Genomic DNA, 144,179 nt, shown 5'->3' on the forward strand with positions numbered 1-144,179 from the left:
AATACTCCATTGTATTTATATACCACATATTTATCCATTCATCCATCATTGGACATTTGGGCTCTTTCCATACTTTGGCTATTGTTGATAGTGCTGCTATAAACATGGGGGTGCATGTGTCCCTTTGAAACAGCACACCTGTATCCTGTGGATAAATACCTAGTAGTGCAATTACTGGGTCATAGGGTAGTTCTATTTTTGTTGTTTTTTTTTTTTGAGGAACCTCCATACTGTTTTCCAGAGTGGCTGTACCAGCTGGCATTTCCATATACCACATCTTCTTTATCCATTCATCTCTCAATGGACATTTGGGCTCTTTCCATACCTTGGCTATTGTCGATAGTACTGCTATAAACATTGGGGTGCATGTGCCCCTTTGAAACAGCATACCTGCCTGCCTTGGATAAATACCTCGTAGTGCAATTGCTGGGTCACAGGGTAGTTCTATTTTTAACTTTTTGAGGAACCTCCATACTGTTTTCCAGAGAGGCTGCACCAGTTTGCATTCCCACCAGCAGTGCAAAAGAGATCCTCTTTTTCTGCATCCTTGCCAACGTCTGTTGTTGCCTGAGTTGTTAATGTTATCCATTCTGACAGGTGTGACGTGGTATCTCATCGTAGTTTTGATTTGTATTTGTATTTCACCTGATGATGAGCGATGTTGAGCATTTTTTCATGTGTCAGTTGGCCATCTGGATATCTTCTTTGGAGAAGTGTCTATTCGTGTCTTTTGCTCATTTCTTCACTGGATTGTTTTTTGGGTGTTGAGTTTGGTAAGTTCCTTTATAGACTTTGGATACTAACCCTTTATCTGATATGTCATTTGCAATATATTCTCCCATTCCATCGGTTGCCTTTTAGTTTTGCTGATTGTTTCCTTTGCTGTGCAGAAGGTTTTTCTTTTGATGATGTCCCAATAGTTCATTTTTGCTTTTGTTTCCCTTGCCTCTGGAGACGTGTTGAGTAAAACGTTGCTGCGGTCAAGATCAAAGAGGTTTTTGCCTGCTTTCTCCTTGAGGATTTTGATGGCTTCCTGTCTTACATTTAGGCCTTTCATCCATTTTGAGTTTATTTTTGTGTATGGTGTAAGAAAGTGGTCCAGGTTCATTTTTCTGCATGTTGCTGTCCAGTTTTCCCAGCACCAGTTGCTAAAGAGACTGTCTTTATTCCATTGGATATTCTTTCCTGCTTTGTCAAAGATTAGTTGGCCATACATTTGTGGGCCCATTTATGGGTTCTTTATTTTGTTCCATTGATCTGAGTGTCTGTATTTTGCCAGTGCCATGCTGTCTTGATGATTACAGTTTTGTAATTCAGCTTGAAGTCCAGGACTGTGATGCTTCCTGCTTTGGTTTTCTTTTTCAAGATTGCTCTGGCTATTCAGGGTCTTTTCTTGTTCCCTACAAATTTTAGAATTGTTTTTTGTAGCTCTGTGAAGAATGCTGGTGTTATTTTGATAGGGATTGCATTGAATATATAGATTGTTTTGGGTAGTATTGAAATTTTAACAATATTTGTTCTTCCTATCCAGGAGCATGGAATCTTTTTCCTTTTTTGTGTGTGTCTTCTTCAGTTTCTTTCATAATGGTATGATTAATTTTTTGAAGATAAATATGTCCTTTTTATGATATATCTTCTTCACTGCACGATGAGATTCTTGGGAACAGGCCTATATCTGACCATGTTATGGTCAGCATCTCTCATGGGGCAAAGTACACAGTAGATGCTCAATATTTGTTGAGTGAATAGCTAGCACAATGAAACACGGGGATTATATGTGTCATGAACCTATATGTCTTCATATAAACCCAAATCAGAGCTACATATTGCATTGCAGAATATGAGACTATGTGCGATTACGCTGTTGTTTTGTTGGTTTGCTTTTACAAATCAGGTCATATTCTTTGCATTGAATTAGGACACTATATTGAACTTTAGTTGGAATTAAATTTTCCACCTACTCATTTATAAAATGACTTTCTTTTTTTAATTTTTTAAGATTTTATTTTTAAGTAATCTCTTTACCCAACGCGGTGCTTGAATTTACAACTCTGAGATCAAGATTTGCATGCTTTACCAACTGAGCCAGACAGGCGTCCCTACTTTCTATTTTTTTAAAAGTTTACTTAGAGAAAGAGAAGGAGAGTGAGAGTGAGAGAGAGAGAGAGAGCATGAACCAGGGTAGGGGCAAAGAGAGGGAAAGAGAGAATCCCATTTAGGCTCCATGTTCAGCACAGGGCTCAATCTCACAACCACAAGATCATCACCTGAGCTGACACCAAGAGTCAGACACTTAAATGACTGAGCCACCCAGACACCCCTCTCTATTTTTAAAGTCAAGTTTATTGAAGTATAACTTATGGTAAAAGTTATCCTTTTTAGATATGCAGTTTCATGAATCCTGATGAACTCACTACTCCAGTCAAAACAGAGAATAGTTTTATCATCTCCAGAAATTCCCACATGGCCCTTTGTGTTAATCTCCTTCCCTGAGCCCCAGCCCCTGGCAACCAATTATCTATTCTCTGTCTTATGGTGTTGTCTTTTCCAGAACATCATCTAAAAGGAATCATACATTATGTAGCCATTCGAGGATGGATTAACTTAGTGTTGTTTTTGAGATTCATCCAGGTTGTTGAAAGTTTATGTCTTCCCATTGCTGAACAGTATTTCATTGTATGAAATGGCACCATTTGTTCATTGACCAGGTGATGGACATGTGGATGGTCTCGTTTTTGGTCCTTATGAATAGAGCTGCTGTAAACATTTGTGTACAGGTTTTTGTGTGAACACACATTTCATTTCTTTTGGGTAAATCCCTAGGGCTGGGATTGCTAGGTCATAAGTATATGTTTAATATTATAAAAAAAAACAACCAGAAAAACTTTTTTCCAAAGTCGCTAAACCATTCTGTATTCCCACTAGCAATGTATAAAAGTTCCAGTTGTGGAGTGCCTGGGTGGCTCAGTCGGTTGAGCATCTGACTTCGGCTCAGGTCATGATCTCACAGTTTGTGAGTTCGAGCTCTGCGTCGGGCTCTGTGCTGTCACCTCAGAGCCTGGAGCCTGCTTCAGATTCTGTGTCTTCTTCTCTCTCTGCCCCTCCCCTGCTTGTGCTCTGTCTCCCTCTGTATCTCAAAATAAATAAATAAATGTAAAAAAAATTTTTTTTTAAAAGTTCCAGTTGCTCCACATCCATGTCAAAACGTGATATTATCAGTTTCTTGTTTTACTTTTGCCATTTTAATAGGTGTGTAAATGGCATATAATTGTGCTGAATTTTTTGAAGTTTATCTATTTTTTTTAGTAATTTCTACACCCAATGTGAGGCTCAAACTGATGACTTTGAGATCGAGAGTCGCATGATCTTCTGACTGAGCAAGGCAGATGCCCCTAATTGTGTTGAATTTTTTAAAATATTTACTTTTTAGAATTGAGGTATAATTTATATACAGTAAGATGCCCAGATCTTAAACCTATAGTTCAGTAAATTTTGACAAAGGTATGTATGTGTATAACCAATAGCACTATAGAACATTTTCATTACCCTAGAAAACTCTCCCTTGACCTTTTTCGGGCACCATGACCTGCCCGAGGGAACCACTACAATTTCTATCAATATATATTAGTGCTGTTTGTTGTTAGATTAATATAAATGGAGTCATAAACCACAAATCCTTTAAATCTGGCTTCTTTTTTATCAGCATAAATTTCTTGAAAAATCATCTATGTTGTTATGTGTGTCATAAATGTATTACTGTTTAAAAAATGGACTTTACTTTTAGGGCAGTTTTGGGTTCTCAGCAAAGTTCACTGAAGAAGGTACAGAGATTTCCCATATACCCTCTGCCCCCACACACATACACATCTTCCCCTACCATCAACATCTTGTACCAGATTGGTATGTACATTTGTTGTAATAGGTCAACTTATAAGATATCAGAAAGCTCATTGTATATAAGTTTGGCTTAAACTTACCTTTCATGAATAGTTGAGATAAAAGTCTTACATAGTTCCCTATTAGGGTTATCGGAAATTACTAACCACCCTATCTCACTTCTGTGACCTTGCCTGCTTGCTAAATAGATAACTTACGATGCAAAACGTTCCCCCACCCCCTCTACCAAGATCTGACCTAGGCAAGACCAACATGTAAAAGATCACCTACTGGCTGCCCTACGGCATCTCAGGTGTCTAACTATGATTGGTCATTTTAAACCCTCTTAGGACAAAGACCTTTAAATTGATAGGTTCCCGCCAAAACTAAGGTCTGTGTGTCACAATATAATTGGCTACCATGAAATGTTGTAAATTGTAATTGGTTAACCAAATAATGACGTATTCTGACTTGCTAAAATCCATACAAGCTCACTGCTGCCTTTGTTCCGAGCCATTCTCTGCACTTTCCTCCTTAAGATCAGGAGATCAGGTTTGGCCCAGCCATGAATAAAATCTTGCCTCACTTCTATTCAGCGTCTCGTGGTTTTTTTTCTCGAGAGCACTCTGTTTCATTTGTTACAGTTGATGTACCTACATTGACATAATATCACCCAAAGCCCATTATTTACATTAGGATTTACTTCTGGTGTTGTACATTCCATGGTTTTTGACAAATGTATAATGACTTTTATCCACCATTGTAGTGTCCTACAGAATAGTTTCACTGCCTTGAAAGTCCTGTGTTCCACTCTTCATCCTTCTCTCCTTCCAACCCCTGATCTTTTTACTCTCTCAATAGTTTTGTCTTTTACAGAATGCCATATAGTTAGAATCATCCAGTTGTTCTAGCACCATTTGTTTAAAAACTTTCCTTTCTCCATTAAATTTTTTGACATCTTAGTAAAACAAAACAAAACACCAATAGGTGGTATAGTTATAAATCTATTTCTGGACTATATTCTATTCCATTAATCCATTTGTCTATCCTTCTGCCAGTACCACACTAACCTTGATTATTGTGGCTTTATAGAAAGTCTTGAAATCAGGTAATGAAAGTCCTCTGATATTGTCTTTTCAAGATTGCTTTGGTTATTCCAGGTCGTTGGCATATTCATGTAAATTTCAGAATCAGTCTGTCATCTACAAAATACCTACTAGAATTAATTTGGGTTGATTTTATAGGACCTGATTTTATAGGTCATTTGGGAAGAACTGACATTCACATAGAATCTCTAATTCCTAATTATGGTATATCTTCTCATTTTGGTCTTTAATCTCTGAGCAATGCTTTATAGTTTTCAATACAGAGGCCTTGTATATCTTGTGTTAAATGTATTCCTATTAGTTAATATTTCCAATGTTATATTTTACAATTTTGCCTTCCAATATCTTATTATAAAAATTTCAAACATACAGGAAAGTTGAAAGAATTCTACACTGAACCTATACCCTAGTTCCTATTAATAGCATGTTACTATATTTGCTTATATATTCAATTTTTTTCAGTTTGTTACTCTTATTTAGAAATATATTTAAAAAATTTTTAATGTGTATTTATTTTGAGAGAGAGAGAGAGCCAGCAAAGGAGGGGCAGAGAGAGAGGGAGACACAGAATCCACAGCAGGCTCCAGGCTTGGAGCTGTCAGACTAGAGCCCAACGCAGGGCTTGAACTCACAAACCACGAGATCATGACCTGAGAGGAAGTCATACATTTAAATGACTGAGCCACCCAGGCGCCTGGAAATATTTTTTATATTGACCTTGAATCTTGTGAACTTATTAGATTCACTTGTTAGTTCTAGTAGTTTGAAATTCCTTTGCATTTTCTACATATACAATTGCCACTTACGAGTAAAGAGTTTTACTTCTTATTTTCTAATCTTTGTGCTTTTTATTTCTTTTTCCTATTTATTGCACTGGCTAGAACCTCCAGTATAATATTGCATAGAAGTGTTGGTGATGAGGGAGCATTAGGCAGGCTGAGGGCAAAGTAGAAGGTAGCACACCCTCCCTCCCCCACCCCTAGGTGGGATATGTGTGCTATTCCTTGGACATTCCTGGCTACCCAAAAACAGGAAAGGAAAAACAAAAAGTTTTTGTTAAGTCTCAACTTAACTTACCAAAAAGTTTTGATAAGTCTCCACCAGTTTATAAGATAAAGGCAATACCATCAATGGCCTAAAGTCCAGGCACTCCCTACTGACTGTCTTAATGCTTTGCTAGGGGAAAAACAACCTTAGCTTGACAGCTAGGCCTTCAGTAATCTGAGTCTTTAGCATGCGAAAGTCTGTTGGAAACTCCCTCTTGACTTTATCTCCCCCTACTAATAGTGCAGCTCTTTCTGCCCACGGGTCCTGTCCCTGTGCTTTAATAAAATCACCTTTTTGCACCAAAGACATCTTCAAGAATTCTTTCTTGGCCGTCAGCTCCAACCCCCACAAACCCCACCATCACCCCAAAACTTCATCAGTAAGGTGGTATCTCTGTGGGTAAGGATCATCTGTCCTTGAGAAGTCATTGTAGTGATGGAGTGTCAGCACCAAGCAGAGAGACAGGGGAGAAAACTGCAAAACATATTCAGTACAACACTAAAGAGAAGCCCAAATAAAAGTTCTTTGGTAGTTAATAAAAATCCTCCAATGAAAATCCTCCGGTCCAATCACTAAAGGAAAGAGAGGGATTGTTTAAAGCATCAGTTTGAATATTCATGTCAGTTAGAAATCCAGAAATATTTTTGTAGTAATCTGGGATGCACACACAGCATTTTCTATGAGAGCACACGTTCCACCGTGTGCAGTAGCTAAAACATTTAATGACATTTTATTTTATAGAACTGTTTTATGCATTTGAGTTATTTTATATGATGTTATTTTGAGAGCCACTTAAGGCCTTAACTGTGTAACAGATGGAGTTTAGCCATCGTATAGACTCTGTTTTGTTTAGTAAGCAATCAGGTAATTAATAAAAGGAATTTTTATAGAAACAAGAAAAATATAGGTTAATGGTTAGGGCAAATTACAAACCAAGTGTCTGCCAGTGATAAGTTTTTTAGATGTCAGGATTGAAGCCTCCTCAGATGGAGTGGGAACTGGCAGCAGGAATCAGATGGGTTTTTCTGCTTTGTAATTCAAATGTCTGTGGTGATCCTTTTGAACGGCCCTTTGTAAGAAGGAATTGTTAATATAGATTGGGGAAAGGAGAATACAAAAGAAATGTACTATCATTATAAGAGAAGTTTGTGGTCTTCCACAGGTTTACAAGAATAAGAAGGTGCTTTAGTTTGCTCATTGGTTTCCTGTGAAGGAGGAAGGTTTTGTTCTAGATTATATGAGCCCATTGAGAAGAAAACTGGTAAACACAAATAAAAAGGGTGAGACAGGTGTCTGAGGCTGGATACCTCCCCTGCATGCTTTTGGCTTCTGCAGTCTTGCTTCCCTCTTGCACCAGCCAGCAGGCAGGAACCAGAAGTTTGAGTATACTAGTCCTGTCCAACCCAGAAGCACATATGTGTAGAAGATCAGTAAAATCTGAGCCAGATGCTCAGCCTTAGGAGGTGACTCCGCTGGGCTGGCACTGGTGTGAAATAAACAGTCTTTTCTGATTCCCCAGTGCTTGTTGCTGGTCTCTTCCTGGGTGCTGACTATTTGCTGTAACACCATGAAGAGTGCCTCTCTAACTTTACTGCAGTGACACTATATAATATGACCCAGTAGGGGCCCTTCCATTTTGGAATTAAATGCCCTGCTGTATTAGACTTTCAATCCTTTAAATAAAACCAGATCTCCTAGGTTTATAGAGGGTGGGTTTCTAGTAACTGTCATATCAGGCATAGGGAGGGTAAGGTTTGTATATTCAATCAGAGATGTATGAATTAACCTGGCCTTAAGGAAACAATTTAATAAAGCACTACAGTCTTTATCTACTGATAGGTCAATACTGAGAAAAGTCTTTTAAATACAATTGTGGGGGAAATCTATCCCATTTTCTAGTTGTTTAAATAATATACCAGTGGGGTCCTGTTACTATCTCCACAGAATAACAAGCAAGAAGATTGTCCATACCTGTGCTGTTGTGACAATTTTTCTGAGGTTTACCTCAAGTTGGCAAACAACAAACATTTAAAAACAATCAGAACTAGAATTTAACACCCATAAAGGTGCATTATTGAAAGAGTTTTTCTAAAAACCCTCATTTCCAGAGACAGCCAAATCAAGACTAATTCATTTATAAAACAAGTCCAGTTTTAACAAACTTGGTCTGATTACTTACATAAGGTTGGCAAGAATGGCAATTAATCATAAGGATCTTTTAAAGTTTGCTTTGCTGGAATCTTTTATAAGGAATCTCCAGATTGAACTTTTAGTAGCCTCTCCAGGCCAGAAGCCAAAAGTCAAGTACTTGCTGTCAGACATGCTTGCAATACCTGTAGAATTGGGCAAATTCCTCTTCAGGAGGTCCCCAAGATATCTTGAGCTTCCTGCACCTGCCAGGAAGTAACATTCTTCACTTACCTGGTAAGACAGCTGGGAATTCTGTAAGTAAGGTATCAGGCCAACATTTCCAAGGGTCTTTTTGGATCCATGTTTCATAAAGTCAACCTTGGTTCCTTAGAGCTGGGTGGTCATATCTGAGTCTATGCATGTCACTCTCAAATATGACATTCTGCTGTAGAGATCCCTCCCTAAGGAATGTGGTGAGTAAAGGCCTCAAGATAAGGGAAGGCAACCTGGCTATGTGCTTATGTGACATCCCTCATGACCCTGTAACATGAGACCACCCAATCAGACTATATGTCTATACGTTACCCATATATGGGAGACAAAGTGGAAAATACATAAAAGGGTACCCTATGTGGTGTTCAGGGCTCAGTTTTTTGGGTATAAACCCTCTGAGCCCATGTTAGTATGAAAAAAGTTGTTTCCTGGAAAGAAAAGCCTTGGAGTCACGACTCTCTGTGAGAGAATCCTGCTACATTTCTTGGGGGCTCGCATCTGGGATTGAGGGATGGTGCATTTCTACCTCCTTTGCTGCCAGGATATGGACCTTGGAATGCCAGGGGAAGTGACCTTACCTGGTGCCAGTGGACCCACTTAATCCATAGAAAACTTGCCCTCTGGGCATGCCAGGGTGAGGACCCTCTGTATGCCCCAGAACCAGCTCAGGAAATGCCACCAAAATCTGATAAGAACCCGGGCTCATTTGGTAGACCTGCCCCTAAGAGGCAGAAGGGGAGCCTGATTGTTACAGAAACTGGTCTGGATCACCCGGCAGAAGAACCAAGTGGCACTTGGAGATCTTGGAAAGCAGGAAGTTTATTTTACATCAGTGGGCTCAGAAGAGATCATTCTCCAGAGGTCTGAGTCCAGAGCATCAACAAAGGGGACAATTTATAGTCTGTTACTTCCGCATTCCTCGTTAGTAGTAATTTGGCACCGGAGGCAAGAGGCAAGCAGGGTGGGAACAAGAGAAGTCTTCAGGCAGGGACAGAAATTCCCTTATCAGTCCTGTTGGCCATCATATAACAGATTTTTCCCTAACATGATCACCTCCCAGAGTTGCCTGAGTAGTTCCATAAGGAATAAGGAATGGAAATATGACTCTAACCAGAGTGTTCGAGTTGCAGTGTAACTACGTGTGGGGTCACCAGACTCTAACATGCTGGTTAGAGTTGCTATGTGACTGTGTGTGGGGACTTTTCTCTCATTTATTTCCTGGGTCCATGACTATGATCATTAGAGTCAACTGTCTCTGGTTAGTCTGCCTCAGAATGAGGACTTTAAGGAATATTCCCAAGTAGCTGCGGAAACTCCCTTTGTTTTGGGGAAATTCCCTGTCTTCTCTGGACTGACATGGATTGCCTAATTTCACTAGTGGAAAACAAAACAAAATAAAAAAACCCTAGAGTGTGCTCCTCTGTCTGAGGTGACAAGATTTAAAACTTGGAATTCTCTTTCTTTGCCTTCTGCTAGCACCTCACCTCTTCTCCCTTCCCTTCCCCCTCCTCTTGTTTCTGCACCACCTGGGGTGCAGCCTGCATAACTGGCTCCTCAATGCCTCCTGCACCATCAGCTCCTCCTCCCACTCTAGATGTCAAGGAGCAAAGACCACCCACTTCAGATTTCTCCATCAGTGTTCCAGGTAAAAATTAACCACGAGGAACAAATTGTCTTAAGTGAACCCAAGTAAAACGTATTCAGTGTTTAAATTAATTTAAATTTGTTGGTTTGAGATAGACCTGTTTATCAACATTAAATAAAAAAAATAAAAAAAACCACTTATTCCACCTAGGTTTGCTGAAGGTTAAATAAGCTCATGTTATCTCTGTTCCAATTTGTTAGCAAAAGAATGACTTAAAGTAATGGTTAACTTTGTCTGTATCATAGTTTTCATGGGTAATTGTTAAGGTAGCTTTCAAAGTCTTTGATAACGTTAACAGTTTTTGCTTGCATGACAAATTGGGGTTGAATTCATTGGATATATAATAAGATAAGAGGCTTAAGCACTAATTACTAGATGTGGGTATGTGCTTTTGACTTGTTGCAGAGAAACTAGGGATATTTGGATCTGTTGGAAAACATGTTTTGTGCGTAATTGGTTCATAAGTTTGCCATCTAAGGAATTCTGATGTAACAGACAGTACGCAATTGGTTACTACTTAATTTTCCCCGGAGACTAAGGTTTCTAAGTGTAAAATTCTGCTAAATGTAGTTAAGACTAATGGAAATAAGGAAAGCAACTCTGTATATAGAAAAGTAGATGTGTATGGAAGATATCAGGAATGGAAACACATCTTTTGCTGAAGGTAAAAGAAAGTAATTTTGTCCTAAATGAGGCTGGTTGTTTGGAGAAAAAGGGCTTAAGTCAAAATCTGAAAGCAAATGAAAGTTGTAGAAGGTTGTGAAGGGAAATCTTTAGAAAAATTTTATATGTGGTCAGGACCGACTAAGGTTAAAATGAATGGATTTTAAAAGTACACTGGTTTAAGATTAAAATTCCTTCTCCTTTGATTCAAAGGCTGGGAAAATGGTGGTAATACCCTTGGTGCCAGCCTCCAAAACTTCCACAAATGTGTTGTTCCTGTTTAGCAGAGGAATGGATGCCTGTGACATATAAGGGATGGATGATATATGAAGAGCTTTTACTGGGATACATGGGAATGATTTTACTCAGCCTAGCCCATTGTATGCCAAAAATGGATATCCACATGGCTGGAATATATTTATGTGGGCATTGCTGAAAAAGGCACGGGAGTAGATCTTGACTTTGGCTCTTTAACCACCCCGTCAATGGCCTATGATCACTATATAAATTACTATTGGGCCAAAATAAAATTAGTGCATCCTACCACAACCAGGGAAGTCTTGATTGGTCACAGTCCATACCTGCAATGTCCTGCGGGCAGGAAATGGAGGGGTAGGAAAAACTGGGGAAGACCAGGTCAGCTCTTGGAAGTAGGGTCAAGTCTGGGTAAGAGCAACTACTCCCAGCACCTCATGAGACTGACAGGACTTTTGGCTGCCAGTCGCATAGTCAGCCAAAACAGGGGGCCAGGAGTTGAGGTTTCTCCTGGCCAGCTATAGGAAATTGAGATAAGGGACACCTTTCTTCCTTTTTTTCTATAGATGGGCTATTCCCAAACCAAGGCCAATACTCCTTTGGAATGCATTATGACTCTTTCTTTTACACAAAGTCTTGGCCCCAATGCAAATTGGAGGAGGAAACCTGCCCACCAGAGGGAAATATCAATGATAATACTATCCTACAATTGAACTTGGTTTGCAAATGTGAAGGGAAATGGGGAGAAGTCCCCTATGTTCAGTGTTTTTGGGCTGCAAGAAAAAATGGACATATATGTATGCAATGTAAGGTCGATTCTGATTTTTAATGGCAACCCTTTCTAAAGTCCAGCAATTAGAAGGGGAGACAATTAAAGGCCACTTACCTGTATCCAAAGCAAACCTAGAGAAGGAGGAAGGGAAGTCTTCTACCTCAACCTCTTCCTCCTTGGGTCCTCAATGTATATAAAAAGTACAATTCTGCTCTCTGTTGCCCACCTTATCCAGGCCCTCCACACAACATAACAGGCATATTTCCCTTATGAGAATCTAGAATGCCAGAAGGAGAAAACTTTTATATTACAAGATCTAAAACAGATAAATGGAGATCTAGGTAAATTTTCTGATTAGATAAGTTTATAGAGGCTTTTCAGAATATTACATATGTTTTTGAGTTGACCTGGAAAGATATAATGCTTTTGTTGAATCAGACTCTTAATGAATCAGAGAAATGTGGGGTTCTGGCAGCAGCTGAGAGATATGGGGATGAGCAACTCATTAATTACCATGGGACTGCATGGAATGCAGGTCCTATAGGGAACTTCCAGTTCCCTACTGGAGCTCAGGCAGTTCCACCCTAAGATCCTAATTGAGACTATGACCATCCCCTTGGGGAATGGTGTCGCTGCCACCTCCAAGCTTGTGTTTTGGAAAAATTAAGGAAATCTAAGATTAAGCCCTTAAATTATGCTAAATTAGCCAATATTTTACAAACACAGAATAAAAGCCCAATGGCCTTCCTGGAGAGGTTGAGGGAGGCTCTCATTAAATATATGGCTATCTCCCCTGATACTGCTAAGGCTGAAATGATTTTAAAGGACAAATTTGTCACTCAATCAGCCCTAGATATTCAGAGGAAATACAAAAATTGGCTATTGGACCAGAAGGGACCCGACCCTGGAGGAGCTCTTACAAGCTGCCAATGGGGTATATTACAACCAAGATCAAGAAAACAAAACAGGAAGGAGGCTTAAAAACAAAAACAAAAACTGAGGCCTTAGTTGCAGTCTTATGTACTATGTCAGACTAGATTTCCCAAGGTCCTGGCCCCAAATGCCACTGTGTGGCCAGTCAGGGCACTGGAAATGAGACTGTCCTCAAGAGGGACAACAGAAGTCAAAGCTCTGCAAGTCATGCCCCTTATGTGGAGACCATCACTGGAAGTCTGAATGTCCTCAGGGACCTCCATCTATGAGGGCTCAGATAAACAGTATCTCTGAAAGGGACTGATGGGGCCTGGGATTCTTTGGAGTGGCTACCCAGATCCAACTGTCTATTGGAAGCCCAGAGCCTTGGGTAACTCTGGAAAATTCAGGTAACTAAAAGCTGGTTCATTTCTTTCTTGATACTGAAGCCACCTTTTCTGTTCTTTCCACTCCAGGCCAACTATCCAAACACCAGTATGATGATTAGAGGCATCTCTAGAAAACTTATAACTAAATTTTTCTCTCAGCCCCTGGGATGCATATGGGGAAAACTAATTTTTTTCTCATCCTTTCTTGATAATAACGGAGAACTTACTCCCTTGCTAGAAAGGGACATGAAAATAGCTCACCTGCTATATCGGTTATTAAAGAAGACTCAATCCCACCTACTCTCCCAAGGAAATAAACTGGGGTCTGACTCATGGATACTGACTCCAACCCTCAGGATGCTCACAAACAGAGCAGGGGCAATTATTATTACCCAGCTCACAGAGCTAAAAGATCATTAAAGCACTACATCAGGCCTTTCATTTAGGGAGGGGTAAAACTTACCAAGTGGCCCAAAGTATGTTTACTGAGAAAAATTTGTCAAGGACAGTTCAGCAAGTAGTATCAGCCTGTTAAGTGTGTCTTAGAAACAATCCTCTCAACCACAAACTTGCTCTCCCAGGCAATCAAGGAACTGGAGGCTATCCAGAGAAAACTGGCAATTAGATTTCACTCATATGCCAAGGTCAAAAGGGTTTCAACATTTGTTGGTATGGGTTGATACTTTTACTAATTGGGTAGAGGCCTTCACCTGCAAGACAGAAAAGGCACAAGAAATAATAAAAGTTCTGCTTTATAAAATAATACCCAGGTTTGGCTTCCCTAAAAATTTCCAAATTAATAATGGTAAATGGCTGCCTTGACTCTAGCAGGACTCCCGGCTCTTGGAAAAGTTTTACACCTTGAAATAAAGCAAAGTGTCTGCTTATACTCAGCAAAAACTATAAATAACATCTCACACACATTAGATGCTTAAAAATTTTTAAATTGAGTTAGGGCCAAACTCTTGGACATTAGAGCCACCATTGATTACTTACTGCTCCTCCATCACCTGGGTTATGAGAGATTCCCTGACATATGTTGTTTCAATATAACCGATAATTCTCACAGTCTTAGAACTGATATAGATGACTTCTGGGCATAACTGAACAAAGTCAGGGTCTCTCCTGGATTGTGTGACTAGTTTGGGAACTGGAGACATTATCTTAAGATGGCATCTTTTTGGTCAGTATAATCTTTACTTTGTGTTTTTCTCTTTGTGTCTGCTAATGTTTATGCTGCCTCATGCCTACCAGCCTTCTTGTAGAACCATATCATGGGTCACTCAACCAAACCTTGGGTAGACTCTAACTGCTGTACCCCCACACTGTCCCTTATCAACTTGAAGAAGCCAGAATGGTCATCATCCCTGTTCCCTAACAACAGTTAGGGGTCCTACTACAGGGGAGGAATGAATAGGGAAAGGGTTAACATTAGGCAGGGAGAGATAAGGGACCTTCAGGGAGGCAGACTGCAGCTATAAATGGGAGACTAAAGAAGCAGATGGAATTCTCCCCTTATATAATTCTTTATGGGTGCCCTCCCCCCATTATCAAGGGCATAAGGGGGGGTTCTAAATAAGACAGGCAATCTAACTGTAAGACAACAAATGACGGTCCTTGGCTCTACCTTAACCATCTTACACCACTAGGTTAGGGAGCTGTGAGTCTGACCACAGACGCTCACCTCTTTAAATCAGGAGATGCTGTATGGGTGAAGGAGTGGAATGTCCAACCCCTAGAGCCCCTCTGGAGGGGCCCGTTCAGTGTTATTTTGTCTACCTCTACTGCAGTAAGGGTAGCCAACCTGGGACCCTGGATTCACCACAGCAGAGTGAAACTGATATCTCAAAATTGAGAATGCATTCCTGATCCATCAACAACGTGCAAGCTGACCATATGGAAGAAGCAATCTGCAACTCCAGAGGCTCTGGGAGACTGCAGCCCTGCTTTAGTCACTCTGGAAGCTGACTAATCTATGCACAGCAGAAGCGTGAGGAATCACGGTCCAGTGGAACAAAATACTGTTCTTATTTTCCATATCTGTTTCCTTACTGTGATGTACTGTTACCCCTTGTTTCTCACTGTTATTGTGATTCTTGGTCTATTTTTCACCATAGAAATGGCTGAAACCACTTTGGCTGGCTGGGAATATGGTGAGAGGTTTCTGTTAGCACTCTCCTTCCTTTTGTGGATAGGATGCTTTGTTGGTACCAACATGGGGGATCAATGGTCATGGGATTCTACAGAAATAGATCCACATGAATCTTATAGTGGAACAGAATACCCCGTCCTACTACTGGGGTTCCGCAAAACCTCAATTATTGGAGAAAAAAAAAAAAAAAAAAAAAAAAAACAGAAACAAAAACAAAAACTACCTTGGGGAAAGGGAACTTGCCTTGGGGAAAAAATATTCCTGCCTTGGGGAAGGAAGTTCACCATCTCTGTTGGAAGCTTGACATGCCTGGGCCAAAGATTTTATAACTCAACTGCCTGGGAAACCCAATAGTGGGGGACACCAGATCACCTTGAGCCAGATCCCCACTGTGGAAGATAAGTTTAAGAATTCTTTGAGTTTGCAACAATGGATTAACAAGGGTTAGGGTGGAAAGTCGCCACACAGTGAAAGGGCTGAGGGCTAATTAGTGACCAAAATACCTTGTTAACCCTGAGGTAGCATTCTCTATCTGTCTTAGCCTGTAGAAGAGTTAAGATAAACAGATAAGGTGCCTGGTTCCTGCAATAAATGGCCATCTGCATGGCTATTTTGATTTGTCTTGATCCTAACCCCTAACACCGCGTATCTTTGAAAATCTCTTTTCTCTCACACACATGAATTAATGATTACTGTTTTATTGCTTCTTTCTGCACCATGTATGTAAGTTTTACTTCTGCATCACATATGTAAGCCTTCTGATCCTAATAAATATGGAGAAAGGACCCTTATGCAGGGCTCTTGTCTCCTCTCAGACATTAGCCTCTCTCGTATTCATTTCTGCATCTGCTTTTGGTGGACAAGAGAGAACTCCAGACTCAAAGTCTGTGACACCCCACCCTTGTCTAACTTCTCTCATCTCCAAGAGGCCTGGGATAATGTCAATGCAGCCATCGAATGGTGGGCACCAGGTGGAATATACTGGATATGTGGAAGGACAGCCTATACAGTACTTCCTTCAGGTTGGTCTGGGTTATGTGTGCTGGGAACTATCCGTCAATATTTCTTACTGCTCCCCCTTGCCAGAGGGGAACATTTGGGAGTCCAAGTGTATGGGGACAGGGAGACTCAAAGGAAATGATGTGCCTTACAAATTGGCAATTGGAAAGATGATGAATGACTTCCTGAGCATATAATCTAATATTATGGCCCTGCCACCTGGGCAGAGGATGGGTCCTGGGGCTACTGTAATCCCATTTATATGCTAAACAACATAATTATGCTGCAAGAAGTTGTAGACATTATAACCAATAGAACTGCCAGGGCTTTTAATTTACTAGCTGAGCAGCAGACCAAAATGTGCAATGCTATCTATCAAAATCGCTTGGCCTTAGATTACTTGCTTGCTTCAGAGGCAGGAGTTTAAGTTTAACATTAGTTTAACTAACTAGACTAGTTAGTTTAACTAACTGTTGCCTACAGATAGATGATAGATGACGAAGGAAAAGTTATAGAAAAGATCACAGATCAAATGAGAAAGTTGCTCATGTCCCAGTCTAGACCTGGAAAGGTTGGGACCCCAGGGAGTTTTATTCAGAGGATGTTTTTTTTTTTTTTAACTCTTAGGGGATTCAAAACCCTCATGGGAATTATCCTCTTGATTTTGGAAGCTTGCTTAATCCTACCTTGCTTAGCTCCCCTGGTTATACAGTCTGTCTACAGCCTCATTGAGGCAATGGTCGAAAGAAAAATAGCTATAGCCACGCATGTGATAATGTTATGAAAATATAGACCTCTAAACCAAGGTGATGTTCTTTGACCCAAAATAGGGGGGTCTGAGAATCAAATGGGGGAATGTAGTAGAATCCCCTCCCTAAGGAATGTGGTGAGAAAAGACCTTAAGATAAGGGAAGGCCACTTGGCTATGTGCATATGTGCATCAGTCACTACCCTGTAACATGAGACCAATCAATGAGACTGTATGTCTATATGTTACCCATATATGGGATACAAAGTAGAAAATGCATAAAAGGCTATACCATGTGGTGTTCAGGACTCAGCTTGGGGGTAAAAATCCTCTAAGCCCATGTCAGTACAAATAAAGTTCCTTTCTGGAAAGAAAAGCCTCAGTGTCGTGACTCTCTGTGCGAGAAACCTGCTACAATTGCAGCCAAAGCCTTGGTAAAATGACCAGTATTTCCAATGGTGTCTTGTTACAAGAACAGATTCTTTTTTTTTTTTTTTAATTTTTTTTTTCAACGTTTTTTATTTATTTTTGGGACAGAGAGAGACAGAGCATGAACGGGGGAGGGGCAGAGAGAGAGGGAGACACAGAATCGGAAACAGGCTCCAGGCTCCCAGCCATCAGCCCAGAGCCTGACGCGGGGCTCGAACTCACGGACCGCGAGATCGTGACCTGGCTGAAGTCGGACGCTTAACCGACTGCGCCACCCAGGCGCCCCAAGAACAGATTCTTATTGAACTAATGCAAATAACTGTAATTGTCATGAAAGAATACTCACTGATAATCTTTGAATTTTAGAGGGTTTAAGTAGAGAGAAAAATTAAATACTTCAGTTTGTACTCTATTATCCTATCTATTGTACTCAGTATCCTACTACTGTATATTATGGATATCTTAAGAGAAAGTTTCCTTAATCTAGAAGAGCAAACATTAGAGAACCAGAAATACTTTAAAACAAGAGTCACAAAACTATAACCATTTCCCTCAGTTCATTTAGTTCTATGTTTCTAATTCTTGTTCAGTTTGAATGCAGCTTTTTAGTTCTGGAAGTTCTTACCCATTTTAGTATTAATCTTAAAGATTTCAAAAACCTGTATCTGTCTTAAAGATCCTTTTTATAAGTCTCCTTGAAGATGAAACACGTTTTGTAGGAACATCAGAACAATTAACTATAAATGACAGAAGTAAAAAATGGACATGGTTAAAAATATGATGTGAGAGTTCATGATGATGCAATTGACAAGGAAATTTGGTTATTACTGTGACACATAACACTTTGATGGTCAGAATATCAAGTGATGGCCTTATTACCAAAACATTAAAACTTTAGGAATTGCATATATATTTGAGCAGTTCTAGCTTTTACCCAAGAAATACAACCTAAGTTTTACCATTATTTGACAGGGCTTTCCACTTAACATACCAAATAAAAAGGCCTAACTGGTCAAAAAGACTTCATTTACAATTTAGGTTTATAAAAACCTTAGAAAGTTATAAAGCATATCCTAAATAGGATTACAGATCTTTACAAATCTTATTTAACCAAGTTAGGCAATACGAGATTAAAAAAAAAAAAAAAAAAAAAAGAAAGAAACAGGAGATTCCAAAGGCAGATATGTAGGGTTATATAGTTGTTAGCAAAATTTAGCTCATTTAACATTGAGAAGTTTTCACTTTAAGTAATCAAAGACCTGATAAAGACATAAACATAAACATTTAAAACAAGCTTTGGTTTTCCAGGAGACAAGAGAAAAAAACTTTGTTTACATTTTCTTATCAAGAACAGACCAACTGGGGCGCCTGGGTGGCTCAGCGGTTAAGCGTCCGACTTCAGCTCAGGTCATGATCTCACGGTCCGTGAGCCTGAGCCCTGCGTCGGGCTCTGTGCTGACAGCTCAGAGCCTGGAGCCTGTTTCAGATTCTGTGTCTCCCTCTCTCTGACCCTCCCCCGTTCATGCTCTGTCTCTCTCTGTCTCAAAAATAAATAAACGTTAAAAAAAAAAAAAGTTTTTTAAAAAGAACAGACCAACAATCCAAGAAAAACTTTTTTTTTTAAACATAGAGAAAAGCAGAATTTTAACCTTATACCAGTGTGCTTTTTAAAATCATTCATTGCAAGCACCAATAACCTTCCAGTCACCTGGAGTTACAAATGACTCCTTTCATTCCTTAGACCTGTTCATCCAATCAGTTGCTGAATCCTAGAGGTCTCACTTCTGTGATAGGCTTTGCTTAATCCCTTCCCTTGTATTTTTTTTAATGGTAACTTAATCTCTACCTCATTTATTCTCACACACTCTATTTAAGTAGCCATACAATTGTTTTTCCCATTTCTAATGCCTTTCCCCACTTCCATCAGATTCCTCATTTTACAACACAGTTCTGTCCATGTCGCTATTTTATTTTTTGGGGGAATAAACCTTTATGCTCACATTCCAGAGTGTCCACTCTTTCATCCCATCCTGTCTTCCCAACACTATTTGCTTTGCTCTCAGACCCTCAGCCATTCCCCACCATAGGTGATCTTTGCTCTTTCTCATGAACTCCTCCATAGTTGTGTGTTAGGAGTGGATGATAGTCTACAGTAAGATGATTATTTATAAGATTTTGTTCACCTTTGGATCCTCTGCAGTGCTTAATGTAGAATCTTACACTTAGTCACTAAATAGAAAGGTGTTGAATAAATCAATGATAATTCTTTAATAAATATACTGCATACATTAAAAAAAAAATCCCTTCATTGCAACCTCAGTCCATCCTAACCACACATAAAATTCCTTTCCAAATATTTCCCTTCACGAACCTTCTACAACTTTCTTTTGCTTTTGGATTTTGCCCCAAGCCATTTCTCTCCAAACAACCAGTCTCATTTAGGACAAAATTACTTTCTTTTACCTTCAACAAAAGTGTATTTCCATTCCTTATGTCTTTCATACACATCTACTTTTCTATATACAGAGTTGCTTTCCTTATTTCCATCAGTCTTAACTACATTTAGCAGAATTTTAACACTTAGAAACCTTAGTCTCCGGGGAAAATTAAGTAGTAACCAATTGCGTACTGTCTGTTACATCAGAATTCCTTAGATGGCAAACTTATGAACCAATTACGCACAAAACATGTTTTCCAACAGATCCAAATATCCTTAGTTTCTCTGCAACAAGTCAAAAGCACATACCCACATCTAGTAATTAGTGCTTTAGCCTCTTATCTCATTATATATCCAATGAATTCAACCCCAATTTGTCATGCAAGCAAAAACTGTTAACGTTTTAGGTTATCAAAGACTTTGAAAGCTATCTTAACAATTATCCATGGAATTTTGACATAGAATCATTTTAAGTTGTCTTTTTACTAACAAATTGCAACGGATAACATGAGCTTATTTGACCTTCAGGAAACCTAGATAGAATAAAAGTGTCATATTTAATGTTTATAACTCTAAAGACATGTTTATCTTAAACCACAAACTTAGTTTAAATACCAAATACGTTCCACCTATGTGTCCACTTAGGACAATTTGTTCCCCATTGTCAATTTTTACCTGGAACGCTGGTGGGGAAATCTGAAGTGGGAGGTCTGAGGGGGTGCTCCTCGCTTGACCTTGAGACTGGGAAGAGGAGCCAATGGTGGCTGAGGCACTGTGGATGGTATAGAAACTTGTTATGCAGGCTGCACTCAAGGTGGTGCAGAAACAGGAGGAGGTGGAGAGGAAGGCAGAAGAGGTGAGATGCCAGCAGAAGGCAGACAAAAAGAATTCTGGTCCTAAACCTTGTCAGCTAGGACAGAGGAGCAGATGCCATGTCTGTCTGTCTGTCTGTCTGTCTCTCTCTCTCTTTCCACCAACTAGTGGAATTAGGCAATCTATGTCAGGCCGGAGAAGAAAGAATTTCCCCAAAACAAATGGAGTTTCAGCAGCTGCTTGGGAATATACCTTAAAGTCCCCATCCCAAGGTAGACTAACCCCAGTTGGCTCCAATTATAGCTGTTAACCTGGGAAATGAATGAGGGAGAGGTCCCACATCAATTAGGAGAGAAAGAGTCAGTGTCCCCTTTGTGAGAGATAGCTTGTGTTTCCTCCAGCAACTGAGTTTTATCAGGAGAAGGCCTATTTACACATCCAATTTGTCAGGAGGGAGTTTACTAGCCAAACACATTCTGCAAGAGGCCTTGTCGTTTGGGTCCTGATTTAGAGCTGCGAAGGCCTGGACCTAGCGTACCTCCATCCATTTTCCCTGTTTCCTGCAAAAGAGATCTAACTGCTAGATCCTACTAAGGCCATGCAGTATTACAGGAGATCAGTCATTTCCTAAATTTTGCAATCCGAATCGTTTCCAGTGGGTTAAAAATGCATCCCAAGGGAGAGTCCTTGGGGACTGAAGAGAAGCTCCCATGCTCCTAGAGATAGAGAGAAGTAGAGAAGGCCCATTACCATGTAGATCTCCTCCTCCCCCCCAGCTCCTGGGTTGTGTCCCACACGCAGAATATGTCAGAGGTTCTGGGTGTCAAAGTGACCCGAGGTGTCCCTGCAATGAAATCACTATGATCACTGACCAGCTGACTAAGGGCTACTGAAAGAGGGATGCTAGCAACCCCCTGGCTTCCCCACTGCATCCTAGGCTGCAAATGGGTTCTGGCATATGGGCCTGAGCTTACCTTGCCGAGAAGGCCAAGAAATCATTGTTTTTAACTCATGGAAAATACTGGAAAAGCTTTACAAGGGGAAATTACCCAATTTTGTAGTTTAAGTAGTAGTTAGTAGAAGATATTGATGGAAAACAGTAAAGCTAGAAATCCATCATGATCTAAGAGACAGTTAGTCTCTACAGCCAAATTCCCTAGGAAATGGTCCCCAGTTGGATTTTAATTCAATTGGGTACTGGTTTTGGCCAGCTCCCAATGGAGGTCTTGGGTCCAGAAGTAGTTAGACCAGAGATGTGGAAGGGATCACATTTGACCAATGAGGAGGAAACCTCACAGGCAGTGTTAAGATTGGCAGCCATCCTGGTGACCTAGGTGGCTGTCCCATGCCCAAGACAATTTTGTATAAGGACAGGAATAAAGAGAAGGCATCAAATTTCTGGGTCTTATTATCATTCTGGCCAGGGTATTAACTTCCAGCCTTTCTCCTCCCATAGAGTAGCAGGTTAGAGGATTGCAGCCTAAGCAATTAACATGAAAGTGTTCCAATAAGACCATACTTCTTGAAAAGCCCCTGAAATAAATGTAAAGGAACAAAGAGAAAGTACTCACCAAGTTTACACTGAAGCTCAGAATCCAGATGAAAAGACTCATAGCCTCACACATTGGGTGCCATATGACCAGGTTTGGGGATGATGGTGGGGTTTGTGGGGTTCAGAGTCAATGGCCAGGAAAGAATTCTTGAAAAAGTCTTTGCTGCAAAAAGGTGATTTTATTGAAGTATGGGGATAGGATCCATGGGCAGGAAGAGCTGCACTGGGGTTGTGTAGAATGATTGGTTATTACCCATCTGGGGGCTGGGTAATGCTAGCTTGTGCTTGGCCCTCAGCTTGCCTTATGGTCCCTCATCATAACCAAATGGGCCTTGAACATAATACTTTCTCCTCAGGGAGTATCTTTCGAAATCCTTGTTCAGTTGTTTTGGCTACCACCTATTGTTTTACACGTTGGGTTTTTAGGTCTTACTGATGAGAGAGCATGGGGCTAGCTGAGGGCAAAGTATAGGCTAACAGCACCTCCCCCCACCCTCCCCCCCCCACAAGGTGGGATATATGTGACATTCCTCAGACACTCCTGACTGCCCAAGGACAAAGGAAAGGAGAGAAAACAAATGGTTAAACAGATTGTCTCCATCAATTCACAAATATCTTAGTAAATTACAAGAAAAAGGCAATTCCATCAATAGCATAAAGTCCAGGAACTCTCTACTGTCTCAATGTTAATGTTTGCTAGAGGGAAAAATAACCTTAGCTTGACAATAGCTAGGCCTCCACTAAGTCTTTAGCGTGTGAAAGTCTCTTTGGAAACTCCCTCTTGACTTTATATCCACCGACTCCATAAAAGTCACCCCCAACACTTACAGTTAAGCTCTTTCTGCCCATGGGTCCTGTCCCTGTGCTTTAATAAAACCACCTTTTGCACCAAAGACATCTTCAAAAATTCCTTCTTGGCCATGGCTCCAGACCCCATGAATCCCATCATCACCCCAAAACCTCATCATTACTATACACATGCATAGTTTAGGAATCAAAGATCTGAGAAGAGTTAATACAGTTTCTAGGACTCCTGTTCATAGCTCATACCTTCATGGCAGTCCTGGAGTTTAAGGTCAATGAGACTTGAGCTTTTTGGTTGAGATTGGTCTGCTCTGTACTGTGCGTTCTGGAAGTGTTCTTAGAGAAAGCCATATAGGTGTGGGTCTCACCCAGTATGGTTCCCCTTTCAAGGTAAGTACCCTTAATTTCTGCCTGCTTTTGTTCATTCTCTAGCACCATTTTAAAAATTTTGTCCAATTTATATTGTTGGCAAAATTTTAGTCCAATATTCACTACTCAGCCATCACTAGAATCTGCAACCTTTCTCAATATTTTAAAGATGTTAGTTTCCTCTTGGTTATTTTGCTTCTGATATGTCAATATCATTTTTTTTTAAAATCACTGTTATCCTGTATGTAATGTATCTCTTTTCCTCTGATTTTTACGATTTTCCTTACTTTTGTTTTCAACAGTTTAACCATGATGAACATAGGTATGATTTTCTTTCTCTTTATCCAACTGGATATTCATTGAGGTTTGTGAAGCTGTGGGTTCATGTTTTTCATCAAATTTGGAAAAGTTTGAGCCACTATTTTTTAATTGCACATCACTCCTTTATTATACTGATCTGGGAAAAAGATTTAGTACAGTTACACTCAAAATGAATACTTGGGCACAAGTGGCAGGGCCAAAAACATGATCAGAAACAGATATGATGAAAGACAAACTTGGACAGGATCAAGAGGCATTTCACTGCTATAAAACATTAAAACTGGGGAGAGATTCTAAAACACACAGGAGGATGAACTCCTAGGCCTCAGAAGTGAAGGAGTTTATCACATATTATGAAGAATGGCTTATATTTGGATAATCACATGTGGCAATAGTTCCCCAGATGGGGACCCCAGAAGGGTTTTTGTTTTGTATTATTTTTACATGTATATTTGTAAAAGTAAATGCAACAATAAGCATTCAGTTAGATCCCAATCTTCTGGAGCCAGTGGGGAAATGGTTGTTTTAATCACCATGCAGGTTACATTAATCTTCCACTGGAGTGACTAGTGCCCCCAGACAGTAACCTGACTACAGAATAGTACAGGGCTGGCTCCTGGGAACACATACATACAGGCTCTCTTGCATCTCATTGGTCATGCCTTAGCGAGTTTCCTCTCTATTCCCTACTCAAGCAGATCCTTAGTAATAAACAAAGTAGTAGGAAAAACCCTGGAGTTACTACCTTTCTTGGATAAGAGGGTTAAGAGTCTTTCTTCAGCTTGGATTTAGGATCTATGCCCCAAAAGTGAGGCCATTATTTCTTAAGAAAAAAAAAAAATTAAGTGTATTTATTTATTTTGAGAGAGAGAGGGGATAGGGGAAGGGCAGAGAAAGAGGGAGAGAGAGAATCCCAAGCAGGCTCCATGCTACCTCCATGTGAGCCCGATATGGGGCTTGATCTCATGAATCATGAGATTATGACCTGAGCCAAAATCAAAAGTTGGACGCTGAGCCAATTGAGCCAACCAGGCAACCTGGTAATATGTATTTGGTCTTTGTCCCATTCCTGGCACAGAGCTTCTAAAACCCTTGGGATTTCCTGTGTGGAGAGCAATAAATGTGCCTTTGTTGTGTTAATGAAGCAACTTTGGGAAAGTTTCTAGGTAGCCTAAGTATGAAGGTTGGCCCCAGAGGAACCAATTATGTGATTAGAGGGTTGGAACTTTCAGTCTCTCCTCCCACCTTTGGGGAGGGGAGAGGGGCTGAAAATTGCGTTCAGTCATCGATGGCCAATGATTTAATCAATCATGCTTATGTAAGAAAGCCTTCTTAAATACCTAAAACCAACAGGTTTCAGAGAGATTTTGGGTTGGTGAATGCATGGAAGTTCTAGGAGTGTGGAGTGCTCAGAAAGCATGGAAGCTCTGTGCCCCTTCTCACATACCTTGTGCCCTATGCATCTCCTCCATCTGGCTGTTGCAGAATTACATCCTTCCATAATAAGTTGGTAATCTACTAAGAAAAATGTTTCTCTGAGGTCTTTGAGCTGCTCTAGCAAACAAATGAAACCCAAGGAGGGGGTTGTTGGAACCTATGATCTACACCTGGTCAGTGAGAAGTGCCAATCTAGACTTGCAATTGGTGTCTGAAATGGGAGTGGGGAGGCATTCTTGTGGGACTGAGCCCTTAACCTCTCGGAAGCTATTTGCAAGTGTCAATTTGCAAGCTATCCTAACACTGTCAGAATTCAGCAAAATTGTAGGACAGCCAGCTGGTGTTGAGGAACTACTTGGTGTCTGGAAAAACCACATACACATTGGAATTTGATAGGGAAGGAGTCCTCAGATTTCTTCTAGAGTTGAGCTGAATTGCTGCTGGACCTCAGCTTTAATTATATTTTCACATGTGATTTCCAATCTCTAAACTCCACTATCACTATTTTTTTTTTTTTTTTAAATCTTGTGAGTATTTGAATTAGGAGAGGTTGAGCTGTACTTTCAGGTATTTTTGGTTCACCTTTGGATTTAGTTTTGTTAGGGCTCCAGAATCTAATCACTCTGAGAATGCACAGGACTACACTCCCAGTTTTCTACCTGCTGCCACCTTAGCAAAATTTGGGCAGGATTCAGGGAGAAAATTGTTGGAACAAGTGACTGAGCTTGTATTTACAATTTTTGCATTCCATTCCATCCTAGCAGATGTCAAAGGGTCAACTGATTTCTTCTCATTCCTGTATATTCTTTCCATCGATGACAGGCTAGGTCCAACTGCCAACCTACACCATTCATCCCTCCCAGGTATGGAAGTTGCACAGCTCTTTGCTCTCTTATAAAGGGCTTATTTCTCTCTGGAATTCAGTTCAAGTTTTCTGTATAGACAGTCTGCATTAATCCCACAGAAAAGTATACATTTATTTTGCCTTTTCTTGTTAACCACAGGAGTAGAAGTCTTTAGTGTCCTTTATTTCCTAACCCAAAGCAGATGTAGAACATTTTCTAAGAATTTGAATCAAGTGTCTGACAAATCTCTGACAAGAGGAATTGTAGATAAATTAGATCTCAGTATTTCCAAATGGCTGGAACTCTAAATACCTAAACTAAATTCTCAGCCTCTTTACAACTAGGTGTGACCATGTAAGAAAGTTGCTTGCCCTCTGTCTTCTCTTCCTCCCTCCTGTGGACTGGGAGGTAGACAGTTCTGCAAGCCAGCTTTGACCATACAAACAAGGGAAGCACCAAAGGCAATCGCAGAATAAGCACAAGGAACGTGCACTGTGAACAACCTCATGGTGTGGAGACACTCATCCACCCTGAACCACCCTCTGCACTATTAGAATGAACTACTTTCTTCATGGAAATGAGCTTAAGTCTATTACAGAAGTTGAGCCTATGTTCTAAATCAGTGGTTTCCAACATTTTGTCTCCTAAATAAAAAAAATTAGAAATCTGGACTCTGACTTTACACTGTAACCTGTATTTGACTTGTGATTTTAAGAGTTTCCAAGGACATTTACCAAGTTTAAATTGGAGGAAGAATAGACTATAACTGTCATTAGTTGGTTTTTTTGGGAAGCAGCCTCCAAGATGGATTTAGACATGCAGATTGCCCAGTGGAAAGAAGGGAAAAGTAGAACAGCCAGAGAGAAAAGTGAGCCTGCAGTATAGGTCAGTGGAATTAGCCCATCAGTTTATCTTATTTGAAGAAATTGGCACAGTTCCCCACACCTTCAGCAACCAACACCCTGATCAGTCAGTGGCCATCAACATCAAGGCAAGACCCTCCACCAGCAAAAGATTATGACTCACTGGAAGCTTAGATGATGGGTCAGCATTTTTTAGCAATAAAGTATTTTAAAATTAACATAGATTTAAAAAAAAATATTTTTTTAAACGTTTATTTATTTTTGAGACAGAGAGAGACAGAGCATGAATGGGGGAGGGTCAGAGAGAGGGAGACACAGAATCCGAAACAGGCTCCAGGCTCTGAGTTGTCAGCAGAGCCCGACACGGGGCTCGAACTCACGGACCGCGAGATCATGACCTGAGCCAAAGTCGGCCACTCAACCGACTGAGCCACCCAGGCACCCCAAAAATTAACATAGATTTTTAAAGACATAATGCTATTACACACTTAACAGATACAGAATAGTGTAAAAAACATAACTTTTATACAAATTGGGAAATGAAAAAATTAATTTGACTTGCTTTATTATGAAATTTGCTTCATTGCTGTAGACTGGAACTGAGCCCATGATTATCTCTGAGGTATGCCTGTATAAAAACTTTACCAAAAGAGTCAGCCCATCATTGTTTAAAACTCAAGTTCATCATGACTGCTTTAATGGAAGAATGTTTTCACTTAATGGGACCAGATCACAAAAACCTTCACATATCTTACAACTGTTAGGTTATACTGGAGTATTTTCTTGAGACATGGAAGCAGCTGTTCATCTTCTGTCTGAAGGCATCCTCACCAAGACTTCAGAGTAAAGCTCCAGACCTTGGCTATCACCCAGGAGGCATTATTACCAGACTTTGCCATCTGCATGCAGGAAATGCTGATGCTGCAAGATGACTGAGATTGTATCTAAAGGCAGAGGGTCCCTGATGCTCAGCTCTGAGGATACTTGGGGTTCAGGATGCTTTTAAAAATAACTGATTATATATAACTTTCTTACACCATACACAAAAATAAACTCAAAATGGATAAAAGACCTAAATGGGAGACAGAAAACCATCAAAATCCTAGAGGAGAAAACAGGCAACAACTTCTTTGACCTCAGCCATAGCAACTTTCTTGACACGTTCCTGAAGGCAAGGAAAATAAAAGCAAAAATGAACTATTGGGATCTCATTAAGAAAAAAAGCTTCTGCATAGCAAAGGAAACAACCAACAAAAGTAAAAGGCAATCAGCAGAATGGGAGAAGATATTTGCAAATGACAGATCAGATAAAGGGTTAGTATCCAAAATCTATAAAGGACTTACCAAACTCAACACCTGAAAAACAAATAACCCAGTGGAGACATGGGCAGAAGACATGAATAGACACTTTTCCAAAGAAGACATTCACATGGCCAACAGACCCATGAAAAGATGCTCAACATTGCTCATCATCAGCAAAATACAAATCAAAACCACATTGATACTACCTCACACCTGTTGGAATGGCTAAAATTAACAGCTCAGGAAACAGATATTGGTGAGGATATGGAGAAAGGGGAACCCTTTTGCACTCTTGGTGGGAACACAAACTGGTGCAGCCACTCTGGAAAACAGTGTGGAGCCTCTTCAAAAAATGGAATTACTGTATGATCCAGTAATAGCACTACTAGAAATTTATCCAAAGGAAATAGGAGTGCTGATTCACAGGGGCATGTGTACCCCAATGTTTATAGCAGTGGTATCAACAATAGCCAAATTATGGGAAGAACCCAGATGTCCATCAACTGATGAATGGATAAAGATGTGGTATATATAAACAATGGAATACTACTTGGTAACAAAAAAGAATGAAATCTTGCCATTTGCAACAATGTGGATGGAACTGAAGGATATTATGCTAAGTGAAATAAGTCGGTCAGGAAAAGACAGATATCATATATTTTCACTCATATGTGGAATTTGAGAAATTTAACAGATGCCTATGGGGGAAGGGAAAGGAAAAAAAAGGTTACAGAGGGAGGCAAACCATAAAAGGTTCTTGAATACACGAAACAAACTGAGGGTTAATGGGGGGGGTAGGCAAGAGGGAGGGGAAAATGGGTGATGGGCATTGAGAAGGGCACTTTTTGGGATGAACACTGGGTGTTGTATGTAAGTGATGAATCATGGGAATCTACTCCCGAAGCCAAGAGCACACTGTATACACTGTATGTTAGCTAACCTGACAATAAATTATATTAAAAAAAAAAAAAGTGGTATATATACCACTTATATATATAGTGTTAAGTCGTAAGTACTAGAGACATGCCAAGAAATCTACAAGGAAAATGTGAAACATTTAAATAGGAAGCATAATTTTATTTAAGATATAACTGGCCAGTTCACACGAATTGCTCAGAATTGTCAATGTATGTGTCAACAGTTGGCCCTAAGTGAAGTTGGCTTTTACATTTATTGATATTGATTAAAGCTATTTTCCATTTTGAAACTTCCCAGGCAAATACAAATACATTTTTCTGACAGCCAAATACAGGACAAACTTGGAAGACAGCATGTAAAACTCTATATGAAACACTTCCAGGGGCGCCTGGGTGGCTCAGTCAGTTAAGCATCCGACTTGGGCTCAGGTCATGATCTCTCCGCCTGTGAGTTCGAGCACCACGTTGGGCTCTGTGCTGACATCTCAGAGCCTGGAGCCTGCTTCAGATTCTGTGTCTCCCTCTCTCTGTCCCTCCCCTGTTCATGCTTTGTCTCTCTCTCTCAAAATAATAAACATTAAAAAAATTAAAAACAGAAACAAAAAAAACTTCTGGGGGCACCTGGGTGGCTCAGTCTGTTGAGCTTGTTGATTTTGGCCCAGGTCATGATCCTAGGGTTGTGAGATCGAGTCCCACACCAGGCTCTGTTCTCTGCCTTTCCCCTGGCTTGCACTCTCTCAAAATGAGTAAATAAACTTTAAAAGATTCTCTCTCCCTTTCCCTTTGCCTCTCCCCCATATACACACATTTTCTTACTTTCAAATCAAAACAAAAAAATACTTCTGTGACTGAGTAAAAGAATAGAAGAATTTAAAATGCTTTTTTTTAATAGCAATAATTGCATTTCAAAATGACATAATTCACATAATTCACCATAAATCTATAGCTTATGGTAGGAAATATAAGTGTAAACAGCCTATATATACTTTATTGATACAATTTTATACACATAAATTTATATACTATCCAATAATCTCCAAAGAAAATACCTACAAATGTACTTGTTTAGACAGTAGACAACAGTTTTCAAAATAAATCAAAATAGAGATTTCCACTCCTCAGCTGCATATAGTGGAATTATATGTATGAAGATCAAATCTGAGGTATATAATACAATAAAGATATTTAACTTTGTTCCATGCCAGCCATGAGTGACAGTGCTAGAGATTCCACTGTGGAAAGAATAAACATAAGGTTAAAAAAATAGGTTTAAATATTTGAAAATGTCTGAATAAGGCCTCAATGATTTCAGAATTGAAAGTATTTAGACTTTTCTACTTTTAATTAATATATTGATTATTTTAAATGTACAATAAAATGATAATTATTAAATACAAATTGAAAGAGTATGATTTATTTCTATTTCAGATCATTTTAATTTTGAAGACAAAAAGTCTGGGCATTTCACTGAACAAATCACTCTTGTCCGCTATGTTACAGAATTTGGAGTCAGTTCATAACAAACTTGCATAACAATCACCCAATGCAAAAATGGACAAATGCATCAATGTTTCCTCTAACACATTTCTAACAGTATTTTTTAAAATGTTCAGCTACTCTTAATTAGTACATTATAATTGGAATACGTAGAAAAAAGGAAGAGATTAACCTGTGTACTTTTCAAAAAAAAAAATAAAAAGGCTGTGTAAAGATGGGAATGCAAACTGGTGCAGCTACTCTGGAAAACGGTATGGAGGTTCCTCAAAACATTAAAAACGGAACTACCCTACAACCCAGCAATTGCACTACTAGGTTTTATCCAAGGGATACAGGTATGCTGTTTCAAAGGGGCACATGCACCCCCATGTTTATAGCAGCACTATCAACAATAGCCAAAGTATGGAAAGAGCCCAAATGTCCACAGACAGATGAATGGATAAAGAAGATGTGGTGTATATATACAATGGAGTATTACCCGACAATCAAAAAGAATGAAATCTTGCCATATGCAACTATGTGGATGGAACTAGAGGTCATTATACTAAGCGAAATTAGAGAAAGACAAATATCATATGACTTCACTCATATGAGGACTTTAAAATACAAAACAGAGGACTATAAGGGAAGCAAAAATAATATAAAAACAGGGAGGGGAGCAAAACAAAAGAGACTCATAAATATGGAGAACAATCAGAGAGTCGCTGGAGGGGTTTTAGGAGGGGGGATGGGCTAAAAGGGCAAGAGCCATTAAGGAATCTGCTCCTGAAATCACTGTTGCACTATATGCTAACTAACTTGGATGTAAATTAAAAACCAGACAGATAAGCTATATTGAAGCACTAGGAAAATACTGTTTGATATGTGACAGATTTTGAACATGTTAAAAACTACAACAAAGTTTCACAGAAAACTAAGCAATTGAGTAAAGGCAATTCTGGGGGGGGGGGGAAATGTATTAGAAAGAAAACAAAGTACGTTATTTGGTTTATCTAGTCCACAGAACAATTTTTCATGGTCAAGATAAATTCTGGCTTCATTTAACTCAAAAATTTTTTATATAACTACATTTAAAAAATATTTTTTATTAAAATAAAATGCACTGTTTTATCCACTTGAAAAAAAAGACTGTGCAAAGAGCTTTTAGTTTAGATATTTGTTCTACAAATACAAATATCTAGTTCGCCTTTGTTCTACAGATGAAACAGCTCTCTTCTCCCTGTGACACAATCTCTGTGCTTCACACTGCATTCTGAACTGTCATGCTTGCACTTTCCTGTGTAAGAGGCAGCCATGGGAATTTTTCAAATTGCTAAAAAAATGCCTATCTTTTGAAAGGAATAGTTACAAAGGCTACGTATAATTGTAAAGTATGACTGAGATCTATTTTGCCTTCTGCTTTACCTAATAGTGGTTCTAGAAATCCACTGGTATAACAAATCACATAGTAAAAAGCAGTATCTTTAGTCTCAGTGTTTTACATCTCATATTCACTCACCAACTGTAATTCTGAAAAAACAAGTCAAAGCATGGCACAACTGCTGAGGGACTTTCCAGGTTTGAAATGGTGAAAAGTTGTAATTTTTCATGAGATTAGTACCAAAGCAAGAACATGCAGACTTAGCTACAAGAAAATATAAAAGCAGTAAAAATTATTTTAACATGGTATACTCACGATGGGGAAAGGATCCTCTACAGACAGCTTTGTTTAAAATGGTTACAATAAACATATGGCAGTTTTTAAAATCAGACTCCATTTTCTCTATAGATTCCATCCTAGGAAAGAAAGTAAATTTTAATTTAAGTAAGTGCATAAAGTGTTAATACATAGGCTACAAAATATCTTTGGGATAATTTCAAATGTACTTTCGCTAAATTTCCTAAGTCTAAAGATTATAAAATAGAAAATTTCCTGCCCCACTTCAAAATAAAAGCTTTCCAAATGTTTGAAGGAAAGAGTTATTAACACATAAAACTGTGCTGCTGTGGGGTCGCATTGAATTCTGGAGTTGGGATGACTGGGGGTGTTCCCTTTTCCATTACACATTTCTGTATTTTCACTTTTCACAAGCATATCTTCTTTTTGAAACAAAGAATACATTAAAGATACAAAACCCTGTATTAGAACATACATTAGGAGAGAACGCAGAGGACACTCACATGACCACATCCAGCTTCAGCACAGCCCAGCCCAGCCCTGCCATACTGTGAAGCACATTTGAAACATCACAGCCCTTCAGTCATAAATATTTCAGTGTGTATATAGTAAAGATAAAACAGCCTTTTAAAACAGCCACAATACCATTTTCTTGAAAATACTTAATGATTTTTTAATATCATCAAATAACCAGTCAGCTTTTGACTTTCACATCGCTTTTGCAATTTTTCACTCTTCTGCTTCAAGTCTGAATCAGAATCAATTGATTTCCATAAACTGTAATGGCTGATATGCTTAAGTCCTCCTCACTCCCTGTTTTTGTCTTCATAATTTACTTATTGAAGAAACGGAAACAGTTCAATTTTAGCCAAGCATATGCAGGAGTGTTATTATTTTCTCCTCCATCTCACAGTGATATGGAAAGAAAAATGTTCTTTACACACTTTGAGACACCCATAATAAAACAAATAAGACTTTTATTTTCATCCTTTTTCATAATATTTCAATTATGAATTTTACCTACACTCTTAGTTTCTTCATACAGCCAAAGACTGTAGACACAGCCATAGACTGATACAGCCATAGACTAAGATTTTAAATTAGATCATAAACTCTCCCCTTTTTACTTTTACAAGCTATTATTTCAACAGCCCAGTCAACCAGACTTGTATTTTTATTTCTGAGAAGTAACAGAGGCATCATCATTACATTAATTTTATGAACAAGACAAGGACAAGCTACTGAACTGTACATTCAGGTTAACAGTAGAGGATGGCACTCTACATAGGAAGAGCAAGCTCTGAGCTCCGCAACTGTACTCTGACTTCAGAGCATCTGTCTTTCTATATGACTCTGGACTATAATCTACCGTAACATCCAGAATTTGCTTTAAAATGATTCAGCAAGTATGAACAGGGGTGTGTGGTAAACGCAAAACAGAACTGGTCATTGCTGGTAACTGCTGAAATGGGGTGATGGGCAACCAGGGTTTGTTAAGCAGTTCTCTCTACTTCTGTATATGTTTGAAATTCATAATTAATAAAACCTATACAAGAATACATGAATGCAACCTAAGAATATTTATTTGTTCTAATTTAAATTTTCATATTTTTCTGGTTTTACCGTTCTTAAAAAACTGCACTTTCTTGATGCTGCCTAGTTAAGGTGAACACATTCAATTCTTCCCTTAAATATAAGTGACATATGATATATTGCCAAGATTGAGAAAAAAGGTTCCCAGAATGTATTTTTTAAAAAAAGGCATTTCTTCTTCCTCTCATTAGTGGGGTAGCTCACTGGCTCAGTTGGTAAAGCATGTGACTCTTGATCTCAGGGTCATGAGTTCAAGCCCCATGTTGGGCATAGAGCTTACTTTAAAAAAAAAAAAAAGGCTTCCAGAAAGAAGCCAATTAAAAGGGAAGCTGAAATGGTCACAAGCTACATACTTACTGCCATGCCCCTAGGCCTGCTTGCCAACCATCCGCAAACATGAGAGCCAAATTCAGTACCTTCATGATGGCTTCTTTCACAAAACTGACCTGGAGATCAAAGCCACAGAGAGAACACAGGCTCTGTAACTATGTTTGGATACTGACACCAACACTTTAAAAGACTGCCTTGAATCAAATAAAGAAGGGTACTAGGCTCTGAATAAGTGCACTTGGAATCAGATATGGAATCAGGTCACACATCTAATGCACCTATGATACCGGGAGTATTACCAGCAGAGTCTGACTAACAAAGCAAGTGACCATTTAAGTTCACCAACGAAAGGGAGTAAGTAATTCCAATGGCTATAAATTGACTTAATCCCATATATTCTCACTAAGCTGGATGTACTTCCTGACTAAAACACTATTATTCCACAACTGCAGACACAATTTTCCAATTGAATCCAAGCACAGAGCAGGGTGCAGATGATCACAATACAGTTCTCATTTGTTTCTCTCAGGTATAATTTCTAGTAGTATAGTACACATACTTCACTTGACCTGGTCATTTCTTAACGAATATCCTTAAAATTCCAAAATACAGAGACAATCTCCCTTGACCAGCTTCCTTCCTGCCTCAACTGGCCAAATCTGCAGGTGACATCTCATGTACCTTTTCTCTCAGCAAGCATCGATCATGGATGGTGGACAAATATCTATAGTGAATTTTAATCAACTGATCTAAATCCTTGGCTTCCTCGACTTGATGTTGAAACTCTAGTCCTGTACTGTGAAGAATCTTGGAAGAGAAAGATGAAAAGTTTAATCAGCAGACTTCTTTGAGGACTTGTATGCCAGACACAAAACTTATTACCAAACTCTTCTACTCCTCTCAAATTCTTTCTTCAATAATTACAACTGTAAAACTCACAAAGTGCCTTCTTTAAAGGTTGAAATTCTTATCCTAGAATAATGGTAGATGCCAGTCCTTTAGGAAATCCATTTGCATGGTAAATGAATGCCTTACTTTGGACTAGCAGACTGTTTCTGGTGGGGAGGGACAAATGCACTGATTAAAAAAAAAAAAAAACAACAATAACAACAACAATTATCAGGTAAATTGAATTTATATGTTTCTTTCTTTTTTTTTTTAAAGTCCCAATGTTTATATACTGGTCTTTCTTTAAAAGGAGCACAGATGTTCTTCAACTAGAAAACAAGAAACAAATTAAGCAAAAAATTAAACTACCAATTACTCTCAATAATTAAGGGCTTAAGGCTGGCCCTCTGAAGGCCACTAATGCATGGTAAACAGAGAGTACCTCTGCCATATGCATCATGTCTAAAACACAGGCTTCAAAGTTTCATTTCTTTCAAATAAAATGAGTCTCAGAGCTTCTATACCAGAATGACTACAAATTAGTTTTTTAAAGCAACCATTTAAAATCCCAAATGAGGGGGCGCCTGGGTGGCTCAGTCGGTTAAGCGGCCGACTTCGGCTCAGGTCATGATCTCGCGGTCTGTGAGTTTGAGCCCTGCGTCGGGCTCTGTGCTGACAGCTCAGAGCCTGGAGCCTGTTTCAGATTCTGTGTCTCCCTCTATCTGACCCTCCCCCGTTCATGCTCTGTCTCTCTCTGTCGCAAAAATAAATAAACGTTAAAAAAAAAAATTAAAAAAAAAATCCCAAATGAGTACTGTCTTCCAACAATACTGCCACTATTCAAATAACTGAACACTTCTTCCAGACTTCCTCTAGATCTGGTTTTAAGATGTGTATGAGAGTAGTTTCACTTACTTTGTAATGAGTTGCCTCTTGTTTTTGAGAAAAAAAATAATCTGGCTGCATCTATCTCCTTATATACCACACTAGCCTGACAGATTTTTTGGCTGTTATTAAAATTTGAAGCCATTTTCCAGGGGCAGATCTGTTAACCACTAATAAAGTTTAGAGGGCTATACTACAAGTTCTAAAGGCAATTCCAAAAGAGGAGCTCTGGGTATGCCTCTCCCAAGAGGCTGCTGGACAGGAGGGACAGGAGTCTCAAGATACACATTCTGTGGAATGTTTAAAAAAATATTTCCGCCACTGCCATGTTATTTTATGATCAAATATTTCATATGCGCTATTTTCACACTTACAGTCTACAAGTATTTTGTGGGCTTTTTACCTATAAATATATCACAAGTAATCCAGACACAAACCCTGGTCATGATGTAGTTGTGTAAGCTGTTCACAAAGTGCATGAGCTTCACTCTCAAGAGGAACATACGATGAATCTGTTGTCTTACTGTTTCCTTCTGTGGTCCAAATTGAACAGTTGTGTCTTCTTCACATAAAAGTCCTTCTCTGAACTGTGGTTTTCCAGCAGTACTAGTTAGCTCTGTATAAGATGCAAAATCAGAGTAGGTGGGAAGAACATCTACTCAGGCCCCACCCATACCACTGCACAGGGGTGGGACTTCTGGTGTCATCATCAACCCGCAAAGGGCACTCTACAGGAGTCACATCAGGGACCATGCCTTCAGTGTCTCTGGAAGGTAAAGCAGTGAAAAGTTCCCCCTTATCACCTTGATTATCACGGTCATTTAAATTTAAATGCGGGGCGCCTGGGTGGCTTGTCGGTTAAGCGTCCGACTTCAGCTCAGGTCATGATCTCACGGTCCGTGATTTCGAGCCCCGCGTCGGGCTCTGTGCTGACAGCTCAGAGCCTGGAGCCTGTTTCAGATTCTGTGTCTCCCTCTCTCTCTGACCCTCCCCTGTTCATGCTCTGTCTCTGTCTCAAAAATAAATAAACGTTAAAAAAAATATTAAAAAAATAAATTTAAATGCAAAGTCCCAGTAACTTGTCATTAAAAATTTTTGCATAATTTAAGAATATTTATTCTGGCTAAATTCCTAATCAAGTTGCTATATTTCAGGTTGACTACAGTACTAATTCCCTGGTATTTCATTCAGGGAAGTTAATTCTGACATCTGTAAAACTGTTACTATAAATACTTGTCATCTGGGCACTTGTATATACATAAAAAATGACCAAAGATCACCTACTTCTTTTTTTCAGGGCTAAAATTAAATTATAATTTATCTGTTGCAAACAAATCTTACCACCAAATAGTAAAACATCCAGACTATATTTTGCCCATTTTATCTGCAATAAGAGAAGGAACACCTGATTATAAATTTTCTGACATTCCAAACTTATAACAATATCCACAGGCCATGGGATCTATGAAAACAAAAACAGAAAATTAGAGTAGAAAGTAACCTATTACTTGTACCTTATAATTTTAATAGAAAACAATGTTCTTACTAAATGTATTAGCACATACCTTGTAGCTCAAGGTTAGACCATCTAAGATATGAACAGGGAGTTTCTTCTTAGTTGTGTCAACATTTTCATAAGATATAGACAGACTAGATAAAGAAATTTCAGTTTTAGTTTGTGAAAATTCTATGCTCACATTTAAAAAAAACTCTAAAAAACCACTAGCATTTTACTATTTATTTTATTTACGTATTTCAAAGAAGACATATTTCATAAAAGGAATGCAAATATTTAAATAAAGTCCTATTTTCTAGCCTATATTCCAGAATAAGAATTTGGTTTTAGAAGAGGGGCAAAGTTTTTAAACAATGGGTTTTGCTATGAAAGAGAAGAGACTCTTAAGTGTAGTAAGTTAATTAGGAAAAAAGATGAAGTTGGGGAAGAAAATATAATGGTAATAGGTTGGGTGCTTAATTGTGATAAAATTCAGGCTAAAATTCAGGCTCAGAAGATGGACCCTCTGCTGAAGATAGTGGGGGGGAGGTTGCTCTCCTTGCCTTGAAGAGTGTGTATGCAAGTGTGTCAACAAGAATGGGTCTGCTTCCAAAGCAAAGGTGTTGCACACTGCTTCATCCATTCTTTCCTAATGATGCTTTGAAAGTAACCCTCAATAGAAATAATCAACAAATATGCAAGGAAATGTCCTTGCACCAGGCACTACATGGGCACTTAAGTGCCCTTACTCATTTAATCCTCAGAGTAGTCCTGTCAGAAGACTAGGAAATGATGTAACTCTCCCACAATTATAGGGGCATCAAGTGATGAAACTGGGATGCAGACCATGGAAGGTTTAAGTGTACCATGGAGGTGGGGAGGCAGCCTTACAACTAGAGATGGAAAACGTAGCATGTGACTTATAAATTAACCAATTCATTCCATGTCACAGGCACTAGTCAGAATTTTTTTAGCCCATAAATTTGTTACATGTGTATCCACTAAGTACTCAGAAGGCACTAACTGAATACGTTATTTGTCATCACCATGCCAAGCAGGTGAAAGAAAGTCAATCCCTCTCCTCAGAGCCCAGAGCAAATCACAAAGCAGACATAGGGTGCTACACCAATCCAGGCCAGGCAGGACTTTGTAGGAAAGCAGACCATTGCCAGGCCATGCAAATGGAAGTGCACATAACTAGAGGAAGCTATGAAGCAGGGAAAGTATAGCTCTTGGGCAAACCAGAAATATTCTGAATCCCTGAAATGTAAAGTGTGGTAGGAGAGAGAACATGATGTGTCTATATGTGTACACATACTAGAAATGAGGCTGAGAAATGAACCAGACAGTAAAAGCTTGCCCTCTCAAGAGAAGCAGCTCCCTAGACAGATCTCCTTTTGTACCAATGACTTTAACTTAAGAAACAGAAATAGAAATTCCTAAAAGTAGAAAGTAAACTAAAACAAATGAACTTGACCCTACATTAAGTTGGTAGCATAATCACATGGAGAATTATTCCAAGTGACCTTGAAATACAGTATTCTGATGGCTTGATAGTAGAGGAAGAGAAAACAATCACAAGCATTAATTTAAACTCTCAGTGGGCTTGTTGCTATTATTGTCACTTTGGAACTGTTACTTAGAGAATAAAACCATTGATTATATCAATGTATTAGTAAGCACTCAAGGGAAGAAATACAAAGGAAAATCAAAGAAGTGAAAAATGAATCTTTAATATAAATTGGAAATATCAATATGAGCTTATGATTTTTTCTTCCTACATATTTTCCAGCTCTGTCAACTAAGCCCAGAAGTACTGACAATCCAATACTGATGAACACTCTGGCACCAGATCAAGGGCTTTTTAAGCCATCAATTAAATGGGACTACTGCTCCTAGCAGGAGGTGCACAAGACAAGCCTGGACATCTAGTCCTGAAAGTAAGAATGCTCTCTGAGATTACTAGGGCTGAATGAAGGGTCTCCCTCTGGGTGAAAATGAGACAGTCTGAGCAACAAAAATAAGTGTAATAGACTGCAACATATTAAATACAACAAGTTCATGAGTTTCTGCTGGTAGTGAAAAACAACTTTCTCTAGCTCCCTCTGGGGATTGCTGGGTACCAATTACTTCTTATGGAAAGAATCCAGCTGTTACACCCTGCTTTTACTAACCACATAACTGATGAAAATTCTGCTTTTATAGAAGAATTAAAGGTAATAAGAGTGACAAAAATAAAAGAAATTAAAAATAAAAATAATCTACTAAGTAGTAGGTTGGGAACTTGGGTGTGGTTGTGAGAGAAAGAATGCTTTGTCTGGCATGTAATGTTAATTATTATGACTATTACTTTTGAAGGACCATTGAGGGAGCTGAGAAAGAGAGCTGAACAGGGACATGGAACAGGAAAAAGGATTGCCAAGCAGCGTACAAGATGAGTCTTTGCTTCACAAAGATTTGATGGCACCAACCCACAGACCTGGGTGAGTTGTTCAGCAGGCATACTGACAGGGAGAAAGGGTTGATTAGCTCCACAGTTGGGGATAAGCTCACCTAACAGTTTGAAAACATGCAACTCTGCCCATTAAGTGGTGGAATCTATTTCCCACCACTGAACCTAGCTGGCCTAGGACATGGTTTGACCAACAGCATGTGGTAGAAGTGAAGGTCTATGAGGCCCGGAGCTCAGGCCTCAGCAGGCCCTGAGAATTTTGCTCTTGTTTCAAAACACTGCCTAAGACTCCTATGTAAGAAGGCCAGTGCATTTGGCTGGAGGGTGAGGCCAGTGGGCAGAGAAATTCCACACCCAGTGGCTAACACTGTCCTATGAGGGAGGACATCAGACCCTGACAGTCTACATGGCACCAGCTCATCATCACTTCTTGCTTAGTAGGTTAAGTCATGTAGCTACCTTTGGCCTCAGTTTTCTAATATGAAAAATAATGTTAAAATTCATAGGGTTAGTGTGAGGAATAAATGATGTATGTAAGAATTCACAAAGGAGTTATTACACATGGATTGTTTTATATTATTTAAAATAAAAAGGTGATATATTTTACCGTGAACTATCTTCAGGATAACGTTGTCCTACTGCTTCCTGAAGCTGAACATTAAGAAAAGACACATTCTGCCAGGTTTCCTTTTCTCTTATTTTATCAAAAATTGATGTGTAGAAGTCATACATGGTATCTCCACCTTCCATTAAGAAAAAATTTCTCATGGCCTGCAAGTACTCAACCAATCTAAATGGAGAGAAAATAAGCTACAGAAAGATCTTACACTCATGAGACAGAATTTTAGATCAGTAGCAGATTTTGTATACTACTAATTTTGAAAGAGTTTTACATTCTACATTTACTAAAAACAGAAATACAACAAACAAAAAAAAAAAATCCCAAAATACTAACACCTCTTAGAGACTTTTAAAATAATAAAAATAGTATATGTTTGCCTTTAATAGAAAGAAATGTTACTTTTCTATAACACTGTAGAAAGATGGCCAAAGTAAAAAAAGTGTAACCATCTAGGGGCTCCTGTGTGGCTCAGTCAGTTAAGTGTCCAACACTTGGTTTCAGCTCAGGTCATGATCTCATGGTTCATGGGTTCGAGTCCCACATCAGGCTCTGTGCTGACCGTGCAGAGCCCGCTTGGGATTTTCTCTCCCTCTCTCTCTCTGCCCCTCCCCTGCTTACTTGCGCACACGCGCACTCTCTCTCAAAATAAATAAATAAAATAAACTAAAAAAAAAAAGTGTAACAGTCAGTCCAAATCCTGCTATTCATAGTGAATTTCTACTGTTAATATTTGGGATATTTCTTTCTAGTCTTTTTTTTCTATGCATTTGAAAAAATATAGTTCCCACCATATTATATATCCTTTTTAAGATTTAAGAACATTTTACATTATTTAAAACTCTGGAGAAACATAAACTTTATAAACTTCATACATGACAGATTTGCCATAGCTTATATGGATATGCCATTTTTATGGATATGCCATAATTTAAAGAACTGGTCATCTATTACTAAGTAATTTCATGCTCTTCCCTCTGACAGCAAACTTTCAGATGGGCATTTTTGTGCAACAAGCTTTTTCTGTATTTCTTTTGGGGTAGAGTCTCAGAAATAAAGGATTAAATTTCACAACATAATGGTGTGAAACACAGATGGCTAGTTGATTCTCTCAAAATTATTTATTGCATACTCATTTCCTACTTTATTAAAAATTAACTTGAAACATAGGTTTTAAAATAATTTCAATTGTTCTTAAAGTGCAATAAACTACTGACTACTTCCAAAATTAAACTACTCCTTTATACCTGTAGTCTTTTTTCAGAGTTTGCATGAGGTTTCCACAGCACTCGAGATACTGCTTATCAATATGAGGATACAGGCAAGATCTCAGTGTTAACTCAAAAGTCTGGCATGTCACAGATTCTGATGATCTATCCACACATATATCTTCACCAGCAAACTTCTCATGAAAGTCACTCTGTTCCAAATACAACCTTTAGGATAAAAACGTGAGTCTTTTTTTTTTTTTTTTATGAGCTGCTATCAACAGAATTCCCTTAAAAGCAAAACTCCAGAGTCCCATTTTTACCTTTAGTCTTAAAATTACCAACTATTACAGAAAGAAACTCCCCCCGCCCACCCCAAATATCCTTTAAGTGAAACAGTTTTTCAACCACTTCTGCCTTAAGGGTCAAATACTGAGTAGGTCTTTTTAGCCACTGCGTCTCAGGCAGTATATGAGGTGAATAAGGGCCATTAGACAGTAAGGCATGGTGCGCCTAAAACCACCTAAGGGCCAAGATACATTTTAAGTAGAGAGTTTGTGTGTGTGTGTGTGTGTGTGTGTGTATGTGTGACATGCTTGCACAAGACCTAGACTTTCAGAAGTATCTTCTGTATGAGTAACAGCAACTCCCCATGGATGTAGGACACAAGGTAGTCTATGGACTTTCACAAACAAGGAGGCCAAATTGAACACAGTGCCCTCTTGCATTCCATTCATTAGAAAGGATAAGCTACAAAGGTTTTTATTTTTAAGGCTGGAAAGCCCTAACTAGCAGAAATTAACAGTTACAAAATACTGCACAGATTCTGCCATTTCAATTATCTAAAATCTTGCAGGTATATATCACCTTGCAAAGTTAATTGCCAGCAGGGGATCGTGAACATCATCCAGTTCAAGATGCCTTTCAGCAATGGACTGCATCTTAATTAGGTTCTCTTTGGTAGCCTGCTGCTCAGTGAGGACCTGTGCAGTGGAATCTTCTCCATGTCGAAGACGCGACTGTACAGATTCCAGAAACAGGGTATACAAGCTTTTTCTCTCTGCATCTGAAACAAAGAAATATGTTTGGTGAACTATATTCCTGTAAATAATATTAAGTAGCATTAGGTAGTTTTATCCTAATATAGTCTGGTATTTTTCCTTTGGCCTATGAGAGTTTATCCCTGTTTCTTTACTTCCACAGTACAGTACAACTAAATACTTTTATACCCTGTTAGATAATTGCAAAGTTCATAAACAAAGTATGAGCTAATTTTTTCTGAACAGAGTAACACCCTAAGTAGGGTGCTTAAAAGTTAAGTTACCACCGTACTGGACAGCACTATAATACTTATAAGAGTCATAATTTCATCGGGAAAACACTTTTGACAGTGGTCCTGAAAGCTCATTACATTTTATTATTCAGTCAAAAAGGAAATATTCCACAAAATGAAAATATTATTTAAAGTAAATACAACAATTCAAAGTAATGTAACATTAAGGTGATTTAAAAACAATTAAGGCTATATACACCTTTCAAATCTTTTTAGTCAGTTGTTAAAAGTTGAAGTATTTGCTTAAATTGTATCAAAAAAGGCCATAAATTATATCAAGATTTTCTTGAAATCTATGATCAAGTCTAAACTGCTAACCAACAAATTCATATCTGCCAGGGTTTACATTTATGTCCTCAACAGCTAAATGCTGCACTGCATTAAGAAATGCTAGAGATTTATTTTTTAAATGACCAGTTCTAAGGAATCCAGACTAAGGAAAAAGCATGTGGAACTTATCATCACTGCAATCACTGCCTTTGAAACAGTGCTAAAAGTTTTCACCGAGGATAATCTTTTCAATTAGGAGCAGTAACAAGGTGATAATTTCCATGAAAGTAAAAGGCTTTGATAATTTTCAAACTACAAAATAATTACATATTTCAGGATGACAAAAATGAAGACAGAGTAATTGCCCGAATGCTGAGGGATACATGGAAAAGGAACCTGCTACCTCTGGCTGTGTCCTGGCACGTGGTGCTCTTTGCACATTGCAGGTTCTTCAGCAGCTGCATTGACTTGCCAGCCATAATTATCTGCTTAAGGACAGGTTTGAGGAAGGACACCATGGTATGCTGCCTGCTGGAGGGCCCCTGGTCACTGCCAGAACTTGCACTAGCATTATCACTCATTTTTTCTTCATTTTCTGTCTTTTCCGATACGCTGTATAGTGTGTAAGTTGCATACCAAAAGTCTCTGTGATTTACTGGAACATTTTTGTTTCTATAGAGATTCAAAAGAATTTTAAACTTCAACTTTACTTCCTTAAAAACAACAGTGTATCTGTTTTAGCTTAGGCATGTTGTCCAGACATTCCAAAACACAATAATATCAGTTATTAGTAATATGAAGCAATCTTCAGGCAAAATGGGGCAGAGGTTTTATCTGACTTCAGTTTAACAGAAAAGTGGATAAATACTCTGAATGACACAGGTAAAATTTAAGTAAAAAGTTGTGGGGAATAAGCTTAGAAATTTCCTGGGTTTATACCAATGGGTTAACAAGGCATAAAGAATTACAAAGCTATAGGATGCTCACACCTTGGTTTGGGTAAACAAGATTAGGTAAATACGTATAGAGAAGGTGGGGCAGAAGCCCCAATATAGAACATATGAAATAAACAAGATTAGATATTCAGGGTGGAAGCACCCCCCCCCAGTTTAGTACTATAGCAGAAAGCTGCTTTCACAGGAGGAAAGGAACAAGTTAGGTAAACAGATAAATTGGGCTACAGACTGTTGGGCTGCAGCTGAAGCAGCCCGGAGGGGAGATGATTAACAAAAGAAAGGTGCCTTGTTAACTCTGAGGTTATTTCCCCTACCAGTCTCAACCCCTAGGCTAGCTAAGATAAACAAAGGTGGTGCTTCAAGTCTGCTGTAAACAACCTCCTGCCTGACTGCCCCGGTGTCAGGATTTTGCTTTGTATTAACCCACACCCCTAACCCCAAATATCTTCAAGACTCCCTTTCCCTCACGTCTACAAGTTAATGTTCACAGATTCAGTCTCTCTTTGTGCATGTCCATCGCCATGTTTGTAAGCCTTCTGATCTTAATAAAAACGGGGCAAGGACCCTTATTTGGGGCTCCTGTCTTCCAGGATATTAGCCATCTCTTGCTTTTCATCCTGTGTCCTGCTCTTTTGCTGGCCAAAAGAGAACTTCAGATTTAGAGTCTATGACAAAAAGTTTCTTGAATTAGAATTAAACAAAATATGATTACTTTGATTCTCTTTAGAAGTAGAATAAAAGTTTACCGATTTTGCCGTTTCCTATAAAAGTAATCTCCACACTTCTACATTTTTTTCGACCCGTACAGATTCTTAACTGAAATGCTTTTAACAATCAAATGATGGTCACTCACCACCCTCTAATAACAGCCAGAATCCCATTTTCACAAAAATTATCATGTAAGATCGATGAAAAACGATATAATAACAGACATGAGATTCAGTTAAAGGAGGCTAGCTAATTTACATCTGCAGTGTATAAGCAGGGTTACCTTTTCAGAGTTGTAAGGACTTAACAGTCTCCTTTCTGATGAGTTAAATGGATAGCTATCCATAAAAACCACACATCTAAACAGAGTGCATAACTTAAAAGTGAGTTAAGAGAGTTCTACATTTGCAGTTTGTATGATTCTGCTCAGAAAAATCAATTAACTGAAGGGGAAATCATAAGTGAATTATGATTTTCCTTAATTGTTTTCTTAAATATTTTATTAAGAAGGTTAAAAAAGCCAGCTAATTTGGAAAAATAAATGTACTCGAGGCATATTCTGTAATATTTTCAAATCTTTTATCCTACTGATTAATTTATAACAGCAATTAGTTGAAGCCACTTATTATCACCTAAATTCCCTCTTTAGGAAGCAATATGCCTTTTACTATTACCAGCCAACCATAAACACACTATCATTTAAAAAGCAGAATTTGCTAAGGAAAGCTGTGAACTGACATAAAACTTGGGAGACATATTTTTGGCTGATTCCTGACATCTTCTATAAAAATTCAATACAACTTGTTTATGGTAAAAACATAGTCTGTCACTGCACTGGTCTCCCTCAGTATCACCTGAACTACAAAAGTGCATTATTTTCCTGTGAGAGAAAAAAGGTATGAGCAGCACCCCAGGTCTCCCGAGCTGTGCATAGGACCCAACCTCTGGATGATGAACTCCCTAGCGCAGTCACATAGGTGCCCATGCACGATCCACTCGTCCACAATCTGCAGGTAGGGTCTTACTGTTTCCACCCAGAGAGAGAACAGCAGGGAGACCTGAGGACAGAGTGTGCACAATCAACTCTCAGAACCCCCTTGTCTCTGGATAAAATGAAGTTTAAACATTTCTGAAACACCTTTTCAAAAGTAATTGTTTTTTGACAAAAAGAAATTAAAAATCCAAAACATACTCTATAAAATCCTTATGAAAACTCACCTAAATATGAGATGACCATATTGTCTGTAGTCCATACCAGGACTCTCTTGAGAGTGAAAATTAAAGAGGAACAACAGTTCTAAATAGGATAGTCCAAACTGAGGCACGCTTATCCTATCTAAAGCACACTATTAGCAAAATGTCCATTTGGAATGAGGAAATGATTTCATTCTACTATAGTTCCAAATAGTAAAAAAAAACTGCATAGCTGAAAGAAATCAACCTGTTTTATACTGAACTGAAGTATCAAAATGGTGAGAAAAGTTACATCACCAAACTAGGAAATATACCTAGTGCATGTGTATCCAAACATCCAAACAAAATGTGTATCTGACCAAACAAACCTGCAGTACAAACCTGTGTACAATTCAGTAGTGTTAAGTATATTCATATTGTTGTGAAAACAGATCTCTGGCATGCTGCAAAATTGGAACTCTGTACCTATTAAATATCTTCTCTTTTCTCCTCTCCCCAGTCCCTGGCAGCCACCATTCTACTTTCTGTTTCTATGAATTTGACTACTCTAGATACCTCATATAATAGATTTGTATTTCTATTCAAGGAAGAGTTGCTTGCAAATATCTATAATAAGTCAGCTAGGCATTTTTCACATCTTGCTTTTATGCTTTGCTTTGTTCTTGCTTCATCCTTCTGGTGACCTTGGCGATTAAAGGTAAGAAGCCAGTTTCCTGTAGCCTTGAATTTAGAAGCCAATTTTAAAACTCTGAAAAAACCAAAACCAAAACCAAAACCAAAACAAAAGGATGCCTGGGTGGCTCAGTCAGTTGAGTATCCAACTCTTGATTTCAGCTCCAGTCATGATCTCAGGGTCATGGGATTGAGGCCAGTGTCAGGCTTGTGCTGAGCAAGGAGCCTGCTTAAGATTGATTCTCTCTCCCTCCCTCTGCCACTCTCCCCCACTCACACACTCTCTCTTTAAAAACAAAAACACCCTCTGAACAGCTGTCTGACACAAGATTTAAGTACTATTTTTACAAAGAACTATATGACAGTCTATCCACCACTCCTTTGGCTGAACAGAATGGAGTCATACAACTTAGAAAGGACAAAAGTCTTACATACAGTTTGCTCAGAGGCTTCTCCAACAATGTCATATTCAAGAATGGCCTTGTACAGTGTGTTGAGCAGATGAGATGCCCGAACAACATTTCGAGTGTCAGGTGGAACTTCTGCTACTCCAGTACTAAATACTTTGTGGAGAACTTTGAGCTGAGCCAGTCGAGGTGACAACTTGTCCACCACTATTGCAAGAGTTATTGTAGTGTCTGCAAAATTATCAAGGAATCAAACTCACTAGCAAGGAAGAATATCTGCATTCAGAATGTGATATAAAAGCTAAGTCATAGAAAGATATGGCGAACTGGAGGGTGGTGGGTTTTAATCTCATTTCGTAAGGAGCTAATTTCCCTAAAGAAAAAACAACTCTGAAGAAAAATAATGTATAAAGTAACTGAATTTCAGGGAAAAGGAAATAAAAGTGATTCTTAAACTCGACTTCAATTCTTACACTGGGCAAATAAACAGATAACAGTTGACTACTGTTTTAGTGAGGGGATGGTTATTACAAAGGGGAGCAAGAGCCAGTTTTTTCATGGGATTGGCAGAGCTCCGTATCCTGAAGATGGAAGTGGATATACAAATATATACATGTGACAAAGTGTCACAAAACTATACACAAAGATATTACTCCTCTCCCCACAAAATATCAAGTACCTGCAAAACTGGTAAAACTCATGTCAGGTCTGCAGAGCAATTACATGTATTGTGCCAATGTCAATTTCCTAGTTTTGATAACATACTATATGCAAGGGTGGAAGTTATAGGGGAAGTTGGATGATGAGAATACAGGTCTTCTGGGTACTATTTTTTGTAGTAGTTGAAAATAAAAGTGGTGGAGGGGAGCTGACCCTGGTTACCATTTTGTAGCTGTCATACTGGTGATCAAAAGGTTTGACAGCACACTGTTGGTAAGAGTGTAAGGAAACAGGTATTCATATACATTGCTGGCAACTGTTCTCTGTGGAAAACCATGTGGTGATGTGTATCAAAATCACACATGCTATCACATACTCTTTAACTTTAGCAATTCCATGAACAATTTATGCTATAACTTGCAGCTCGTGTGTACAATTACATGTTAGTGGTTATCACTACAGCAATGTTGGCAATAGCAAAAGATCAGAAATAGCCTAAATGTTCATCAAAAGGGGATTGGTTGGGTGGTTGGGGGTGCCTGGGTAGCTCAGTCAATTGAGCATCCAACTCTTGATTTTGGCTGAGGTCATGATTCCAGGGTCATATGATTGAGCCCTGCATCAGGCTCTACACCAAGCATGGAGCCTGCTTGGGATTCTCTCTCTCCCTCTCTGCCCCTCTCCCCACTGCTTGCATTCTCTCTCTCTAAAATAAAATAAAAAAGTCCACAACAAACAAAAGGCGATAAGCCTATGATACATTCATACATCTTTGTAAAAAAGAATTTGTAGAAAAGAATGAGGAGGCTCTTTACATTTTTGTATAATATAATCCTCAAAATTTAAATTAGAAAATAATTTGAAGAGAGTAGTTAACAGACTACAAGGTATGTATATATGAATATGCATTGCTTGCATATGTTTAAATTATTTCTGGAAGGATGCACAAGAAACTTATGACTTGGTTGCCTCTGGGAAGGGAACTGAGTACTTGACTGGAGAAATAGCACAGAAAGAATAATTTCACTGTAAACTTTCTATAGTATTTGGATTTTTAGGGAATGGAATGGCTTAAAATACAAATTTAAAATGATTTAAAAATTATCATGATTATTACTTACTTGCAATAGAATTTTCAAACCTTTTATCAGTTAATAACCTAGATGGCATTCAAAATATGACTTATGTCTTATGAGTAGAAGGGAAGGACATTTAAATACCATTATTGATGATGTACTTCTCAATGTCTGTAAGTTCCTTTTTGAAACTAATAAAGTATTTGTACAGGGCCCACATGAAAGCCTGGTATGTCCTAAAGGGAGCTTCAGTCAACTTCTTGGGAAGAGAACCATTTCCAGGTAACATGCTTTCGGAGCTGTGCCCCATGACTTCATCGATGAATTCCTGGAGTCGAAACACAACTTGGCCATATGCTGCTATTTGTTCTAGCACTGATCGTAAACAGCTCTACAATAGAAGCAAACCGCAAACATGTGGAGTCTTCTATAAACATTCAAATTCATATTCTTTCACTAAAATATTTATTTTGTGACTGTTTTAAACACTATGCTTAGTAGAGAACAAAATGAATATTTAGTTTTATACTCAAAGGAATACAAGCATTAATTTCTACAGAATATAGAATTGTGGCTTATACTTTTTAAAAACACCTATCAGGTAAATAAATATGCTACAAGCAAAAAATTTATAGTATACAGCTTTCCAATATAGAACTGACAAAAAGCAGAACACGTAAATTGAAACTAAATGTGAATATAACACACACTATTAAAGAATTCTCTAGCATTGTAAAGATGCATAACTTAATTTGGTCTTTGGGACGTTAAGTAGATTTGATAACTAATTTTAATATTGCAAAATGTTCTAAAGTTATATAACCAAGGTTTACATAAATCCTTTTATTTAATTTTAATTAGAAAAATTACAAATAACTTACATGTGTCAAATGAGTTACTATAATACTGTTTCTCACAGTTACCTTCCCATCTATCAACTGATATATAAAGAGCTTTTTTACCCCTGAAAGTAACCTGAAATGAAATAAAAAAGATGAATGTACTTTAAATCTATAAAAATGTTCATTACAGTAATGCCTAAGAAGTTTTAACAAAAGATTCAAAATTGGGTGTTGGGGGCAAACAGGTCAGATAATTAGAAAATAAGAGACATCAATCTTTTTATCTGATTAACTTAAGACTCAAGGTATTTCAATATTATCTTACAGAGAAGTTGAAATAGTGTTGTTAAAGCATTTCCTCCTCTTTGTGATGGCCCAAACAGATTTCCCATTTTTAAGAAAGTCAATATACTTTTTGGTAGAGAGGACCATAACCTAGAAATCTCAGTAATACCAGCACTACATGTTGCATTTCTCATTTTCATTTTTGTGTGAACACAATCTAAATTCTTAGATTTCTGGTTTCCAGGTATAGGACACAGGCTCTCATTGATAAACTCTTGCCTATTAAGAGCAGTTAGCAAACCAGGAAACTTTCTTTGAACTCAGATATTAAAAAAGTAATGGTTTAATATAATTAAATCATATACTAAATTATTTAAAATGGGAAAGAAGCAAACATACCAAATTCTCATAATCTCCACAATCAATTCTGAAATATGGGTTTACTGAGGACCCCAGGCTACCTGTAGGGGAGCACTAGAAACAGTTTTAGGTTAAACCCAAGGGCCTATTTTTAGAAAGCATGTAAAGAAACTGTGAATACTTTTCCTTATAAACTAAAATTCTGGCTTCTCACTAATAAAATCTTCTACATGAATACTTAGGTTAATAGATCTTACCATAAGGTTTCCCGAATAACCTGTGTCTCAGTAACAAAAACTCTGTCATCAGGAACATATAATGGGTCACTGCTATACAAGTGTTGGTCCCTATTAGACAGTAAACAACAAATGTCAATGAAAAGGTTTCTCATGAAGTAAAATTACATGCTTTAAGGAATATATGCATTTAGGGGAGACTGAGTGGCTCAGCTGGTTGTCTGACTCTTGACATCTGTGCTGACAGTGTGGAGCCTGCTTGGGATTCTCTCTCCCTCTTTCTGACACTCCCCCCACCCCCCCTTGTGTGCTCTCTTTCTCTCCCTCAAAATAAATAAACATTAAAAAAATATATATGCCTTTAGTGGTAATTTAACAAGTAATTAATAAGGCAAATAAACATAATATGCTTTAAATGCCCTCCCATACTCATTTCTACATGTCAACTGTAATACTCTAACAGAAGTACTTTGAGAATAATTCCAATTATTATATTATATATATATAATAATATATATATTATATTACATCTGACTGAGTCAAATGCTTAAAACTGTGTATTGTTTGGGCAAATAGTAATTGTGATTTTGTAATAAGTGCATTAAAACAGAAATCAAATAAATGGCCTAATTTAAACCAATCCACTCACTTCAAAAATAAGTCAAAAGACAGATTATAATTAAATAATTAATCTCATTTTAAAAATAATTAAATAATTTAAAACTATGTTCAATTAGAATTGTTTAAAAAAAACAAGTTTAAATTTTAGGGAAGTACTTGATTTAAACCACAAATTTAAAGCAAATATTAAAATATCAAAGTTTATTCTATTAACACATTAAATGAAAAACTTAGCTTCTTACCAGACAGAGGCTAAATTGGAATGCAAATGTAAACTATGAGGAAACCTTGAGGATCTGGCTGTCCAGTACTGATGAACAACATGCTGCTCCAGCCAGCTTCGGCCATTTGGCTCATCTACTGGAAGGATATTTAGTAGGTTTAAGTTATGAGCATTAACAAAGAAACACCTGATCAACTATTTCACAATTTTGGACTTATGGCCTTGTTCAAACATTCAACTGAAAAAGGCTCTTTAGAATATACATACAGGAACATATATACAAAATTTAATTAAGTATCACTGGCTATAAAATAAAAACGTACTCAATTTTAAATAACCCCATGAATAATAGTTCAATAGTCACAAAAGAAATTGAAATGGTAACCAAAGATGCTCTCAAGAACCTTCAAACCCTGAGGGCTGGTGCTAAGCTTTAAAGAATTAGATATCTGGGGCACCTGGGTGGCTCAGTCGGTTAAGCATCCAACTCTTGGTTTCGGCTCAGGTCATGATCTCTCATGGTTCATGAGTTCGAACCCCTGCTCAGTGCTGCCATGGTGGAGCCTGCTTGGGACTGTCTTTCTCCCTGTCTATCCGCCCCTCCACTCGTTCTCTCTCTCTCAGAATAAATAAATAAAACTTAAAAAAAAAGAATTAGATATGTTATTTGGGTTATAAGCTAATATAACCTTGCTTCTAAAACCAGATAAAGACAAAAAAAGTTCATCAAAGAATAAAAATGAAAAATTCTAAATTAGAAAATAGCTAACCCAGGGGTTGGCTCAGTTGGTGGGGCATGCAACTCTTCATCTCAGGGTCTTTAGTTTGAGCACCATGTTGGGTGTAGAGCTTATTTAAAAAAAAAAAAATAGTAGTAAAAAATAACAGAACCATCATGGGAGTTCAGGAATTCAAGGATGATTCACTAACACAAAATCACACTTAATGAAGGAATTTCAGGTGCATCCCTCTTAGACTGAGACCCACTCCAGGAAACCTGCTCTCACTGCTGATGCTTCCTCTGCAGACTAGAGGCCTGGCCAAAACAGACACCATTAATGTGTCACAAAGAAAATACAAGATATAAGAATGGATAGGAGACAAAATTGTCAATACTTGCAGATGATAATGGTCATCTACGTAAAAACCCAAATGGGAGGGGGGCCTAGATGGCTCAGTGGAGCATGCGACTCTTGATCTTGAAGTCAAGAGTTCAAGCCCCATGTTTGGTGTAGAGCTTACGTTAAAAAAAGAAAAAACCTAATGGGGAGGGAGGTCCAAGATGGTGGTGTAGGAAGACTCTGAATTCCCCTCCACCCATCAACATACCAAATCTATACCTACATATGGAGCAATTTTGCCCAAAGAACTGAGGGCTGACTGAACAGTTTCTGTATAAAAGACAGAGGTACCACATAGAGAGGGGTAGGAGAGACAGAAACATGGTAATGACAGGAACATGACCCCCAATGCTGTGAAATGCAGTGGTGAGGGACAGTACTGAGGGACCAGAAGATTTGCCCACCCTAGGACACAGGAAAAAGCTGCGGATTAAAGGGAAACTAGACTAGAATTGAAGGAAACCCATTTACCACCCTAGAGTGTCCACCAAACAGTGAAGGAATAGCTAGAACTCTCTGAGTTGCCAGAGGTGCTGGTGAACACCACTGTTTATGTTTCTCCTCAACCTTGATAGTATAGAGGGAAGCAGGGTCTGGGCACTCTAGGTGGCCTGCTACCTTGGTGAGCCCTGGGTCCCTAGCCAACACCAGTTGCAGTTATATACCTAAGATGGCACCACTGCCTCCAAACATCCCAGCTCTAGCCCTCCCAACAAAGCTACTCCAGTGTAGCAGGTAATGGGACACCCCTAGCCTGCAATGACTATAGCTTCAGCCCTCTTGCCAAAATAGCCCTGGTGTGGAGTACCCTGGGGACACCCTGGCCTGTGCTTGTTCCAGCGCCAGCTGTTATGACAGGGCCCCCTGCATGGAGCAGCCAGATGTGTGGCTGTTCAACTGGTCCATCAGGGTACCCCTGACACAGACTACCCCCAGATCTTCAGCCCGCACCTGCTATATCTCCAGCCAGCCAGCCTACGTTTCCAGACATACAGTCTATGCAGGGGATGTTCCTATACATGGCCATACCTTCAAGACTGGAAGACGTAGGTGTTCCACCTAATTCATAGAAACAAACACAGAAAGTGAAACAAAATGAGAAGGCCAGGGAATATACTCCAAATGAAATAATAAGACAAAACAACTTTTGAACTAAGTGAAACAGAGAAATGTAATCTAGCTGATAAAGAGTTGAAAGTAATAATCATAGAGATCCTCACTGACTTGAGAAAAGAGTGGATGAACTTAGAACTTCAACAAAGGGATGGAAAATATAAAAAGAACCAATCAGAGCTTAAGAATACAATGACTGAAATAAAATAAACACTAGAAGGAATTAACAGCAGATTAGAGGATGTCTAGAAGCTATCTAGAAGCAGCTAGATAGCAGTAGCTATCTAGAAGATAGAATAACGGAAAGCAAAATAATGGAACAGCAGAAAGAAAAAAAGAATTAAAAGCAACAACAACAAGGTTAGGTTATACCTCTGAGACAGCAATAAGCATACTAACATTTACATTATAGTGATCCAAGAAGGAAAAGAGAGAGCGAAAGGGGCAAAAAAATTATCTGAAAATACGATAGCTGAAAACTTCTTTAACCTGGGGAAGGAAATGGACATCCAGGTTCAAGGATGTTGGATATCCAGGTCCAAGTACAGAAAGCCTGAAAAAAGATGAACCAAGGAGGTTCACATCAAGACACATAACACATAGAATGTCAAAAATTAAAGAGAGAGACTTAAAAGAAGAAAGAGAAAAAGCAACTAGTTTTGTACAAGAGAACCTCCATAAAGCTATCAGCTAACTTTTCAGCAGAAACTTTGTAGGTAAGAAGGGAGTGGCAATGATATATACATAGTGCTGAAAGAAAAAAACCTACAACCAAGAATACTCTACCCAGCAAGACTGTTATTCAGAATTTATGGAGAGATATTAAAAAAAAAAAAAAAAAAGGCTAAAGGAGTTCATCATCACTAAACTGGCCTATAAGAAATGTTAAAGGGATTTCTTTTTTTTTTTTAAATTTTATTTTTTTAACTGGGATTTCTTTAAGCAGAAAAGAAAAGGCTATGAGTAGAAGAAAATTATGAAAGGGAAAAATTTTACTGGTAAACACATAATGAAGTTGGTAGATCAATCACTTATAAACCTAGTATGAAAGTTTAATGTGGGGAGGTAGAGTGAAAATGTGCCTTTCAAATGTGTTATATATCTGGGATGTTATATATGAACCTCATAGCAACCAAAAACCAAAAAAATATAGAAGATACACAAAAAATAGAAAAGAATACAAGCAGAGCACTAAAAAAAGTCATCAATCATTATGGAAGAGAGCAAGAGAAGAACAGGAAAGAACCACAAAAACAGAAAACAATTACCAAAAGACAATACTTACATACCTATCAATAATTACTTCAAATGTAAATGAACTCAATGCTCCAATGAAAAGACATAGAATGACTGAATGGATAAAAAAGGTAAGTCCATCTACATGCTGCCTACAAGAGATTCACTTCAGACTCAAGACACATACAGCCTACTGAAAAGTGAGAGAATGTAAAAAGATATTCCATGCAAATATCAGTTCCCCACTCCCCCATACCCCCCAAAACCTGGTGCAGCAATACTTACATCAGAAAAAACAGACTTCAGTGGCTTTGAACCACACAACAGATCAGATGAATTTAATAGATGCAGAATATTTCTTCCCAAATCAGCAGAATATATGTACTTTTTGAGGGCACATGGAACACTCTCCAGGACAGATCACATGTTAGGCCATAAAACAAGTCTCAATAGATTTAAGATGGAAATCACATCAAGTATCTTTTCTGAGCACAATGGTATGAAATTAGAAATTAATTAAGAAAACTGGGAAAAAAACCTAAAACACGTGCAAACTAAACAAAATGATATTAAACAACCAATGGGTCAATGGAGAAAACAAGGAGAAAATTAAAAAATATATGCAGACAAAGGAAAACGGTAACATAAAGTTGAAAATCTTTGGGAGTCATAAAAGCAGTTCTATGAGGGAAGTTTATAGTGATACAGGCTTTTCTTAAGAATCAAGAAAATTGGGGCGCCTGGGTGGCTCAGTCGGTTAAGCGGCCGACTTCGGCTCAGGTCACGATCTCGCGGTCCGTGAGTTCGAGCCCCGCGTCGGGCTCTGTGCTGACAGCTCGGAGCCTGGAGCCTGTTTCAGATTCTGTGTCTCCCTCTCTCTGTGACCCTCCCCGTTCATGCTCTCTCTCTGTCTCAAAAATAAAAATAAACGTTAAAAAAAAATTTTTTTTTTAAAAAGAATCAAGAAAATTCTCAAATAAGCCATCCTATCTTATACCTAAAGGAACTAGAAAAACAAGAACAAACAAAACCCAAAGTTAGTAGAAGAAAGTAACTCAGACAAAACAGAACAGAAATAAATAAAATAGAGATAGAAAAGTAGAAAAGATCAATGAAATTAAGAGCTGGTTTTTGAAAAGATAAAAAAGAATTGATAAACCTTTAGACAGACTCATCAAAAGGATTCAAATAACAAAATCAGAAATGAAAGAGAAGTTACAACCAATAGCATAGAAACAAAAAGAATTTTGTAAGAGACTACTATGAAAAATTATATGCCACCAATTGGACAACCTAGAAGAAATGGATAAATTTCTAGAAACATACAATTTTCTAACCTTGAATAAGGAAGAAATAGAAAATCCAAACAGACTAATTACTAGTAACAAAATTGAATCAGCAATCAAAAAACTCCCAATAAACAGAGATCTAGGACCAGATGACTTCCTAGGTGAATTTCACCAAGTTATTAAAAAAAGAGTTAATAACTATTCTTCTCAAACTATTTCAAAATAGAAAAAAAAAATCCAAATTCATTTCATTAGGCCAGCATTACTCTGATACCAAAACCAGATAAAGACATCACAAAAAATTTTATAGGCCAATATCCTTGATGAACACAGATGCAAAAATCATCAACAAATATTAGCAAACTGATTTCAACATACATTAAGAGTATCACCAACCATGATGATCAACTACAATTTTCCCCAGAAATGTAAGGATGGATCAATATTTGCCAATCAATCAACATGATACAACCACATTAACAAAATGAAGGATAAAATATCACCTCAGTAGAAGCAGAAAAAGCATTTGACAAAATTCAACATGCGTTCATGACAAAAACTCTTGGCAAAGTGGATGTGGAGGAAATATAACTCAACATAATAAAGGCCACATATAAAAAACCCACAGCTAACATCATACTCAATGGTGAAAAGCTGAAAACTCTCCTCTAAGATCAGAATAGAAACAAGTCTCTCACCACTTTTATTCAACATAATACTGGAAGTCCTAGCCATAGCAAACAGATAAAAGAAAGAACTAAAAAGTACCCAAATTGGGTAAGAAAGAAAACTGTCACTATTTGCAGATGATATGATACTATGTATTGAAAACCCTAAAGGCTCTACCAAAAAAGCCTATTAGAACTAATAAATGAATTCAGTTACATTATAGGATACAGAAATTAATATAAGGAAGACTGTTGGGGCGCCTGGGTGGCTCACTTGGATAAGCATCCAGCTTCGGCTCAGGTCACGATCTCATGGTTTGTGGGTTTGAGCCCTGCGTTGGGCTCTGTGCTGACAGCTCAGAGCCCGGATCCTGCTTCCAATCCTGTGTATCCCTCTCTCTCTCTGCCGCAAAAATAAATAAACATTAAAAAAAATTTTTTTTAAATATAAGGAAAACTATTGTTTCTATATACTAACAACAAAGTAGCAGAAAAAGAAATTAAGAAAAAAAATCCCATTTATAATCACACCAAAAATAATAAAATACTTAGGAATAAAACTAACCAAAGAGCTGAAAGACCTGTACTCTGAAAACTATAAGACACTGATGAAAGAAATTGAAGACAACACAAATAAATGTAAACATATACCCTTGTCACGGATTGGAAGAATACTGTTAAAATGTCCATAATGCCATCCAAAGCAGTCTATAAATTCAATGCTATCTCTTTCAAAATACCAAGAGCATTTTTCACAGAACCAGAACAAACAATCCTAAAATTTGTACAGAACCGCAAAATTCGCCCCATAGCCAGAATAACCTTGAGAAAGAACAAAGCTGGAGGTATCACAATCCCAGTTTTCAAACTATACTACAAAGTTACAGTAATCAAAACAGTATGGTATGGACACAAAAACAGACACATAGATCAATGGAATAGAAATGAGACACCAGAAATAAATCCATGTTTATATGCTCAATTAGTCTATGACAAAGGAGGCAAGAATATACAATGGGGAAAGGAGAGTCTCTTCTAAGAATGGTATTGAAAAACCTGGACAGCTACATGCAAAATAATGACACTAGATGACTATGTTATGCCATATACAAAGATAAACTCAAAATGGATTAAAGATCTAATGGAAGACCTGAAACTACAAAACTAAAAACAAAAACAACAAAAACACAGACAGTAATCTCTTGGATATCAATATTAGCAATATTTCTCTACATATGTCTCCCAAGGCAAAGAAAACAAAAGCAAAAATAAATTATTGGGACTACATCAAAATAAAAAGGTTTTGCGCAGCAAAGGAAACGATCAACAAAATGAAAAGGCAATCTACTGAATGGAGAAGATCTGTGCAAATGATATATCCAACAAATGGTTAACATCCAAAATATATAAACAGCTTATACAACCCAACACCAAAACTCCCCAATACTCTGATTAAAAAATGGGCAGAGGTCCTGAATAGTTCTCCAAAGATGATGTACAGACGGCAAAGAGACACACATGAGAAGATGCTCAGCATTACTATCAAGGAAATGTAAATCAAAACCACAATGAGATATAATCTTACATTATCTAGGATGGCTAGTCAAAAAGACAAGAAGTAACAATAAGAAGTTTTGAGAAGGATGTGGAATAAAGGGAACCCTTGTGCATTCCTGGTGGGAAAATAAATTGGTGTGACCACTGTAGAAAATGGTACGGAATTTCTTCAAAAAATTAAAATAAAAATACCACTAACCCAGGAATTACAATTCTGGGTACTTACCCAAAGAAAATGAAAACACTAATTTGAGACAATATATGGACTTGTATGTTTATTACAGCATTATTTACAATAGCCAAACTAAATCCATCAATAGATGAATGGATTAAAAAAAAACGTGGTGTATATAGAGGTTGAACTATTCTGCAACAAAAAATAATGAAATCTTGCTATTCATGACAACATGGATTGACCAAGAGGGTATTAAAATAAGTGAGAGAAAGATAAATACGACTTCACTTATATGTGGAATCTACAAAACAAAACAAAACAAATAGAAAAAGACTTGTAAACACAGAGAACTAGTGTTTGCCAGAGGGAAGAGGGATGGGGGGGATGGGTGGAACTAGTGAAGGAGATTTAGAGGTAAAAACTTTCAGTCATAAAATAAGTTACTGGGATGAAGAGTACAGCATAGGGAATACAGTCAATAATATTGTAATAACTTTGTATGGTGACAGATAATAGCTACATTTAAGGGTGGTGAGCATTTTATAACATATAAAATCTCAAGTCACTATGCTGTACACCTGAAAGTAATACAAAATTGTGTCATTATACTTCAACTAAAAAAAAAAAAAATTCAAAAGAAAGAAAAAAAAGACTGAATGAAGAACAAGGCAATCCACAATTGTGGTTTGCCTGTTTCCAAAATCTTGCAACTCAAACTACATTTTTGTTTACATATATTTGCTTATGTTGATATACATGTTCAGAAACTTTTGTTAATGATTTTCATCAGCTCCTATAAGGCAAAAAATTATCTATCCAAACCCATTCTTTAATATATCATTTTGTATTTTGTTGGCTTTCTGTGAAACTGAATTTTGTTGCAAAAAAATTAAATATTACCCAAAACCAGTGACTTTTAACAGATACTCCCACAAATAACAAAATTTCAATGAGTCAAATATTTAATGTATGGTCATTAAATGCTATTAACACATCAAAATGCCCTTTGGATAACCACACCTCTTTCAAAAATATTTAAAATCATTTAAATGATATAACAGTTCTGGGATCTCAAGTAGGATTCCAATTCACAAATATTTATCTCAATGTTTTCCAAAGTGAGATCTATGACCCACTGCAGAATCACCTGAAATGCTAACCTACTAAAAATCAGACTACCCGAGTGAGGTGCCTATAATCAGTATTTTTTTTTTTAACTTTATTTTTTATTTTTTAAAATTTACATCCAAACTAGTTACTATATATTGAAGCAATGATTTCAGTAGATTCCTTAATGCCCCTACCCATTTAGCCCATCCCCCCTCCCACAACCCCTCCAGCAACCCTGTTTGTTCTCCACATTTATGAGTCTGTTTTGTTTTGTCCCCCTCCCTGTTTTTATATTATTTTTGTTTTGCTTCCCTATGTTCATCTGTTTTGTCTCTTAAAGTCCTCATATGAGTGAAGTCACATGAGTTTTGTCTTTCTCTAATTTCACTGAGCAAAATACCCTCCAGTTCCATCCATGTAGTTGCAAATGGCAAGATTTCATTCTTTTTGATTGCTGAATAATATTCCATTGTATATATATACCACTTCTTTATCCATTCATCCATCGATGGACATTTGGGCTCTTTCCATATTTTGGCTATTGTTGATAGTGCTGCTATAAACATGGGGGTGTATGTGTCCCTTCGAAACAGCACACCTGTATCCCTTGGATAAATGCCTAGTAGTGCAATTGCTGGGTTGTAGGGTAGTTTTATTTTTAGTTTTTTGAGGAACCTCTATACTGTTTTCCAGAGTGGCTGAACCAGCTCGCATTTCCACCAACAATGCAAAAGAGATCCTCCTTCTCTGCATCCTTGCCAACATCTGTTGTTGCCTGAGTTGTTAATGTTAGCCATTCTGACAGGTGTAAGGTGGTATCTCATTGTGGTTTTGATTTGTATTTCCCTGATGATGAGTGATGTTGAGCATTTTTTCATGGGTCTGTTGGCCACCTGGATGTCTTCTTTGGAGAAGCGTCTATTCATGTCTTTTCCCATTTCTTCACTGGATTATTTGTTTTTTGGGCATTGTTTGACAAGTTCTTTGTAGATTTTGGATACTAACCCTTTATCTGATATGTCATTTGCAAATATCTTCTCCCATTCCATCAGTTGCCTTTTTTTTTTGTTGTTCTCTAAATCACCTTTTATTTATTTATTTTTCAATATATGAAATTTATTGTCAAATTGGTTTCCATACAACACCCAGTGCTCATCCCAAAAGGTGCCCTCCTCAATACCCATCACCCATCCTCCCCTCCCTCCTACTCCCCATCAACCCTCAGTTTATTCTCAGTGTTTAAGAGTCTCTTATGCTTTGGCTCTCTCCCACTCTAACCTCTTTTTTTTTTTCCCCTTCCCCTCACCCATGGGTTTCTGTTAGGTTTATCAGGATCCACATAAGAGTGAAAACATATGGTATCTGTCTTTCTCTGTATGGCTTATTTCACTTAGCATCACACTCTCCAGTTCCATCCACGTTGCTACAAAGGGCCATATTTCATTCTTTCTCATTGCCACGTAGTACTCCATTGTGTATATAAACCACAATTTCGTTACCCATTCATCGGTTGATGGACATTTAGGCTCTTTCCATAATTTGGCTATTGTTGAGAGTGCTGCTATAAACATTGGGGTACAAGTGCCCCATGCATCAGTACTCCTGTATCCCTTGGATAAATTCCTAGCAGTGCTATTGCTGGGTCATAGGGTAGATCTATTTTTAATTTTTGGAGGAACCTCCACACTGTTTTCCAGAGTGGCTGCACCAATTTGCATTCCCACCAACAGCGCAAGAGGGTTCCCGTTTCTCCACATCCTCGCCAGCATCTATAGTCTCCTGATTTGTTCCTTTTGACCACTCTGACTGGTGTGAGGTGGTATCTGAGTGTGGTTTTGATTTGTATTTCCCTGATGAGGAGCAACGTTGAGCATCTTTTCATGTGCCTGTTGGCCATCCGGATGTCTTCTTTAGAGAAGTGTCTATTCATGTTTTCTGCCCATTTCTTCACTGGGTTATTTGTTTTTCAGGTGTGGATTTTGGTGAGCTCTTTATAGATTCTGGATACTAGCCCTTTGTCCGATATGTCATTTGCAAATATCTTCTCCCATTCCGTTGGTTGCCTTTTAGTTTTGTTGGTTGTTTCCTTTGCTGTGCAGAAGCTTTTTATCTTCATAAGGTCCCAGTAGTTCATTTTTGCTTTTAATTACCTTGCCTTTGAAGATGTATCAATAAGAAATTGCTGTGGCTGAGGTCAGAGAAGTCTTTTCCTGCTTTCTCCTCTAGGGTTTTGATGGTTTCCTGTCTCACATTCAGGTCCTTTATACATTTTGAGTTTATTTCTGTGAATGGTGTGAGAAAGTGGTCTAGTTTCATTCTTTTGCATGTTGCTGTCCAGTTCTCCCAGCACCATTTGTTAAAGAGACTGTCTTTTTTCCACTGGATGTTCTTTCCTGCTTTGTCAAAGATTAGTTGGCCATTCGTTTGTGGGTCTAGTTCTGGGGTTTCTGTTCTATTCCATTGGTCTATGTGTCTGTTTTTGTGCCAATACCATGCTGTCTTGATCATGACAGCTTTGTAGTAGAGGCTAAAGTCTGGGATTGTGATGCCTCCTGCTTTGGTCTTCTTCTTCAAAATTACTTTGGCTATTCGGGGCCTTTTGTGGTTCCATATGAATTTTAGGATTGCTTGTTCTAGCTTCGAGAAGAATGCTGGTGCAATTTTGATTAGGATTGCATTGAATGTGTAGATAGCTTTGGGTAGTATTGACATTTTAACAATATTTATTCTTCTAACCCATGAGCACAGAACGTTTTTCCACTTCTTTATATCTTCTTCAATTTCCTTCATAAGCTTTCTATAGTTTTCAGCATACAGATCTTTTACATCTTTGGTTAGATATATTCCTAGGTATTTTATACTTCTTGCTGCAATTGTGAATGGGATGTTTCTTTGTCTTTCTGTTGCTTCATTATTAGTGTATAAGAATGCAACTGATTTCTGTACATTGATTTTGTATCCTGCAACTTTGCTGAATTCATGTATCAGTTCTAGCAGACTTTTGGTGGAGTCTGTCGGATTTTCCATGTATAATATCATGTCATCTGCAAAAAGTGAAAGCTTGACTTCATCTTTGCCAATTTTGATGCCTTTGATTTCCTTTTGTTGTCTGATTGCTGATGCTAGAACTTCCAACACTATGTTAAACAACAGCGGTGTGACTGGACATCTCTGTCATGTTCCTGATCTCAGGGAAAAAGCTCTCAGTTTTTCCTCATTGAGGATGATGTTAGCTGTGGGCTTTTCATAAATGGCTTTTATGATCTTTAAGTATGTTCCTTCTATCCCGAATTTCTCGAGGGTTTTTATTAAGCAAGGATGCTGAATTTTGTCAAAGGCCTTTTCTGCATCAATTGACAGGATCATAGGGTTCTTATCTTTTCTTTTTATTAACATGATGTATCACGTTGATTGATTTGCGAATGTTGAACCAGCCCTGCATCCCAGGAATGAATCCCACTTGATCATGGTGAATAATTCTTTTTATACGCTTTGAATTCGACTTGGTAGTATCTTATTGAGAATTTTTGCATCCATATTCATCAGGGATATTGGCCTGTAGTTCTCTTTTTTTACTGGGTCTCTGTCTGGTTTAGGAATCAAAGTAACTCTGGCTTCATAGAATGAGTCTGGAAGTTTTCCTTCCCTTTCTATTTTTTGGAATAGCTTGAGAAAGATAGGTATTATTTCTGCTTTAAACATCTGGTAGAACTCCCCTGGGAAGCCATCTGGTCCTGGACTCTTATCTGTTGGGAGATTTTTGATAACTGACTCAATTTCTTCACTAGTTATGGGTCTGTTCAAAAGTTTTCTATTTCCTCCTGATTAAGTTTTGGAAGCGTGTGGGTGGTTAGGAATTTGTCCATTTCTTCCAGGTTGTACAGTTTGTTGGCATATAATTTCTCATAGTATTCCCTGATAATTGCTTGTATCTCTGAGGGATTGGTTGTAATAATTCCATTTTCATACATGATTTTATCTATTTGGGTCATCTCCCTTTTCTTTTTGAGAAGCCTGGCTAGAGGTTTGTCAATTTTGTTTATTTTTTCATAAAAACAACTCATGGTTTCATTGATCTGCTCTACAGTTTTGTTTAGATTCTATATTGTTTATTTCTGCTCTGATCTTTATTATTTCTCTTCTTCTGCTGGGTTTGGGGTGTCTTTGCTGTTCTGCTTCTGTTTCCTTTAGGTGTGCTGTTAGATTTTGTATTTGGGATTTTTCTTGTTTCTTGAGATAGGCCTGGATTGCAATGTATTTTCCTCTCAGGACTGCCTTCGCTGCATCCCAAAGCGTTTGGATTGTTGTATTTTCATTTTCGTTTGTTTCCATATATTTTTAAATTTCTTCTCTAATTGCCTGGTTGACCCACTCATTCTTTAGTAGGGTGTTCTTTAACCTCCATGCTTTTGGAGGTTTTCCAGACTTTTTCCTGTGGTTGATTTCCAGCTTCATAGCATTGTGGTCTGAAAGTATGCATGGTATGATTTCAATTCTTGTATACATATGAAGGGCTGTTTTGTGACCCAGTATGTGATCTATCTTGGAGAATGTTCCATGTGCACTCGAGAAGAAAGTATCTTCTGTTGCCTTGGGATGCAGAGTTCTAAATACATCTGTCAAGTCCATCTGATCCAATGTATCATTCAGCGCCCTTTATTGATCCTGTGTCTAGATGAGCTATCCTTTGTTGTAATTGGAGTATTAAAGTCCCCTGCAATGACCACATTCTTATCAATAAGGTAGCTTATGTTTATGAGTAATTGTTTTACATATTTGGGGGCTCCCGTGTTCAGTGCATAGACATTTATAATTGTTAGCTCTTCCTGATGGATAGACCCTGTAATTATTATATAATGCCCTTCTTCATCTCTTGTTACAGCCTTTAATTTAAAGTCTAGTTTGTCTGATATAAGTATGGCAACTCCAGCTTTCTTTTGACTTCCAGTAGCATGATAAATAGCTCTCCATCCCCGCACTCTCAATCTGAAGGTGTCCTCAGGTCTAAAATGAGTCTCTTGTAGAGAGCAAATAGATGGGTCTTGGTTTTTTTTATCCATTCTGATACCCTATGTCTTTTGGTTGACGCATTTAGTCCATTTACATTCGGTGTTATTTAGAAAGATATGGGTTTAGAGTCATTGTGATGTCTGTATGTTTTATGCTTGTAGCGATGTCTCACAAGATCCCCTTTAGGATCTCTTGTAGGGCTGTTCTAGTGGTGACAAATTCCTTCAGTTTTTGTTTGTTTGGGAAGACCTTTATCTCTCCTTCTATTTTAAATGACAGACTTGCTGGATAAAGGATTCTCAGCTGCATATTTTTCTTGTTCATCACATTGAAGATCTCCTGCCATTCCTTTCTGGCCTGCCAAGTTTCAGAAGAGAGATCAGTCAGGAGTCTTACAGGTCTCCCTTTATATGTTAGAGCACGTTTATCCCTCACTGCTTTCAGAATTTTCTCTTTATCCTTGTATTTTGCCAGTTTCACTATGATATGTCATGCAGAAGATCGATTCAAGTTACGTCTGAAGGGAGTTCTCTGTGCCTCTTGGATTTCAATGCCTTTTTCCTTCCCCAGTTCAGGGAAGTTCTCAGCTATTATTTCTTCAAGTACACCTTCAGCACTTTTCCCTCTCTCTTCCTCCTCTGGAATATCAATTATGCGTATATTATTTCTCTTTAGTGCATCACTTAGTTCTCTAAATTTCCCCTCATACTCCTGGATTTTTTTCTCTCTTTCTCAGCTTCTTCTTTTTCCATAATTTTATCTTCTAGTTCACCTATTCTCTCCTCTGCCTCTTCAATCCGAGCCGTGGTCGTTTCCATTTTATTTTGCAGCTCGTTTATCACATTTTTTAGCTCCTCCTGACTATTCCTTAGTCCCTTGATCTCTGTAGCAATAGATTCTCTGCTGTATTCTATACTGCTTTCAAGCCCTGAGATTAATTTTATGACTATTATTCTAAGTTCACTTTCTGCTATATTGTTTAAATCCTTTTTGATCAGTTCGTTAGCTGTTGTTATTTCTTGGAGATTCTTTTGAGGAGAATTCTTCCGTTTGGTCATTTTGGATAGTTCCTGGAGTGGTGCAGAACTACAGGGCACTTCCCCTGTGCTGTCCTGCATAACTCACGTTGGTGGGTGAGGCCGCAGTCAGACCTGATGTCTGCCCCCAGCCCACCGCTGGGGCCAAAGTCAGACTGGTGTGTGCCTTCTCTTTTCCTCTCCTGGGGCGGGATTCACTGTGGGGTGGCGTGGCCCATCTGGGCTACTTGCACCCTGCCAGGCTTGTCGTGCTGGGGATCTGGCGTATCAGCTGGGGTAGATAGGCAAGGTGTACAGGGGCGGGAGGGGCAGGCTTAGCTCGCTTCTCCTTCGGTGATCCGCTTCGGGAGGGGCCCTGTGGAAGCGGGAGGGAGTCAGGCCTGCCGCCGGAGGTGTGGGTCCGCAGAAGCACAGCGTTGGGTGTTTGTGCGGTGCAAGCAAGTTCCCTGGAAGGAACTGGTTCCCTTTGGGATTTTGGCTGGGGGATGGATGAGGCAGATGGCGCTGGCGAGCGCCTTTGTTCCCCACCAAACTGAGCTCTGTCCTCCCGGGGCTCAGCAACTCTCCCTCCCGTTGTCCTCCAGCCTTCCCGCTCTCTGAGCAGAGCTGTTAACTTATAACCTTTCAGATGTTAAGTCCCGCTCGCTGTCTGAACACTCTCCGTCCGGCCCCTCCGCTTTTGCAAGCCAGACTCGGGGTCTCTGCTTGGCCAGTGGGCCACCCCTCTGCCCCAGCTCCCTCCCGCCAGTCCGTGTAGTGCACACTGCCTTGCCCCCCTTCCTACCCTCTTCCGTGGGCCTCTCGTCTGCACTTGGCTCCGGAGACTCCGTTCTGCTAGTCTTCTGGCGGTTTTCTGGGTTATTTAGGTAGGTGTAGTTGGAATCTAAGTGATCAGCAGGATGTGGTGAGCCCAGCGTCCTCCTACGCCACCATCTTCCCCCTCTCCACCAGGAAAATCTCAGTTGCCTTTTAGTTTTGCTGATTGTTTCTTTAGCTGTGCAGAAGCTTGTTATTTTGATGAGGTCCCAATAGTTCATTTTTGCTTTTGTTTCCTTGCCTTCAGAACGTGTTGAGTAAAACGCTGCTGTGGTCAAGATCAAAGTGGTTTTTGCCTGCTTTCTCCTTGAGGATTTTGATGGCTTCCTGTCTTACATTGAGGTCTTTCATCCACTTTGAGTTTACTTTTGTGTAAGGTGTAAGAAAGTGGTCCAGGTTCATTCTTCTGCATGTCCTTGTACAGTTTTCCCAGCACCACTTGCTGAAGAGACTGTCTTTATTCCATTGGATATTCTTTCTTGCTTTGTCAAAGATTAGTTGTCCATATGTTTGTGGGTCAATTTCTGGGTTCTCTATTCTATTCCACTGATCTGAGTGTCTGTTCTTGTGCCAGTAACATACTGTCTTGATGATTACAGCTTTGTAGTATAGCTTTAAGTCTGGGATTGTGATGCCTCCTGCTTTGGTTTTCTTTTTCAAGATAGCTTTGGCTATTCAGGGTCTTTTCTGGTTCCATACAAATTTTAGGATTATTTGTTCTAGCTCTGTGAAGAATGCTGGTGTTACTTTGATAGAGATTGCATTGAATATGTAGATTGCTTTGGGTAGTATTGACATTTTAACAATATTTGTTCTTTCTATCCAGGAGCATGGAATCTTTTTCCATTTTTTTTGTGTCTTCTTCAATTTCTTTCATAAGCTCTCTATAGTTCTCATTGTATAGATTTTTCACCTCTTTGGTAAGATTTATTCCTAGGTATTGTATGGTTTTTGGTGCAACTGTAAATGGGATCGATCCCTTGATTTCTCTTTCTGTTGCTTCATTGTTGGTGTATAGGAATGCAACCGATTTCTGTGCATTGATTTTATATCCTGCAGCTTTGCTGAATTCATGAATCAGTTCTAGCAGTTTTTGGGTGGAATCTTTTGGGTTTTCCATATAGAGTATCATGTCATCTGCGAAGAGTGAAAGTTTGACCTCCTCCTAGCCTATTTGGATGCCTTTTATTTCTTTGTGTTGTCTGATTGCAGAGGCTAAGCCTTCCAGTACTGTGTTAAATAACAGTGGGGAGAGTGGACATCCCTGTCTTGTTCCTGACCTTAGGGGGAAAGCTCTCAGTTTTTCCCCATTGAGGATGATATTACCATTGGGTCGCTCATATGGCTTTTATGATCTTGAGGTATGATCCTTCTATCCCTACTTTCTTGAGGGTTTTTATCAAGAAACGATGCTGTATTTTGTCAAATGCTTTCTCTGCATCTGTTGAGAAGATCATATGGTTCTTATCCTTTCTTTTATTGATGTGATGAATTACGTCTTTTATTGATGTGATGAATCACGTTAATTGTTTTGTGGATATTGAACCAGCCCTGCATCCCAGGTATAAATCCCACTTGGTCGTGGTGAATATTTTTAATGTATTGTTGGATCCGGTTGGCTAATATCTTGTGGAGGATTTTTGCATCCATGTTCATCAGGGAAATTTGTCTATAGTTCTCCTTTTTAGTGGGGTCTCTGTCTGGTTTTGGAATCAGGGTAATGCTGGCTTCAGAGACAAGAGTTTGGAAGTTTTCCTTCCATTTCTATTTTTTGGAGCAGTTTCAAGAGAATAGGTGTTAACTCTTCCTTAAATGTTTGGTAGAATTCCCCTGGAAAGCCACCTGGCCCTGGAGTCTTGTTTTTTTGGCAGATTTTTTATTACTAATTCGATTTCCTTACTGGTTATGGGTCTTTTCAAATTTTCTATTTCTTCCTGTTTCAGTTTTGGTAGTGTAGATGTTTCTATGAATTTGTCCATTTCTTCCAGAATGCCCATTTTGTTGGCATATAATTGCTCATAATATTCTCTTATTGTTTTTATTTCTGTTGTGTTGGTTGTGATTTCTCCTCTTTCATTCTTGATTTTACTTATTTGGGTCCTTTCCTTTTTCTAACTTGATCAAACTGGCTAGTGGTTTATCAATTTTGCTAATTCTTTCAAAGAACCAGCTTCTGGTTTCATTGATCTGTTCTACTGGTTTTTTTTTTGGTTTCAATAGCATTAATTTCTGCTCTAATCTTTATTATTTCCTGTCTTCTGATCTTGGGTTTTATTTGCTGTTCTTTTACCAGCTCTTTAAGGCATAAGGTTAGGTCATATATCTGAGATCTTTCTTCCTTCTTTAGGAAAGCCTGGATTGCTATATACTTTCCTCTTATGACTGCCTTTGCTGCGTCCCAGAGGTTTTGGGTTGTGGTGTTATCATTTTCATTGGCTTCCATGAACTTTTTAATTTCCTCTTTAACTTCTTGGTTGGCCCATTCATTCTTCAGTAGGGTGTTCTTTAGTCTCGAAGTATTTGTTACCTTTCCAAATTTTTTCTTGTGGTTGATTTCGAGTTTCATAACGTTGTGGTCTGAAAATATGCACGGTGTGATCTTGAGTAATATTTTTAAGTCATGAAAAGAATGATAAAACTTCCAGTTATTAAAAAATTAAAGAACTCTGTGTGTGTGTGTATATATATAAATATATATATTATACATAACATATATAATACATATACTTTAACCTTATTTATTTTGAGAGAGAGAGTGTGCAATCAGGGAAGGGGCAGAGAGAGAGGGAGACAGAGAATCCCAAGCAGGCTTTGTGCTATCAGTGCAGAGCCCAATGCGGGGCTTGATCCCATGAACCATGAGTTCATGACCTAAGCCCAAACCAAGAGTCGGACACTTAACTAAGCGACCCAGGCGCCCCCAGAACTATATATATTAAAAGTGAAATTTCCTCAGTACTTCTGTGGTACTATATAGCCTTTTCTGTACATACACATAGTTTTTGTTTTTTTGTGTGTGTTCTTTTGGTAACATAATGAGATTATATTGCATATACCACTGTACCTATCCATTTGATGATTTTGGCTCATTTAAAGATCTTGGAGATATTTATATGTTGGCATACACAGTGTATATACACAAATTTTCCTTCATTCCTTTTTAATATCTGTATAGTGTTCCATAACATGGACATATTATAATATATATAATCAGCTTCTTATTAATTGACATTGTTGTTTCACATTTGTCACCACCATAGTCAATACTTTTGTTTCTATCTTTGTGCACATACTCAGGCTTATCATTCTGGAAGTGAGTTTGGGTTTAAATAACACCTTGAGTACCTATGCTCCAGCAATGTTCTAAGCCAGGGTTATTTTTCCTATAAAGGTCCAGAGAGTGAATATTTATCACAACTATCTCATTCCACTGTTGTAACATCAAAGCGGCATAGACAATATATAATGAGAGTGTGGCTGTGTTTCAATAAAAGTTTAATTACAGTAACACCAGTGTGGCTAACTCTAGTTCTGGGTACTTTACATACTATGTATCCTTGTAGCCCTCAAATGTAGGTGCAGTTATTAGGCCCACTTTATGGATGAGGAAATTGACAAAGAGAAATGAAGTACGTGTCCAAGGTTATGTGCCTGGTAAGTAGCAGAGCCAGCATCTGACTGCATACATCCAAGCATCTGACTGCATACATCAAGTTGAAAATGAGAAAGAAGCTGCCCCAAATACCTTCCCCAAAATGTTAGATCCTAGGACCTGACCCTCACACACACTTACTGAATCACTAGCTTATGATTCTTTTAAGGCAATATGCTTACTCAGCACTCCAGGAGCACTTGCCTTCCCACTCCTCAGATGGGCCAGTGTTCCCTTTGTCCCTCTCACTGTGTGACTGTGTCCTGGCTTTTGATTTGTTTTACTAGCATCACCTTATAGAGAGGTCAGCTCAGTGTCTGGGACCACGCAGCTACCCAGTGGTAGGAAAGACAGACTTGAGCAGGTGAGATCAAGCTGGGTCCTGGCAAGTCTGCTGCTTTGAGTTGTTGATGTCTGCTCCAATATCATTACATGAGCCCAGGTGAGCACATTGCTTGGCCTGCCTTGACTCATTTTCCTTCTTTGGAGTCATGGGAAAAGTACCTATTAGATTGTTATGAAGATAAAATGGGATAATACAGGAATAATTCTTGGCTGCATACTTTTCTGATTCAGCACACTGAATATATCCCACCACTCGTTTCTGGCCTGTCAGGTTTCTGTGGATAGGTCTGCTGCAAATGTGATCTGTCTTCCCTTGTAGGTTAGGGACTTTTTTTTACCTTGCTGCTTTCATGATTCTCTCCTTGCCTGAGTATTTTGTGAATTTGACTATGATATGCCTTGTTGATGGTTGGTTTTTGTTGTATCTAATGGGAGTCCTCTTTGCTTCCTGAATTTTGATGTCTGTGTCTTTCCCCAGGTTAGGAAAGTTTTCTGCTATGATTTGCTCACATAACCCTTCTACCCCTTTTTCTCTCCCTCCCTCCTCTGGGACCCCTATGATTCTGATGTTCCTTTTTAATATGTCACTGATTTCTCTAATTCCTAAATCGTGCTCTTTTGCCTTAATCTCCCTCTTTTTCTCTGCTTCGTTATTCTCTATAAGTTTATCCTCTGTATCGCTGATTATCTGTTCCACTTCGTCCATCCTTGCCGCTGCTGCATCCATCTGTGATTGCAGCTCAGTTACAACATTTTTAATTTCATTCTGGCTATTTTTTACTTCTTATATCTCTGCAGAAAGGGATTCTAATTTATTTTCGACTGCAGCTAGTATTCTTATTATCATGGTTCTAAATTCTGGTTCAGACATCTTGGTTTGTGTCTGTGTTAAATCTCTGGCTGTTGTTTCTTTGAGCTCTTTCTTTTGGGATGAATTCCTTCACTTGGTCATTTTGAAGGGATAAAAGGACTTAATGAGGTAGAAAAATTGAAATTAAAAAAATTAAAGTTAAAAAAATATTAAAATTAAAAATTAAAAACACACCCACACAAAAATCTAATAGATGATGCTAGATTCTAGGTGTGTTTTGGTCTGGGTGTAGAAAGTGGTTTGACAGATTAGAGAAACAAACAAAAAAAAAACAAAACAAATAAAAAAGGGGGGGAGGAAAGAAAAAAAAGGAAATAGTTTGGGAATTTGAAAAAATGAATATACTAAAGTAGACTAAAATACACAAAAGTAGAGAATATAGTAGAAAAAAGTAAAGAAAATATTTTTAATAAAAATTAAAAATAAATACGAATTTTTTCATTTTCTGTATTTAAGAAAAAAAATGAAAAAGAGAAAAAAGATAAAAAGAAAAAAGGAAAAGGCAAAAAAAAGAAATCGTTTGAAAATTTGAAAAAGTGAATATAGTATACTGAAATCAAATGATGGGAGTAAGATAGAATTTGAAAAAATTTACATAAAAGCAAAAAATATAGTAATAATTAAATAAAAATATTTTTAAAAGAAAAAAGAAATTAAAAAAAGGAAATTGTTTGAAAATTTGAAAAGGTGTGTACACTGAAGTAGACTAAAATAAAATGATGGAAATAAAGTATAATTTGAGAAAATTTAAACAAAAGTAAAAAATACAGTAATAAAAATTAAACATATTTTTAATAAAAATTGAAAATAAAAATGAGTTTTTTCTCTTTCTGTATTCAAGAAAAAGAAAAGAATTGTAAAAGAGAAAAAGGAAAAAGAGAGAGAGAAAAAAATTGAGTAGATGAACCTGCTAACAGATTGAAGTAGAACTGAAATTGCTTTGTTTTCCTCTAGAGGTAGGTCAAAGTAGCTCTTTATAGTCCATAGATTAAGCCGGCAGTGAGGTTTGTGTTCCTGAAGAGCGAAACTGGCCCAGTTGGGTGGGGCTCAGTGTAACAGATCCGCTCTCCACTAGATGGTGCTGCTAGCCTACTGGGGTGGATTGTTGTAGTGCTCATCAGTGCGCATGCGCGGGAGTGGTGAAAAATGGTGCCACCCAGTCTGTTCTCCCAGATTAGCGTCGCGCACGAGTTATCCGTCTTCAGCTCTCATCCACTCCCCACTTTTCCACTCTCTGTGACCAGGCCCCAGGGAGTACCTCTCTCCCAAGTTTTGTCTCAGATGTGGTTGTTTTCCCTGGGTCCCTTACTTCTGAAGGACTGTGGCTTTGACCCGCTCCGCCCCTCTGTGGGAGGGTCTCACCAAGCGATGGCCGAATGAGCTATGGCCCACTGGATCCTGCTATTGACGGTGACCCGAGACTGCAGCCAGCTGCCAGCCTGCCCCCCCAAAAAATCGCGAGACAGTGTGGCCTCAGTGTTTCAGGGACCATGGAAAATCACAACACACATCTGACACTAGGCTTCACCCTCAACAACCTTGTCCCAGCACCAGTGAATGTGGCTGCCTTCCGGGGTCTGCTGGGACCAGGTGGCTTCAACAGTCTCTACCAAATGTCCTTCCAGCAGTGGAACCGCTTTCCCCGTGTGGCCCAAGAACCTCCCGGACCCCACTCTGTTCCTGGGGATTCACCTTTCCCACCAGAGCACTGTCAGGTATCAAGCTGTGGAGTTGCAGCCTTTGCGCTCCCCTTGTTTACAGTCCTAATGGAATTTAAACCCTCTCCTTTCTCCCTTTTTAGTTTAGTCCCTGCGGCCATTTCCAATTTTCTACTTTCTCTCCAGCTGCTTTTGGGGAGGGGTGATTTTCCTGTATGCTCCCCCTCTCCCCAGTCTCCGTCCTCTCTCCACCCGCAAAAGGGGTTCCCTACCTTTCAGGGCTTCTTGCTCCCCAAGTTCAGCTCTTTGTGTTACATACCTGCTGAATTCTGTGGTTCAGGTTGTGCAGATTGTTGTGTTAATCTTCCAACTGGTTTTCTAGGTGTGTAGGATGGTTTAGCGTTGGTCTGGCTGTTATTTTATTGACGCGAGATACACAAAAAGCTTCCATGCTGTTCTGCCATCTTGGCTCCTCTCCTATAATCAGTATTTTTAAACAGTTTCCCCAGATGGCTCCTTTTGCATAATAGTTTTGGAAATAACTATTTTCAAGACCACAAATATAAATTCTAAGTTGTTCTCACTGTATGAACCTTTCCTGCCTCTCTCAAAGTTGTTCCATCTTTTAGGTTCTCTAAAGCATTACACTTTATTTATAGCAGTTATCACACTGAATCACAGTTTATCTGTTAACAATATAGTTTCCCACACTATACTGTGAGTTCTTCATATGAAGGAATAATGTTTCCTGTTTTTTTTTGTATTTTTAGTCTGACAATATATGATGAATAGCAAGAGCTCAATGAATTTAGTTAAATGCACATTTGAAACATCACAGTTCTAAAAAGAGCATGTGCCTTTCACTTGTGCCCATGATGAAAAACCTTATTATTCCCAATTCCAAATACTATAAAATTACCATCAATTAATCTGTCCAATATTCAGTTACAATTTGGGAGCTGGGGAAAATAGAATTTTTTAAAATTCTGGGAACACCTTTAAAACTTCAGCTTTCCTGGGGCGCCTCAGTGGCTCAGTCGGTTAAGCCTCTGACTTCAGCTCAGGTCATGATCTCCCCATCTGTGAGTGTGAGTCACAAGTTAGGCTCTGTGCTGACAGCTCGGAGCCTGGAGCCTGCTTCAGATTCTGTGTCTCCCTCTCTCTACCCTTCTCCCACTCACGCGCTCTCTCTCTCTCTCTCTCTCTCTCTCTCTCTCTCTGAAGAACATTTAAAAAAACCAAAACTTCATCTTTCCTAAACACTTCAGTCTCAAAAAAAAAAAAAAAAAAAAAAAAGAAGAAAGAAAGAAAAACCCAATGGAATCAACAAACTATTACAATTAATATGTAAGTTCAGCAAATGCTGGATATAAGAACAATTTACAAAAACCAACAGTGTTCCCATACACCAGTGATAAAACAAAAAAGACATCATTCACAGCAAAAATGATTAACACATGTAAAAATTAATACTTATAATCTTTATAAAGAGAATTCCCGGGGTGCCTGGGTGGCGCAGTTGGCTAAGCGTCAGACTTCAGCCAGGTCACGATCTCGCGGTCCGTGAGTTCGAGCCCCGCGTCAGGCTCTGGGCTGATGGCTCAGAGCCTGGAGCCTGTTTCCGATTCTGTGTCTCCCTCTCTCTCTGCCCCTCCCCCGTTCATGCTCTGTCTCTCTCTGTGCCAAAAATAAAAAAAAAAAAAAAAAAAAAAAAAACGTTGGAAAAAAAAAAAAGAGAATTCCCAAATCGTCGGACAAAAAATTAGAATTAATGTAGGTATTTTCAAAGTAAAGATATTAAATCTCTCCAAGCTAAATATATAAATTCAATGCAATCCCAATAAAAATTCCAGCTGGATTTTTTTTTAATTTTTTTAAATGGTTTTTATTTATTTTTGAACGCGCGCGAGAGAGAGAGAGAGAGAGAGAGAGAGAAAGAGCATGTGCAGGGGAGGAGCAGAGAGAGAGGGAGACACAGAATCCAAAGCAGGCTCTAGCTCTGAGCTGTCAGCACAGAGCCCAACACAGGGCTCGAACTCACAAACTGTGAGATCATGACCTGAGCCAAAGTCGGACGCTTAACCGACTGAGCCACCCAGGTGCCCCTCCAGCTGGATTTTTAAAAAGAACTGCTACTGCTTCTAAAATGCTTATGGAAGGGGTGGCTGGGTGGCTTATAGTCTGATAAGCATCCGACTTCAGCTCAGGGTATGACCTCATGGCTTGTGGGTTTGAGCCCCACATCAGGTTGTGTGCTGATAGTTCAGAGCCTAGAGCCTGTTTCGGATTCTGTGTCTCCCTCTCTCTCTGCTCTTCCTCCGCTCACACACTGCACCTCTCTTTCTCTCTCTCAAAAATAAATAAATATAAAAAAAAAAAGATAAAAAGCTCCTTCAGTCTTGCCTCTTCTGTGAAGTGGCCACTGATATCCCTCTTGTTTTCTTTCGGGTTTCATGTCTTTCCTTCCCAACCGCACCCTTCAGAGTCTTTTGTATGTCTAGATACTAATTCCTAGATTTAACATTGCAGTTGTTGTCTAGTTAACGTTTTTCATGGGATACTTCAAACAGAATCTGATTCTTTTTTTCTATTTTGTTGTACTCAGACCTGTAAATTGTTCATAATGTGGTTAGCACTTGGGCCCGACGTGGGGCTCACATCCATGAACTGTGAGATCATGATCTGAGCTGAAGTCGGATTCTTAACTGAGTCACCCAGGCGACCCAAGGATGTTTTTATCTTGACAAGGTCCCAATAGTTCATTTTTGCTTTTGTTTCCCTTGCCTCCAGAGACATGTCAAGTAAGAAGTTGCTGCGGCTGAAGTCAAAGAGGCTGTTGCCTGTTTTCTCTAGCAGAATTTGATGGCTTCCTGCCTTACATTTCGAGTTCATTTTTGTGTCTGGTGCAAGAAAGTGGTCCAGGTTCATTCTTCTGCATGTCACTGTCCAGGCTTTCCAACCCCATTTGCTGAAGAGACTGTCTTTTTTTGCTATTGGATATTCTTTCCTGCTTTGTCAAACATTAGTTGGCCATACCTTTGTGGGTCCATTTCTGGGTTCTATATTCTGTTCCACTGGTCAGTGTGCCTGTTTTTGTGCTAGTAGCATACTGTCTTGATGATTACAGCTTTGTAATACAGCTTGTAGTTCAGAATTGTGATGCCTCCAGTTTTGTTTTTCTATTTCAACATTACTTTGGTATTCAAGGTCTTTTCTGGTTCCATACAAATTTTAGAATTGTTCTAGCTTTTATCAAACTCAACACCCAAAAAAACAAATAATCTATTTAAGAAATGGGCAAAACATGAATAGACACTTTTCCAAAAAAGTCATCCACAAAGCTAACAGACACATGAAAAGATGCTCTACGTCACTCATCATCAGGGAAATACAAACCAAAACCACAATGACATATCACCTCACACCTGTCAGGATGGCTAAAATTAACAATTCAGGAAACAACAGATGTTGGCAAGGATGCACAGAAAGGGGATTTTTTTTTTTTTTTTTTTTTGCATTGCTGTTGGGAATGTAAACTGGTGCAGCCACTCTGGAAAACAGTATGGAGTTTTCTCAAAAAATTAAAAATAGACCTACGCAGTAATTTGCACTACAAGGAATTTATCCAAAGGATACAAAAATGCTGATCTGAAGGGGCACATGTACCCCAATGTTTATAGCTGTACTACTGACAACAGCCAAATTAGGGAAAGAACCCAAATGTCCATTGACTGATGAATGGATACAGAAGATGTGTGTGTGTGTGTGTGCGCGCGCGCACACGTGTGTGTGTACACACATGCGCACACACAATTACTCAGCAATCAAAAAGAATTAAATCTGCCATTTGCAACAACATGGATGGAACCAGAGTGTATTAAGCTAAGCAAAAATAAGATAAAAACAGAGGGAGACAAACCATAAGACACTCTTAAAATACAAAGAACACACCGAGGGTTGCTGGAGGGGCAGCAGGTGGGGGGGATGGGCTAAATGGGTGATGCACATTAGGGAGGGCACTTGAGATGCACACTGGCTATTGTATGTAATTGATGGAACACTAAATTCTACTCCTGAAATTATTACCACAGTGTATGTTAACTAACATGGATAAAACAAACAAACAAAAAACTGAAGGAGCTGAGGAGCCACAAGTACTTATCCCAAACAGTCAAATGCAAATGGAAACAAAAGTACCCCAAACCAGAGAGGTGGATCTTATCAAGCAGGGAGGAGATTGTGGGGGCCAGGTCCATAATGCACATGGCACTAGGTGGGGGGGGGCAAAGGCAGCTCAAGACAGTCCACAGGGAAGTGATAATAGAAATGTGGTATTGCAAACTGCAGAAACCTATGTAGCAGTTAGGAGTGACAGAAGAGAGGTTCAAGAGTGACATGGACAGATTTAAAATAAAGATAAATGAAAAGAGGAATAGAACAAAGCTTTGCACATGGGATAATACCAGTACATAATTTCAAAACAGAATATACCAATCAACAGAATATGTTTTACAGGAACCCAACATATGTGATAACACAGGTATCAAATACATTAGAATAGTGCCTACAACTGGGCTAGCAGAAAAAGGGAAAGGGAAGTGAGAATCAGAAATAGCAGAAGAGTTGGGGTGCCTGGGTGGCGCAGTCGGTTAAGCGTCCGACTTCAGCCAGGTCACGATCTCGCGGTCCGTGAGTTCGAGCCCCGCGTCAGGCTCTGGGCTGATGGCTTGGAGCCTGGAGCCTGTTTCCGATTCTGTGTCTCCCTCTCTCTCTGCCCCTCCCCCATTCATGCTCTGTCTCTCTCTGTCCCAAAAATAAAAATAAAAAACATTGAAAAAAAAAGAAATAGCAGAAGAGATGATATAAACCAAACTAAAAGTTCCTCCATGGACTAGGGATGATGATGTGCTCTGATAAAGGTCTAATACACAAGTTAAAAAGAAAAAATAAGCCAGAAAATCATTAGGATGCCAAATCAGCTTTAACTTCTTTGTCCATGTGGCAAGGTTCAAGTACAGTGAACAGAGTCTGGTTACATATCCCAAGCTTCATGGTTAGTGAAGGGGTTAGTTTCACAGTTACATGACCACAAAAAAAACAATGTAACCAGGACTTTGTTTCCTTACCTACAAAATGAGAAGTAATGAGAGGTAATACAACTAGAGAAGTAATACAACTCTGAGGTTGCTTCCACTTCTTTCTAGATTCTACCAATTCATAGTTCCTCACTAAAACTCAAAAAGCAGACATTCCAATTTAAAATTAAATTGTATAGATCTTTTCTCCTTTTATTTAGTTACTAACTAGCAAAGTCAACCCTTCTCTAATAAAAAAACAAACTAACATTTAGGACTATCAAAGTTCTCAGAACTATAAAAAAGGAACAGAATTTCACTCTAAATCCCTTTTCAACATTAATTTTGTAGTGCCACTTCTTAGACACTATAGAAGAAAGATCTACTAATGGTTTAAAAACATTTATGAGGATGCCAGAGCTTACCAATATCTTAAATCACACAGAACTGATCCCCAAAGATTGCCTGTCCTTCCAGAGAATTCTTGTATGAGAAAATGATGCCAGCATCTGAGAACACATGGTACCTTTCCAGCTGACACGAGGCCCCAATTTTCTGTTTTGATCTTGTTCTTCTAATGGTGTCCTGTCCACTTGAATCCCAGAGTCTTCTCTACTTAAGGGCTGTTGATCATCTTCGTCTTCACTTTCTTCAGACCAGTTCTGATTAAAAAAGGAAATATACCTACCCTTAGAGTGTGTAGTGACTAGAGCTATCTAGATGATAAGATTAAGAAAATTTCAGAAGAAAAGCAAAACTAAACCAAATGACACTTTTTTCTAAATGTCTTGAAAGTTACTATTATAGCATGGAATTATTTTTGGTGGCAAAGCCCCCCAAGAGTCACAGCTTCTTTTTTTTATTACATTTATTTATTTTTGAGAAACAGAGTGAGACAAAGTGTCAGCGGGGGAGGGACAGAGAGAGAAGGAGACACAGAATCTGAAGCAGGCTCCAGGCTCTGAGCAAGCAGTCAGCACAGAGCCTGATGCGGGGCTCAAACCCAAGAACTGTGAGATAATGACTTGAGCCGAAGTCGGACACTCAACCAACTGAGCCACCCAGGCGCCCCTAGAGTCACAGCTCCTTAAGGGATACTTACATTCATTCCATTCAACTTTCTAGTACTATTAATTCAGTGCAAAATCTTAATAAATCTTTGATAATAAACTACTCTAATTTAATGAAGAGTATTCCTGTTTTAGTTAAGTTGCTCTAGGGTGGAAGGAACCATAAAAATAATATATCACTTGGCATGTATTTGTATTTACAATAGCTAAACTATTGCTACTTACTGGTGTGTCTACATTCGGACCAAGGGCAATTTCTTCACCTTCCATCAAGTATTTTCCCCAGTCAAAATCATCTTTCTTTTCTATAATGTAACAGAAGAAACTCATTAGTTTTATAAAAAATATGTGGGGGAAAAACTCCCAAAGCTATAGGAAAAAAGTCTAACAAAACTCAAATAAAATACACTCAGAAAACAAAAGTTCAAAAATATCAAAGTACTCAATAAATTGATATTCTAATACATTTTAAATTTTAACTTCATCTTCAAAAGTGATTTTTCTCTTTATCTAATTGAAAGTAGTTTAACTGACAAAGTCAAAATTTATATTTTAAATGAGGATTTGCAATTGCAATTGTATCCAAAGCAAGAGAATATTTTAGTTTCATAGATTTTTACAACTTTTTATAAAATCTCAATGTCTGACAATAAAACCAATTTTACTTTTGTTATATATTAAAGCATTTGGTAACATACCCACTTCTTTATCTCTTGGTGTTTCCACATAATTGCTGTTTGAAGGAGAATCAGACAGACACAGAAGAAGTGACAGTATTGAATAATGCACATCTGTCTTTAAAACAAAAAATGAGGAATATAAATCACTGAGGTTGTAAAGAGCTTTCAAAACTAGTTTAAGAAAAGTTAACCCCATGTCAGTTGTGTCCCCAATATTGTTCCTAGTTGGAGAAAACATGAATTATATCTAAATAAATCCTAATCTCTTTATCTTTTTTATAGTTCAAATGTGTACATACAAAGAATCTGTCAAAAATGCATTACCTGAATGCTAATGAGGAATTGTCAGAAAAACCTAAACTGAGGGAAATGCTACTAAATAACTGGCCTGTGTTCTTCAAAAATGTCAGGGTCAAGATAAAGAAAGGCTGAGGAACTATTCTAGATCAAAGGATACTGATTAGTGAACCTGAGCAAGGGGTACACTGGCTCTCCTTTACTTTCTTCAAATTTTAAGTTTTTTTAAAACGAATTATTTTTAAAAAAGTATTTAAAAAGTTACCAAAAAATAAAAATACCCCCAAATATGTTAAAAGTCATAAACTGTGCTGGAAAGGAGAGAAAAGATGGGTTAAACTCAAGGAAGGTAAGTCTCTGATGTCTAAAGACCAGGTGAGCTCTTCCTATTGTATATTCTACATAAATCTTCCACAACTTAATGGGGTTACATCCAAATAAAGCCATTTTAAGTTGAAAAGACTGTAAGTTGAAAATGTATTTAATACATTCACCTAACCTACTGAACACCATAGATTGGCTATACCCCCCCCCCTTTTTTTTTTAAGTAATCTCTACACCCAACATGAAGCTTGAACTCAGGACCCCAAGATCAAGATCCCATGCTCTACTGACTGAGCCAGTTACACACCCCATGCCTACCCTATCTTAAACATGCTCAGAACACTTAATCATTTTACACAAAGCCTACTTAATAATAAAGTGCTGGGGTGCCTGGGTGGCTCAGTCGGTTGGGTGTCTGACTCTTGATCTTGGCTCAGGTCTTGATTTCGGAGTCGTGAGTTCAGGCCCCTGCAGTGGGCTCCATGCTGGATGTGAAGCCTACTTAACATAATAAAGTGCTGAATATCTCATGTAATTTATTGAATACTGAACTGAAGGCAAAAACCAGAATGGTTGTATGGATACAACCCAACAAGTAAGTGTATGTAAGTATACTGGTTGTTTACCCTCATGAGCACCTATGTGACTGGGATCTGTGGCTCAATGCCATTGCCCAGCATCACCAGTATCCTACTGCACATCACTAACCTGGGAAAAGAAAAAGTTCAAAATCTGAATCTTTTAATTTTTTAAAGTTTATTTATTTATTTTGAGAGAGAGAGAGAGAGGAAGAGAGAGGCAGGGAAGGGCAGAGAGAGGGAGAGAGGGAGAGAGGGAGAGAGGGAGAGGGGGGGGGGGAGAGAGAGAGAGAGAGAGAGAGAGAGAGAGAGAGAGAGAGAATTCCAAGCAGGTTCCCCACTGTCAGCGTAGAGCCTGATGTGGGGCCTGAACTCACAAACTGCAAGATCATGACCAGAGCTGAAACCAAGAATTGGATGCTTAACCGACTGAGCCACCCAGGTACCCCTCAAAATATGAATCTCCACTGAATGCCAATTGCTTTTTTGTAAGTCAGGGACCATTTGTAGTACCTTATATGTGTCTTCAGAGTGTTTATTATAATTAAATAACTTAAACTATCTGGGCAGTGATGATCATGTCTTGTTTATTCTGTGTTCCTACCACCTAGTATGATGCCAGGGACACAGTAAACATTTGCTGAACTTTCCTAGGAATGCTTAGGCAATACATCACTAATAAGACTGCAAAGAGCTGCCCTTTTTCTGGTAATTTTTCACCTGCCTGGAAATGCCTGAATTCCTTTACCGAGGAAAAGAATTTTTATTCCACAGAGAAAAGTGGTCTAAAATATAAATACTTGAAAAAGAAATACCTCTCACTATATAAATCTGTTACTTAGTAATAATTGTTAACATCAGATTTTTTTTTTTTTTTTTTTGTGCACCTGAATAAGGTGAAAGTTACCAGTGGCAGAGGAAAGAAGTGCATGCAGTAAAATGGTACACATCAAACCCTTGTGGATCTCCCTACTTTGCTAAGGATCAGAGCATTGACCTGTTGTGGTGTAAGGATGCACAAAAGCAGCTCTTGGTCATGGGAAGAGGACCTGAATGATGCCATTTCCCTACTCCTTGTTCATTTTCTGAGTAACATCTATAAAGGAACTTCCCCTGAGAGAACTCAATTAATTGAGTTTATCACTGAACAATAAATTAGCAATTAGCACTAATGGCCAAAATGTAGCCTATCAACCAGCTGTATACCATGCTTTGACCACAATTACTAATTGTAATAAAGAAAAAGAAGACTGCTAAGAGTGGGGACTCTGGCACTTACATTTAGAAGATATGAACTATTTTACTTAACTTAAAAAAATTTTTTTTTTAACGTTTACTTATTTTTGGGACAGAGAGAGACACAGCGTGAACGGGGGAGGGTCAGAGAGACAGGAAGACACAGAATCTGAAACAGGCTCCAGGCTCTGAGCTGTCAGCACAGAGTCCGATGCAGGGCTTGAATTCATGGACCGTGAGATCATGATCTGAGCCAAAGTCAGACGTTTAACCGACTGAGCCACCCAGGTGCCCCAATTTTACTGAAGTTTAAAAATATAAGTTAATTTGTTCTTTTATGCCATCTCTTTACATAAGAGATGAAGATAAAGAGCTGGAACTCTATCTACACATCAACCACATGCCCCTAGTCTCTGTTTTCTGAAGCCCTGCCTGGTCCCTGCTACTCTGCAGAAAGTCAATGAACACATTTACATATATGATGAAAGAAGCAATCCAATGTGTTGTACATTATATCAGAGGTGGTCCTGAATCTCAAATTTAGGAATAACATATACTCTACTTTCACATTCTTTGAAACTCAAAGCTACGAAGAATTAAGAATTTATAGTTCCAGCGGGGTTTTAAAAGTAGGTCAAAGTCTTTGCTTATTTTTCCAACAATAACTAACTCCAAATTCTCTTTTGCCAAATATCATTAAGAGCCTGGAGGATGGTAAACTGCCATTTACTGAGTAACTCCCATGAATACTATATATCTCTATTTATAATAGATAGTGAAGTTAGAGATTCACTTCTGGCATGATTGGAGGCACATGGTCTTCAAATCCTCTCCTCTAAAAGTAACTAAAAGCTAGACAAAATTGCCAGACAACCATTTCAGTGCTCTCAATGGACTATGGGCATACAAATGCTGAGAGGAATTAATCCATGAAAATGATCTCAGGGAAGAACTATGTGAGTTTGTGGCATATTTGCTATTTCACTCCTTCTAGTTCTATCACAGTTGTAGTTTAACCAGGATAGACAGGAAGTGAAAACCAGCAGCTTTGCTGTTGTTGATGGAAAAGTCTAACTGGAATCAAAGAGCTGTCAGCTAAAGTGCTAAATGCAGTAGCAAGTGAAGTGGGGAGTCAGTGGTTGTAGGCCTCTGTGGGGCGAGTAGCCAATCAGCAGAACAGTTGAGGGTTTATTAGGGAAATCCTGAGGCAAGACAGCCAAAGGGGCATGTTAAGCTTTTCATGTCTTGGGTTGACTACAGGTTGTGCTGTACATAGCAGAGACTGGAGTGGACCCAAACCACCTATACATTCTTGGCTGATGGAGCACGAATTCATGCAATGAGATGAGAGACGACTAACACAAAATATAAGCCAGGCCTTAAGTATGAGTGTACTTCTCAGACCACACACAAATAGATCAGACTAACACCCAAAGATCATTTAATATAACACATCATATGTTATGAACTAAAAGTTTGTCCCCCTCAAATTCGTATGTTGAAACTCTAACCCCTGGTGTAATGATAGTTGCAGATGGGGCTTTCGGGAGGTAATTAGTTCATAAGAAGACCTGGTCTAATGGGATAAGAAGAGATATCAGAGAGCTCTCTCTGCCATGTGAGGACACAGGGAGAAGGTGGCCATCTATGAGCCAGGAAGAGAGTCATAACCAGCAAATCAATCAGTCAGCACCTTATTCTTAGTCCTCCCAGACTCCAGAACCATGAGAAAATAATTTTTTTGTTTTTTTTAAGCCACCCAGTCTGTGGCATTTTGTTATGGCAGACTGAGCTAAGACCTCATGTTAATATAACACAAAGCCAAAAACATAAGATTATCTGAAAGGTGCAGAACGAAATTTGACAATATCCAAAGCTTAATCATGATAAAAACTCTCAACAGACTAAGAATAAAAAAGAACATCTCTGAAATGATAAAGGGTATCTGTGAAAAACCTACAATTAACATCATAATTAAGGGTTAAAACTGAAGCTTTTCCTCCAAGACTGGGAACAAGGCAAAGATATCCATTCTATTTATCACTGTATTGGAGCTTCCAGCTAGTGCAAAAAGCCAAAAAACACTTCACATTGGAAAGGAAGAAGTTAAACTGTTTTTGGAGACGACATGACCCTAACAGAAAATACTAAGGAATCCAGATGACAATTACTGGAATAAATGAGTTTAGCAAGTCTAAATACACAAAAAATTTAAAAGTGAATTAACATTTTAATATGCTAGCAATAAGCAAACTGCAAATGAAATTAAGAAGACAATTCCATTCATAACACCATCAAATAGAAGAAAATATTTAGAATAAATGTAAAAGAAATGAAGGATTTGTACATGGAAAAAACTGCTGAGAAAAATGAAAGATGATATGAATAAATGGAGAGTTCATGTTCATGGATTAGAAGACTTAGTATTGATAAGACCATGTAGTAGTTTCTAAAGGTTGCCATAACAAAATACCACAAACTGCATGGCTTGCAACAAACAGAATTTATTTTCTCTCAGTTCTGGGAGCTAGAAGTCTAAAATAAAGCTGTCAGCAAAGCCATGCTCAATCTGAATGCTTGAGGGAAGAATTTTTCCCTGGATAGAACTTGGACTATCTTTTCTGGGGATGTAATTCAACCAATGATGGCACTACTTCCCAAAATGATCTACTGATTCAATGCAATCCCTGCCAAAATCCTAGAAGGTTTTCTGTAGAACTTTAGCTGGTCCTGAAATGTGCATGGCAATTCAAAGGGTCTAGAATATACAAAACAGTTTTGAAAAAGAAAAAAGTTGTAGTACTTATATTACCTGATTCTGAAACTCCTATAAAGCTACGGTAATAAACACATTATGGTATTTGTGTAAGGATAGGCATATAAATTAATGAAACAATTCAGAGTCTAGAAATAAATCCTTACATTTATGTTCAATTTGTTTTTGACAAAGTTGCCAAGACAATTCAATAGGTAAAGAATAGTCTTTTCAACAAATGGTGAAGGGACAATTGAATATGTGAAGGTAAAAAAACAAAAAACAAAAAACAAAAAAACCTTTAACTTAGATCCTTTCCTCACAATATATACAACAATTAACTCATAAGGAATTATAAATCGAAATACAAGTGCTTAAACTGCTAGAAGAAAACAGAGGAGAAAAGCCTTTAGCTTTGGGTGAGGCAAAGAGTTCTTAGACATGACACCAAAAGCACAAGTTATAAAAGAAAGAAATAGATAAAATGAACTTCATTAAAATGAAAAACTTTTTAAACTTCAAAAAACACCATTAAAAAAAATGACAAGACAAGCTAGGAACTAGAATATTTGTAAACCATTTTTCTGATGAAGAACTTGTGTAAGAAAGAAACAATGATGACTCAGTAAGAAGACAATCATTTAAAAACGGAAAAAAACTTTAACAGACATTACAGAAGACATATAAATGGCTAAAAAGCACATAAAAATGCTCAACCTTTAGTCATTAGGGAAATGTAAATCAAAACCATAACAATGTATTACTACATATTTTGTATGATGTATATATAAAAGATAGATAAAAAATAGTGTTGGCAAGAATGTGGAGAAACTGGAACCCTTATACATTGCTTGGGGGAATATAAATGATATAGCCACTTTGGGAAATAATTTGGTTAAACCTAAGCTTACCATATAACCCAGCAATTCCACTCCTAGAAATGTGTCCAAAAAGAGTGAAGACTTATGTTCACACACAGCTTCTATAAGAATGTTCACATAGTGTTATAAGAATATATAACTATATAAGAATGTTCATATAGTGAAAGTTCACAATAGTGAACTATTCATACTAACCAAAAACTCTCAACAATCCAAATGTCATCCACTGGTGCGAAAGTAAAATGTGGCTTATCCATACAATGAATACTATTTAGCAATTAAAATAGAAGATGAACACATGCTACAACATGGATGAAACTTCAAAACATCATGAAAGAAGCACACAAAAATTATATACCTTGTGAACTCACTTATATGAAATATCCAAGAAAGGCAATTTTATAAATAGAGCAAACAGATTAGCAGCTGTCTGGAGCTGGGGTGGGAGCAGGCACTGACTGCAAATGGGCTTGAGGGAAACTTTTGGGGTAATGGAAATGTTCTAAAACTGGATTGTAGTTGCACAACTACACATTTACTAAAACTGGTGAAATGTATATCCACAGTAGATAGATTTTATGGTATGTTGTTATATACTGATAAAACTAAAAAAAAAAAGTATGAAGTTCGGAAATTAAAATGGTGGAGAAGTAGATCGACCCTGGGCTTTCCTAGTCCCTCAAACACAGCTGTACTGAGATCAGATCACTTTCTGAAACACCTAGGAAATTAATCTGGAAGGGCAAAACGATCTCCATTGTTGGAGGGAGACAGCGAGGCAGGTGCAAGGTACAAGAAGTGAACTGGGTGAGACAAAAACAGTGGTGCCATGGAGGGGAGGGAACCCTTTCTGTGGAGAGACAAAAGGGCAAGAAAAAGAGAGGGGATGAGAGAGTGTGGCACTCATTTGCACAGGAGAAAAGCCTCTCTGGACCATGGGCCGGGGAATAAGAAGTACTGAGTGTAGCAGGTTTTCTTGCAAACGGTGTTTGGAGCTTAAACTCTGAGGTTTTGGAAGTGTGCAACTTACTCCAGAGTGGAGCTGTGGCATGAGCTACTGGGGAGAAGAAGGACACTGGTGCTGGAGTGCATAGCGTGGTGTAGGGATCTCAGGGGCATACTGATAGAGAACATTCTCCTTCCTAGAGTACTTTTGTAAGAGGGTACATTGCCTCCCCAAGGACAAAAGACCCTGCAGGTGCCAGCAAAAGGTCTTTAATCAGCAGGGGACAGAGATGCACCCAGAGAGAACAACCTTTGCTGCTTTTAGTGGTGTTACACCATAGATTCCACACACTGTGCAGGCCTGGGACTGTTTTTCAGAGACAAAAGAGTTTAGACAGAGTAGAGGGGCACTACTCCAGAGGAGGGCATGGGTCAGCATGGTTGCATGTCCTTTAAGACTTCAAGTTTTGAATCCCAGCTGCATAAGTTTGAACTCCCAAAGAAAAGATGCAGGAGAGTTGTGGTACAGGGCAAGCTGACTGCCCTCACTCACTGTTCTGTGAGGGTTGCCTGACCAGTGTGGGGTGTGCAATCATCTGTCCAGCGATGAAGGATTGGGGTAGTGCCATTTTCCCCACATACCAACACAGTATGACTTCGGAGAGCAACACAGCAGCCTCCAGTGGAGGCAGGCCCTACCTACAACAAACCTCGCCCCCCCTGTGCCTGGCAACTGCTTATTTACTCAGGCAAGACTAACTCTGAACCAAGGCAGTGGCTCAGGCTCTCCTCTAGAAGAACAGCACAGCCAGGATGCACCAAGTATACTGAAAATTGAATGCTTCAAAATGACAACTGCAGTTCTGGTGGAAACAGGGCCAGGCTTAATATTTTTCTTTCTTCTTTTTTTGTTTTGGAATCAAGGTAATAGCTTCTTATTTATTTTTTTTCATTTCCTTTTCTCTCTCTTTTTTCTTTTTCAACATTACTTTGGCTATTTGGGGTCTTTTGTGGTTCCATACAAATTTTAGAATTGTTTTTCTAGCTCTGTGAAGAATGCTGCTATTGTTTTGACAGGAATTGCATTGAATGGTGTTGGGCAGTATAGACATTTTAACAATACAGTACGTGTTCTTCCAATACATGGGCATTAAATGTTTTTTCATTTCTTTGAGTCTTCTTCAGTTTCTTTCAGAAGTGTTCTACAGGTTTCATATAGATCTTTCACCTCTTTGGTTAGGTTTATTCCTAGGTATCTTATGGGTTTTGGTGCAATTGTAAATGGGTAACTTATAAATGGGATACACAAAAAATAAATGCAAAATGGATTAAAGACCTAAATGTAAGACAGGAAACCATCAAAATCCTACAGGAGAAAACAGGCAGCAAACTCTGTGCCCTCAGCTATGGCAACTTACTAGACAGGTCTCTGTAGGCAAGGGAAACAAGCAAAAATGAACTATTGGAATCTTACGAAGATAAAAAGCTTCTGCACAGTGAAGCTATCAACAAAGCTGAAAGGCAACTGACGGAAAGGGAGAAGATATTTGCAAATGGCATACTGGATAAAGGGTTAATATCCAAAATCTATAAAGAACTTATCAAACTCAGTATCCAAAAAACAATCCTGTGAAGAAATGGGCAGAAGACATGAATAAACACTTCCAAAGAAGACATCCAGATGGCTAACAGACACATGAAAAGATGCCTAGCATCACTCATCATAGGGAAATACAAATCAAAACCACAATGAAAAGCCACAAATCAAAAAAAAATCACAAATCAAAACCTCACACCTGTCAGAATGGCTAAAATTAACAACACACACAACAGAAGTTGGTGAGGATGTAGAGAAAGGGGAACGCTTTTGCACTGCTGGTAGGAAGGCAAACTGGTGCAGCCACTCTGGAAAACAGTATGGAAGTGCCTCAAACAATTAAACACAGAACTTCCCTACAGCCCAGCAATTGCACTACTAGGTATTTATTAAAAGGATACAAAAATGCTGACTCAAAGGGGCACATGCACCCCAATGTTTATAGCATTGCTATCTACAATAGCCAAATTATGGAAAAAGCCCAAATATTCATCAACAGATAATACAGATGATGTGGTATTTATATATACAATGGAATTATTACTCAGCGATCAAAAACAATGAAATCTTGTCAACTGCAACAACATGGATGGAACTAGAAGAGGGTATTATGCTAAGTGAAATAAGTCAGAGAAAGACAGATAAATGATTTCACTCATATGTGGAATTTAAAAAACAAAACAGATGAGCATAGGGGAAGGGAAGCATAAATAAGATAAAAACAGAAAGGGAGGCAAACCATAAGAGACTCTTAATTACAGACTCAAGAGTCTACAACATTGCTACACTATAACAGGTGTGTGGAAGATGCCACAGCAAGGGGGAAAACAGCAACCAATTCTGGATGTAGGTGGCACAAGAGTTGAGGACAGACAGGGAGAGGATAGGATTGTACAGATTTCTTTCTTCCACACATATTTATTGTCTACACTGTTCCAGGTGACTGAGAATAAATCAGATACAGAACCCTAAACTTGTAAAACTCACATGTGAAAGGGGAAAATATGAAAGAAACAATAACGAACGTAATAACATACTGCAATACATAGTATCAATAGAGACAACACTTGGATTTAATATTAAAGGATGAGATTTCTCAGGCAGGAGAGAAGGGGAAGGGCAGTTCAAGTACAGGACATAGGACGTGCCACAGCAAAGCAAAGGGAATGTGGTCCCCTGTGCTCAAGGAATGTACAGAAAAATCACAGGATATGACAATGAAAAGGTCAAAGCAGGAATCAGAAGTGACACTCACTGTTTTATTTAATTATTCTGTACAACACAAGTTTTCACTGGTTCAAATGAGACTGAGATTAAGGCATTTGTCTTGCCAAAATGAGTATAGTAATAGTACCTGGTGAACATGGTCTTTATGGAACTAACAGGGCCTGGCATGCAGTAAGTGCTGTAACAATGCTTGCCATTATTTTTTTTTATTAGTACTATGCTGTCATAAGGTCTAAATTATTAAATTCTATAGTCTGCCCAGGAAGTTGTATAAATAAATCAAGCAAAGATTTGCCGCCTCCTCTTTCAAAATGGTCCTTGCAGAAATAATACACACGAGTGTATTCCACACAATACACACAAGTGTTCCTTTTTTTGTTTTGTTTTTGTTTTTTGGAATTGTTCCTTTTTTATTTTCAGAGGATTTACACAATTCACTGACATCCATTTGGAAAATTATGCCAATTATTTAAAAAATATATATTTTTTTAAATTTTATTTTTTAAAATTTACATCCAAATTAGTTAGCATATAGCGCAACAATGATTTCAGGAGTAGATTCCTTAGTGCCCCTTACCCATTTAGCCCATCCCCCCCCCCCACAACCCCTCCAGTAACCCTCAGTTTGTTCTCCATACTTATGAGCCTTTTCTGTTTTGTCCCCCTCCCTGTTTTTATATTATTTTTGTTTCCCTTCCCTTATGTTCATCTGTTTTGTCTCTTAAAGTCCTCATATGAGTGAAGTCATATGAGTTTTGTCTTTCTCTAGCTGGCTAATTTCAATGAGCATAATACCCTCCAATTCTATCCATATAGTTGCAAATGGCAAGATTTCATTCTTTTTGATTGCCAAGTAATACTCCATTGTATATATATACCACATCTTTATCCATTCATCCATTGATGGACATTTGGGCTCTTTCCATACTTTGGCTATTGTTGATAGTGCTGCTGTAAACATGGGGGTGCATGTGTCCCTTCAAAACAGCACACCTGTATCCCATGGATAAATGCCTAGTAGTGCAACTGCTGTGTTGTAGGGTAGTTCTATGTTTAGTTTTTTGAGAAACCTCCATACTGTTTTCCAGAGTGGCTGCACCAGCTTGCATTCCCACCAACAACGCAAAAGAGATCCTCTTTCTCTGCATCCTTGCCAACATCTGTTGTTGCCTGAGTTGTTAATGTTAGCCATTCTGACAGGTGTAAGGTGGTATCTCATTGTGGTTTTGATTTGTATTTCCCTACACACAAGTGTTCCTAACTCTCAGGGCATGGATTCAGAGCACTGCAGCTCTTTTTTCCAGAAATACTTTTATAGCCTTTCCTTAGTTTCCGATAGTTTCAAAAATTTTTTAAAGCTCTCTTCCTTACAAAGAAGAAAGCTCTCTTCCTTACCACTTCCCACAGTGTAGACAAAGGTAAAACCTAACAATTACAGAATATCTCACAGAAATTATTGTGAAGATGAGTTAATGTATGTGCATAATAAAGGGTTTACTCAGGAAGCCTGAGTTGCCCAAACTCTGAATATCTCAAAGGTCTCAGGACAACTCACCCTTGACTAGCTCCTGAGAGCATGAGTGGGACAGAAAGAGAGGGAGACACAGAATCTGAAGCAGGCTCCAGGGTCTGAGCTGTCAGCACAGAGCCTGATGTGGGGCTCGAACTCATGAGCTGTGAGATCATGACCTGAGCCGAAGATGGATGCTCAACTGTCTGAGCCACCCGGGGCGCCCCTGTGAATGTATTTTCTTATGCTTGAGGTCCTTGGTTTGACCTCTGCGGGAGGCTGGAGACTGAGGAACTAAGGTCAGCCACATGTGCATTGCACATCCACGTGACTGACCCCCAACAAAAATGCTAGACACCGAGGCTCAGATGGGCTTCCTTCGTTTGCAACACTTTGCATGTGCTGTCATACATTATCACTGGGAGAATTAAGTGCATCCTCATACAACTCTTATGGGAAGGCATACCTAGAAGCTTATTCTTGGTTTCTTCTGGACTTTATCCTATGTATCTTTTTTCTTCGCTCAATTTAAATCTGTATTCTCTTACTGTAATAAACTGTTAACAGTGAGGATAACAGCGTTTTTAAAGTTTTGTGAATCCTTACAGTGAATCACCAAGTCTAAGGGTGATCTTAGGAACCCACAATTGAATGTGAATGTGCTGAGGACAGCACCTGGCATCTAGTAGGCATTACATAGGTAGTTATTATTACCAAGTGCTGAAAAGCCATTTAAAATTTTAAGACAGCCAGACAGTGTTATTATTTGTGCCAATCTCTGATCTCAATCTCCACAGTAGGTTGGGCTAAGAAGATGATTACACAAGAACATGCTTTTTCCTGGATCACAAGCCTGAGGCACACTGGGTTTGATGACAATGCTTAAGTCAATTTCCAGAAGACTCTGCTCCAATCATAATTGTAAAATAAATGTTTAAATAGTAACAGAAACAAGTTGATGATAACCGATTAGAAATGGTAAAATATAAAAGAGATCTCACAATATAATGCATACCTTTATTTCCTTTATGCTCAGAAGAGATGCATTTAGAAATTCCTCAGTTAATCTCTTCCAACTAGCAGCTTTGCTGAGATCAGAATGAATGATGAATTTTTCATAAATTCTAAAATATATTTAAAAGTAAACTGACAGTTATAAACTTACATTAATAGAAAGATTTATAAGAAAATGCATATATTTTTGAATATGTACATATATATGAAACTAACTTACCCTTCTATTGTTTTTTCTACTTTGTGGCTGTTAACATCCAAGAAATGATGAAATCTAAAAGAGAAAATGCAATTCTTAGGTGAACCTTGTCATATAGCTAAGTAGACCAGTCTCAGAGCCCTCTATATTCCCATAGTCACCCTATATTCGGCAAGATATTTCCAGGAATGCACCTCTCTCCCTGTATCACCTCTACCACCCAGGCAAACAGCCACTGCATCTCAGAAACTGCTCAAGCACAGGTCATCCTTAGCCTCCTTTGTCCTCTGATTCCTTCATCTTCCCATAATGCCTTGTATCTAAGTCAGTATAGCACATTCTATAGCAGGGGTTCCTAATCTTTTTATGCCATAGTGAAGCCCAGTGAAGCTTAGGCTTTATGAATTTATGAAACATTACTTCTCAAAGTAATGTTTAAAAAAATTTTTTTAATGTTTGTTTATGTGAGAGAGAGAGAGAGAGAGAGAGAGAGAGAGCACGAGAGGGGGAGGGGCAGGGAGTGGGGGGAGACACAGAATTTGAAGCAGGCTCCAGGCCCTGAGCTGTCAGCACAGAGCCTGACACGGGGCTTGAACTCACAAACTGCAAGATCATGGCCTGAGCCAAAGTCGGATGCTTAACCAACTCAGCCACCCAGGTGCCAGTGAGATGAAATACAAAAAAACCCAAGCCTACTGAAATATGGTTGTGAAGTACCTTTTAAAGTTTGTGATATAATGAGACATTTATTAAAGCATTAAATAACAAGATCTAGCAATGGATCCACAATTATCAGTAAAGCAACAGCAAAAAATATTTGAAAATATCTGCCACAACTTTATGATGTGAACTATGTGATTTCTACCTGTGACACAGTCCTAGGTAAATTATTATTGCTTGTTGCTTTTATTTGTAATTTGAGGAAATGCCAGTTTTTAGTTAGAGGTTAGTGTAATTTTTTCTTGTCCAAGTTCATAACACCTGAATTCTACAGGCTCTCAGATTAAAAACTCCAATTCTATATCATATGTAGACCTGTCTTCCTTTAGGATAGAGGCTATATTTCACTCATCTCTGAATTTCTAGGGCCTTAGAACATGGCCACAATTTAAAAAAGAAAAAAACAAACAAACAAACATGGGACACCTGGGTGGCTCAGTCAGTCAAGTATCTGACTTCCATCTCACGGTTCATGAGTTTGAACCCTGCATGGGGCTCTCTGCTGTCAGTCCAGAGGCCACTTCAGATCCTCTGTTACCCCCCCATCCCCCCGCTGCCCCTCCCCCACTCATTCTTTTTCTCTTTCTCAAAAATAAACAAAATTTTAAAAAAGCAAACATGTATTGTTCATTTTTCTCATGGATTAAAGCATCATATAGCTCATTCAACTCACTTTCTAATTTTTAGTATCAAAGACAACAATCTGTATTTAAAAGAAATAATTTACACCACTAAAAATATATATCTAATTCTATTCCAGTAAATGGCTGAATAGAGAACATCCCTTTATCACTTAGTTTCTCAATGTGAGACAGTAACTTCTAATGTCTCTCTGAAGTCTAAAATGATGTCCAGCTACCTACTGCCATTGACATATTAACTAATAGAGAAATTATTTGGGGTACAGCACTTAAATTTCTGTCTTATATGACCTATTCAGACATTGTTATATTTATAGGTTACGCTTAAGAACTGAACTCATTATTTCAGAAACTTGGCAGGCTTTTAGACTCATTGTCTGTTCTCATTATAAACCAAGTAGGCACTGTATGTATGATTAAGGTTGATGATCAAGAATACAGAAACTGAAAAACCATTTCTATTGAAATTAAATAGGCAAATATTAACATGGATGAACATTCTTTTAGTAATAATTCTATTATAGGTAATGATCATAACAATACTGTCTAATTTACATCTTCCATAAATAAAAATAGGAGCTCTGACTTCATAAATCTCGAGAAATTACATGAGACACTGTATTAGAAATTGTATTACATGGTGGCTTAGTGTACTATGTGCCAGGAACTATTCCAAGTGTTGGGATAAGAAATGAACAAAACAAACCATTATCCCTACCCTCATGGAAGTTACATTTTAGCTGGAAGGAGGGGTGGAGGAGACAAACAGTAAACAACATACAAGTTATCCAGTGTACTATGCTGTGCGTTTTGAAAAGAGAAAAAAAAAACAAAAACAAAAACACAAGACCAAGGTAAGAGAGATCTGGAGTGGCTCAATAAGGGGTAGGGAGTAAATAAGGGGTAGGGAGTAAGAATACAGTGTTAAGTAGGGTTTGACCATTATTTTGCTCTAAAACTTCATTTACCTACTCATTCAAAAAATGTTTGCTGCGCAGTGCACAGCGCTAAGCGAAGAGAGTGGAAGAAGGAACATGAGAGACACAAACCCCTTCCCCAGAAGTGCGCTTCTAAGGGTAAGGCCGACCCTTAACAACCCAAAACCCACTGTTTCATTATGCGTTTGTCACACGCGACAGGGATCCAAAGGACACTAGAGCACCAAGCTCCTGGGAGGCAGCGCGCATGACGGTCGGAAACACGGCCGCGCGCCCGGATACCCCTTGACCCATTCCTGTTCCCAGCCTCGGCCCCGGAGCCGCACCCCACACCTGAAGTTGGACCAGGCAAAGTGCAGGGCGAGCTGGAAGTTGGGGTCCGCCTCATCCTGAAGGCCAGCCACATGGCGAATGAGCTCGCGAACGTCGCGCTCCTGCTGTGGGTCCAGTTGGCTCCAAGACGGCGCGGGCCGGAACATACTGCTCTAACTTCCACAACGACGCCCTTCCGTGAGGTTGTTCCTTGCTCTCGCGAGAGTTCACGCTCCCACCGCTTTGCTCCTCGGAGAGGTTCCGGCCGCTGTCGCGAGAGTTCGAATTCTAGCTCCTGCCTGGTTGTGTCCTTGCTGATTCTTGTAGGACGCTCTTGCGTGCGTTTTCCAGTTTCACCTTGAGTACATTTAGGAGCGTCCTCAAAGAAATAACCGTTACTGTTAGTCAGATTAATAATAATCTCTGGCTAACCTTGGTTGGTGGTTTAATTTACGATGTTTGGAGAACAGCCATTAGTCCTCATTCGCACCTACCTTTTCAGGTACCGTGACCAGTTAATTGTCCATTCTTATCCAAGCTTCAGTTTCTCCTTCTAGAGGTGATCTCTAATGATCTCTCAGTTTCCCTCTGTCTACACAGGACACACTACATGGTCCTCACTACAGCAAGTGTCAGCAAAGTGGCTTGTCTGGCAGAGGCAGACAGGCTGAGCGCTGCTCCTTCTGCTCTCACTGGCTTGTGATTGGGAGCTGCCAAAGGACTTTATAATTCCTGTTGATTAAAGATGGAGTATGTCTTTGTTGTTCAGTACTTAAAATTCAGTAATTAAATTACTGAAATACAGTTCACTAATTAAATTACTAAAATACAGTTCAGTAGTTAAAACTGTACCTGTGAACCGTTTCTGTTCATTTAAAAAAAAAAGTTTTTATTTATTTTTGAGGGGGGAGGAGGGGCAGAGAGGGAGTCAGAATCTGAAGCAGGCTCCAGGTTCTGAGTTGTCAGCACAGAGCCTGATGTGTTGCTGGAACCCAGGAACTGTGAGATCATGACCTGAGCCAGAGTCCGAAGCTCAACTGAGCCACCCAGGTGCCCCTGAACTGTTTCTGTTCAATATTGCATCTAACTATTCCAAAACCTGTTACATGGACTTCTTTATGTTTTCTTTTAGGGATCTGGTAGGGTTTCATGTGATTTATTACATTGTTTTACTGTAGTAATAGTTGATATACCACTGTCAGTCCATTTGGGCTGTTGTTACAAAATACTATAGACTGGGTAGCTTATAAACAACAGAATTTATTTCTCACAATTCTGGAGGCTGAAATTCAAAATGAGGGTGCCAGCATGGGGTTGGGTGAGGGTGTCCTCACATGGTGAAAGGGGCAAGGGTCTCTATTTTTATAAGGGTACTAATCCCATTCATAACGGCTTTGTCCTTATGACCTGATTACCTCTCAAAGGCCCAACTTCCTAATACCATCATCACTGGATAGATTAATAGATTTAATAGATTAATAAATTTCAACTTAATAGATTTCAACATATAAATTTTGGGCAGACCATTCAGACACCATAGCAACTACCGAAAACATAGACTGCACATGATTACACAAATCTTACAAGAAGGAGAAAATCATAGTATTAGATGCTTCTATGAAAGGGAATTTTTACTCTATTCTTGAGCAGTCTTTTCTACTCCAGTTTCACCTGTCGTCTGTACATTTATCACTCTCAAATCTGTGTAAGTAGTTCACGTTTTTCTCAGGACCCCAAACCTATAATCTAATTGCTTTCTGTACATCTCTAAAAATCAAAGTATATGCATATGCTTACATGTGTCTCTATTTCTTTGTCCAGCCAGTTGGTCTTGACCTTTGGAGGGAGACTTAGAAAACTTTCCACAGGTCACTCCCCGTGACTTGGACTTCTTAAAGATTGAGCCACTCTTCCTGGGCTTCTCTGGTTGGCCTGGGTTAGCATCTCTTTTCTGAAAGGGGAGTTGAAATAATTTTCCCAAGGTGCCTTAGATGACTGAGTTCCATTCAAAACACCATAAGCCTACAGACATCTTCTGTAGACCTCTAAGTCTGGCCCTAGCTGGTCACCCCTTTGGCAATGGACATGGAAACAGTTTTTGGGAAGTACATATGAAAGATAGACAGCAAACAGGCCAGGAATACTGCCATCTGTCCCTTGCTGACTTGGATCAGTGCTGCCCTCCAGTATGGTGCTTAGATAAATTTTCTGGAAGTGCATGCAAAGACTGGGCTCCATGCATGACTACAGCCTGGCCAAAGGCACCATCCTTATCCCACTTGTCCATCTTGTCCCATGACCCCCTCCCACCACTTGGAGGGACTTAGAAATATTTAAGGATTATCTCTGTCAAATGTTCCACACACGGGACTATGCCAATCCGGGGATGCCTATTGCAGACCTGCATGCCCACCCAAGTCTGTAGTGGCTTCTGGAGGGAACTTACAAAAATTTGGAGGAGCTGCAATGCCCTTCTCTTCATCCATGGCCAACCTGAGGCAATGTTCACCTCTGGAGGAGAAACTGGAAATGTTCTTGGGAGATACAGTCAATGACCAGGACTCATGTGGGACTTGTGGCCAGCCCAGAGTGCACTCCCCAGACCTGTCTGTACTAAGTGGACTGGTCCTGGTTTGTGAAGGGGGAATTAGAAACTTTTCAGGTGGGGTTCCTAATACCATGACCCATCAGAGCTCCTTCTTGAGGACTTGCTGGCCTTCTCAAGCCTTTCCATGCTAGAGACTTAGAAATGTTTTGGGGGTGCCTCCAAAGTTCCCAGGAAAGGCCACAGCCAGGCCCATGGTGCCCTTCTATACCAGGACTTCCCTGGTGGTTTCCCCTTTGGAGGGAGGCATAAACATTTTCAGAATGTGCATTCAGCTTCTAGTCTCCCAAGTGGGATCATACTAGAACTGGGGTGACCTGTTGTGCCTTCCTGTTGACCTGAGCTGATACTTGATTCCTAAGTAAAGAGGTGCCTCCCCAAAATGTTTCTCAACCCACCTCCAGTGGCTGAGATAAAAACATCCTGCCACGGAGGCCTGTGAGTGCACTAAGGATCAGGCCCTGGTCTTGTGTGGATCTGGTCATTGGATGGCCTCTGGATATCCCCTCTGGAGAATGTGGGTACTGGTGGCCAGTAAGGGCTGCCCAGGGAGGGTGCTTCATGAGGTCTAGGTTTTGATGTGCCCCCAGAAACTTTTTCTATGTTCCTCTCTGGAGGTGGACATCAGCCTGTGACTGACATGGGGAACTCAGCAGGGCACCTTGGTCTTGGCCATGGTTGTCAGATGCCTCTGACAAATGGGGATTGGTCCAAGCTGGCCAGAGAGGTCTTAGGTGGGTGTCTATAACCCAGCTGTGGCCCTGCATGGGACCCAGTCACATAAGGCACTCCCCAAACATTCCCAAGGCCCACTCCAATGATGGGGGCCAGTAAGAACCAAAAAGGGGTTGCCCATGCCTGGAGGTTTCCTATGTGGGCCTGCTTATCTCAGCCCTCTGAATATTTTCATATCCCTCACCAGAGAAAGGAACACTGCAGGCAGGTCAGCTACACTCTGAGATTGCACCCCATGCTCATTGAGGTCTTGTGTAGGGCCAGTCATTGAAAGCACCACCCAACAAATTTCCTAAGCTCTCTTTGGTGACAAGCACAGCTTGGGTGTCTAGGAAGCTCTGTGGAGGTGTCCTGACCATGGTCAAGTGTGGGCCCTCATCACTTGATGTGCCCGTGGAAAACGTTTCTAAGTCCTGTCTATGGCACTGGGTCTATGGCATGGGATGGTGCTGGGGCCCAAACATAGTCCTGTGAGAGGCCTGGCTACCAGATAGGCCTCTTGAAATTTTTTCTTAGTCCCACTTGAAGGCAGTGAAAAGCTTGGGATGGAAAGGGAGGCCCAGTGACAGCATGGTTTTGGCCACAGTCCTGGGTGTGGTTAGGTGGTCAGATGTGCCTTTTAAATATTTTTCATGTCTCTGGAGTGTCCAGTCAGAGACGTCTGTGGAAGAGTCAGTGGTCTGGCCATAGTCCCACATGGACCCTTGTCATCACATGACCCTCTAGAAAATGTTTCCAGGTCCATTTGGACCATGCAGGGAGGCCTGGAAAGGGTTCCTGGGACTGGCTTCTTACTCCTAGGATTGGCAGCACCTCAAAAAATATTTCCTAGAGGACTGGAACGATCTGGCTGGAGAGGGATGACCATGGGATTTGTTCAAGCCCACCCGTACCCCTGCGTGGGACCCACCCACCCCTGTGCTGGTGGAAACAGGGCATCCTGGGAGGCCCTGGGGTGAGGATTGTAGAAATCTCGGCATATAACAACTCCATCTAAACCACTGCACTAAGAGATTTGACCAAATGCTAGCATGGCTTCTAGCAGCCTTATGGCTGTGTCCCTGGATGATCCCAGTCCCATCCACCCCCCAAAAACCACCTGCCTGAGCTCCCTCTGTAGAATTCACCTGGCATCTGATGCATAACCAGGCTGTTTTCTCCATTTCTGTACTTTGCATACACACTGTGCCATTTAACTATAACTTATAGAGAAATAACAACTTCTTGCTTACCCATTCTACATCATTCTAACTTGACTCCTTATACATTTAGATGTTCTATGCACCTAATAATTTGCAAACCAATTGTGTTATCCAGTCTATATGCCTCATACCCATTGCGAGTCATCACATTTTCAACCCGGGTTGTGCTGTTGATTTCAAATTCCTGCTCATCAGCAATTTCCCAACCAAATACCATACCCCTCAAACTTGTTTGTGATTCAACCACTCTATGCAGAACCACTCTGTATCATTTGACTATCACTCCTGGTGTGCACAACATGTGCTATTCAATTTGACCCTTGCACATCCAGTGGGTTTCATTCATTTTCTAATGCTGTTCAGCTTATATGTATTGCACAGCAAAACTATACTATAAAATTATGCCAATAGTATATACAGTTGACCCTTGAACAATATGGAGGTTCAGGGTGCCTGGCCCCATACAGTTGAAAATCCCGGTAAAACTTTTGACTGCTCAACAGCTTCTAATAGCTACTATTGCCCAGAAGCCTTACCAAATAACACAAATAGTTGATTAATGCATACTTTGTATCTTATATATATTATATAATGTATTATTTTTAAAATCTAAATTTCAGGTAGTTAACATATAATGCAATATTGGTTTCAGGACTAGAATTCATTTATTCATCACTTACATACAACACCCAGTGCTCATCACAACAAGTGCCCTCCTTAATACCCATCACCTATCTAGCCAATCTCCCACCAGCTCCCTCCATTAACCCTCAGTTTGTTCTCTATTGTTAAGAGTCTCTTGTGGTTTGTCTCCCTCTATTCTCAATTCCCACCCCCTTCCCATGTATTTACCTGTTTTTTTCTTAAATTCTACATATAAGTGAAATCATATATTAGTCTTTCTCTGATTGACTTATTTTGCTTAGCATAATACATTCTAGCTCCATCCACACCATTACTAATGGTAATTAGTAAGATTTCATTCTTTTTGATGGCTGAGTAATATTCCATTGTGAATATATACCACATCTTCTGTATCCATTCATCAGTCAATGGACATTGGAGTTCTTTCCATAGTCTGGCTATGGCTGAAAATTTGTATCTCTTCAAATCTGTATTTTTGTACCCTTTAGGTAAATACCTAATAGTGCAATTGCTGGATAGTAGGATAATTCTAATTTTAGTTTTTTGAGGAACCTCCATACTGTTTTCCAAAGTGGCTGCACCAGAGTGCATTTCCACCAGCAGGGTAAGAAGGTTCCCTTTTCTCCACATCTTCACCAACATCTGCTGTTTCCTGTGTTGCTAATTTTAGCCATTCTGACAGGTGTGAGGTAATATCTCATCATGGTTTTGATGTGTATTTCCTTGATGATGAGTGATGTTGACATCTTTTCATGTGTCTCTTAGCCATTTGGATGTCTTCTTTGGAAAAGTGTCTATTCATGTCTTCTGCTCATGTCTTAACTGGGTTGTTTGTTTTTTGGGTTTTGAGTTTGAGAAGTTCCTTATATTTTTGGATACTAACCCTTGCAAATATCTTCTCTCATTCTGTAGGCTGCCTTTTAGTTTTGTTGATTTTTTTCTTTGCTGTTCAGAAGCTTTTTATCATGATGAAGTCCCAATAGTTCATGTTTGCTTTTGTTTTCCTTGCCTCCAACAACATGTCTAGTAAGAGGTTGCTATGGCTGAGGTCAAAGAGATTGCTGCCTGTATTCTCCTCTAGGCTTTTGATGGTTTCCTGTCTCACATTTAGGTCTTTCATCCATTTTGAGTTTAAGTTTGTGTATGGTGTAAGAAAGGGGTCTAGTTTCATTCTTCTGCATGTTGCCATCCAGTTTTCCCAACACCGTTTGTTGAAGAGACTATCTTTTTTCCATCGGATATTTTTTCCTGATTTTGTCAAAGATGAGTTGACCATTTAGTTGTGGGTCCATTTCTGGGTTTTCTATTCTGTTCCATTGATCTAGGTGTCTGTTTTTGTGCCATTACCATATTTCATGGTGACTACAGCTTTGTAATTCAGCTTGAAAATTGGAATAGTGATGCCTCCAGTTTTGTTTTTCTTTTTCAGGATTGCTTGGGTAGTATAGACATTTTAACAATGTTTGTTCTTCCAATCCATGAGTATAGAATGCTTTTCCATTTCTTTGTGTCCTCTTCCATATCTTAATAAATCTTGTATAATTTTAAGAGTACAGTTTTTTTTACCTTTGTAGTTAGGTTTATTCCTAGGTATCCTACCATTTTTGGTGCCATTGAAAATGGGATAGATTCCTTGATTTCTTTTTCTGCAACTTCATTATGAGTGTATAGAAATTCAACAGATTTCTGCATGTTGATTTTGTATCCTGTGACTTTGCTGAATTCCTGTATTTGTTCTAATAATTTTTTGGTGGATTCTTTTGGCTTTTCTACGTAGAATATTATGTCATCTGCACATAGTGAACATTTGACTTCTTCCTTGCCAATTTTTATGCCCTTTACTTCTTTTTATTGTCTGATTGCTGAGGTTAAGACTTCCAGTATGATGTTACATAGCAATGGTGAGAGTGGTTATCCATGTCTTGTTCCTGACCATAGAGGAAAGGCTCTCAGTTTTTCCCCATTGAGAATACAGTAACTGTGAGTCTTACGTATATGGCCTCTATGACGTTGAGGTATATTCCATATATCCCTACTTTGTTGAGGGTGTTTATCAAGAATGGATGTTGTATTTTGTCAAATATTTTTCTGCATCTATTGAGAGGATCATATGGATCTTATACTTTCTTTAAATAGTGTGGCATATCCCCTTAACTGATTTGTGAATATTGAACCAGTCCTGCAGTTCAGTAATAAATCTCACTTGAGAATGAGTCTCACAATTCATTTTGTTAGTATCTTGTTGAGAATTTTTGCATCCATATTCATCAGGGATATTGGCCTGTAATTCTCTTTTTTAGTGGGGTCTTTGTCTGGTTTTGGAATCCAGTAATGCCAGACTCATAGGCTAAGTTTGACAGTTTTCCTTCGATATATATATATATATATATATATATATATATATATATATATATATATATTTTTTTTTTTTTTTTTTTTTTTGAACAGTTTAAGAAGAAGAAGCATTAATTCTTCTTTAAATGTTTGGTGGAATTCCCCTGGGAAGCCATCTGGTGTTGGACTTTTGTTTTTTGGGGGGGAATTTTTTTAATGTTTTATTATTTATTTTTGAGACAGAGAGAGACAGAGCATGAACGGGGGAGGGTCAGAGAGAGAGGGAGACACAGAATCTGAAGCAGGCTCCAGGCTCTGAGCTGTCAGCACAGAACCCGACGCAGGGCTCGAACTCACAGACCATGAGATCATGACCTGAGCCGAAGTCGGACGCTCAACCGACTGAGCCACCCAGGCGCCCCTGGGGGGGAATTTTTTGATAACAGTTTCAATTTCTTTTCTTGTTGTGGGTGTGTTCAAATTTTCTATTTCCTTCTGCTTCAGGTTTGGTAGTTTGTATGTTTCTAAGAATGTATCCATTTATTTTAGATTGTCCTGTTTGTTGGCATATAATTTTCCATAATATTCTCTTATAATTACTTATATTTCTGTGATGTTGGTTGTAATGTCACCCCTTTCATTCGTGGTTTATTTATTGGGTCCTTTCTCTTCTCTTTTTGAGATGTATGACTAGAGGTTTATCAATTTTATTAATTCTTTTGAAGAACCAGCTCTTAGTTTCATTGATCTGTGCTACTCTTTTTTGTTTGTTTCTACACTACTTATTTTTGCCCTAGTCTTTATTATTTCCCACTTTGTGCTGGATTTAGGCTTTATTTGCTGTTTCTTTTCTAGCTGCTTTAGGTATTCGTTTATGTTATGTATTTTCTACCTTTCTTGCTTCTTGGCTTCTTGATGTAGGCCTATATTGCAGTATACTTCCTCCTTAAGACTGACTTGCTGCATAGCATAGGTTTTGGACTGTTGTGTTTTCATTTTCATTGACTTCCATGTACTTCTTTATTTCTTCTTTTATACTGGTTAACCAATTCTTTCTTTAACCTCCATGTATATTTGGTATTTCCAATTTTTTTCTTGTGGTGGTCTTCAAGTTTCATAGCATTGTGTCTGAAAATATGCACGATATAATCAATAATTTTGTGCTGGTTGATGCCTGATTGTTACCCAGTATGTGTTCTATTCTGGAGAATGTTCTGTGTGCACTCAAGAAGAATGTGTGTTATGTTGCTTTAGGGTGGAATGTTCGGAATTTATCTGTTAAGTCCATCCAATGTGTCATTCAAAGCCATTGTTTTCTTTGATTTTCTGCTTAGATGATCTGTCCCTTGCTAAGTGAAGTGTTAAAATCCCCTACTGTTATTGTATTATTACCAGTGAGTTTCTTTTCTTTTTTTAATTTTTTTAATGTTTATTTAATGTTTATTTATTTATTTATTTATTTATTTTTGACAGAGAGACAGAGCATGAGCGGGGGAGGGGCAGAGAGAGAGGGAGACACAGAATCCGAAGCAGGCTCCAGGCTCTGAGCTGACAGCCCAGAGCCCGATGTGGGGCTGGAACCCACAGACCGCGAGATCGTGATCTGAACTGAAGTTGGACAATCAACCGATTGAGCCACCCAGGTGCCCCCCAGTGAGTTTCTTTATGTTTGCTATTAATTGACTTATTTGGGTGTTCCAAGTTGGGGCATAAATATTTATAATTGTTAGATCTTCTTGGTGGATACACCCCTTAATTATGATATAATGCCTTTCATCTCTTGTTACAGTCTTTGTTTTAAAATTTAGTTTGTCTTATATAAGTATGGCCTCTCCAGCTTCTCTTTGGCATCTATTTTCATGATAGATGGTTCGCCATCCCCTCACTTTCAATCTGCAGGTGTCCTCAAGTCTAAAATGTGTTTTTTGCAAGCAAAATATAGATAAGTCTTCTTTTTTTATAAATCCATTCTGATACCCTATTTCCTTTCATTGGAGCATTTAGTCCATTTACATTCAGAGTGATTATTGAAAGATATGGATTTAGTGCCATTGTGTTACCTATAAAGTTGGTGTTTCTGGTGATGTTCTCAGTTCCTTTCTGGTTTTTGTTGCTTTTGGTCTTTTTTTCCCACTCAAAGAGTTCCTTTTAATATTTCCTGCAGGGCTGGTTTAGTGGTCATGAACTCCTTCAGTTTTTGTTGTCTGGGAAATTCTTTATCTCTCCTTTTATTTTGAATGAATTCCTTGCTGGATAAAGTTTTCTCAGCTACATATTTTTCCATTCAGCACGTGAATATATCATACCTCTTCCTTTTGGCCTGTCAAGTTTCTGTGGAAAGATCTGCTCTGAACATGATCTGTCTTCCCTTGTAGGTTAAGGTCTTTTTTCCCAATACTGCTTTCAGTATCCTTTCCTTGCCTGCATATTTTGTGAAGTTGACTATGGTATGTTTTCACGATGGACAGCTTTTGTTGAATTTAATCGGGGTTCTCTGTGCCCCTTGGATTTGGATAGCCATTGTTTTCAGCTATAATTTGCTTATATAAACTTTCTGTTCCTTTTTCTCTCTTTTCTTCTTCTGGGACTCCTATGATACAAATGTTATTATGCTATAAGGAGTTGCTGAGTTCCCTAAGTCTACATTCATCATCCAATATCTTTCTTTCCTTGTTTTAATCTGATTCATTATGGTCCATAATTTTATCTTCTTATTGATTAATTCCTCTGCATCACTCCTTCCTCATTTTCATTGCATCCATTTGGTTTTGCATCTTGGTTATAGTATTTTTTAAATTTAATCCCGACTACTTTTTAGTTCTTTTATGTCTGCAGTAAGGAATTCTCTAGTGTCTCCTGCACTTTTCTCAAGCCCAGCTCATACCCTTATGATTATCTTTAAAAATTCTATTTCAGACATCTTACCTATATCTGTGTTAATTAAATCATTGGCTGTGACTTCTAGTTTGTGGGCAATAAGCTTAGGAATTCCCTGAGCCTGCACTGATGGGTTAACAAGGCATAAAGAATTACAAAGCCATAGGATGCTCACACCCAAGTTTGGGTAAGCAAGATTAGCTAAATAGGTATGGGGGGATCCCCCAGGATAGAGTGGGGGGGGGCAAAGGCCCCCAGGATAGAGAGGGCAGAGCAAAGGCCCCAATACAAAGGTATATGAGGTAAATAAGATTAAATATTCAGTGCAGATACATCCCCCAATTTAGCACTATAGCAGAAAGCTGCTTTCACAGGAAGGAAGGACCAAATTAGGTAAACAGGTAAATAGGGCTATAGACCTCTGCCTGTGAAGCTGCCTGGAGGGGAGCTAATTAGCAAGAGAAAGGTTTCTTGTTAACCTTGAGGTTGCACAGTCCAGCTGTCTTATCCCCTAGGCTGACTAAGATAAACAAACACAGTGCCTCTTGTCTGCCATTAACACCCATCTGCCTGTCACCAGGAATTTGGTTTATATTGACCCAAACCCCTAACACCATATATCTTCAAACCTCCTTTCCCTCATGCCCATGAGTTAATGTTCCAGATTCATTGTCTGTGCATGCCTATCACATTTGTGGGCTTTCTGATCTTAATAAATACAGAGCAAGGACCCTTATTTGGGGCTCTTGTCTTTTTCTGGACATTAGCCATCTCTTACATTTTAATCCCACTTCCGCTTTCTTGCTGGACAAGAAAGAACTTTAGACCCAGAGTCTATGACACTAGTTCTTTCTTTTGGGGTGAATTCCTCCATTTTGTCATTTTGTCTGGATCACTGTTTTTGTGTCTGTGTGTGATTGTTAGGAAAGCCTGTTATATTCCTGACACTGAGATTAATGGCTATTTTAAGAACAAGTACAAAAAGAAAAAAGGAAAAATAATTTTTTTGTTTTTATTTTATTTATTTTTTTGTTTAAATTCAAGTGAGTTAACATACACTGTAGTATTGGTTTCAGGAGTAGAACTCAGTGATTCAACACATCCATATAACACACAGTGCTCATCCCAGTAAGTGCCCTACTTAATGCCCATCACCCATTAGTTTTTGGCCTCATTTAACTCCTCTACAGGCACCCTCAGTTTATTTTTGTATTTTAGAATCTCTTATGGTTTGGCTCCTTCTCTGTTTGTATCTTATTTTTCCTTTCCTTCCCCTATGTTAATCTGTTTTGTTTCTTAAATTCCACAAATGAGTGAATCATGGGATATTTATCTTTCTTTGATTGACTTATTTTGGTTAGCAAAAGAAGTTCCATCCACATTGTTACAAATGGCAAGATTTCATTCTTTTTGAATGTTGAGTAATATTCCATTGTATATATATGCCACATCATCTTCATTCATCAGTCGATGGACATTTGGGGTCTTTCCATAATTTGGCTATTGTTGATAATGGTGCTATAAACAGGGGTGCCTGTGCCCCTTTGAATCAGCATTTTTGTATCCTTTGGATAAATACCTAGTAGTGTAATTTCTGGGTCATAAGGTAGTTCAATTTTTAATTTCTTGGGGAACCTTCATACCATTTTCCAGAGTGGCTGCACCAGTTTACATTCTACCGACAGTGCTAAAGTGTTCCCCTTTCTCCACATACTTGCCAACATCTTTTGCTTCCTGAGTTGTTAATTTTAGCCATTCTGATGGGTGTGAGGTGATATTTCATTGTAGTTTTGATTTGTATTTCTCTATGATAAGTGATGTTGAGCATCTCTTCATTTAGCTGTTAGCCATCTGGATGTCTATGTTGGAAAAGTGTCTATATATCTTCTTCCCATTTCTTCACTGGATTATTTGTTTTTTGGGTGTTGAGTGTGACAAGTTAATTATAGATTTTTAGGTAATACTCCTTTACTTAAAAGTCATTTGAAAATATCTTCTTCCATTCTGTCAGTTGCCTTTTAGTTTTGCTGATTGTTTCCTTTGCTTGAAGAAGATTTTTATCTTGATGGGGTCCCAATAGTTCATTTTTGCTTTTGTTTCCCTTGCCTCCTGAGATTTGTCTAGTAAGAAGTTGTTCTGGCCTAGGTCAGAGAGGTTGCTGCCTGTTTTCTCCTGAAGGATTTTGATGGTTTCCTGTCTCACATTTAGGTCTTTCATCCATTTTGAATTTATTTTTGTCTATGGTGTAAGAAGTGGTCCAGGTTCATTTTTGTGCATGTCACTGTCCAGTTTTCCAGCATCATTTGCTGAAGAGATTATCCTTTTCCATTTGAATATTCTTTCCTGCTTTGTCAAAAACTAGTTGTCTATACAGCTGTGGGTCCATTTCTGGGTTCTCTATTCTGTTCCACTGATCTATGTGTTTTTGTGTCAGTACCATATTGTCTTGATGACTATAGCTTTGTAATACAGTGTGAAGTCTGGTATTGTGATACCTCCAGATTTTCTTTTCTTTTTTAAAGGTTGGTTTGGCTATTCAGGGTCTTTTCTGATTTCACACACATTTTAGGATTCTTTGTTCTTAATCTGTGAAGAATGCTGCTGTTATTTTGATAGGGATTGCATTGAATGTGTAGATTACTTTGGGTAGTATCGACATTTTAACAGTATTTGTTCTTCACATTCATGAGCATGAAATGTTTTTCCATTTCTTTGTGTCTCCTTCAATTTCTTCCATAAGCTTTCTATAGTTTTCAAGATACAGGTCTTTTACCTTTTTGGTTAGATTTATTCCTAGGTATTATATGGTTTGGGGTGCTATTGTACATGGGATTGATTCCTTGATTTCTCTTTCTCCTGCTTCATTATTGGTGAATAGAATTGCAACCGATTTCTGCACATTGATTTTATATCCTGCGACTTAGCTGAATTCATGTATTAGTTCTATCAGTATTTTGGTGGAGTCTTTTGGGATTTCCTTGTGGAGTATCATGCCATCTCTGAAGACTAAAAGTTTAACTTCTTCCTTGCTGATTTGGATGCTTTTTATTTCTTTTTGTTGTCTGACTGCCGAGGCTAGGACTTCCAGTACTATGTTGAACAACGGTGGTGAGAGTGAACATCCCTGTTGTGCTCTTCACCTTCGAGGTAAAGCTCTCAGTTTTTCCCCGTTGAGGATATTAGTTGTGGGCCTTCCATATATGGCCATTATGATGTTCAGGTATGTTTCTTCTGTCCCTTCTTTCTTGAGAGTTTCTATCAAGACAGGATGCTGTATTTTTTCAAATGCTTTTTCTGCATCTACACGACGATCATATAGCTCTTATCTCTTTTTTTATTAATGTGGTGTATCATGTTGATTGATTTGCAAATACTGAACCACTCCTGCATCCCAGGAATAAATTCCACATGATCACAGTGAATAATTCTTTTAATGTATTGTTGAATTTGATTTGCTAGTATCTTGTTAAGAATTTTTGCATTGATGTTCATCAAGGTTATTGCTCTGTGATACTCCTTTCTAGTGGGGTTTTTGTCTGGTTTTAGAATCAAGGTATTGCTGGCCTTATAGAATGAGTTGGAAGTTTTTCTTCCATTTCTATTTTTTGCAACAGTTGAAAAGAATAAGTATTAGCTCTTCTTTAAATATTTGGTAGAAATCCACTGGGAAGCCATCCAGCCCTAGATTCTTATTTATTTGAAGATCTTTGATTACTGATTCTATTTCTTTACTGATTATGGGTCTGTTTAAAATTTGCATTTCTTCTTGTTTTGGTAGTTTATGTGTTTCTAGGAAGTTATCCATTTTTTCCCATATTGCTCAATTTGTTGGCATATAATTGCTCATAATATTTTCTGATAATTGTTTGTATTTCTGTAGTGCTGGTTGTGATATCTCCTCTTTCACTCATGATTCTATTTATTTGAGTCCTTTCTCCTTTCTTTTTGTATGTCTAGCTAGGGGTATATCAATTTTGTTTATTTGTTCAAAGAACGAGCCCTTAGTTTCATTGATCTGTTCTACTGTGGTTTACTTTTGTTTGTTTCTCTATCATTTATTTCTGCTCCAATATGTATCATTTTCCTTCTTGTGCTGGTTTTTGACCTTTATTTGCTGTTCTTTTCCCAACTCCTTTAGGTGTAACATTAGGTTGTGTATTTCAGACTTTTCTTCCTTTTGAGGAAGGCCTGCATTCCTATATACTTCCTTCTTGTGACTGTCTTTGCTACATCCTAAAAGTTTTGGACTGCCGTGGTTTCATTTTCATTGTCTACCATGTATTTTTAAAATTTCTTCTTTAATCTCCTGCTTAACCCATTTATTCTTTTTTTTTTTTCAGAGAGAGATAGATAGAGAGAAAGAGTGTGTGTGTGGAAGAGATGTAGAGGGAGAGGAAGAGAGAGAGAATCTTAAGTGGCCCTATGCCCAGGATGGAGCTTGATATGGGACTCAATCTCATGACTCTGAGTTCATGATCTGAACCAAAATCAAGAGTCAGATGCTTAACTGCCTGAGCCACCTAGGTTCTCCTAAACCATTTGTTCTTTAGTAGGATGTTCTTTTACCATCCATGTATTGGTGGTATTTCCATTTTTTTTTCCTTGTGGTTGACTTCAAGTTTCATAGGGTTTAAGTCTGAAATTATGCATGGTATGATCTGGATTTTTTTGTACTCATTGAGGGCTGATTTGTGAACCAGTATGTGCTTTATTCTGGAGAATGTTCCATGTGCACTTGAAAAGAACGTGTATTCTTCTGCTTTAGGGTTAAATGCTCTGAGTACATTTGTTAAGTCCATCTGGTCTGATGTGTCATTCAAAGCCATTGTTTCCTTCTTGATTTTCTGCTTAGATGATCTGTCCATTGCTATAAGTGGGGTGTTAAAGTCCTCTATTATTATTGTATTATTATCAACAAGTTTCTTTATGTTTGTTATTAATTGATTTATATATTTGGGTGTTCCAAGTTGGGGGCATAAATATTTATAATTGTTAGATCTTCTTGATGGGTAAACCCCTTTATTATGACATAGTGCCCTTCTTCATCTCTTATTACAGTCTTTTGTTTAAAATCTAGTTTGCCTGATATAAGTATGTGTACTCCAGCTTTCTTTTGATGTCCATTAGCATGAGAAATTGTTCTCTATCCCCTCACTTTCAATCTGGAGGGTTTTTTGAATCTAAAGTGAGTGTCCTATAAGCAGCATATTGATGAGTCTTGGGGTTTTTTTATCCATTCTGATTTCCTACATTTTTCTTTTTTCTTTTAATATGAAATTTATTGTCAAATTGTTTTCCTTACAACACCCAGTGCCAACAGGGCACCCAACAGGTGCCCTCCTCAATGCCCATCACCCACTTCCCCCTCCCTCCCACCCCCCATCAACCTTCAGTTTATCCTCAGTTTTTAAGAGTCTCTTATGGTTTGGCTCCCTCCCTCTCTAACTTTTTTTTCCCTTCCCCTCCTCCTTCTGTTAAGTTTCTCAGGATCCACATAAGAGTGAAAACATATGGTATCTGTCTTTCTCTATATTTTTGATTGGAGCATTTAGTTCATTTACATTCTGAGTAATTATCAATAGGTATGAATTTACTATCATTGTATTACCTTTAAATTTGCTGTTCTTATAGATTGTCTCTGTTACTTTCTAGTCTTTGTTTCTTTTGGTCTCTCTTTGCCACTCAAAGTGTCCCCTTTAATAATTCCTGCAGAACTGGGTTAGTACTAATTAACTTTAGTTTTTATTTGTTTTGGAAATTCTTTTTCTCTCCTTCTATTCTGAATGACAGACTTGATGGATAAAGTATTCTTGGTTGTGTATTTTCAGTTTAGCATATTGAATATATCATGAAACTCCCTTCTGACCTACCAGGTTTCTGTGGAGAGGTCTTCTGCTAACATTATGTGTCTACTCCTGTAGATTAAGGGCCTTTTGTCCCTAACTGCTTTCAGAATTCTCTCTTTATCTTTATCTTTTGCAAATTTTACTATAATATGTCTTGGTGTAGACCTGTTTTTGTGAATTTGGAAGGGGAGTTTTCTGTGCCTGTTGCACTTGAATGCCTATTTCCTTCCCTAGATTTGAGAAGTTCTCAGCTATAATTTGTTTGAATAAACCTTCTGTCCCTTTTATCCCATTCTTCTTCTCTGAGACTCCTATGACACAGATATTATTGTGCTTTTAAGAATTGCTGATTTCAAAAAGTCTATACTTGTGATCTAATAGTTTTATTTCCCTCTACTTTTCAGCTTCATTATTTTCCATAATTTTATCTTCTATATCACTTATTTGATCCTCTGATTCTTTCATCCTGGTTGCAATGACATTCAGATGATTTTACATCTCCGTGATAACATTTTTTTATTTGGCTTGACTAGTTTTTAGTTCTTTTATATCTGCAGCAAGGTCTTCCCTTGAGTCTTTTATGCTTTGATTTTTTTCAAGCCAGCTAGTACTCTCATGACTCTTGTTTTAAATTATTGTTCAGATATATTACTTATACCTGTTTCGAGCATATCTCGACTCTGGTTTCTTCTTGATCTTTCTTTGGGGGAGAATTCCTCCGTGTTTTCATTTTGTCTAAGTTTCTGTTTTTTGCATGTTAGGAAAGCATGTTATATTTCCTGATTCTGAGTGTAATGTTATATTAAGAAGGGGTTTATACTGTCCAGGGCTTAGCAGTTCAGGAAATGTTTTTAGTGTATGCTGTTTGCACTCTGCTATTGTGATTTGGCTGGTCTTTTCCCCAGGTTAGTCCTCTTCAGAGTTACTCCTTGTTTGCGGTGGGGAGTGTTTGGGCCTTTCACTAGGTGTTCTTTGATTGTTAAAATAGGCCTGATTAAATAAAAGTCCTAAGAGAAGAGTTAAGATGGTGGAGAAGTATGAGGACCCTGATCTTGTATTGTCCTTGAAACGCAGCTAGACCAGCACCAAACCATTTTGAACACCTACAAAATTGATCTGAGGATTAACCCAACAATATGCATAAATTGAGTCACAGAACTTGGCAGGTACACAGTGTGGAGAGGTGAATTGGGGGAGAGAAAAGCTGCAGAGTGTAGGGAGCCATTTTCACAGAAAGAGGACAGAGCAAGAAAGATTATGGAGGAGAGTGTGGTGCATTGGGATGGCACAAGAAAAGCCTTCCCCCTGAAAGTAGCTGGAGAGAAAGATTGAGAGAAAGAGTGGAAACACTTGCAGGGGACTGAAAAAGAAATCTGTTCCCCAAAACCATTGATGGGGAGAAAGGAGAGGGTTTCAATACCACCTGGATTCTATAAACAGTGGAGTTCAGAGTCTGAAGGTTCAGAGCTCACTGCCTGGCAGTGCTCTGGTGAAGAAGTAGGGTGAATCCCCAGGAGCAGGCAGTGTGGTCTGAGGGGTCCATGTGCCACACAGGGAATATCAGTACCTCTGCTTGGAGTTCATTTGGTAGAGGCCATATGGCTTCTGTGTGGGCAAAGGTCCTGGTAGATCCCATAGAGCAGCCACATTTGCTGGTAATGGGAGAAAGACACCAGAATGTGGTGAAACCTTATGCTGGCTGTGTGTTGTGATTTGCCAAAATCTCTGAACCTCTGCCCCTGTGTGATCACATGAATGTTTGCTGGGGAAAGCTGGTGTCTGGCCATTGCTCAGTGAGACCCCCAGAGAGTCAGCATGGGTCCAAAGCACAGGGATCTCTGAAGTGTGGGGTTTTGAAACACAACCCCATCTAAGATAAAACTCTGGCAGGAGGTACTGTCTGGTAGGCAGACAGCTTGGACACAGACAGGGTAGAGGTGGGGAGCTGACAGAGGCCTGAGACAAAAAAGGTGTGCTTGATCACAAGTTGGTGAGAGCATGAAGTTCCTGCATCATAGACTAAGTAGTTGGGTGAAACCATTTTCACCTCTACCATGCATGGGCATGTGTATACTCACACGGATCCACCCCAGTATGCTAAGAAGTGCCACCTAGTGGAGAAGGGAGCTGTTATACCAAACCCCACCCAACTGCACCTTCCAGGCACATCCCCCAGAACACCAGCACAAATTCCTCCACCAGCTTAGCTAACCAGACTATAATGTGTTTCAAAGTGTCAGTTCTAGGGGAAACTTGATGTAACTTCATTCAGGTTTCATTACATTTGCTGGCTCATTTATCGGTTTGTTTTCTTTACTCCTGTTTTTGCTTTAACTGTGTTTTTTCTTTCTTTTTTTTCCTCTTTCTTGAATACAGAAAGAGAAAATTATTTTTTAATTTTTAATTTTCTAATTAAAAATTTCATATTCCATTTTATTTCTTTATTTTATTCTATTTTATCATTTACATGTTTTAATTTAAAACTTTTTCTTCACTTTTTTCACTTCCCTTTCCCTTTTTTCTCTATTCTATAAAGCTTCTTTCAACAAGAAGACCAAAACACACCGAAGATCTAGCTTCCTTTATTTGATTTGTTTTGTTTTTAATTTTTTAATTTTAATTTTGTTAATTTTTTTCTTCCTCCAAAATGAAAGATGAGAGAATTCACCACAAAAGAAAGAACAGGAAGAAACGCAGGCCAGGGATTTAATTAACAGGAAGAAATGCAGGCCAGGAATTTAATTAACAGGAAGAAATGCAGGCCAGGGATTTAATTAACACAGATATAAGTAAGATGTCTGAACTAAAACTTAAAGCATGCGTATAAGAATAGGGTTGAAAAAAGCATAAAAGACATTCCCTTTTTACAGAGATAAAATATTCCCTTTTTACTGAGATAAAGGAACTAAAATCTATTCAAGCCAAAGTTAAAAATCCTATAACCAAGATGCAAATCTCGAATGGATGTTGCAATGGCAAGGATTGACTAAGCAGAACAGTGAATCAGTAATATAGAAGATAAAATTATGGAGAACAATGAAGTAGAAAAAAAGAGGTAAACCAAGGCAAAAGATCATGGCAAAAACTTAGAGAACTCAGTGACTTATTAAAAAGAAACATCATCTGAATCATAGGAATCCCAAACATGAAGAGAGAGAAAAAGGGGCAGATGATTTATGTGAGCAAATTGTGGCGGAAAACTTTCTGAATCTGGGGAAGGACCCAGACATCAAAATCCAAGAAGCACAGAGAACTCCCATTAGATTAAACAAAAAAATGACCATCACCAAGGTATATCATAGTCAGATTCACAAAATACACAGACAAGGAAAGAATTGTGAAAGCAGCAAGGGGAAAAAAAAGTCCTTAACCTACAAGGGAAGACAAACCAGGTTTGTAGCAGATCTGTCCTTAGACACTTGACAGTCCAGAAATGAGTGGCAGGATATATTCAATGTGCTGAATTGGAAAAAATATGCAGCCAATAATTCTTTATCCAGCAAGGCTGTCATTCAAAATAGAAAGAGACATGAAGAGTTTCCCAAACAGAAACTAAAGGAGTTTGTGACCACTAAACCAGCCCTTCAAGAAATTTTAAGGTGGAATATTTCAGTGGAGAAAAGAAAACAAAACAAAAAACCTGAAAAGAAACAGAGAATAGGAAGAACTGGTGAACATCACCAGGAACACCAACTCTACAGGCAATACAATGGCACTAAATTAGTATCTTCCAATAATGACTCCAAATGTAAATGGACTAAATGCTCTAATCAAAAGACATAGGGTATCATAATGGATGAGAAAACAAGACTCATATATATGCTGCCTGCAAGAGACTCATTTTAGACCTAAAGATACCTGCAGATTGAAAGGGAAGGGATGGAGAACCACCTATCATGCTAATGGATATAAAAAAAAAGAAAGCTGGAGTAGCCATACTTCTATAAGACACACTAGATTTTAAAACAAAGACTGTAACAACAAAAATATCTAACAATTGTAACTCTTTATGCCCCAACTTAAAGCATCAAATATATAAATTAATTAATGACAAACATAAAGAAACTCATCAATAATAATACCATAGTAGTATGAATTTAACAGCCAGCTTACAGCAATGCACAGATCATCTAAGCAGAAAATCAACAAGGAAACAATGGCTTTGAATGACACACTGGACTAGATGGACTTAAGAGATATATTCAGAAATTCAACCTAAAGAAGCAGAATACATATTCTCCTTGAGTGCACATGGAACATTTTCCAGAACAGATCACATACTGGGTCACAAATCAGCCCTCAACAGGTACACAAAGATTCAGATCATACCATGATATTTTCAGACTACAACGCTGTGAAACCTGAAACTAACCACAAGAAAAAGTTGAAAAGACCATGAATACTTGGAGATAAAAGAACATCCTACTAAAAAATGAATGGGTTAACCAGTAAATTAAAGAAGAAATTAAAAAGTACATGGAAGCCCATGAAAATGAAAACACGACAGCCCAAAACCTATGGGATACAGCAAAGGCCATTATAAGTGTGAAGTTTATAGCAATCCAGGCCTTCCTGAAGAAGGAAGAAAGGTCTCAAATACACAACCTAACCCTATCCCTAAAGGAGCTGAAAGAACAACAAATAAAGCCAAAAAATAGCAGAAGAAGGGAAATAATAAAGATTAGAGCAAAAATCAATGATATCAGAATGAAAAAAAAAACAGTAGAACAGATCAACAAAACCAGGAGCTGGTTTTTGGTTAACAAAATTGATAACCCCCTAGCCAGTTTGATCAAAAAGAAAAAGGGAAGGATCCAAATAAATAAAATCAAGAATGAAAGAGGAGAGATCACAATCAACACAACAGAAATACACACAATAATAAGAATATTATGAGCAATTATACACCAATGGCTTCCCTGGGGAATTCTACCAAACATTTTAAGGAGAATTAATACCTTTTCTTTTGAAGCTGTTCCAAAAAATAGAAATGGAAGGAAAGCTTCCAAACTCACTCTGGAAGGCCAGTATTACAGTGATTCCAAAATCAAAGACCCCACTAAAAATGAGAACTACAGACCAATTTCCACCATGAACGTGGATGCAAAAATTCTCAAGATACTAGCAAACCAAATCTAACAAAGTATTAAAAGAATTATTCACCAGGATCAAGTGGGATCTATTCCTGCAATGCAGGGCTGGTTTAATAATGCAAATCAATCGATTTGCATTAATCGATTAATTAATCGATACATCACATTAATAAAAGAAAGGATAAGAACCACATGATCCTCTCAATAGATGCAGAAAAAGCATTTGACAAAATACAGCTTCCTTTCCTGATAAAAACCCTCAAGAAAGTAGGGAGTAAAGGAACATACCTCAAGATCATAAAAGCTGTATACAAAAGAACAGCTAATATCATCCTCAATGGGGAAAAACTTAGAACTTTCCCCTTAAGATCAGGGACATGACAGGAATGTCTACTCAAACCACTGTTATTCAACATAGTGTTGCCTAGCCTCAGCAATCAGACAACACAAAGAAGTAAAACACATCCAAATCAGTAAGGAGGAAGTCAAACTTTCACTTTTGGCAGATGACTTGATACTCTACATGAAAACCCAGCAGACTCCACCAAAAAAGTACTAGAACTGATACATGAATTCAGCAGTCACAGGATATAAAATCAATGTACAGAAATCAGTTGCATTTCTATATACCAATAATGAAGCAGTAAAAAGAGAAATCAAGGAATCAATCCCATTAAAATTGCTCTGAAGATGATAAGATACCTAGGAATAAACCTAACCAAAGATGTAAAGATCTATACACTGAAAACCATAAAAAGCTTATGACAGAAATTGAAGAAGACACAAAGATTGATTGGAAGAATAAATATTGTTAAGAGGTCAATACTACCTAAAGCAATCTACATATTCAATGCAATCCCTATCAAAATATCACCAGCAAGAACAAACAATTATTCACAGAGCAAGAACAAACAATTCTCAAAATTGTATGGAACCAGAAAAGATCCTGAATAACCAAAGTAATGTTGAAAGAGAAAAACAAAGCTGGAGGCATCACAATTCCAAATTTCAAGCTTAATTACAAAACTGTAATCCTCAAGACAGTATGGTAGTGGCACATAAACAGATACATAGATCAATGGAACAGAATAGAGAATCCAGAAATGGACCCACAACTATATGATCAACTCATCTTTGACAAAGCAGGAAAGAATATCCAATGGAAAAGAGTCTCTTCACCAAATGGTGTTGGGAAATCTGGATAGTGACATGCAGAAAAATGCACCTGGACCATACACAAAAATAAACTCAAAATGTATGAAAGACTTAAATGTGACAGGAAACCATTGAAATTCTAGAGGAGAAAATAGGCAGCAACCTTTTTGACCTCAGCCAGAGCATCTTCTTACTAGATGTGTCCCTGGAGGCAAGGGAAACAAAAGCAAAAATGAACTATTGGGACCTCATCAAGTTGAAGCATCTGCACAGCAAAGAAAGCAATCAGGAAAACTAAAGGCAAACAACAGAATGGGAGAAGATATTTGCAAATGACGTATCAGATAAAGGATTAGTATTCAAAATCTATGAGGAACTTATCAAACTCAACCCCCCAAAACAAATAATCCAGTGAAGAAATGGGCAGAAGACATGAATAGACACTTTTCTGATATAGACATCAAAATGTTAACAAACACACGAAAGGATGCTAAATATCAGTCATCATCAGGGAAATAATCAAAACCGCTGTGAGATACCACCTCACACCTGTCAGAATGGCTAACATTAACAACTCAGGAATCAACAGATTTAGTGAGGATGCAGAGAAAGGAGAACTCTTTTGCACTGCTGGTGGGAATGTGAACTGGTGCAGCCACTCTGTAAAACAGTATGCAGGTTCCTCAAAAAATTAAAAATAGAACTACCCTACAACACAGTATTTCCACTACTAGGTATTTGTCCAAAGGATACAGGAGTATTGTTTCAACAGAACACATGCACCCCAATGTCTACAGCAGCTCTATTGACAATAGCTAAATTAAGGAGAGAGCCCAAATATCCATCGACTGACTAGTGGATAAAGAAGATGTGGTACAATGGAATATTACCTGACATTCAAATGAATGAAATCATGGCATTTGCAACTATGTGGATGGAACTAGTGTATATTGTGCTAAGGAAAATAAGTCAGAGAAAGACAAAAATCATATGATTTCACTTATATGTGGAATTTAAGAACCACAACAGATAAACATAGGGGAAGGGAAGCAAAAAATAAGATAAAAACAGAGAGGGAGGCAAACCATAAGAGACTCTTAAATACAGAGAACAAACTGAGGGTTGCTGGAGGGATACTGGGTAGACGGATTGGCTAAATGGGTGATGGGCATTAGGGAGGGCACTTGGGATGAGCACTGGGTGTTGTATGTAGGTGATGGATTACTAAATTCTACTCTTGAAATCATTATCACACTATATGTTAAACTAACTTGGATTTAAATTAAAAAAGAAAAAAAGAAAAGGCCTGATCCAAAAAAATAAAAAAAGGAAAAGGAACAAAAAACCCTAAAAAACAGACAAACAAAACTATAAGCCTAATTCCAAAAAAAAAAAAAAAAAAAAAAAAAGAAAGCAAAAGAGAATAAGAAGAAAAGAACAAGAAAAAGGAGCCTGATCAAAAAAATGAGAAAGGCAAGAAGAACAAATGAACAAAAGAGTATAAGCCTGATTCCAAAAAATAAAAATAAAAAAGCCTGGTTGTATTTCCACCAGAACCGAAACTGCTGTTTTGGAGTGCTCTATGATCAGTAGATTTGGTGCATGTAGGGAACCCTGTGTTGGTCTTGTTGGGGATAGGCCTGCTGTGCTGGCACACAATTAGACCTACCCTTATAAAGTTGTTGCTGTAGGGCCCAGGGGTGGGGGGTTGGTGTAGGTGGCCGCAGCCTTGCCTGAGGTACTGTATTGTTTGCTGAAGTCCAGCATTTCTGGTGGGTAGGGTAAGATGGGGTCACCCCACTCTCTCTTCTGGTGTAGGGGAGCTGGTGCTCACCTCTGTTCAGGTCATTCTCAAAGATAAGTGATCTCCTTTCCCGTGTCCTATGCTTCCTGTGTCAGATCCCTGCCCTTAACCCTGTGTGCCTGGGCCATCGACCCACAGAGTGCCACAGCTCTCCTGTGCTTTATCTCTGGTGTGTGATTGGGATTCAAAACTCCAAATCTTGAAGAACTTGGCAAGGCATGGACCCATTCTCCTCTTGCAGAGGAAAGCCTCGCCATTGCTGCACCATTCTGACCCAGAAAAGCAGTCCCAGGGCTGTGCAGGTGCCTGGCGTTTATAGTGAAGCACAGTGAAAAGCTGCAACCACTTTTTCTGCCCTCTGCACATGCTTCTGTCTTCTGCTGTTGAAGAGCTACTCAAAGGTGCCAGCCAGATCTTTTGTCCTTGAAGAAGCAGTGTACTGTCTTCCAAATGCACTTGGAAAAGGGGAACTTTCTGTCCCAGTGTGACCCATGGGATCCTTGTATCATGCAGTCTGCTGTTCGCTCCCAGCTTCCCTTCCCTCTCCCCTGGAGCACCGCCACCCACCTGAATATACTCAAATGAATGTCACAGACTTCCAAAAACTCAGAATTTCAGCTCTACTGTTTGCAAAAACTTATGATAGTTCCTCACAATTTACCCATCAAAGGTTTTAGGGGAGTGGTTTCTTGCACAAGCCTAATGCACTGCTATCTCTCTCCCCTTCTCTCCTCCTTTCCATGAAAAGGGCTCCCACTCCACTGCAGCACTGTGGCTTTTCTCTCCCTGTTTCCCTCTCTGCACCATGTATATGTCACATTCTCACCCTCAAATTATGCAGAATGTTCTCTTAATCCTCAAATCGAGGGGTGCCTGGGTGGCTCTGCTGGTTAAGCGTTGGACTTCGGTTCAGGTCATGATCTCTCTCAGTTTGTGAGTTCAAGCCCCATGTAGGGCTCTGTGCTGACAGCTCAGAGCCTGGAGCCTGCTTCAGATTCTGTGTCTCCTTCTCTCTCTCTGCCCCTCCTCTGCTTGCACTCTGTTTCTCTCACTCTCTCAAAAATAAATAAAAAATTTTAATCCTCAACTCAATTTCCTAGGTGTTCAAAAATGATTTAGTGTTGATCTAGCCATGTTCAGGCAATGAGACTAGCCAAGGGGCCCTCTACCACACTGCCATCTTAACCCTTCCTCCCTAATGGAATTGAAATCTTGAAACTGCCATATATATATGTATATACACATATCTACATGTATATGTGTATACATATATGTATACATGTATACATATATGTGTATACATATGTATACATATGTGTATATGTATATACATATATCTACATGTATATGCACACACACACATATACGTGTGTATATGTACACATGTGCACATATACACATGTGTATATGTATACATGTGTATACACACATATACATGTATATGTATATATACACACATATACATGTAGATATGTGTATATACGCACACACACATATATGTGTATATATGTATATATGTACATATATACATATATGTATGTGTATATACACATATCTAGATGTATATGTATATACACATACATATACATGTGTATATGTACACATGTGTACATATACACATGTGTATATGTATACATGTGTACATATACACACATATACATGTAGATATGTGTATATACATATATATATACACACACATATATATGTATATATAACAATAAAATAATCACATTAACATGAATCTCTAACTCAAGTTTAAATGGATGAAAGACTGGAGTTAAAAGACCTGGAAAATCTACATTTTTAAAAATATGTAGAAAGCAGTATCCAAAGTTACAATTTCACCCTTTATATAATCATAAAGGTATTCATACGTGCAAAAAATTGTATAGATGATCTTTAGTTGAATGACAAAGAATGTGTTCCACAAGATGGAAGATAATGATTGTTTTTTTAAAAAATAGGTCTAATTACAAAATGTAAAAAGGTAACAAATAGGAAAAACAGATGTATAATACAGGGACAATACACATAAAAATGGTGCAAAACTTCCTATGTTTAGAAAGGAATGAGGAAGGGGGGAGAAAAAAAAGAATGTGGGAATACAATGTGATTGACTAATATATTTGACCAAATAAATTATAATGTCTCATACCACCTCGCAAATACATGTAATATATACTCAAGAATTAAATGGCAGAGTACTTGGTGAAAAATGTAATTTTTGTTTGAAAGAATTCAATCTAAAACAAGTATAAGAACATTCAGTTCCCAGTGCATAAAAGCAAAGAACTTGAAGAAAAAATTTGCAATAGAAAAAGTAAATGGCTAACCTAAAAATATATATTCAGCCTCCCAGGTAAAAAAATAAATGCAAAAAAGCTTGTTAGCATAACATTTTTGCATATTAAATACAATGTTTTTCATATGAATAGTGAATATGAAAGAAGATGTAAAATATGTTTCAAGAGCTGCTTGTTGGATTGTCCCATTTATTATTATTGTTTATTATATTATATTATATTATATTATATTATATTATATTATATTATATATAGGACAATAAGAGTCCCCTTTATTATATATAATTATACATTGTTATATATTTATTTTATTATATATTATATATGTCCGATATTTATATATTTATTATGATTAATATTTATATTATACATTATTATATTATTATATAGTCCTTCTTTCTCTCTAATTATGGCTTTTGTTTTAAGGTCTATTTTGTGAGGGACTCCTGTATTGCTCAGTTGGTTAAGTGTCTGACTCTTGGTATTGGTTCAGGTTGATCTTGCAGTTTCTGAGTTTGAGTCCCATGTCAGCCTCCAGTTGGCAGTGCAGAGCATGCTTGGGATTCTCTCTCTCTCTCCCTCTCTCTGCCCCTCCCCAACTCACACTGTTTCTGTCTCTCAAAATAAATGAACAACAAAAAAATAAAGTCTATTTTGTGAGATGTAAGTATTGCCACCCTGGCTTTCTTTTGACATTCGTTTGCATGATAAATGTTTCTCTATCCCCTCATTTTCAAGCCTCAGGTGTCTTTAAGTCTGAAATGAGTCTCTTGTAGGCAGCATATAGATGAATCTCATGTTTTTATTGGCTTTGTCACTCTATGTCTTTTGATTGGAGGGTTTAAGTCCATTTACATTCAAAGCAATTATTGATAGATATGTATTTATTGCCCTTGTGTTGTTTTGCGTTATTTTTGTAGGTTTTCCTGATCCTTTTTTCTTTCTTGCTCTCTTTCATGGTTTGTTAGATTTCTTTGTTCTTTGAATATTTATTAGTGGTTTTTCATTTGTGGTTACCATTAGGTTTGTTTATAACATCTTCTGCGTACAGTAGTCTATAATACATTGATGGTCCCTTAAGTTTGAACCCATTCCTTACTCTTCTCCCCACTTTTTTACTGTCATATTTTATATCCATATTTTATTTTATTTTATTTTGTGTTCCTATGCCTGATTGATAGATTGATTTTATTTTTTAAATTTACATCCAAATTAGTTAGTGTATAGTGCAACAATGATTTCAGAAGTAGATTTCTTAATGCCCCTTACCCATTTAGCCCATCTCCTCTCCCATCCCCCTTCCAGTAACCCTCTGTTTGTTCTCCATATTTATGAGTCTCTTATGCTTTGTCCCCCTCCCTGTTTTTATATTATTTTTGTTTCCCTTCCCTTATGTTAATCTGTTTTGTCTCTTAAAGTCCTCATATGAGTGAAGTCATATGATATTTGTCTTTCTCTGACTGGATAATTTCACTTAGCATAATAGCCTCCAGTTCCATCCACATAGTTGAAAATGGCAAGATTTCATTCTTTTTGATTGCCAAGTCATACTCCATTGTATGGAGTATGACTCCATCTTCTTTATCCATTCATCCATTGATGGACATTTGGGCTCTTTCCATACTTTGGCTATTGTTGATAGTGCTGCTATAAACATGGGGGTGCATGTGTCCCTTCAAAACAGCACAACTGTATCCCATGGATAAATGCCTAGTAGTGCAACTGCTGGGTTGTAGGGTAGTTATATGTTTAGTTTTTTGAGGAACCTCCATACTGTTTTCCAGAGTGGCTGCACCAGCTTACATTCCCATCCTATGCCTGATTTTTGAAGATATACATATTTATACTGCTTTTATGTTTTCTACTTTATATACTCTCACTTATGGTCTTTCCTTTCCACTAAGAGAGTCCCCTTTAATATTTCTTGAAGGGCCAATTTAATGGTCCTTTGGTTTTTGTTTTCTGAGAAGCTTTTTATCTCTCCTACTCTGAGTGATAGCCTTGCTGTGTATATAATATTCTTGGCTACAGATTTTTCCCTTACAACAGTTTGAATGTCTTATACCACTCCCTTCTGGACAGCAAAATTTCTGCTGAAAAATCTGCTCATCACCTTAAGGGGTTTCCCCTTGTGTGAAACTGTTCTTTTGCTGCTTTTAAAATTGTTTATTGCTACTTAGCCATTTTTATTACTATGTGTCTTAGCGTGGAAATTTTTGGGTTGATTTTGTTGAGGGATCCTTGTGTCTCCTATTTCTGAATATCTGTTGCCTTCCCCAGATTAGAGATGTTTTCAGCTATTATTTCTTCAAAAAAGTTTTCTGCCCTATTTTCTCTCCCTTCTTCTACTGGCATCACTATAATATGAATGTTATTATGCTTGATGAAGTGACTGAGCTCCCTATGTCTATTCTAATTTGGTCTATTTTTTTTTCTTTTTTGCTTATTTGCTCAGCTTGATTACTTTCTCTTTAAAAATATTCATTTCACTTCAACTTAGTTAACATAGAGTGTAGTATTGGTTTCAGGAATAGAACCCAGTGATTCATCACTTTCATATAAAATCCAGCGATCATCCCAAGTGCCCTCCTTAATGCTCATAACTCATTTCACTCATCTGCTGACCTACCTCCCCTCCAGCAACCCTTAGTTTATCTCTGATTTTAAGAATCTATTATGGTTTGCCTTCCTCTGTGTTTTATCTTATTTTTTCATTCCCTTCCTCTATGTTCACCTGTTGTGTTTCTTAAATTCCACGTATGAGTGAAATCATAGGATATTTGTCTTTTTCTGATCAACTTATTTCGTGTAGCATAATACACTCTAGTTCCATCCATGTTGTTGCAAGTGGCAAGATTTCATTCTTTTTGAAAGCAGAGCAGTATTCCAATGTGTATATATACCACTTCATCTTTATCCATTTGCCAGTCAATGGGCATTTGGGCTCTTTCCATACTTTGGCTACTGTCAATACTGCTGCTATAAATTTTGGGGGTGCAGGTGCCTCTTCAAATCACCACTGGTGTATCTTTTGAAGAATTACTTAGTAATTTCTGGGTTGTAGGGTTGTTCTATTTTAAATTTTTTGAAGAACCTCTTTACAACTGGTATGGGGTGGTATCTCATTGTGATTTCGCTCTGCATTTCTCTGATGATGAGTGATATTGAACATCTTTTCATGTGCCTGTTAGCCATTTGGATGTCTTCTTTGGAAAAGTGTCTATTCATGCCTTCTGCCCATTTCTTCACTGGACTATTTGTTTTTTGGGTGTTGAGTTTGATAAGTTCTTTATAGATTTTGGATACTAATCCTTTATCTGATATGTCATTTGCAAATATCTTCTTCCTTTTTAGTTTTGTTGATTGTTTCCTTGGCTATGCAGAAGTTTTTATCTTGATGAGGTCCCAAAAGTTCATTTTTGCTTTTATTTCCCTTGATTCCAGAGACATGCCTAGTAAGAAGTTGCTCTGGCTGAGGTCAAAGAAGTTGCTGCCTCTTTTCTCCTCTAGTATTTTGATGCTTTTCTGTCTTACATTTAGGTCTTTCATCCATTTTGAATTTATTTTTGTGTACAGTGTAAGAAAGTGGTCCAGGTTCATTATTCTTCTTGCTGTCCAGTTTTCCAGCACCATTTGCATCAGATTGCTTTCTATTGGATACTCTTTCCTGCTTTGTCAAAGATTAGTTGGCCAGACATTTGTATGTCCATTTCTGGGTACTCTATTCTGTTCCACTGATCTATGTGTCTGTTGGGCAAGGGCCATACGGTCTCAATGATTACAACTTTGTAATACAACATAACGTCTGGAATTGTGATGCCTCCAAGCTGGGTATTCTTTTTTCAACATTACTTTGACTATTTAGTGTTTTTCTGGTTCCAAACAAATTTTAAGATTTTTGTTCTAGCTATGTGAGAATGTTGGTGTTATTTTGATACACATTGCACTGAATATGTAGATTCCTTTGGGTAGTAATGACATTAAAAAAAAAAGTTCTTCCAATACATGAGCATGGAATATTCCATATTTTTGTGTCTCCCTTAATTACTTTCATTTTTTTAAGAACTATAATTCATTGTCAAATTGGTTACCATACAACACTCAGTTCTCATCCCAACAAGTGCCCTCCTCAATCAATGTCCATCACCCACTTTCCCCTCTCCCTCATCACCCATCAACCCTCATTTGATCTCAGTATTTAAGAGTCTCTTATGGTTTGCCTCCCTCCCTCTCTGTAACTTTTTTCCCCCTTCCCTCCCCCATGGTCCTCAATAAGTCTCTCAAGATTCACATATATGGTATCTGTCTTTCTCTGACTTATTTCACTTAGCATAACACTCTCCAGTTTCATCCATGTTGCTGCAAATGGCCAGATTTCATTCTTTCTCATAGCCAAGTAGTATTCTATTGTATATATGAACCACATCTTCGTTATCCATTCATCAGTTGATGTATATTTAGGCTCTTTCCATAATTTGGCTATTGTTGAAAGTGCTGCTATAAACATTGGGGTACAAGTGCCCCTATGCATCAGCACTCCTGTATCCCTTGGGTAAATTCCTGGCAGTGCTATTGCTGGGTCGTAGGGTAGACCTATTTTTAATTTTTTGACTACCCCCCCCACTGTTTTCTAGAGCGGCTGCACCAGTTTCCATTCCCAGCAACAGTGCAAGAGGGTTCCAGTTTCTCCACATCCTCGCCAGCATCTATAGTCTCCTGATTTGTTCATTTTAGCGACTCTGACCAGCGTGAGGTGGTATCTGAGTGTGGTTTTGATTTGCATTTCCCTGATCAGGAGTGACGTTGAGCATCTTTTCATGTGTGTGTTGGCTATCTGAATGTCTTCTTTGGAAAAGTGTCTATTCATGTGTTCTGCCCATTTCTTCACTGGATTGTTTTTCAGGTGTGGAGTTTGGTGAGTTCTTTATAGATTTTGGATACTAGCCCTTTGTCAGATATGTCATTTGCAAATATCTTTTCCCATTCCGTCGGTTGCCTTTCAGTTTTGTTGTTTCCTTCACCATGAAAAGCTTTTTATTTTGATGAGGTCCCAGTAGTTCATTTTTGCTTTTGTTTCCCTTGCCTCCAGAGACGTGTTGAGTCAGAAATTGCTGCGGCTGAGGTCAGAGAGGTTTTTTCCTGCTGTCTCCTCTAGGGTTTTGATGGTTTCCTGTTTCACATTCAGATCCTTCATCCATTTTGAATTTGTTTTTGTGTATCGTGTAAAAAAGTGGTCTAATTTCATTCTTCTGCATGTTGCTGTCTAGTTCTCCCAGCACCATTTGTAAAGAAACTGTTTCATTGGATACTCTTTCCTGCTGGCCATATATTTGTGGGTCCAATTTTGGGTTCTCTACTCTATTCATTGGTCTATGTGTCTGTTTTTGTGCCAATACCATACTGTCTTGATGAATACAACTTTGTAGTAGAGGCTAACATCTGGGATTGTGATGCCTCCTGCTTTGGTCTTCTTCTTCAATATTACTTTGGCTATTCAGGGTCTTTTGTGGTTCCATACAAATTTTAGGATTGCTTGTTCTAGCTTCGAGAAGAATGCTGGTGTAATTCTGATTGGGATTGCATTGAATGTGTAGGTAGCTTTGGGTAGTATTGACATTTTAACAATATTTATTCTTCCAATCCATGAGCACGGAATGTTTTTCCATTTCTTTATATCTTCTTCGATTTCCTTCATAAGCTTTCTATAGTTTTCAGCATACAGATCTTTTACATCTTTGGTTAGGTTTTTTCCGAGGTATTTTATGCTTCTTGGTGCAATTGTGAATGGGATCAGTTTCTTTGTCTTTCTGTTGCTTCATTATTAGTGTATAAGAATGCAACTGATTTCTGTACATTGATTTTGTATCCTGTGACTTTGCTGAATTCATGTATCAGTTCTAGTAGACTTTTGGTGGAGTCTTTCGGGTTTTCCTTGTATAATATCATGTCATCTGCAAAAAGTGAAAGCTTGACTTCATCTTTGCCAATTTTGATGCCTTTGATTTCCTTTTGTTGTCTGATTGCTGATGCTAGAACTTCCAACACTATGTGAAACAGCAGCGGTGAGAGTGGACATCCCTGTCATGTTCCTGATCTCAGGAAGAAAGGTCTCAGTTTTTCCCCATTGAGGATAAATGGCTTTTATGATCTTTAAGTATGTTCCTTCTATCCTGACTTTCTCGAGGGTTTTTATTAAGAGAGGATGCTGAATTTTGTCAAATGTTTTTTCTGCATTGATAGACAGGATCATATGGTTCTCATCTTTTCTTTTATTAATGTGATGTATCACATTGATTGATTTGTGAATATTGAACCAGCCCTGCATCCCAGGAATGAATCCCACTTGATCATGGTGAATAATCTTTTTATATGCTTTTGAATTCGATTTGGTAGTATCTTATTGAGAATTTTTGCATCCTTATTCATCAGAGATATTGGCCTGTAGTTCTCTTTTTTTACTGGGTCTCTGGTTTAGGAATCAAAGAAATGTGGCTTCATAGAATGAGTCTGGAAGTTTTCCTTCCATTTCTATTTTTTGGAATAGTTTGAGAAGGATAGGTATTAACTCTGCTTTCAATGTCTGGTAGAATTCCCCAGGGAAGCCATCTGGTCCTGGACTGTTATTTGTTGGGAGATTTTGATAACTGATTCAATTTCTTCGCTGGTTATGGGTCTGTTCAAGCTTCCTATTTCTTCCTGTTTGACTTTTGAAAGTGTGTGGATGTTTAGCAATCTGTCCATTTCTTCCAGGTTGTCCAGTTTGTTGGCATATAATTTCTCATAGTATTCCCTGATAATTGCTTGTCTTTCTGAGGGATTGGTTGTAATAATTCCATTTTCATTCATGATTTTACCTATTTGGGTCCTCTCTCTTTTCTTTTTGAGAAGCTTGGCTAGAGGTTTATCAATTTTGTTTATTTTTTCAAAAAACCAACTCTTGGTTTCATTGATCTGCTCTACAGTTTCTTAAATTCTATATTGTTTATTTCTGCTCTGATCTTTATTATTTCTCTTCTTCTGCTGGGTTTTGGGTGTCTTTGTTCTGCTTCTATTTCCTTTAGGTGTGCTGTTAGATTTTGTATTTGGGATTTTTCTTGGAGAAACCACTTTTCAATTAACGTCTTTTTTCAGTGATTTAGAAGGGTTTGGAGAGGTCAGGAATTATAAGAAAAGTGCTATACACTCAAATCTGTGAAAGAAACTGGAGATAACATCTTTCAACTAACATCTTGTTTCATTAATTGGAAGTGTTTGGATATCCAGGACTAGAAGTATAAGTAAAGTGCTATATACTCAATATTGTAGAAACAACATTGTGGAGAGATTATCTTTTACCTAACACCCGGTTTCATTAAGTTAGAAGGGTTTGGAAACACAGGCCTAGAAGTATAAAAAAATGACATATTCTCAACACTCTGAAACAACACTGTGAAGAAACCATCTCTCAACTAACATCTTGTCTCACTAAGTTGAAAGTGTGCAAATCTAGGCATGCAATTATAAGGAAAGTGCCATATACTCACCTCTGTGAAGCAACACTGCGGTGATATCATCTTGACATGAACATTTTATATCACTAAGTTTGAAGTGTTTAAAAACTAGCCCTACAAATATAAGGAAAGTACCATATACTCAATGCTGAAACAACACTGTGGAAAAATCATCTTTCAAGTAACATGTCTTTTTACTAAGTTAGAAATGTTTTGAAAGTAGTCCTAGATATATAAAGAAAGTTCCATACACTCAATTCTGTGAGACAGCACTTTGGAGAAACCATCTGCGAACTAACATCTTGTTTCATTAAGTTAGAAGTGTTGTAAAATCTAGGCTGGAGGTATAAGAAAAGTGTCATATTCTCAATTCTGTGAAACAACACGGTGGAGACAACATCTCTCAAAAACATCCGGTTTCACTAAGTTGGAATTGGTGTAAACGTAAGCTTAGAAGTATAAGGAACGTGCCATATAGTCAACTCTGTGATACAACACTGTGGACAAACCATCGTTCAACTAATATCTGGTCACTAAAAATTTAAGGAAAGTGCCATATACTCAATCTGTTATACAACACTGTGGAGAAATAATCTTTCAACCAACATCTTGTTTCACTAAGTTAGAAATGTTTAGAAAGGTAGGTCTAGATGTATAAGGAAAGTGCCATATTCTATATAGTGTGAAACAAACCTGGAAAAGCCATCTGAGAGGTAACATTTTTTTCACTCAGAATTGTTTGGAAACCTAAGCCGAGAGTATAAGGAAAGTGCCATATACTCAACTCTGTGAAACAACACTGTGTACAACCCATCTTTCCATTAACACCTTGTTTCACTAATTGAGAAGTGTTTGGAAATCTGGACTAGAAACATAAGAAATGTGTCATATTCTCAACTATGTGAAACAACACTGTGAACAATCTTTCAACTAACATCTGCTTTCAAGAAGTTAGCAATGGACAGATCATGTAAAAAGAAAATAAACAAGGAAACATGGCTTTGAATGACACACTGGCCCTGATGGACTCAACAGATATATTGAGATCATTCCATCCTAAAACAGCATAATACACATTCTTTACAAGTGAACATGGGACATTCTCAGAACACACCACATGTTAGGTCACAAAATAGATCTGCACAAATACAAAAAGACTGAAGTCATTCCATGCAACTATTCTGACCACAGTGCTATGAAACTAGAAGTCAACTACAAGAAAAAGTGTGGAAAGACAACAAATACATGATAGTTAAATAACATTCTGCTAAATAGTGAATGCACAGTAGAAGAAGAAGAAGAAGATAAAGAGGATGAAGAAGAAGAAAAATAAAAGAAGAAGGAGAGGAAGGAGGAGGAAGAAGAATGAGAAGGAGGAGGAAGAGGAATAGATGGAGGAGGAGGAGGTGGAGGAGGAGGAGAAGAAGGAGGAGGAAGAGGAGAATGAGAAGAAGAGGGAAGAGGAGGAGAAGAAGGAGCAGGAGGAGAAGGGGAAGAAGGAGGAGGAGAAAGGGAAGGGGGAGGTGAAGGATAAGAGGTAGAGGAAGAGGAAGAAGGAGAAGGAAAGGGAGAAGGAGAAAGGGAAGAAGAAGGGGAAGCATAACAGGAAGAGGAAGAGAGAGGAGGAGGAGAAGGAGAAATTTTAGAAGTGCATGGAAAAATCCAAAATCTATAAAGAACTTATCAAACTCAGCATCCCCAAAACAAATAATCCAGTGAATAAATGGGCAAAGGACATGAATAGGCACTTTTCCAAAAAATTCTTCCACAAAGCTAACAGACACATGAAAAGATGCTCCACATCACTCATCTTCAGGGAAATACACACCAAAACCATAATGACATATCACCTCACACCAGTCAGAATGGTTAAAATTAACAACTCAGGCAACAACAGATGTTGGTGAGGATGCAGAGAAAGAGAAACCCTTTTGCACTGCTGTTCAGAATGCAAACTGGTGCACCCACTGTGGAAAACAATATGGCAGTTCCTTAAAAAATTAAAAATGGAATTACCCTATGACTCAGCAATTGCAGTACTAGGTATTTCTCCAAAGGATACAGGAGGGGTGATTTGAAGGGGCACATGCATCCCAACGTTTTTAGCTTCATTATCAACAGTAGCCAAAGTATGGAATGAACCCAAATGTCCAACTGATGAATGGATAAAGAAGATGTGTTATATATGTACAATGGAATATTACTCAGTGATGAAAAAGAATGAAACATTGCCATTTGCAACAACGTGGATGGAACTGAAGTATATTATGCTAAGCAAAATAAGTCAGTCTGAGAAGGACAAATATATTATTTTACTCATATGTGGAATAAAGAAACAACAGATGAACCTATGGAAAGGGAAGAAAAAATAAGATAAAATCAGAGAAGGAGGCAAACCATAGGAAATCTTTTAAAAAAAAGAACAAACTGAAGTTGTTTGGAGGGGAGGTGGGTGAGGTATGTGTTAAATGGATGATTAAGGGGGACACTAGTTGGGGTGAGCCCTGGGAGTTATATATAAATGATGTCACTAAATTCTATTCCTGAAATCATTACTATACTATATGTTAAGTAAATTGGATTTAAATTTTTAAATAGTGCATGGAAAAAAATGAGAGTGGAAACATAATGGTGGAAGACTTCTGAATGCAGCAAAACCAAATCAAAGAGGGAAATTATAGCAATACAGGCCTACCACAAGATGCAAGAGAAATCTCAAGTAAACCACCTAGTCTTCCATCTAAAGAAGCTAGAAAAAGAACAAGAAACAAACTTAGAACCAGCAGAAGGAGGGAATAATGAAGATTGGAGCAGATACAAATTACATAGAAAGAAAGAAAGAAGAAAGAGAAAGAGAAAGACACAGAGAGAAAGAGAGAGGAAGCAAGGAAGGAAGGAAGGAAGAAAACAAAAACAATAGAAGGGATCAATGAAAGCCAAAACTGGCTCTTTGAAAAAAATCAATAAAATTGATAAACCTCTAGCCAGATTTATCACAGAAAAAAAGAATGGACAAAATTACATCAAATCACCAATGAGAAAGGAGAAATAACAACTAATACCATAGAAATACAATCATAAGGGCATACTATATAAAAATACATGCCAGAAAAATGCAAACCTAGAAGAAATGCTTAAATTCCTAGAAACATATAAACGACCAAAATGGAAAAAAAAAATAGAAAGAGGAAATTTGAACAGACTGATACCCTGTAAGAAAATCAAGTCAGTCATTAAAAACTTCTAACACAGTGTCCAGGACAGATGGCTTCACAGGCAAATTCTACCAAACCATTAAAGAAGATTTAATATCTATTCTTCTTAAAGTATTCCCAAAAATAGAAATGGAAGGAAAACTCTGGATTCATTCTACAAGGCCAGCATTACCCTGATACCAAAACCAGGTAAAGACACCACTACAAAAGAGAAGTACAGGCCAATATCTGTGATGGACATACATGCAAAAACTCTCAGTACAAGAATAGCCAACATAATTCAATATCCGTAAAAAAAATCAGTCACCATGATCAACTGGGATTTATTCCTGGGTCACAACTGTTGTTCAATATTCACATGCCAATTATTGTGATATATCACATCAATAAGAGAAAGGTTACAAACCATAAGATCATTTCAACAGATGCAGAAAAGCATTTGGTAACATAAAACACCCACTCATGATAAAAAAGAAAAAACTTCAACAGAGTAGGTTTTGAGGGAACATACCTCATAATAAAGGCCATCTATGAAAAACACAGCTAACATCATCCTTAATAAGAAAATACTGAGGTCTTTCCCCTTAGGTACAACACAAGGATGTCCACTCTTACCATGTTCACTCAAAATAGTACTGAAAGACATAGCCAAACCAATCAGACAAAAAGAAATAAAAGAAGTCCATATCAGTGTGGAAGAAGTAAATCTCTCACTATTGGCAGATGACAGGATACTATGTATAGAAAAGCCTAAAAACTCCACAATAAAAATGGCTAGAACTGATAAATGAATTCAGTGAAGTCTCAGGATCCATAAATCAATATACAGAAATTTGTTGCATTTCCATAGACTAATAATGAAGCCACCAAAAGAGAAATTAAGAAAACAATCCCATTTAGAGTTGCACTCAAAATAATAACATACCAAGAATATACCTAGCCAAACAGAACTTACCCTGAAAATGATAAAACACTGATGACAGAAATTCAAGATGACACAAAGAAATAGAAAGACATTCTGAGCTCATGGATCAAAACAAACATGTTTGAAATGTCTATTGTACCCAGAGCAATCTACTCATTTAATGCAATCCCTATCATTTTTCACAGAACTAGAACAGACAATCCTAAAATTTCTGTGGAACCCTAAGAGACTCCAAAGGGCCAAAACACTCCTGAAAGAGAAAAGCAAAGCTAGGTGCGTGACAAAAATAGGTGGCACAAAAATAGACACACAGATCAATAGAACAGAAGACATCCAATGGCTAACAGACACATGAAAAGATGCTCCACATCACTCATGCTCAGGGAAATGCAAATCAAACCACAATGTCAGACCTCCTCATACCTGTCAGAAAGGCTAAAATGAACAACTCAGGCAGTAACAGATGTTGGCACAGATGTGTTGAAAGGGGATCCTTGCATATGGGTGGCTCAGTTGGTTGAATGTCTGACTTCAGCTCAGGTCATGATCACGGGCTTTGGGTTTGAGCCCCATGTTGGGCTCTATGCTGACAGCTCAGAGCCTGGAGCCTGCTTGGGATTCTGTGTCTCCCTCTCTCTCCGCCCCTTCTTTCAATTTTTGTCTCTCTCTCTCTCAAATATAAAAATAAAATGTTCAAAAAAAAGGAGGAGGAGTGCTTTCTAACACTCTCCTTAAAAAAAATCATAACAGAGTGGCTGCACCAGTTTGCATTCCAACCAGCAGTGCTAGAGTGTTTCCCTTTCTCCATATCATCACCAGCAGATGTTGTTTCTTGTGTTGTTAAGTTTAGCCATTCTAACAGATGTGAAGTGGTATATCATCATGGTTTTGTTTTGCATTCCCTTATGATGATTGATGTTGAGCATCTTTCCATGACTCTGTTAGCCATCTGGAAGTCTTCTTTGGAAAAGTGTCTATTCAGGTCCCATTCATAACTGGGCTGTTTGTTTTTTGGGTGTTGAGTTTGATAAATTGTGTCTCAATTTTGCATCTTAACCCTTTATCAGATATGTCCCGTGCAAGTGTCTTCTTCCATTCTTTAGGCTGTTTTTAGTTTTGTTGATTGTTTCCTTTACTGTGTAGGCCTTTTGATTTTGATGAGAATATTACCCCACCATCAAAAAGCATGGAGTTTTGCTATTTGCAACTATGTGGTTGGAACTAGAATGTATTATGTGAAGCAAAATGAGTCCATTTGGAAATGACAAATATCATAGAATTTCACTGCTATGTGGAGTTTAACACATGAGATGTGGGGAAGAGAAGAAAAGGGGGTGTTTAACAACAGAGAAGAAACTGAGGGTTGATGGAGGGAGGTGGGTGAGGGATGGGCTAGATGAATGATGGGTATTGTGATGAGCACTGGGTGTAAGTGATGAATCACTGAATCTACTGTCTGATAATAAGGTTTCCCTTTCAGGGCCCTTAGTGTCAAAGCAGAGATGACACATGCCTACATGAATTATTTGTGCAAATCTCTAATCACTGTCTTTGGTTTCTAGAAGCAGACCCGTCCCCACTGGAATCAAAGGTGATGGTAGCTGAAATCATGGCAACAATCACCCTCCAGTAGAGGAGTTGAGGCTGTTTTCACTAGTGAAGAATGAGTGCCCTTATCTCTAATGCACAACAAGGGGTCTAGTTTCAGGAGTTTGGTGAAATATTTTTGCTGGTTTGGTGGATGAGAAATTGCACCAAATTCATTGTCCTATATTCACTTTTCTGATGAGTGAGGCTGGACATTCATCACTTACAGCCATTCCAGAATGTAGCCACTGTTCTCTGTTCTGGTAAGCCTGAACACACTCTCCTGGACATTCCCAGGGTACACAGACAGTGATCCATGTCCAGCCAGGAAACTACTCAGCTGTTAGTGACTCACTTCTAATCATTGGAACATAGTCGAAGTAATAGGAGGTCAGTTTCAAAATTTCATGACACAAATTCTGTCCTTTTCTTCTTATTTGCTTTGTCCTGTGTTTGTTCTATCTCTCTCTGTGTCTCTCTATTCCTCTCTCACGCTCTCTCGGTCTTTTTATCCTTCCCTTGTCTCTCTGCTCTCTGTCCTCATTTTCTCCCTCTGTTTCTCCTCTACCTCTGGAAATGGGGAATCAAGCACTTGATTCCATGCTCCTGTGAAATGACAGAGAGAGAGATAGAGAGAGAGAGGGAGGGAGCTGGGTGGGGGTGACACAAATGATGAGGCAAGAGGGAAGTAAGAGGCTCTTTGTAATTAAAATTCAGACGTCTTATCACTTTGGCTGTATTCTCTCGGTCAGAAGCCAGTTTCTAAATACTTAGTGGTTACCCAAGGTGGGGATCACTGAAAGCCATTGTGGAGGTGGCCCACCTCATAAGATGAGATGATGTACATGGGTCTCATTCTATTATGAGACAATTGAACGGTTTTATCCCATGGATGACAATATCTGAATTTCCATTAATTACAAAGCATTCATGGGGCTGACCTAAAAATGAGGGAATGACCTAATGACCTAAAATGACCTAATGACCTAAAAATGATGGAAGTGACTATTCCAGTATCATACTGCTGGAATCCACGTCTGTTTTGAGTCATATTCCAACTCCTTCTTGTAATTCTTCAATCACTAAATTTTGCCTTCGACACATATGACACCATCCCACAGGTGGAATAGATAGTATCTCAGATACACCTGATGAGGTCCCTAGAAAGTAGGTTCTAGACTCATCGTCATCCCCTTTGTTCAGGTTTGGAGACTGGGGAGGTCCTGAGAGGCACAGTGATTTTCTCAGGAGAAAGAACTAGTAAGACAAAGGAGGTCCAAATTTAACTCTGTCTTCTCAGTGCTAGAATCTTCATTACATCTTCAGGGAACTGTAAAGAGGGATGTTTTGACTAATTTTTTATGGCTAAGGAGTTGGCATGGGGGATGAGAAGCGGCAATAAACACCCATAGGGGGATTTGGGTAAGTCTGATTCAAAGAAGGTGCCCTGGTAAGAGAATTTTCAAAAAGTGATCTCACATCTTTGGTCCTAGACCTCAACAGAACTTAGAACTGTGATAACCAATCACCCACATTCCAGACACAGCCCCCTATTCATCTCACTTGAGTGGAGACACTTTAGTGGAGGATAGTTAGATGTTCCAATATTGTCTCCTTGGTTTCAGATCTGGGCTCGGAAAGCTCAGAATGAGAATTGTCTTTGTTACTATAAATTTTTTTTTTTAACGTTTATTTATTTTTGAGATAGAGAGAGAGACAGAGCATGAATGGGGGAGGAGCAGAGAGAGGGAGACACAGAATCGGAAGCAGGCTCCAGGCTCTGAGCCATCAGCCCAGAGCCCGACGCGGGGCTCGAACTCACGGACCGCGAGATCGTGAGATCCTGACCTGAGCTGAAGTCGGACGCTCAACCGACTGAGCCACCCAGGCGCCCCTGTCTTTGTTACTATAGACATTGGTTCAGCCATCAGTCCCAATGTATCTGGTCATTTTGGAGAAGACACCGAAAGGTAACAGAAGAGACCATGGCAGGCCAATTCAGGCCAGGACAAAATTGTGGTTCTACCTGAGCAGCTCCACACTTCTTGTCCCTCATCACATGTGTGTGTTGGGGAATGACAAGACAAGGAATTAGGGTTGGGTCCTTCCTGGGAAGAAGCTGGTTGTTAGATGTTGGAAGCCTGGTGGGTCTTTCTTGCTCATGCTTTAGATCATGGCTGGTTCATGAGGTGAGTTCCTCTACCCATATGTTAGTCCTGAGACCTACAAGTTTTATCTTGTTTCCTCCCTGACTAGAGTTCTTTGCAAATTCCCTACTATGCCCCAATTTTGGAACAGATTTTCTCTTGAAAGTATCTCCCAGTGGCAGTGTCCAGACATGTCCCTTATTCATTCTGGCCAAGCTACCAGGCACAGTCTTTGCAGAACTCAAAGAGATCATCGAGGATCTGGCTGATGGGTTCAACATCTCCATCCTCCCAGACAAGGGGCAGGTACATCAAGCCACCATTACTGTCCAATACTGACCTGAGGTGAGAACAAGAGTAGAGGGACCTCCATAACCAGGACCCTGGGATGACTGGGGTGGGACCAGACCCAGAATCAAATCTGGGCACTCCCCTGGGGCCCTCCCAGGGCTTTCCCACATGAGCACTCCACAGGCCTATTCCCAAATCAATCTGAACTTCCCCATGTAAACCACCAGCCACATGGTAAAGTAGAAATGCACTCTTCATGGGGCGCCTGGATGGCGCAGTCAGTTAAGCGTCCGACTTCGGCCAGGTCACGATCTCGCGGTCCGTGAGTTCGAGCCCCGCGTCAGGCTCTGGGCTGATGGCTCGGAGCCTGGAGCCTGTTTCCGATTCTGTGTCTCCCTCTCTCTCTGCCCCTCCCCCGTTCATGGTCTGTCTCTCTCTGTCCCAAAAATAAATAAAAAACGTTGAAAAAAAAAAAAAAAAAGAAATGCACTCTTCACATACATGTTAGAATAGTTAAAAAATGTATATTGTTTTTGCATTTTATTATTGCTTTGATTGTTTTAACTACCTGTCCAGATATCCAGTGTATCAATCAGCTCAAATGTCCTTGCAGACTTTTTCCAAGTCTTATAAATTACCACTCTTGATATGGTGGTTTCTACAAGATAGGGTAGGGGTGGATTAATGCAGTATGTATATTTCTTTGCAACTTATGTGACAGAACATGTAAAATCATCATAGGCCCACCAGGTCAGAAACTTTGGCCTTATGCATCTTCATAATATCTCGTAAGGAAAATAATTTGTCACCGATTTAGATTTTCCATGTTCTTGGACCTTGAAAAGTGTCGATTCTATTGCCACTTTAGCAATTCTACAGGTTACATCTTCAGTGTCCTAATAGTCTGTATTGATTTGCTAGGTGTGCCATAATATACAACCGCAGAATGGGTGAGAGTCCTCTAACGCCTACTGGCCTGGTAATGGTCTCTGTCTCTACAGATCTCCACCCAGGAAGTTGTTTAGGAGCTGGAAAATGGGTTCAACTACTCCATCTCCCTAGACAAGGGACAGATGCATCAGGCCAGCAACAAAGGCCAAAATTGGTCTTTTTTAAGTATAGGCACAGAGGAGGTCACCACAGCCAGGACCCCAGGATAACTGGGGTGGGCCCAGATCCTTGACTCAAATCTGGCAACTCCTAAGACCATTCCAGGAATATGATTATTCCATATCCTTCCCATCCCTGTCAGGAGCTGACCAAGCCTCAGATTATTTATTGGGAATGTCATGCAGCCTATTCTTTGATGCTTCTCAGTTCTGGTGTGCATAATCTTGAGAAACCACAGGAAATCCCTAATCCTCCTTCAATATTGTTGGAGACTCACTGGAATAATTCTCTTACAACAGGATATTAACACATAGAGGTTTTACTGTTTTCACCTAACAAAATGCCTTGAAGGTATCAATTATTTATCATTCCCCTCAAATCAAGATGTACTTTTAAAGCTTAGAACAGTTTATGGTGTGGGCACTCAGGTCCCGGGTCTTGCACAAGTTCATGAGGTGATGGGAGTTTCTGGTCTGAGCTCCAGTCCTTGATCTTCCTGGTGTCTCATGGTGATGCTGCTGATTATATTTTCTTCTTGTCCACCAGTGTGAAAAAGAGTCCACATTGTGCCTGGATGAGGCCTGCACAATGTAAACACTCATGGAAGGCATGTCTCTGGTACCAGCACACCCAAGTAGAAACATCACTTACATCACCACATTCCTCGACCCCTATGAGGTCTTCACCAGCTCCCAAAAGATCCTGGACCATCTATTTAATAGGTGAGTGCCTGCCCGCCCCCCCCCCCCCCATAGAATCATGTGTCTGTGGAATGTCAATGTATTTCTCTGAACTTCACTTTGCTCTCCTGAAAAAGTAGGTTGGTAAAAGAATAAATATCATTGTAGGACATTATGGGATAAACTCATGGCAGGTGATTACCTAGTACCCTACACTGCACAAAGGGCTGCTAGACATGCTGGGTATCTTCATGTCTGTGATTTCTCTGTCCCCAGTGAAGGAGCTCACTGCCTTGTCCCTCCCTGGCCTGTGGCCTCTGTGAGTTTGGAAAGGAACATGGAAAACAAACTGGTTTCCCAATTGCAAAGAAGTTTTGAGATTCTAACTATTCCTGGTACTTGTCTTTGGTGTAGCCAGATTAGACCTCTCTGGGGGCAGGCAGAGGAGCCCCAGTCACACTCATATATCTTGGAAGGTTCTGGTTGGGCTCCATCCATTAAATAATATATATTAAACACCTACTAAATGCAGGCATTTTTGTAGACACTAAGATAACTCAATGAAGCAGACTCAATCCTTGGACCTCAATTCTAATCTGAGAATCAGAGTGTCATACTAGATATTATAATCAGCGTGTTCTCAGTACATTAGCTGTTGACTCTCTCCTGACCTTCTGTAGACACAGATGCATCTTCCCATATTCAGACTTTGATGAAGGAACACAAGAACAACTAAAATTGTGAATAGTCTTTGGGCTTAGAAAGAGGATCTACTGTCTGCACACAACAAAATGGGATTGTAAGGGAGCCCCTGGGGAGGGACTGGTAGTACCCTGATCTCACACATGTTTGATTCCTATGGAGGGCTGGCATCTCAGGGCTTCCACTGCATGAGAAAATGAGTTAGGGAACTCTGGATGGGGCCTCAAGCCCCCTGGGATCAGAGGGGAGGCTGGGCTGAATCAGCCCATGAAGGACTCATCGTTTCCACAGTTCCATCTTACACTCCCTGCCTGTCCATACCTACCTCTCTTGACCATTACAGCTGGGGTCCAGAATAGTAGATTTGGTGAACAGCCTGCCCACAAATATGTCATAAACCTCAGTTCTGATGCTCATGTGCATAGGAGTATGCTCAGACTCTTTGGGAGACAAGTGTCAGTGGGAAGATGAGGTGCACACAGGATCTCTTTTAGATTTGCTTTTTGACCATGACTTCCATTGCTAAAAAGAGCCACAGAGTGGTTGGGAGTGGGTAGGTGCTCAGCCCCAAAGAAGCAGGTTGTGGAAGCATGGTGTGGAGCAAAAGGTTAGGCCTCTGACTCTGTTCCACACATGCTTCCTCCAGTGGCCTCTCTCCCATCTCAGGCACCTGGCCGGATAAATACTTACAGATGACTGGCAGACCCTGCCATGGTTAAACTTAAAGATGGCATACATATAGGCCAATTTGGCTTAGACCTGAAGTGCCATGACCCACTTTTCATGGTCCATTTGGAACATCTAGTGCCTTTTGAGGCAGAGCAAGAGGGTAAGAGGGACTTCAGTCTGGGAAAAAATTCTAGGGTAGGGTTCATGTGCTGGGTACTCCCTTAACGACAGTGGGATCCTTCCTGTTTTGGGAAAGACACATGGAAAGTCTGTTATATTGTTGAACTCTCTTTATCCTCTCCACTGCCAACTCTAGTTCCCCAGCCTACTGCAAAGTCAGAACAAGAGCCAACCCTGGATTTGGAGATTGTTCCAGATTTATTTTTGCTACCACATTTAGTGATGGAGCCACCATCAACACCATCAACAGCTCTAGTGCTGGAGCAAGAGCAAACATCAGCTCTAGGTGCCAAGTCCTGAACTGGAGTCAGCTGGACCTTCAGCTATATTCAGAATTTCATCTCCACCTATGAAAATAAATACAGAGCCACCTCCAGCTTCAGAGGCCTCCTGCTCCTGGCATGTGACAAGTAAGAACAGTCCAGTTGAGGAAAAGTCTGACCTCATGGTCTTCCCTCCCCAGCTGGTGGCCAAGCAATTAACAGTAATAGATGTGGTGAGCAGCTGGGTTCTTTTTGTCAAGGGAGGACTTCCCTCTGCCATCAGCTGCCTCAGACCTGCCTTTTCCTGATCTGGACTCATTATCTGGGTCCAAGTCACAGCTCCACCGCTTGCCATTTGTGTGATTTGTGTAACTTTTTAAACGTCTGAGCCTTTACTGTCCATCTTGGTCAGTAGAGATGGACGCTAATAGCACCTTGCTGCAAAAATTGGCTGTGCAGATTAAATATGGTAGAACAGATAGAAAGTTGGGTAAGGCCTGGCCCAATTGGTGAGGGAGGAACACTCCCTGTGTGCAGCCAGGTCCATGGGTTGCCACCCACATGCCCAGGAAACTCAGCAGCCTCAGCACTTATTAGGCACCTGGTGTGTACTAAATTACAAGCAAGACAAAGAAGGCCATGGTTGTAGTTGTCACAGAAGGATGTGCATCTCAATAGAAAGAGCAGAGGGTGATCAGGACGGCTGGAAGATGTCCCCTTGGTAAGAACAAACTTGAGCTACTTTCTGGAATCTCAGAGTTAGTGAGGAGGGGCTGGATGCAAAAGAACCCTTTCTTCACCACCAGTATTGGGTCATGAGTCATTCCATGCTGTATGCCCTCAGTGAGCAGAGGACAAAACCTAGGAACTCCCAATAGGTCTGAGCTCCAGGTTTGACCAGTGAATACTTCCTGGGACTGCGGGCACTGATCTAGGCTGTGGCAGTGCCCAATGACACTCTCCTTGCTCCCCAGGAGCTGTTCCAGAAGGTGGTGCCCAGTCATTGCCTGGGCTCCACTTGGCCCGAGAGGGATAAACCTGGCAATGAGCATCTGGCAACCATGGTCTGTGACACCATCACCCATTCAAAAGTGTGACCAACTGTGTCATCACCACCTGCCTCAGGGACCCACGCTTGACTGCCCAGGACAGGGCCAGGGTAGTAGAGCATTGGATCCAGGTGGCCCAGGTATGCTGGGGGAGTTCCAGTGGAGTCCTACTCTGGAAATTGGGAATTGCCTCTTCACTTTTTCATTTCCATGGTCTGAGCCCCTCCACAGTCCCTAGGCCTTTCCTGCCAGAAGCACACCGGATTTGACTCCTATGTCCCAGTGGTGGACTTCCTACCTGGTTTCTTCCTTGAATGGAACAAAATCGTCCTCCCTATGAGTATTACTCTTTTGGTCCTAAATATGCATTTCCAGGACTCCCCAAGCATCTGTGTCATCCGGGAGGGGAGATTTAAACTGAGGCGACTAAAGCTAGAGGAAATAGGGCTCCAGCTCCCCACCTCACAGCATATCCTCTTTCCTCTCCAGGAGTGCCAAATTCTGAGGAACTACTCATTGCATGCCATCCTCTCTGCTCTGCAGAGCACCTTGATTTGCAGTCCGAAGAACACATGGGGGAAAGTTTCCAGGTATCTACCTCTCTCCACAAGAGGACCAGGATGGATTAGGGACCTCCTATTTCTACCATTGTTCCCTCAGTCAGCTGGGAACTCCTGGGAGGCAGCAAACCCTGGGGGCAGAGACTGGGCTGATATGTGGGGTCTTCAGACTCTCTGGGTCCTCAGCCCACCAGTTCTGCTTCAGGAATCAGTTCTCTTACAGGTCAGATACTGGGTTGATTTAAGTTGGAGATTTTCCAGCGTTTGTAGCAGCAGAACTATAAGCCCATTAAAATAAAAAACTAGGCAACACAGAGAAGCTCAATAGAAATGGAAATTGAGGCCCCAGGTGACCACCATGAAAGCTCCCCTCCCCAACCACACACACCTTAGTGCTCAGAGGAACCTAGTGAAAACACTCACTCAGCTGAAGCTTTTGGTTCTTTTAAATAAAAGGGATTGGCACTCATATCCTCCATGCTATTCCTAAATTTTTCTTTTTTCTCCTCTCAGGGAGAGCTACGAAAAATTTAAGGAGCTGTGTAGTCAAGACAAGTCACTGAGCAGGGAAATGATGACCAAGGTAGAGTGGAAGTTGGGAGTCTGGAAATAGAGGGAGGACTGAGAGGGAAAGGGGAATGGGTGCGATGTGGTTTCGTTAGTTTCTCATTTAATGTTTGTTTTTGTTGTTGTTTAATTATAGATTTTTCTGGATTAACAGGAGGAGGGACCTGTGTGGTCTATGGACAAATGGGGGACAGTTTGAGGTTCGGGAGTCCCTGGTCATAGGATATAATGGTGTTGGCGGGACTGTCTAGCTGGCAACATTAGCTAGTCTCTTGCTTCCATGAGGGTCTATCCTGCTGGCACTAATCTTTCTCTAGGCTCTTGAGTGGATGAGACAACTAGGGATTCCTTTGTTTCCTAAACCAGCCCAGTCTGCTCTCAGGAAGGCTGGACTCTACTTTTTCTTCTGTTTGCACATCTCCAAGGAGAGGGCGTCTCTAAGGGGATTCCCATGGATCCGGTGGAAAAAAAGCCTTTCCAGGCTTGTGTTCAAATGGCTGGACAGAGACAGATATGTATGCATTCTCTGACTCCACACTAAATCCCTACAGCAGTCACTGCTATTCAATCATAGGATTCTCACCTAAGTGCTTAGTTGGCACTGACATATGCCCTCAGTGGCTAATGAGAAATGTCTGGGGAAATGATGGATTCACAGTGGATCCTTTCTGAATTGGTATGAGAAGTTTCATGTAAATAAGGTAGTAAAGTGTCTTGTCATCCTCTTCTCTATCAATTAGAGGTTAGCACTTTAAGGGTTTCCTTCCTGAGTGAATGAAGACTGCTCAGCTGAGGAATGTCCTGAGGACTTGTTGCTTGGAGAGGATCAAACTTTGGCTTTGATCTGGGTACAGAGACTCCAAATGGGATAAGGCAGGCAGCTACTGCTTAATCAGACTTTCAAGACACCCTATTCTTCTCCATCAATGGCTTGGCCCAGTCAGGGGCCTGGACATACTTCAAAA

At 38.8% G+C, this 144,179-nt stretch overlaps 1 protein-coding gene and 1 long non-coding RNA gene across 12 annotated transcripts; both read right to left on the reverse strand.

Annotated features, from left to right (window-relative positions):
• Positions 1 to 27,385: 27,385 nt before the first annotated feature.
• TUBGCP5 (tubulin gamma complex associated protein 5) lies at positions 27,386 to 95,405 on the reverse strand. 11 transcript variants are annotated; one of them, XM_019438156.2, is made up of 24 exons: positions 95,202 to 95,404; positions 92,591 to 92,644; positions 92,372 to 92,480; positions 80,025 to 80,121; positions 79,552 to 79,631; positions 78,783 to 78,918; positions 53,674 to 53,703; positions 51,543 to 51,657; positions 50,701 to 50,790; positions 49,838 to 49,931; positions 49,101 to 49,347; positions 47,249 to 47,451; positions 45,890 to 46,005; positions 43,687 to 43,955; positions 42,548 to 42,746; positions 41,720 to 41,908; positions 40,461 to 40,643; positions 37,472 to 37,556; positions 37,248 to 37,368; positions 36,344 to 36,522; positions 34,815 to 34,940; positions 34,161 to 34,249; positions 32,229 to 32,329; positions 27,386 to 30,288 (listed from the first exon to the last, which is right to left on the reverse strand). In XM_019438156.2, exons 1-24 carry the CDS (start codon positions 95,345 to 95,347, stop codon positions 30,242 to 30,244), a joined length of 3,105 nt encoding a protein of 1,034 aa, XP_019293701.1. In that variant the 5' UTR covers positions 95,348 to 95,404; the 3' UTR covers positions 27,386 to 30,241. The 11 variants fall into 11 exon arrangements, 10 of the variants coding, with proteins under 10 accessions (XP_019293701.1, XP_019293699.1, XP_019293698.1 ...); XM_019438154.2 differs by having other exon boundaries at positions 51,543 to 51,660; XM_019438153.2 differs by having other exon boundaries at positions 53,596 to 53,703.
• Positions 72,297 to 75,049, reverse strand: LOC128772925 (uncharacterized). Its single transcript, XR_008417003.1, has 2 exons — positions 74,899 to 75,049; positions 72,297 to 74,653 (listed from the first exon to the last, which is right to left on the reverse strand). It is a non-coding gene; the product is annotated as an uncharacterized LOC128772925 (long non-coding RNA).
• Positions 95,406 to 144,179: the final 48,774 nt, after the last annotated feature.

The sequence above is a fragment of the Panthera pardus genome, unplaced genomic scaffold (genome assembly GCF_024362965.1).
Source record: "Panthera pardus isolate Hobbes unplaced genomic scaffold, ASM2436296v1 HiC_scaffold_24, whole genome shotgun sequence".
Classification (NCBI taxonomy): Eukaryota; Metazoa; Chordata; class Mammalia; order Carnivora; family Felidae; genus Panthera; species Panthera pardus.

Bases quoted from the DNA above. Each gene is read 5' to 3' on its own strand.
- TUBGCP5 (XM_019438152.2), bottom strand. From the start codon at position 95,347: ATGTTCCGGCCCGCGCCGTCTTGGAGCCAACTGGACCCACAGCAGGAG. The intron at 47,452-49,100 runs GTATTTAAATGT...ATAATTTTGCAG, and splicing joins GAAGTACATCATCAATAATG to ACACTACAATAACTCTTGCA. The intron at 37,369-37,471 runs GTATGTGCTAAT...TTGTTTTCATAG, and splicing joins GTCTAACCTTGAGCTACAAG to ATCCCATGGCCTGTGGATAT.